The following is a 136,349-nucleotide window of genomic DNA, read 5'->3' on the forward strand; positions in this document are numbered from 1 at the left end:
AAAAGTGGGAGTGCGTGTGTGTGTGTGTGTGTAACAGGTGTCGCTTGGTCGCCCAGGCTGGAGTGCAGTGGCGCGATCTCGGCTCACTGCAGCCTCGGCCTCCTGAGCTCAAGCGATCCTAAGTTTGGGACATTAATGTCTGCTGCAGAGCATGTCGCCGAGGAATAAAGGAAGGTACCCTGCATAACGCCTAGCACACAGTAAGGACTCTGCAGTCGCTAGTTCCCGACGACACCACGCGAAAGCAGGCGTGAAATAAACAAAGGGCTGGGAAATCCAGGAGGGACCTGAAGGCGCCAAGGCGTCCGGTGGGTGGGGCCGCGCGCGTCCTCGTAGCGTAGATAATGAAATGCGCACGCGCAGACCGCTGCCAGGCCTTGGAGCTGCGCCCGAAGGGGCGGTGGGAAGCGCACTTGCGCGTGCGCAGAAGGCCTGGCGGGTGCGCGGCACGAGCCCCGAAGTCGCTGAGGAGCTGGCAAGCCAGTCCCTCGAAACGATTTCGTTCGAGGTTAGCGCCCGCCCTTTTCAGAGAGCACTTCTTAGTGGGTATTCCATCCAGGGCCACTTTTCAGAGGCCGAAGGACCTCTAGTCAGTGTGTGAGACATAGCCTGGCCGAGCCTGGGAACCACCTGGGGCTGAGGTAACGGCACACGACGGCCCGGGGCCCTCGGGAAGTTGTCTTTGCGTTTCTATTTATTTCTGAGGGAAGTTTCCGGGCCGGGCCCCACCCTCCGCCGCCGAAGTGCAGTCCCCCCTGCCCCCTGAGGTCCCTTTCTCAGCGCCGGGACACCCAGCAAGCTCGCCCAGGGTGCAGGCCGTGCCACTGCAGGGCTCCCACGGGGAGGCCGTGGGACTGGAGCGCGGGTCGCAGGCCGGGAGCGTGCGAGGGAGACCGGGGGGCGCCAGGCCTGTGTCCCCTCCCTCGGGCGAGTGACCGGCACAGAGTACGGGATCACTGCTGTCGTCCGCCGACTCCAGAGACTGCCCTTTCCCCACTTCACACCCAGCGCCTCTCCCTTCTCCTCCTTCCCCGCCCCCCCGCAACTCCCTCCCTCCTTTTTTTTTTTGAGACGGAGTCTCGCTCTGTCGCCCTGGCTGGAGTACATCGATATTGACTCACTGCAACCTCCGCCTCCTGGGTTCAAGCGATTGTCCTGCCTCAGCCTGCTGAGTAGCTGGGATTACAGGCATGCGCCGCCACGCCTGGCTAATACTTCTATTTTTGGTAGAGATGGGGTTTCACCATGTTGGCCAGGCTGGTATTGAACTCCTGACCTCAAGTGATCCACCCGCCTATGCCTCCCAAAGTGCTGGGATTACACGTGCCCGCCACCACACCCGGCTAATTTTGGTGTTTTTAGTAGAGACGGTTTCACCATGTTGGCCAGACTGGTCTCGAACTCCTGACCTCAGGTGATCCACCTGCCTCGGCATCCCAAAGTGCTGGGATTACAGGCGTGAGCCACTTTGCCCGGCCACACCCCACGTTACCACAGACTTTCCCCAGGAACTAAAGTGCTCCTCTGGTCTATACCCACCCTCCAACCCCGGCCTAGCAGTTGCCATGAAAACAAGATTTTTTTCCATTGAAACATTTCCTGTCACATCATGTCTTGATTTGAATGAGTTTCTGGCTTTCAAATGCCTGATTGCACCTTGCAAGTAAATATGAGTCATGGCACTGAGATCTTTGTGCCGCTCCCCAGAGCCTTGATTGAATCTTGGCATTTGGGCAAGTGGGCAAAAAGATGCCAGCAGGTATACTTTGCCGAACATCCTTTTCTTTTTCTTCTTTTTTTTTTTTTTTTTTTTTTTGAGACAGTGTCAGCTGGGCATGGTGGCTCATGCCTGTAATCCCAGCACTTTGGGAGGCTGAGGCAGGTGGATCACGAGGTCAGGAGATGGAGATTATCCTGGCCAACATGGTGAAACCTCGTCTCTACTAAAATACAAAGATCAGCCAGGTGTGGTGGCGGGCCCCTGTAGTCCCAGCTACTCAGGAGGCTGAGGCAGGAGAATCGCTTGAACCCAGGAGGTGGAGGTTGCAGTGAGCCAAGATTGCACCATTGCACTCCAGCTTGGGCAACAGAACAAGACTCCGTCTCAAAAAAACAAACAAAAAGACCGAGTCTTGCTCTTGTCGCCCAGGCTGGAATGCAATGGTGAGATTTGGGCTCACTGCAACCTCTGCCTCCTGGGTTCAAGCGATTCTCCTGCCTCAGCCTCTCAAGTAGCTGGGATTACAGGTGTCTGCCACCACACCCGGCTGATTTTTGTATTTTTAGTAGGGATGGGGTTTCACCATGTTGGCCAAGCTGGTCTCGAACTCCTGACCTCAGGCGATCCACCCACTTTGGCCTCCCAAAGTGCTGAGATTATAGGCGAGAGTCACTGTGCCTGGCCCATCCTTTACTTTTTTGAACTCTAGTTCCTTCATGTATGCATCTGCAGGTAGGAAGCCAGTTTCCAGCAGTCTTATCTAGAATCTCTCTTTGGCTGTCTCATTGGCATCTCAAACTTGAGCATCTCCAGATACAGACTCAACATCTTGCCCTCAAAAATTTACTTTCCAAGGCTCCTGTTTTCAGAAAATGGTGCTTTTACCTCTTCAGTTAGTTGCTCAAGCAACCAGAAGTCATCGCTCTCCCTCACCTTATCAAGTCACCAAGTCATTACTGAGGCAAGAGAATCTCTCGAACCCGGGAGGCGGAGGTTACAGTGATCCAAGATCGCACCGCTGCACTCCAGCCTGGACAACAGAGCAAGATTCCGTCTCAGAAAAAAAAAGATTGAGTCTTGCCTGCCTCAGCTCTCTGAGTAGCATCTTCCAAATCAGTCCACCTTTCCTCATCTTCACTTTTATCACTGTAGACCAGGCTACTATCAGCTTCTGCCTTGAGCCATAGGAGGCTCCTAGCTGGTCTCCTTTCATCTGTTCTTGTTCCAGGTTGTTTCCCACATTGCAGCCAGGAGGGATTTTTTTTTTTTTTAAGTCACAGCCATCTGGTCATGTCGTTTTTTTTATTATACCCTTCAGTGCCTTCTGATTGCTCTGACAATAGATTCCACAATCCGTAACCTGGCTTATAAGGAAGGCCCTCATCCCTTCTCTATAATTTCTCCCTGGATGATCTCATCATCTATTCCAGTAGTTTCACATACCATCTAAACACTGGTGACTCAAATGTATATTTCCGTCCTGATTTCTGTCCCTTACACACTAGGAGACTGCCTTCTCGGTATATCCACTTGGATGTCTCATAGGCCTCTTAGACTTAAAACACAACTACTAATTTTCCCTGCTCCCTCCCACCCCAAATCTCTTTCCCTAGAATTATTCCCCATCTCAGTAGAGTATGTACCATTGTCTACCTAATTGCAAAGACAAAAAATCTGAGAGCCATCCTTGATTCCCACATCTATTCCATTAGTCTAAAGTATATCTCAAATCTAACTATTTATTAATTTCTAAAATCCCAAGTCCAAATCAGCAGCATCTTTCTCCTGGACAACTACAGAAGCTTCTTAACTGGTCTCCCTTCTCCTCCTGTCCCCTTACAGTTCATCTTCCTTTCAGTCACCAGATATTTAGATATTTTGACCAAGCTTGGTGGCTCATGCTTGTTTTTTTTTTTTTTTGAGACAGAGTCTCTCGCTCTGTGGCCCAGGCTGGAGTGTAGCGGTGCAATCTTGGCTCACTGCGAGCTCCGCCTCCTGGGTTCGTGCCATTCTCCCACCTCAGCCTCCTGAGTAGCTGGGACTACAGGCGCCCGCCACCATGCCCAGCTAATTTTTTGTATTTTTAGTAGAGATGGGGTTTCACCATTCACAGGATGGTCTCGATCTCCTGACCTCTTGATCCGCCCGCCTCGGCCTCCCAAAGTGCTGGGATTACAGGCATGAGCCACCACGCCCGGCCTGGTGGCTCATGCCTATAATCCCAGCATTTAGGGAAGCCAAGGTGGGCAGATCACTTGAGCTCAGGAGTTCGAGACCAGCATGGGCAACATAGTGAAACCCCATCTCTTCAAAAATTAGCTGGGTATAGTGGTGGGCACCTGTAGTTCCAGCTACTTGGGAGGCTGAGGTGGGAGGATTGCTTGAGCCTGGGAGGTTGAGGCTGCACTGAGCTGTGACTGTGTCGCTGTACTCCAGCCTGGGCGCCAGAGAGAAATCCTGTCTCTGAAATAAAATTAAAATAGATATTTAGATATTTTTAAAGCATATATCAAATCATTTATCCCCCCTTTATAAAATCCTTAGCATAAAATCTGGACTTTTTACAGTGGCCTACAAGCCTTACACGATCTGGTCCCTGCCTAACACTCCATCTTCATCTCCCTCCTCTCTGTCTTCATTTTCAATGTTCTAGCCACACTGACCTTTCTGTCCATTAAACTCATCACAGACATCTGCACTTGCTGATTTTTCTGCTTGGAATGCTTTTCCCCACGATCGTTGCTCCTTTCCATGAAGGCCTCAAGTCAGTTGTGATTTATTCTGAAAGGCCATCACTGGCCATACTAGCTAAAGCAGCCTTCTAGTCATCCTAAATAAAACCACATATTATTTTCTTGATGCTGTTTAGAGTACCTCAATTTATATTTGTTTATTTATTTATATGTTGAATGTTGCTCTCCACACCTCCTGAAATGTAAGCCCTTAAAGACAAGGGATCATGTCTCTCTTGTTACTTACCATATTAGTGCCCAGAACAGTGCCTGGTGCACTGTAGGGTCTCAGATATATGCTGACTGACTCACTTATCTGTATAGTCTCACCTTGTAGCATTGTCTTTCTTGCCTACTGCGTTCGGGTTACTGTACTTCTCTCTTTTGAAAGTGCCATGCTTTTTCTCAACTGAGTACTCTTGTACCTGCTATTTCCTCTACCCACCCCAGACCCGCCATCCACTCTCCATTTGTGCCTCACTAGCTCATATTCTTCCTTTAGAAATTAGTCACTTACTTAGAGTGGGCTTCCCTGACATGTTATGGGGAAACCAGCACTTAGTTTCTTTTTCTTTTTCTTTTTCTTTGTTCTTTTTCTTTTTTTTTTTTTTTTTTAAGACAAAGTTTCGCTCTTGTTGCCCAGGCTGGAGTGCAATGGTATGATCTCGGCTCATTGCACCCTCTGCCTCCTGAGTTCAAGTGATTCTCCTGCCTCAGCCTCCAGAGTAGCTGGGATTACAGGTGCCACCACCACGCCCGGTTAGGTTAATTTTTATATTCTAGTAGAGGCGGGCTTTCACCATGTTGGCCAGGTTCATCTCGAACTCCTGACCTCAAGTGATCTGCCCGACTCAGCCTCCCATAGTGCTGGGATTACAGGTATGAGCCACAGCACCTGGCCTTTTTCTTTTTTTTATATGATACAGATGAGGGCTCACTGTGTTGCCCGGGCTGGTCTCGAACTCCTGGGCTCAAGTAGTCCTGCCTCAGCCTCTGAAAGTGGGATTACAGGCATGAGCCACAACACCTGGCCAAGTATATCTTTCTATAAACCTAGCAAGTACATTTCTTTTTTCTTTCTTTTTTTTTTTTTTTTTGAGACAGTCATTCTGTCGCTCAGGCTGGAGTGCAATGGTGTGTTCTCAGCTCACTACAACCTCCATCTCCCGGGTTCAAGTGATTCTCCTGCCACAGCCCCCTGAGTAGCTGGGATTACAGGCACCTGCCACCATGCCCAGCTAGTTTTTATATTTTTAGCAGGGACTGGGTTTCACCATGTTGGTCAGGCTGGTCTCAAACTCCTGACCTCAAGTGATCTGCCTGCCTTGGCCTCCCAGAGTGCTGGGATTACAAGGTGTGAGCCACTGCACACCTGGCCATGAGTACAATTCTTATCTCCTTAATATCTCACCAGAATCGGATTAAGGTAGTCAAATTTGCCCTCTTTATATAAAAAGTCATTTTCTTTTTTCTTTTCTTTTCTGTTTTTGAGATGGAGTCTCACTCTGTGTCACCCAGGCCAGATTGCAGTGGCAGAATCTTGGCTCACTGCAACCTCCGCCTCCTGGGTTCAAGCAATTCTCCTACCTCAGCCTCCCGAGTAGCTGGGACTACAGGCTTCCACCACAATGCCTGGCTAATTTTTGTATTTTTAGTAGAGACAGGGTTTCACCATGTTGGCCAGGCTGGTCTTGAACTCCTGATCTCAGGTGATCCTCCTGCCTTGGCCTCCCAGAGTGCTAAGATTACAGGGGTGAGCCACTGCACCTGGCTGTATCAATTGTTAAAGTTGCTTTCTTTCTTTCCAGCTAAGGATGTTCTCTCCATCATTTGCCCTTCCGAAACTACTGCTGCTGCTGCTTTTTTTTTTTTTTTTTTTTTTTTCATTTTTAATCTTCTTCCTTACACGTACTGCTTCTGGGCAGCTCACCCAATGGTGTAACCAAAAAAATAAAATGTCCTTCCTTGCTTGCAGTTTTACATCCAAGTGCTTTTTGGGTTCCTGGGATTGGTAGGCTATTTAGAGTGCTGCAGTGAGTTCAGCATGATGTGAATTCTTTTTTTTTTTTGAGACCGAATCTCGCTCTGTTGCCCAGTCTGGAGTACAGTGGCGTAGTCTCGGCTCACTGCAAGCTCTGCCTCCCGGGTTCACGCCATTGTCCTGCCTCAGCCTCCTGAGTAGCTGGGACTACAGGCGCCTGCCACCACGCCTGGCTAATTTTTTGTATTTTTAGTAGAGATGGGGTTTCACCATGTTAGCCAGGATAGTCTCTATCTCCTGACCTCTTGGTCTGCCGGCCTCGGCCTCCCAAAGTGTGGGGTTACAGGCGTGAGCCACTGTGCCTGGCCGCATGATGTGAATTCTAATGGACAGGTTAATCTTCATGTAACAAGCCACAACTACTGGACAGGGTGGTGAGGTGAGACACTATTACATTTCCAGAATAAGGAGCACATCCTGGACCTATTGGCCAAAGGTAATTTTGCATTAGCTCTTAGGATGGTTAAAGTGAAAGGGGAAGATGCATTTTTGTGCAAAGAGTAACTTAAGTGCAAAGAGTAACAAAGAGAAACTAAGTTAACTTAAGAGGTTAATTTAGACTCCTTTCTGGTTTATTGAGTTACCCACTGAGGCCTTTTGATTTCACTTCAGAACAGCTTCCTAATTCTCCCTTAGGTATAGTTATCCCCCCTACCCCCAAACAAGGTTTAGTTATTCCTCCTACTCCCACCAAACGAAACAAAATTAAGTCTGACACAGTTCTAAGGGCAAATCCATTCCTCCACAAATGGCATTTTAAAGGTTGTGTCTTACCAGAAAGGGCAGGAAGAAACCTATGAGAAAACAGAATGATGTCAATAAACATGGAAGTATTCTGGGTAGTCTTATGTCATTAGTCTCTTCCTGTTCCATGTTTTAACACTTATAAAAAAGACTTTATCCAGTAATCTGTGTACTAAGTACTAGAAAAAACAATTATACATGCATTATTTCACTAATCATCCTAATCACCATGCAAGGTGAGAAAACTGAGAATAGATAATAGAGCTTTATGACAAACAAATGTGGATGTAACCCTTTATGTCCAAAATTATAATTCTAAGAACCTTTAATCAAAAAGCTTACATTAGGCCGGGTGCAGTGGCTCACACCTGTAATGCCAGCACTTTGGGAGGCCAAAGTGGGTGGATCTCTTGAGCTCAGGAGTTTGAGACCAGCCTGGCAACATAGCAAAACCCCATATCTACAGAAAATACAAAAATTAGCCAGGTGTGGTGGTGGGCGCCTGTAGTACAAGCTACTCGAGACGCCGAGGCGTGAGAATTGCTTGAACCTTGGAGGCAGAGGTTACGGTGAGCCAACATCATACTGCAGCATGGGTGACACAGCGAGACTCTGTCTCAAAAAAAAAAAAAAAATTACATTTTGCTTTGATGTCTTTGTATCCAGAATGAATTGCCTTTGTCACGCAGAGTGGTGAGCGTGACCAGGGTTACAGTTTGGTAAAATGACTGACCGAGTGGTACGTTGTAATGAAAAACGTGTGTGCCAAAGAAGTCAACAATCTTGAGGGGCTAATCCTGGATTATGTAACTTTGTGGAAGTCATTTCCTTCTTTGGAGAAGTCACTTCCCTGTCATCCCCCGCCAAAATGGAAGGCATTTCCAGCTATAGGCGTTCATGAGTCTCTAGTTGGACATACAGGCTGAATCTATTTCAGCAAAGGTGGACAAACCTCTGAGACCAGTCAAGAACTTTTGAAAGTGGAAGCAGGCTGGGCGCGGTGGCTCACGCCTGGAATCCCAGCACTTTGGGAGGCTGAGGCAGGTAGATCACCTGAGGTCCGGAGTTCAAGACCAGGCTGGCCAGCATGGTGAAACCCTGTCTCTACTAAAAAAAAATACAAAACTTAGGTGTGGTGGCACATGCCTGTAATCCCAGCTATGTGGGAGGCTGAGACAGGAGAATCACTTGAACCCGGGAGGCAAAGGTTGCAGTGAGCTGAGATCATGCTACTGCACTCCAGCTTGGGCAACAGAGTGAGACTCCGTCTCAAAAAAAATGTGGAAAGAGCAGCTAGTCATCTGTCCTCAATCTCATTTCTAAAACACGGGTGTTGGATTCATAGCATCAGATTTTCATATTATATTTTGTTACCCACACTCATCAATGGTCTTGAGATGGGGTCTTGCTCTGTTGTCCAGGCTGGAGTGCAGTGGCGCAATCTTGGTTCATCGCAGCCTCCATCTCCCCGGGTTCAAGCGATTCTCTTGCCTCAGTCTCCCAAGTAGCTGGGATTACAGGTGCCCACCACCATGTCCGGCTAATTTTTGTATTTTTAGTAAAGATGGGGTTTTACCGTGTTGGCCAGCCTGGTCTCAAACTCCCGACCTCAGGTGATCCACCTGCTGCAGCCTCCCAAAGTGCCGAGATTACAGGTGTGAGCCACTGCGCCCAGCCCAGTCAATGTATTTTGAATAAGTGCTTATGGAAGCTCTTTTATTTCTCAACACTGTGAAAGACTTTATCAACTGTCACCAGACATATTTAGTAGCAGAGTGCTAAATCATAAGCTCCTTCTGCCTCAGTAGTCAATATTATTATCCTCATATAGCATTTGGCCCTGCTTCAGGTTCTATGCACTGACCAAGAAGTTTATGTGAAGCAAATTACCAAAACCTTGAAAAATAATTTTCCTTCAAACATCAGTCCCTATGTGTCATTTACATTTAATTCTTGGGTATTTTCAAGGAAAAGTTCTTGGTTGGAATTTGTCAGATTTTGCATTGAGATTAAAGCTAATCAGTTTTGCACGTGTGTGCTCTCTGTTTCAAGAATTGATTTCCTGGAAAGTACTGCTCTCTTGAATTTGCTTTTTTGTTTGTTTGTTTTTTTGAGATGGAGTCTCACTCTGTCCTCCATGCTGGAGTGCAGTGGCACGATCTTGGCTCACTGCAATCTCCGCAACCTGGGTTCAAGCAATTTTCATGCTTTAGCCTCCTGAGTAGCTGGGATTGCAGGTGCCCCCCACCACGCCCGGCTAATTTTTGTATTTTTAGTAGAGGCGGGGTTTCGCCACATTGGCCAGACTGGTCTCAAACTCCTGACTTCGGGTGATCTGCCCACCTCGGGTGATCTGCCCACCTCGGCCTCCTAAAGTGCTGAGATTACAGGCGTGAGCTACCATGCCCGGCCTTGAATTTGCTTTTCTAGTGAAGCATTAGGGAGAAACTCTTCAAATCTATCATAAGGGCTAATGTTTATATAATACTCTGGAATTTACAAAGTAGCTACTTACAGCATTATCTCATTTAATCCCCACATTCCAGGGGTCGTTGGAATCCCCATTTGTAGACATAGAAACTAGGAAATGAAGAAGTTTGGTCCTCCAATTCCAAATCTTATGTCTTTTGCACCATCCCATACTGCCTGTAAGTTTTCTTCCTTTGTTTTGAAGCCATGATTTGTGGTCACCTAAAAATTCGTGGAGAGTCTGACCCTTCATATGCAAGATCTCATCAACTTAATAATAGTTACTGGGACATAATATCACCATGGCCACAGTACTCAATGTTGGAAAATAACCCTGTGAAATATTTGAACCATTACTCCTATGTGGTTGTTTGGGATACACTGTCTAATCTTTATTTTCAAATGAGGTAATTAGTGTATGGTGTTTGTTTCTGAATCGGGCAGCCAGCAATTAACAGGAACAGGCCCTAGCTAGAAGAGGGCTGTTTTTTCTTCTTTCAGACAGCCAGCTGTGGTGCAGCACATGAAATTTCCTCTTTGGACTGTCATTTCCAGCAAATGTCCTTCATTTCCTTTGCTCTGATGCCCCATCCCTCTGTTGGGGGTGGGGCAGGAGGCAAGTTACTGCATCCTAGTAGAATCCCCTGGCCAGATGGCAGTGGCTTATGCCTGTAATCCAGCACTTTGGGAGGCTGAGGCAGGAGGATCACTTGAGGCCAGGAGTTCAAGACCAGCCTGGGCAACATAGTGAGACCCTGTCTCCAAAAATTTTAAAAATTAGCTGGGCATGGTGGTATGCATCTGTAGTCCTAGCTACTCTGGAGGCTAAGGTGGGAGGATCCCTTAAGCCTAGGAGTTTGACGCTGCAGTGAGCTATGAGTATACCACTGTACTCCAGCCTGGATGGCAGAGCAAGACCCTGTCTCTTAAAAAAAAAAAAAAGAAAAGAAAAGGAAAAGAGCCAGGCGCAGTGGCTCACACCTGTAATCCCAGCATTTTGGGAGGCCGAGGCGGGCGGATCACGAGGCCAGGAGATCGAGACCGTCCTGGCTAACATGGTGAAACCCCGTCTCTACTAAAAATACAAAAAAATTAGCCGGGCGTGGTGGCGGGCGCCTGTAGTCCCAGCTACTCTGGAGGCTGAGGCAGGAGAATGATGTGAACCTGGGAGGCGGAGCTTGCAGTGAGCAGAGATCACGCCACTGCACTCCAGCCTGGGAGACAGAGCAAGACTCCGTCTCAAAAAAAAAAAAAAAAAAAAAAAAAAAAAAAAAAAATTGCCAGGCGCAGTGGCTCATGCCTGTAATCCCAGCACTTTGGGAGGCCGAAGCAGACAGATCACCTGAGGTCAGGACTTCAAGACCAGTCTGGCCAACATGGTGAAGCCCGTCTCTACTAAAAATACAAAAATTAGCTGGGCGTGGTGGCGTATGCCTGTAGTCCCTGCTACTCGGGAGGCTGAGGCGGGAGGATCACTTGAACCTGGGAGGCAGAAGTTGCAGTGAGCCGAGATCATGCCACTGCACTCCAGCCTGGGTGACAGAGTGAGACCCTGTCTCAAAAAAAACCCCCACAAAAACAAAAAAAGAATCATTGGAAGAATTAAGAGTTAAATTTCTGTGGCAGCAATGTAAGTCTCACCAGGTGGGCTCACCGCCTACTGAGAAGAGTCATCTGGCACTAAAACATCAAAACTAGCCTAGGTTCCTGCCATGCCTTTGGTATGGGGCATCAGTAAGTTTTTTCTCAGGATATGATCAGTATTTCCCCTCTGGGGACTTTGCAGTTGGCACAACTATTTCTTTTCATTTTTGACTGCAATTCTAGTCTAAATAGTCTCATGGGCTCTGGCTCCAATCTCATGTCATTCTAATCCCAGGCAGCCAAGATCAGACACTGGGGTATCTCTTTACTGGCAGCTCCAGACTTGAACTTTGGAAATTGTGGGAAATTCCATTCTTTGGGCACGTAGAACTTGTGACTCTACCGTAGAAGAGTTTCTACCATAGAAGATTTTTCCCTGCTGAGTAGAAATGGCATCAGAATAATATGGAGAAAAGCATAATGAAAATAGTCCTTTATGTGTATATGATATTTTACTGCTTAAAAAGTGATTTTATGTTTATTATCTTGTTTTTTCCTCCTTATAACCCCGGGAAGCAGACTGGCAGAGTGGTTAAGAATATCAATTCTGGATCTGTATTGCCTTAGTTTAAATTCAAATTCCAGCATTCATAGCTATGGGCAGTTAAATTCATTCCTCAGTGCCTCAGTTTCCTCACCTATCGAATTTAGACATAGGTTTGTTGTGAGGATTAAGTGAGATTAAACTTAGAATAGGGCATGGCAAAAGTTGTTATTGTGTAAGTAAGAAAACCAAGGCTCAGAGAAATTAGGGACATTGGACTGAGATTTAAACTCAGATTCTCCTTATTTTGGGCCTGTTCTGTCGACTCCATCTCAGCTGCCTCTGAAACCAATACCATGTATATTTTTATACTTGATCTGATGTATATAACTAGTTTTGATCCTTAGGAACTCTGGATCTCCTCTAATTATTTATTTTTATTTTTTCCATCTCTCCCCTTAACTCCCCACAGAGACGACCTTAAGTGGACAGAGATTCTAGAACAGGAGAAATAAAACAGTAAGTGCTAGGGGTATAGTAGGCACTCTTGGAACACAGGGAAGACTCACAAGTGGGGGAAAGGAAGAGTAATTGATAGATCTGGAAAATAAGCCATTCCTTGATGCCACTTAAAAACATTAGTGTACATCTTTATTTGCTACATTGGTTGTGGCAGGAAGTTGTAGTAATACCTTAATTTCATCTAAAATTGATAGCAAACGTCCTCCTAATTGGCTTGTAATTGGTGTATCCTTTGGATTGTGTCATTATTTAACTTGAGCCCTCTCTGTGTCCACTGAGATTCCAGTGAAAGTGGGGATGGGAGAGAAGAACAGATTCAAGAGATGCTTGGGAGAAACATTTAATTCTAACAAAGACTCTGAGTCATCAGGGCAGATACTAGTATCATTAGTCTTCTTGAAGAGAAATGATTTGCACAAGGTCATAAATGATCAAACTTGAATTCTGAGCTTTTGACTGCAGGTATAAAGATTATCCCAACACACTGTATTTTCCCCATGCAGGTAGGAGAATGCTCCAAGTGACGATCCTGGTAGCATAGGCAGTAGTGCTTAGTGTTGGACATTTTACTCATGAAGAGATGTTACAGATTGGGCAGGTTCCCTTTCCTGTAAATAAGGAACAATCGTTAGCTTTTTGGTAATTCTCTTTCTATTTTATTTAGGCTATCGTTTGGGGGCAATGAGTTTAAAACCCTTTACCTACCCGTTTCCAGAGACGAGGTTTCTTCATGCAGGACCCAGTGTGTATAAATTCAAAATCAGATATGGGAAGAGTATCAGGTAATTTCAAAGGTAGTAGGGTAGCCTATGCAAACACCAGTTAGTGCTAGTGCATTCCCACAGGTCACCTCTTCTTTACCTTCACCCAGTTCAGGAGACTGGTAAAGTAGCATCTTGCAGGACTGTCTTTCCCAGGAATTTTATATTCAGTATATATATTATTCATATGAGTTTCTAAATTAGGGACAACTTTTTTTTTTTTTTTGAAGAGAAGCAGATCTCGCTATGTTGTTCAGGCTAGTCTCAAACCCGTGGCCTCAAGCAATCCTCTCACCTCTGCCTCCCCAAGTGTTGGGATTATAGGTGTGAGGCACCACACCCAGCCTAGGACAACATATCTTTGAAGCAGTGTTTCTCAAAATTTTACATCTCAGGGCTGGGCATAGTGGCTCACACCTATAATCCCAGCACTTTGGGAGGCCAAGGTGGATGGATCACTTGAGGTCAGGAGTTCAAGACCAGCCTGGCCAACATGGTGAAACCCCGTCTCTACTAAAAATACAAAAATTAGCCAGGCATGGTGGTGGGAGGCTGAGGCAGGAGAATTGCTTGAACCTGGGAGATGGAGGTTGCAGTGAGCTGAGATTGTGCCACTGTACTCCAGCCTGGGCCACAGAGTGAGACACTGTCTCAAAAAATATATATATTTTTTCATCTCAACTCCCTTGCAATTTTTCTTTCTTTTTTTTTTTTTTTCTCCCAAGACAGGGTTTCACATGTAGTGGTGTGATCACTGCAGCCTTGACCTGCTGGGCTCAAGGGATCCTCCCACCTCAGCCTCCAGAGAAGCTAGGACTACAGGCATAGTGCCACCACACCAGGCTAATTTTAAAATTATTTTTCTGTAGAAATGAAGTCTCACTATGTTCCTCAGGCTGGTCTCAAACTCCTGGGCCCAAGGGAACCTCCCTTTTTAGCTTTCCAAAGTGTTGGAATTCCAGGCATGAGCCACCTGCACCCAACTTGAACTCTTTAAAATTATTAAGGACCCCAAAGAGCTTTTGATTAATCTGTCAATATTTGTCATAAAAATTAAAGCAAAAATTTGGCCAGGCACAGCGGCTCACGCCTGTAATCCCAGCACTTTGGGAGGCCGAGGTAGGGGCGGGGTGAATCACGAGGTCAGGAGTTCGAGACCAGCCTGGCCAACATGGTGAAACCCCGTCTCTACTAAAAATACAAAAAAATAGCTGAGCATAGTGGCAGGCGCCTGTGATCCCCAGCTAACCAGGAGGCTGAGGCAGGAAAATTGCTTGAACTCAGGAGACGGCGGTTGCAGTGAGCCGGGATGGTCCCACTGCACTCCAGCCCAAGCAACAGTGTGAAACTCTGTCTTAAAACAAAAAAAAAATTACAGCAAAAATTTAAAAGTGTGTTTATTAATTTAAGAATAATATATGCAACAAATACAGTATTATTAAAGTTATATTTAGTGAGCCAGGCAAGATGGCTCACGCCTGTAATCCCAGCTATTCAGGAGGCTGAGGCAGGAGAATCGCTTGAACCCGGGAGGCGGAGGTTGCAGTGAGCCGAAATCTTGCCACTGCACTGCATTTGATCAAACCCAGAACCTCACCTTTTCATGATAAAAACAATTAAAAAAAAAAAAACAGCGGGGTACAGTGGCTCACATCTGTAATACCAGCACTTTGGGAGGCCGAGTCAGGCAGACCACCTGAAGTCTGGAGTTCAAGAGCAGCCTGGTCAACATGGTGAAACCCCGTCTCTACTAAAAATACAAAAATTAGCTGAGCATGGTGGTGCACACTTGTAGCCCCAGCTACTCGGGAGACTGAGACAGGAGAATCAGTTCAACCTGGGAGGCAGAGGCTGCAGTGAGCAGATCGCCCCGCTGCACTCCAGCCTGTGCAACAGAGTGAGACTGTCTCAAAAAAACAAAACAAAACAATAAACTAGAAATAGAAGGGAACTTTTGGCTAGGTGCAGTGGCTCACTCTTGTAATCCCAGCACTTTGGGAGGCTCAAGTGGGAGGATTGCTCGAGCATAGGAGTTTGAGATCAGCCTGGGCAACAAAGTGAGACCCCATCTCTACAAAAAATAAATTAGCTGGCCATGGTGGTTTGCACCTGTGATCCCAGCTGCTTGGAAGGCTAAGGCAGGAGGAATCGGTTGGCCCAGGGAGTTGAGGCTGCAGCTAGCCATGATTGCACCACTGCACTCCAGCCTGGGGAACAGAGTGAGACCTTGTCTCAACTTCAAAAAGAGAGAAAAAAAAATCAGGCCAGGTGCGGTGGCTCACGCCTGTAATCCCAGCACTTTGGGAGGCCAAGGCAGGCGGATCATCTGAGGTCAGGAGTTTGAGACCAGTCTGGCCAACATGGTGAAACCCCATCTCTACTAAAAATACAAAAATTAGCGAGGTGTGGTGGCGGGTGCATGTAATCCCAGCTACTTGGGAGGCTGAGGCAGGAGAATCGCTTGAACCCAGGAGGTGGAGGTTGCAGTGAGCTGAGATCGCGCTATTGCACTCCAGCCTGGGCAACAATAGCGAAACAACATCTCAAAAAAAAAAAAAAAACAGCTTATATGTATTTGTAGTTTGGAAAGGTAGGACTATATTAGTAGCCCTCTCAGATCATTGTGGATATTCTTTGACCCTACAACAAAACTGGACAAATCGTAGTTTGGGTTTTTTTTTTTTTTTTTAATGGTAGTTATTTTTAAGATTAGTTGCAATGTGGAATCTGAAATTATGTCATGAACTTTTTGAACTCTGTTACATTAAAATCCACTGGTCTTTGTTGTTCTTTGAATGAATGTTTGACCTAGGATGATTTTTGTTTTTGTTTTGTTTTGGGACCGCGTTTCACTCTTGTCACCCAGGCTGGAGTGCAATGGTGCGATTTTGGCTCACTGCAACCTCCACCTCCTGGGTTCAAGTGATTCTCCTACCGCAACCTCCCAAGTAGCTGGAATTACAGGCACCTGCCACCACGCCCAGCTAATTTTTTGTATTTTTATTTATTTTTATTTATTTATTTTTTTGAGATGGAGTTTCACTCTTGTTGCCCAGGCTGGAGTGCAATGGCGCAATCTCAGCTCACCAAAACCTCTGCCTCCTCGTTCAAGCAATTCTCCTGGCTCAGCCTCCCAAGTAGCTAGGATTACAGGCATGCACCACCATGCCTGGCTAATTTTTTATTTTTAGTAGAAATGGGGTTTCTCCATGTTGATCAGACTGGTTTCAAACTCCTGACCTCAGGTGATCCACCCGCCTCAGCCTCCCAAAGTGCTGGGATTACAGGCATAAGCCACCGCACTGGGCCTTTTTTTTATTTTTAGTAGAGACAGGGTTTTACCACGTTGGCCAGGCTGGTCTCGAACTCCTGACCTCAGGTGATCCACCTGCCTTGGCCTCCCAAAGCACTGGGATTAACAGGCGTGAGCCACTGTGCCCAGCCTGACCTAGGATGATTTTGTAACATGATGTGTTTCATTGGTCGTTTGGAATATTGTGTTTGGTTCACTGAATTATGCACATCCTCCAAATATTGATACATTTCATTATACAATATCGAAAAATATTTGTTAATATCACCACAATCTTAAAAGTGTTGACGTATTTGGAAACTGTCAAACTCAAAATGGTGGACGGAAATTTTCCAAAATTTAAATTTTCACTTGAAAGCCCAAAATTTATTGTTGACAACAAGTATTGTCAGTTCTTTTCCTTGAGTTGACATGCCTATTTTATTCATTTTTAAGAAAGTGTCTGTCAAACTTCCAAGTATGAATAACAACCATAGTTTGTCTGTTAGCTGATCATTCAAGTAAAATATTCCATGAAGAAAAGCAGACAGTTCAGTTTGCAGCTTAAACAGTCACACAAGTGAGTTTCCCTAAAATAACTATCATATTTTGGTATGCAGCAGAAGCGCTTTATGCATACTTCGTGTTTTATCACATAACATTTAAAGAGACATGTAGTTAAAGATTGAGATTTTATAAAATGATTGCTTTTTTTTTCTGCTTCCTCAAGGATAGTCAGTGAAACTGGATTTTTTTTTTCCTATGCAGCAGTAAAGATTTCTTTGACTGATAGCACAGCCTAGTGCAACTGGCTAGATATGTGCTAAGGCACTGGCAATTTTGCCCACCATTGCTTTTGCAATCATGGTTACAAATATTAACACAGTGAGAAAGGTAAATAATACCTTAGTATTATTATGAAAATAGTTTTACCCTTGAAGACCCATTGAAAGGGTCCCCAAAGCACACTTAAAGTACAACTGTTCTAACCAATGATTAACTTTCACAGTGGAAATTTCAGGTCTTGGCAGGTTGAGAAGTCATTTTATACCAATGTTCAGACCACGCCACCTAGGTGATCACTTCTTCCCCATGAGCACTGGGTCAGCATACACAGTTTTACTTACGTTATGTTTCTTTAGTTCAGTGGAAGTGTTATTTTTGCCCTAGTAGAGTCTACTCTCTCCAGAGCTTTCCTTCATGTCTTACTTGTCTCTTGTCTGTTTACCTTCTAGAGGAGAAGAGATAGAAAATGAGGAAGTCATCACCCAGGAGCTGGAGGTAGGGAAAGAAGCATACGAGTTCTGGAAAAGTTACTCTTTAAGCATCCACATTCAGGTTTTAATTATTTCCTACAAACTGAGTCACAACCTCCACTTGATAACTTGGCTTCCTCCTGCTACATCTCCTTTGCGAAGGAACTTTATGTTTTTCCATGGGAATTTTAAGCCTGTATTCTTTCTCAGTTTTCCTAGTTGAAGTGTCAGCACCTTTGAGGCTGAGAGCTTTTTGTTTTCACCAGAGTTTCCATCCTTGGGCAGCTCTCTTTTGTTGCAGCTGGCGTAGAGAAAGATTCCGGAGGACTGCCTCCTTCCAGGGTTCTGGGAAACCTCACCATCCCAACCACTGCCTGGTACTTGACGTTCAGGAAACTCGACTGTAAATACACAGACAAGGCTGCTGTGTCTTCATTTTAATTGGAAACATTTGCAATTGCCTTATTCCGACTTCATTTTCATTCCTTTCTACCCAGTTCCTCTAGCTTTAGGTTTTCCTACAGAAGAAGACTGAGCAGGTATCAACTTTACAAATTGGTGGAAGCAATGGACAAGGAGTTAGAGTTCTGGGGGTTGGCCCTGGATTCCAGTCCTGGCGTAGCCACCACTTAGCTGTGTGACCGTTGGCAAATCATATATCAACTTGGATCTTAATTGCCTCATTTGGAAAACGAGAGGTCTAAACTAGCTTTTCCTCTTCTGACTTCACAGTTCAGTGATTTATGACTATTGTGATTTCTTAAGACATATGCCTCCACATTTCAAAGCAATTAAATACACTTAAACACAAAACTCTGTGAAACCAAAACTGAGTAATACCCTTAAGAAGGTACCTCTTTGGCAAAGTGTTAAAAGATGCATTAGGATCTTGCAGGACCCTCAAGGATATCATTATGAATAAGTTATTTTAACATAGGACCAAGAAAATGTTCTACCTGTTGTTTTTTTTTTGAGACAGAGTTTCGCTCTGTCACCAGGCTGGAGTGCAGTGGCACGATTTTGGCTCACTGCAACCTCCATCTCCCGGGTTCCAGTGATTCTCCTGCCTCAGCCTCCCAAGTAGCTGGGACTACCAGTGTGCACCACCACGCCCAGCTAATTTTTGTATTTTTAGTAGAGAAAGGGTTTCATCATGTTGGCCAGGATGGTCTCGATCTCTTGACCTCGTGATCCACCAGCCTCGGCCTCCCAAAGTGTTGGGATTACAGGTGTGAGCCACTGCGCCCGGCCGTTCTACCTATTTAATTATGAGCAGAGCAGGCTTTATTTCACTTTGCTTCAGTTAACCTGAGCAGTGAAAAGCCCATGGAAGCATAACAGAGAGGAGGGAACACAGACTTTAGAGCCAGTCAAACCTGGATTTGAAGTCTCCATACTAGGATAGTGTCTAGCTTCTAATTATAATAACTAATATTTATTGAGTAATTACTATGGGAAGTGTTCTGCCATTCACAGTTTGACTTTGGGCAAAGTACCTACCCTCTCTGAGTCTGTTTCCTTACCTGTCAAATGAGGTTAATAAAGAAGGCCTGTTTCAAGACTGAGGATTAGAAATAGATGTCTGCAATGCCTGCCACACAGTAGCTCAATAATTAGTAGCTCGAGAGTATTTACATTCAACATATGTCATATTTCCAAGGTGCATTTGATATGCATATGCATCTTTCTCTTATGCTCACTAGTTTGGGGTCAGATGTTATCATTCTCTTTTCTTCATTTAGAAAACACTTACTGAGGCTGGGTGCTGTGGCTCACACCTTTAATCCCAGCACTTTGGGAGGCCGAGGCAGGTGGATCACCTGAGGTCAGGAGTTTAAGACCAGACTGGCGAACATGGCGAAACCCCGTCTCTACTAAAAATACAAAAATTAGCTGGGTGTGGTGGCACGTACCTGTAGTCCAAGCTACTCAGGAGGCTGAGGCAGAAGTGCTTGAACCTGGGAGGCGGAGGTTGCGGTGAGCTGAGATCGCACCACTGCACTCCAGCCTGGGCAACAGAGTGAGACTCCATCTCAAAAAAAAAAAAGAAAACATTTACTGAGAAGCAGGCTAGCCTAGGGGTTAAGACTAGGAGCTCTGGAACCCCGCTGCCTTGGTTCAGATCTTTGCCCTGCTATTTCTAGTTAGGTAACCTAGACTATATTTTTTCACCTCTCTTTGTCTGTTTCCCCATCTGTAAAATGGGAATAACAGAATTGCCTATCTCACAGGGTTTTTGTGAGAGTTAAATTAATTAATATGTATAAAAACACAGCCGGGCTCGGTGGCTCACGCCTGTAATCCCAGCATTTTGGGAGGTCAAGGCGGGCAGATCACCTGAGGTCAGGAGTTCGTGACCAGCCTGGCCAACATAGTGAAACCCCATCTCTACCAAAAATACAAAAGTTAGCCAGGTGTGGTGGCAGGCACCTGTAATCCCAGTTACTTGGGAGGCTGAGGCAGGAGAATTGCTTGAACCTGGGAGGCAGAGGTTGCAGTGAGCAGAGACCAAGCCATTGCACTCCAGACTCCAGACTGGGCAAGAAGAACAAAACTTCATCTCAAAAAAAAAAAAAAAAAAAAAAAAGGCCAGGCGTGGTCGCTAATGCCTGTAATACTAGCACTTTGGGAGGCCAAGGTGGGCGGATTGCCTGAGCTCAGGGATTTGAGACCAGCCTGGGCAACATGGCAAAACCCCATCTGTACTAAAAATACAAAAAATTAGCTGGGCATGGTGGTGCATGCCTATAATCCTAGCTACTTGGGAGGTTGAGGCACAGCACTGCTTGAACCCGGGAGGTGGAGGTTGCAGTGAGCCAAGATTGTGCCACTGCACTCCAACCTGGGTGACACAACGAGATTCTGTCTCAAAAAAACAAAAAACAGTAACACTTCCCATAGTAATTACTCAATAAATATTAGCCAGTATAATTATAAGCTAGACACTGTGCTACTATGGAGAATACAAAGATAAACAAGACACAATTTCTTTTTTTTTTTTTTTTGAGACAAGGTTTCGCTCTGTCACCTAGGCTACAGGGCAGTGACGCAATCATAGCTCACTGCAGCCTTGACCTCCCAGGTTCAGGTGACCCTCCCACCTCAGCCTCCCAAGTAGCTGGGACTACTGGCGTGTGCCACCACACCCAACTCATTTTTGTATTTTTTGTAGAGATGGAGTATTGCCATGTTGCCCAGGCCAGTCTTGAACTCCTGGGCTCAAGCAATCCATCTGCCTTGGCCTCGCAGAGTGCTGGGATGACAGGCATGAGCCACTGCGCTGGCCACAGTTTCTATCTTCTTTGAACACAAACATGAGAACACTGAAGCTTAGGGTGAAATGACAAGGCTGGGACTGAAATTGAGACTTTTTCCCCATAGAAATTTAGTAGTCTTTATGATGCCAAATTAATTAGTATAGACAAATAAGCATATAGCTTAATTAGGGACTAATCGATTAAAATTTAAAGTGAGTGAAAAAAAGATTTGACTTAAACAAAAGCAAAATACTATATATCAGTTAATACCAGTATTATTCATTCATTCAATGTACATTTAGTGAGGACTTGTTATGCATTATTCATGATGGTAGACACCATAGAAGGGATACTAAGATAAATCAGGTGTATATTCTACTTCAATAGATCTACCAGTAAGGAATATAAAACATTTGTGTATGGAATGTAGTAAAGACTCCAGGCTAACTACTGTGAAGTTTGATACTAACAGTTAATTATAACTTGGTAAATCAGGGAAAGATTTCTGGAAGAGATGGCTTTTGAACTATGCCTGAAAGGATAGGTCGGCTTTGGACAAGTGCTGATGGGTTCTGGAAAGGGCATTTCAGGAAGAGAAATTCCCTTTCTATGCAAAAGCATAGAAATGGAGAAGCGGACTGGGTGCAGTGGCTCATGCCTGTAATCCCAGCACTTTGGGAGACCGAGGAGGGCAGAGCACTTGAGCCCAGTAGTTCAAGACCATCCTGGGCAACATGGTGAAACCACATCTCTACAAAAAATTAAAAAATTAGATGGGTGTGGTGGTGCACGCCTGTAGTCCCAGTTACTGGGGAGGCTGAGGTGGGAAGATCACTTGAGCCCAGGAGGCAGAGATTACAGTGAGCAGAGATCATGCAACTGTACTTCAGCCTGGGCCACAAAGCAAGACTCTCTCAAAAAAAAGAAAGAAAGAAAGAAAAAGAAATGGAGAATCAGAACACGTGTTAAAGGAATAGCAAATAGTTCAGTTTTGATAGTGTATAGGGTATGTGAGTAGCAGTGACAAATATAAACAAAGATTGGCTGAGACTCAACAGTGTTAAAGTCATTTCAAATATGTTTTTCAGGATTCTGTCCGCGTGGTCTTGGGAAACTTGGACAATCTTCAGCCCTTTGCTACAGAACACTTCATTGTATTTCCCTGTATCCTTTTTTTTTTTTTTGAGATGGAGTCTTGCTCTGTCGCCCAGGCTGGAGTGCAATGGCGTGATCTTGGCTCGTTGCAACCTCAGCCTCCCAGGTTCAAGCGATTCTCTTGCCTCAGCCTCTCGAGTAGCTGGGATTACAGGCACATGCCACCACGCCTGGCTAATTTTGGTATTTTTAGTAGAGGCGCTATTTCACCACGTTGGCCAGGCTGGTCTTGAACTCCTGACCTCAGGTGATCCACCCGCCTCGGCCTCCCAAAGTGCTGGGATTACAGCCATGAGCCACCACGCCCAACCTATCCTTTCTTTTCTGGCTGGAAATGAGCTACAGTTCACAATATAGACTCAAATGGAAGTAGCAAAACCATAGGCAGTTTGGAGGGTAGGTCGGGGAAGGAGAGAGAGTCTCATCCCTAAAATAGTACTTAGGAATGCATACTGGCATCTTTCCTTACTCCTTAGCACCATTTTCCAGATAAAAGCAAATGGGAGAGAGTTTCCCACCTGAAATTCAAACATGGGGAAATTATCTTGATCCCCTACCCATTTGTTTTTACTCTATACGTGGAGATGAAATGGTTCCATGAAAACCTGTCACCTGGTAAGTGGAATGATGTGAATGTGGATGGCAGAGAAGAAAATGGTTTAGCCATGCTAGCTGGGTATGGCGAAATGAGCTACCAGATTGGGCTCCAGCCATACAGTGCACAGGTCAGGATCATGTGCTCCAGGCCAGACTGACCGGTTCAAATACTGGTGGTCCTGCCACTTAATAGCTGTGTGAAGTTAGATAAATTAATCTTTCTGTGCCTCCCTTGTGAAATGGTGAAGAATAATATTACTATCTATATCATTGAGTTGTTAAAAGGATTAAATAAATAGTAGATGAAAAGTACAAAGCCTGACTTAATCACTGAATGAAAGATAACTATTATATAAACCCTTCCATTAGAGAGAATTCCATGATTTTCACTTTAGAGCTGTCTTAACAGGGTCTCACTCTGTCACCCAGGCTGGAGTACAGTGGTGTGATCATAGTTCACTGTAACCTCTAACTCCTGGGCTCAAGTGATCCTCCTGCCTCAGCTTCCCAAGTAGCTAGGACTATAGGTGTGTGCGACCATCCCCGGCTAATTTTTTTTTTTTTTTAGTAGAGACAGGGGTCTGATTATATTGCACCGTCGGGTCTCAAACTCCTGGGCTCAAGCGATCCTCCCACCTCGGCCTCCCAAAACACTGGGATTACAGGCATGAGACACTGTGCCTAGCCCAAATTTTTATTCTCTGAAGGCTACGGGTGTTTTTGTTGATTGAGGGACAAGTAAACACCTACGCTTTTGATTTGAAAGGGGGTGCAGGCTGGGCATGGTGACTTATGCCTGTAATCCCAGTACTTTGGGAGGCTGAGGCAGGAGCATCACTTGAGGCCAGGAGTTCAAGACCAGCCTGACCAACATGGTGAAACCCCATCTCTACTAAAAATAAATTTAGCCAGGTGTGGTGGTGTGCACCTCTAATCCCAGCTACTCAGGAAGCTGAAGCAGAAGAATCGCTTGAACCCGGGAAGCAGAGATTGCAGTGAGCTGAGATCACGCCACAGCACTCCAGCCTAGGCGGCAGAGCAAGATGCCATCTGAAAAAAAAAAAAAAAAAAAAAAAAAAAAAATATATATATATATATATATATATATATATATATATGATGTAGCCCGGCATGGTGGTGGTGCATGCCTGTAGTCCCAGCTACTCTGGAGGCTGAGGGAGGAGAATTGCTTGAACCTGGGAGGCAGAGGTTCTGGTGAGCCAAGATCACACCACTGCACTCCTGCCTGGGCAACCTGCCTGGGCAACAGAGCTAGCTCTGTCTCAAAAAAGAAAAAAGATAAGAAAGGGGTGCAAAGACCTTGCCTCAAAATATCTCCCCTTTTCATTTGTCACAGGTAGCTGAAGTTCTACTTTTTTTCTTTTTTAGTAAGGATCGTCCCCTCCCTTTTCAAACCCTTTCTAGCTTGTAGATTACAATCATTCTGAAACAGGGGAGGAAGAGAGTTTGAAGACACTATTTTTAGGGAAAATAGTACCAGGTAGAAAGGAGAAGGGCACATGAGGAGTCTTTGTCTGGGGTCAGTTCCAATAAATAAATAGTAGCCAGAAATCCAGGTAAAACAGCATTGTGGCTAGGCCTGGTGGCTCACTTTGGGAGGCCAAGGCAGGTGGATCACCTGAGGTCAGGAGTTTGAGACCAACCTGGCCAACATGGTGAAACCCCTCTCTCTACTAAAAATACAAAAATTAGCCAGGTGTGGTGGCATGTGCCTGTGAGTCCCAGCTACTCGGGAGGCTGAGGGAGGAGAATCGCTTGAACTCAAGAGGCAGAAATTGCACCACTGCACTCCAGTCTGGGCGACAGAGAGAGAATTAATCTCCAAAAAAAAAAAAAAAAGTCTTAAATCTATTATGACACTCAAATTTCCTATTGTAGGGAAACCAATAAGTGACAGTCCTCTTGGGTTGGTAAGTTTGCCTTTTCTGTACAAAATGAAAATTGCCTTTATCACCTTCTCTTGTCCAAAAAGTCCTGCTCTTACCTCTTCCCCTTACTTTGCCCCTCAGTTGCTGCCCAGGTCCAGTCAGAATTGTAAACATAAGACCGTATTTTCCCCCTTGGCTAGATTTCTGAGACCATGTCTGTAACAGAATGTCTATTCTCACCTGCAAAGCTGGTGTTAAAAGTTGCCTTTGGCAGTTTAAGGATGGGGAGTTTTCTTCACTGTGCCTTCATGAACTGTGAGCAACTCTGGAAAGGAGGAGTCACAGGCATCTGCTTCCTCCTGAAGGTCCCAGTTGAGAAGAAAGCAGTAGGAGCTGTGATGAGGAAACGAAAACACATGGACGAGCCCAGCTCCCCCAGCAGGCCAGGGCTGGACAGGTCAGTGGTGTGGGGAGAGAGGCTCGCTCCTGCGTCCTAGTTAGGCTTTGCCAGCTATTACTGTTGGTTGATCCCGTCCTTGGGTGAGTCACTTTCTTTTGCAGGACTTCATCAGTATCTGCCTATTACAGTGGGTGGACTAAGGAAAGGGCGCAAGTTAATATTTACAATATAATTTGAACCCAGTCCCTTTTTCAGCAAAGTATGATTTCCAAAAAGTTAGCTTTTGGAACCTTAAGAGGCAGTCCAGACTAAAATATACATGTTTGCAAGAGGGTATGTATCAATCATTGGGTGGGGTGCTGTGATATTAGGGGGAATATTGAGTACATCCCTAACATATTTTTATTGTGGAGGCTACTTATGTTCTTCTTTCAATTCTCTATCAGGGACAAAATGAGTCAGTAAGACAATTCAGTCATTCTTATTAGCACCCTAGAAAGCTAATAAGAATGCTGCTGGAATAATCCAAGGTGTGGTTTGTTCCCTAGCCCAAGATGCTTTCACCCTAGGCCCACAGAGAACAGCTACCCTTTTCCTGGGACTCTGTGGACCCCTAGACATACAGGAGAAATAAGGTAGACCACTAGGAAGCTGACCCCATGCTCTCCAGATGCACATGTAGGTGAGGAGGTAGGGAGCTCCTTTCCAAGCCAGGTGGAATGTGAGGGTACTTGGAGGTATGAAGCTTTGCTTTGTTCCATTCGACTGAATTTTCCATGCAAATGAGGTCTCAGATCTTCCCTTTCTCTGGGTTTTGATGCACAATCAAGTATTTCAAAATCTGATACCTGCTGTCAATCACATTTTCACTTTCTCAAACCCCAGATCCCTAAGTGTCTCAAACTGGGATTCTGCTGTGAAGTAAAGCAGCACCCAAAGAAAATTTGGCCACCCAATTTATTCTGCCAGCCAGGAGTAGTATAAAAATAGCCAACCTGCTGAAATATTCATTTGGGCCACATTTGCTTGAATTTAGTGATATTGCTTCTGCCAGTAACATTTCCTGCATATTTTCCCCCCACCTCAGGGCCAAGATAGGGACTTCCAGCCAAGGCCCCAGCAAAAAGAAGCCCCCTGTGGAAACCAGGAGAGTAAGTACTAAAATGAAGCCTTTGAGGCTGTTAGCTATTCCTGTTCTGTTACAAGTCAGGATTCCGGTTACCAGCACGTCTTGGTTTTTCGTGCAGACTGAATTGACTGAACTCATTCTTGGGTTTCACTGTCTGCAGAATAACATTCAACTATTATGCCCTTGCCACAACGCATCCCAAAGTGGCTGCATAATACACGCACCGATGAATTTTTTTGTTAAAAAGTCCTCTCTTTGCCTGGTACGGTGCTCATGCCTGTAATCCCAGCATTTTGGGAGGCTGAGGCGGCGGATCACCTGAAGTCAGGAGTTCAAGACCAGGCTGGCCAACCTGGTGAGTCCCAGTCTCTACTAAAAATACAAAAAATTAGCCAAGTGTGGTGGTGGGTGCCTGTAATCCCAGCTACTCGGGAGGCTGAGGCAGGAGAATCACTTGAACCCAGGAGGCGGAGGTTGCAGTGAGCTGAGTTCGTGCCACTGCACTCCAGCCTGGGCAACAGAGTGAGACTCTATCGCAAAAAAAAAAAAAAATCCTCTCTTCTCAGCTTAAAAAGCTACCTGTACTCTGCAGTTGAAATAAGAAAATATGTCTATAGAATTGAGGTGGGATCCAGTATAGAATTTTCCCTTTAGGAAACTTTTTGCCTTCATCTACACTGGGGTCTGAGTCTAGGAACATCTAGTTTTTTTTTTTTTTTTTTTTTTTTTTTTTGAGACAGTCTTGCTCTGTCGCCCAGTCTGGAGTACAGTGGTGCGATCTCGGCTCACTGCAAGCTCTCCCTCCCAGGTTCACACCATTCTCCTGCCTCAGCCTCCTGAGTAGCTGGGACTACAGGCATGTGCCACCACGCCTGGCTAATTTTTTGTATTTTTTAGTAGAGACGGGGTTTCACCATGTTAGCCAGGATGATCTCGATCTCCTGACCTCGTGATCCACACGCCTCGGCCTCCCAAAGTGCTGGGATTACAGGCGTGAGCCACCGAGCCTGGCCGGAACATCTAGTTTTAACAAATGAGGTAGGCAGGTATCAGCACTGATAACTGGTAAGAGAAAACTTCTAGAGCAGTGAAGGGCTGGCCCCTGATGGAATTAGATTTCATTTATGGGGTATGTTTCCCATTTAGATATTCATATATCTGATACCCCTCCTCCATTTCAGGACTTGTTTTCTATATATTCTCTAAAATAGTGACCTTTTTCTTTTCCTCCCCTCTTTAAATAGCTGTTAGCTGGTATCCATGCCTTAAAGATCCTTCCTTTTTTTCTCTATGTCTCCAAAGTTGCTGTGACCCTAAGTATCCAAACACAAACAACTCACTTTCTTCACCTTCCCAGGACTCATAACATGAGCAGTTATCGAGTAAACATTTACAAGTGCATTCATTCAACAAATTTTTTTTTCATTTTTGAGACAGGGTCACACTCTGTTGCCCAGGCTGGAGTGCAGTGGTGCAATCTCAGCTCACTGCAACCACCACCTCAAGCTCAAGTGATCCTCTCATTTCAGCCTCTGGATAGCTAGGACTACTGGCGTGTGTCATCACACCTGGCTAATTTTTGTATTTTTTGTAGAGATGGGGTTTTGCCATGTTGCCTAGAATGCATTCAACAAATTTTCATTGAGTGTCTACTATGTGCCAAGTACCAGGGATACACCAACAGTGTACAGCTAGGCAGACAATTATTGATAGATGTGCCATGTGCAGGGGTAGAAGGAAGCACAGGATACAAAGGGAGCATAAAGTGGCCAGGAGGGAAGGATTCCCAGAGTAGCTTAAAGTCCAGTGCTGAGAAATGTTACTGGAGAAGTCCGAATGGACTGGATCATGAAAAGCCTTGAGACTACCTTCAAGATCACAGGAATTCTCTAAAACATTTTTAAGTAGAAAAATGAAGTTATTTTCATTTCTAAAGGATTGTTCTGTCTCCTGCTCACAAGGCATTGTGTTGGGTGCTGGGGCACACACAAACATATGTAAACCCTGATTTCTTTTTTCTAGGAGCTTGTAATTTAGTTGGGGAAGGAGTGTATCCTTGGGGATTTATACCTCTGCCTCTGTGTGCAGGGGCAGAGTCCAGGGCCCCTGTTGTGCTATGGCCAGCTGGCCCACTGAGTGATTTTGGGCAGATAGTCAACCCCTTCTATGCCTCCCATCCTTTAGCGGGTAAGAAAAAGAAATGAGAAAGTACATGAGGAGTACTTGAAGCTCTGGAGAACAAAGACACTTTATACAACCAAGATAATTACTGTTAAAGGAACATCTTCCTCGCTCTCTACCCTTTGTATCTTCCTATTCTTAGTTTGACACATCATCTCCCTCAAGAACAGTACCCACAGCTTCTTACTCAACATAATTACCTTTTCAACCTGATTCTGGCTTTAGAAAAAACTCTAGTAAAAGGAACATGTTTATTGATTTTGACTCAAGGCCCAAAGACATTCACCATCATAGACCCTGTTCCCAGGAAGATGATTTCTCCTAAATTAAGATGATCACAGTGACTCTCAGTGTAAGTCACTTGAGCTGGAAAAATTGAATTTGCTCCTATGGTCCATTGCTTAATATGTTCTGCCCCCTTTGCAGGGAGTTAGGGTGTAGGATCACAGTCACTGTGCATGTGCGTGTCTGAACACATTGGGAGCCTGTGTGGGGAAAGCTTAGAAGAATACAACACGTACCTCTGTTTCATAAGAAGTGTTTAGGGAGAATGGGAAGGAAGAGAAAACCCCCTTGCCTTTGTTACTTCAGGTCCCAGATCTAGAGATCCAGACTTTGGAAGGATAAAAAATGGGAGGGAGCAGATGAATGGCCCAGAAATGAAACAGAGTAACTGCACATCGCATTTTGTTGTTGTTGTTGTTTTGCTATATCTGTTTGAACTGCACTTGTAAACAGATCTGGTCCTGAACATACAGAGGACAGTCTTGCATCAGGTTTTCAGAGTATTATGTTCTGATGGAGGTCCCAGATGATACCTTCAGTCTGAATTCCAGCTATAATGTTTTTCCTCTCTTATGACTTTTTCTTGAGAAGACATCTCTGAAGATTTTGGGAGATCACAAAAAGGCTACACTGTCTTGTGAGGAGACTCTTCCCTGGTTCAGAGGCAGGCTGTACCTCTGTCCCAGGGCCTTTGCCCTCCTGTTCCTCCTCCCACCCTTAATAGATGCTTTCATTAGGGCTACTGTATGCAGCAGAATTAAAGCCCCAAACCATAGTTTCATTAAATTTGTAAGAATCATTCCCTCAAGCCAGAAACCAGAGCTTGGCCCTCTAAATTCCATCTCCACTCTCTATAGAAAAGGGAAGAATGGTCTCCTTCCTCCCCAGAGTTCCCTGTTGCTTTTACAGGAATATGACTTCGGTGGCTGCCCATGTGGTCTGGGATTTGAGCGGTTTGTGAATAGGCTCAGTTCAGAGATATCTGCCATTCTAACCTGAAGTTTATTCTTAGGATGGGGCTAGTCCTAGCTTTTCTAGTTTACTCTTAGGATGGGGCTAGTCCCAGCTTTTCTAGTTTATTCTTAGGATGGGGCTAGTCCCAGCTTTCCTAGTTTATTCTTAGGATGGGGCTAGTCCTAGCTTTTCTAGTTTATTCTTAGGATGGGGCTAGTCCTAGCTTTTCTAGTTTATTCTTAGGATGGGGCTAGTCCTAGCTTTTCTAGTTTATTCTTAGGATGGGGCTAGTCCCAGCTTTTCTAGTTTATTCTTAGGATGGGGCTAGTCCCAGCTTTTCTAGTTTATTCTTAGGATGGGGCTAGTCCCAGCTTTTCTAGTTTATTCTTAGGATGGGGCTAGTCCCAGCTTTTCTAGTTTATTCTTAGGATGGGGCTAGTCCCAGCTTTCCTAGTTTATTCTTAGGATGGGGCTAGTCCTAGCTTTTCTAGTTTATTCTTAGGATGGGGCTAGTCCTAGCTTTTCTAGTTTATTCTTAGGATGGGGCTAGTCCTAGCTTTTCCAGACTTGCCATGCCTCTGCCTCCCAGAACCTGCCTTTACAGTCTGCAGCCCCTTGCTCTAGAACTCTTCGCCATGGGAGCTAAGCTATGAGGATGCAAAGGCTTAAAAATGATACAATGGACTTTGGGGACTTGGGGGAAAGGGTGGGAAGGGGGTGAGGGATAAAAGACTATACATTGGGTATAGTGTACACTACTTGGGTGATGGGTGCACCAAAATCTCAGAAATCACCACTAAAAAAACTTATTCATGTAACCAGACACCACTCACTCCCCAAAAGCCTATTGAAATAAAAAATAAATTTTAAAAAATGGGAAAAAAATTCACAGAACTGCACACCCAAAAGAAAAAAAAAGAACTTTTCACCAGCAAAACAGCTTGAGGAGCTCCATCACTGCTGGGTAAAGCCCCTAGGTTCTGACTGGGTGAAGAGAGTAGTAGCCAGTGGCAGAGATTCCCAAAGAAAATATAATAACCATATTTCTGATTATCAGGGTGTTTACTGGAAAATGTTGTGGGCCTGGAATCAGGTTGTAAAATGTCCTCTTCAGAGTACAAAGAAATTTCTATAAAGCAGCAGCACATGGAGAAATGATAAGACTGTGTTATATTACGCTGGTTGCTAATGCCACAGTCAGGTTTCTACCATGCCTGGCTCTAGCCATGCTGATCCGATTTATTCTTTAATGGCACTGTGCCGTCATACATCATGTCCCTGTCTGGAATGCCCTGCTGTGACTGACCATCTCCTCACCCCCGTTATGACAACATCCCACTCATCCATCAAGGCTCCATTCAAATATCACTTCCCCTGTGAAGCCTTCCTTGACTAACACCACCTGCTCCATTAACGTCCTTTCAGCAACCACAGCACTCTATGTGGATTCGTTGGGTGGTCTTATCACACTTTTTTTTTTTTTTCTTTTTCTTTTTTTCGAGACGGAGTCTCGCTCTGTCGCCCCAGGCTGGAATGCAATGGCGCAACCTTGGCTCACTCTGCCTCCTGGATTCAAGCGATTCTCCTGCCTCAGCCTCCTGAGTAGCTGAGATTACAGGTGCCCGCCACCACACCCGGCTAATTTTTTGTATTTTTAGTAGAGACAGGGTTTGACCATGTTGGCCAGGCTGGTCTCGAACTGCTGACCTCGGATGATCCATCTGCCTTGGCCTCCCAAATTGCTGGGATTACAGGCATGAGTCACCGTGCCTGGCCATCACACTGTCTTGACTTAGTTTATGTCCATTTTGCTCCATAGATACATTTCTCCAAGGTAAATTTAAGGTCCTCCTGATTTCTGAAACCTCAATGTTCTGTCCTTGGTAATAGTAGGTACTCAGTAACATGGGATGATAAATTAAACCCAGCTTGATTTATTCTTGGCTCTTAAATCTTATGGTTTTAGAGGGACAGTAGTTTGGATGTTGAAATGAAAAAAGGACAGTCCTGGCCGGGCACGGTGGCTCACGCCTATAATTACAGCATTTTGGGAGGCCGAGGCGGGCAGATCATGAGGTCAGGAGATCAAGACCATCCTGGCTAACACGGTGAAACCCTGTCTCTACTAAAAATACAAAAAATTAGCCGGGCGTGGTGGCAGGCGCCTATAGTCCCAGCTACTCAGGAGGCTGAGGCGGGAGAATGGCCTGAACCAGAGAGGCAGAGCTTGCAGTGAGCTGAGATGGCGCCACTGCACTCCAGCCTGGGTGACAGAGCGAGACTCAGTCTCAAAGAAAAAAAAAAAAGAAAAAAAAGAAAAGAAAAAAGGATAGTCCTATGGAAAGAAATGGAAAGAAATATAGAACCTGTCTAGGCAGTCAGAAGCCAGGCCCCAGTGCTGATGTGAAATCAGTTCACCAGCAAATAGCATTCAGATTGCCATGCAGTGTAGGAGGAAAGTTTAAGACTTTTCTTGGTCTTCTTTTTAACAGAATAGGGAAAGAAAAACCCCACAAGGATTGCAGGAGACTCTGGCCTCTGATATCACTGATGTCCAGAAACAAGGTAGGTCCTGGGAAATTTCCATTTATTCTCCTTTAATAATCACCCTTTCCCTTGTAGTTCTCTGATATGGAGAGCAGCACAGAGCTGAGTCTGGGTGCCCTCAGTGGGTAATGTGCCTTGCTCCCGTGGAGGTGCTTGTTAGCCATCCTCTGGTCTGGGGGCCTGTCCTAGAGTAATAGAAGCCGCTCAGCTCCCAGAAGGAGTGAAGGGAGGTAGTGCATGCCCTTCCTCTGCTTCTGATAGTGAAGTTATGCTCTCACTATTTCAAAACATTTCCGAGTGAGGTGATAAACTTTATAGAAATGTGGAGAGGGATGTGTTTCCCTTTTCTGTACTGTTGGAGAATGCTCTCTTCCCTTTGAGGCATTAGAGTTAATATTGAAGTTGCAAATGGATGCTTTGCAAGGGCTGGGAATGCATGTCGAGCTATTGCCCTCCCTACTTGCTGATCTTTTACCCAGCATGGGGATTCAATGTGGACTGCAGTTATCACAGAAACAGGGATGTAGGCCAGTGAGTCCTTCAACAACTTGTCATTTTATGTGAAGACATACCAGCCGGAGTGCATGGCTGGAACTTGAGCTGTGTAAATATCCCAGGAGCTTGACTGAAAATACTCTGAGGTCAGAATAGCATCTTACTGAGCTGAGATGAAATTGGGAAGGTCAGAACAAACAATTCACCTGGATTTAAAGAACTCTTGGCGTGAGACTGCCTCTGGTTCATACTGAGTGTTTGGCCTTCTACTCACATGAAAACGGCCTAGGGACAAACATCTTGCTCCTGCCTGATTGTTTTCCTTACAGATTCTGAGTGGGGGCACAGCCTGCCAGGGCGAATTGTCCCACCCCTGCAGCACAACTCACCTCCACCTAAGGAGCGAGCAGCCAGCGGCTTCGTTGGGTTTCTAAGGTAAGACAGCTTCTGTCCGGCATCAGACTCGAGATCCAGCTCAGTGCGGCTCATTGAGTCTTTCAGGGAAATTAGAATAGGAAAGAAAGCAGATTACTCACAGAGGCTTCTCACTTATGTCTAGGATAGATGATGGAAATGAGATTAAGAACAAAAGCCCTAATTGTGCATTTAATAAAGACTGTGTTTTACTTATTTTTACACAACCCACCTCCACCCTGATGTGTCCAGGATAAAGCCAAGCTCCATAAACATTAACTTGGGCCAGGCCAGGTGGCTCATGCCTATAATCCCAGCACTTTGGGAGGCCAAGGCGGGTGGATCACTTGAGGTCAGGAGTTCAAGACCAGCCTGGCCAACATGGTGAAGCCCCATCTCTACTAAAAATACAAAATTAGCTGGGCATGGTGGCACATGCCTGTAATACCAGCTCCTTGGGAGGGAGGCTAAGGCAGGAGAATCGCTTGAACCTGGGAGGTGGAGGTGAGGCTGAGGCAGGAGAATCTCTTGAACCTGAGAGGTAGAGGTTGCAGTGAGCCGAGATTAAAAAAAATAAAATAAAATAAAATTAGCCGGATGTGGTGGCACGTTCCTGTAATCCCAGCTACTAGGGGGTGCTGAGGCAGGAGAATTGCTTTAACCTGGGAGGCAGAGGTTGCAGTGAGCTGAGATCGTGCCATTGCACTCCAGCCTGGGCAACAGAGCAAGATTCTGTCTCAAAAAAACCAACCAAACAAAAACATTAACTTGAACAAAGTCTATTCTTAGTTTACTTGAGCCATTCAGATGATTTGGTTACCAAACATTTCCATTCTCCCCTCTGAATCTAGGTTGTGTTTGCAGAGGACAGTTAGCAAATGTCTCTCTCTCTCTGCCATCCCATTGCAATTCTTTTTATTTCCCCCTCCTGAGTATAATCTAATTTGGGTACCTTTTCAAATGCTATTCCAGTCTTGAATTTCCATTCAATGGTTCCCCAGAGCAAAAATGCCCTAGCTAGTGAAGCACTAATGGGAAATGGGGAGAAGGGAAGGAGACCTCATAGAGTCTCAGCCTACTGTGTTCTCATTCTTGCAGCTCTCTCTTCCCGTTTCGATATTTCTTCAGGAAGAGCAGCCACTCTTGAGCCTTCCAAATGCAGCGCTGGAAAGAGGATCATCTCTTGCAGTGACTCCTCCTGAGCCATTCTTCCTCCAACTCTATCCTTTTCTTATGACACTTCAGTCGTGGGGAATGAGGTCCCCATGCTGAGTCCTCTGTGGTTTTATCCTGTCCTTTGCCCCTTTATAATAGATTTTTTTTCCCCAATTTAAAACAGTAAGAATGGAACTTTCTGAAATGTTCATGTCCTGAGGGCCAGTTTAGGCCTTTTGTCTTCGGCACTTAGGATCCTAATGACAATAAATTATTTATGAAGAGTTATTGATTGAATTTAGTGGAATAGAGTAAAAGAGAACAAATTCTTCCCTCAAGATACAGAGAAAATGCATGAAACTTCCCTAGGTCTACCTGGTTACTATTCACAGGATCACTTTGGGTAGGTGAGTCTGTGCCAGAGGTTAGGGAATGGGGTCTTTCAAGACTGACTGTCCTGAGCCCTGCTCACCCAAGAGACCTCTTCCCCAGTTCCAGTTTGGCCCCAAATGGTTGCCTCTCCATAGACAAAATGTTTCCCACCTCTCTATCCCTCTAACTGTTTGACAGTAATGCAGATTCGTTTATCAGATTAACTGGAAGTCAATCCAGGTTGGCACCCCTGGAGAAGGCCTGGGCACCTGAGCTGCCTTCAACTAAAGGACTAATCTATAACAGACACTTTAGCCTTGTGTGGCCGCGGAGAACCAAAATGATCTATGGAAATGTAGGGAAACTCATTTTAGCTCACAACAAAGGAGTCACTTTTTACCTGTTAGAAATGTCCAATATTAGAATGGGCTACCTCATAAGGTAATGAGCCTTGTCACCCAAATGCTTTAAACAGAAGTCATCATCTGTCACATGCCAGAGGGTGCCCCTCATGAGTGGGAGAGTAGGGGCTGAACTGCTGAGTTCCTGCTGCGTCCTGTTGCTATGCTGCCTGCACCCTTGGTGGGGAGAAGAGAAGAGGTGGACTGCTGTGGAGGACCTGGCAAATGAGGACCCGGCAAATGAGGACCCAGGTCTTGAGGGGATGGGGGCTGATGGGGAAACCGTAGGGTGTGGGAATTTAAGGATTAGTGACATTAGTAACATCAATTCCTCTCAAATTGTGTTTACAGCTTTTACTCGACTGTCCCAAACATGGCCTGTTTTACAAAGCTGCTAAGAAGCACAGCTCCAAATCTGGAGCTATGAGTGCCTGCCCTGACTCTGACTAGCTTACAGTGAAGCTTTGGGAAGTTGTTTTCCGCTGAGCTCTTATTTTCTCATCCAGAAAATGAGGGGGTAGGATTTGGTGAGTTATAAAGTGCCTTCTAGCTCTAGCAGTCTGTGACTGGCCCTGCTCTTTCTGAGCAGATCAGTGAGACAATGACCCCGAAGGGGGCTGCCCAGAATCGCCACAGGCTTCCTTTGGCTCTCCACCTTGCCCCAACCCCTCTGGCCACTGCTGCCTGGGGGTCTTTCTCCAATTTGCCTCATTCTTGCACAAATGTAGTTTAGCACCATGGATGGACAGCAGATTTGAATTTGAAATCAGCTCTAACATTAACTAGCTGGGTGACTTTTAGTAACTTTCGTTCTTTGAGCCTTAGTTGCCTCATCTATAAAACCAGAGCTGGACAAATAGATCAGCTTTGCTGGGGTTGATGACTTCAGGCCCTTTCAGGAGTCAGGTCCCTGTTATTCCAGGGCTAGGGGAGCACTCCAGCTCAGAACGTTACTCTGTAGCACAGGATGCGAATCATCCACTGACACCGTGGCCATGCAGCTCTGAAACAGACAGCAACCCCCAAACCCCCGGCCCTGCCACCAAGCACATCTCAGGAGACTTCCACTGCTATAACTTCCCTTGTCCCTAAGAATCTCCTTCCCCAATCCCTTTCCTTTGCAGTTAGAAAAAGGCAAGCAGGGCTGAGTTTAGTGGTTTTAAAATTAGGGGTGTGGCCAGGCACAGTATCTCATGCCTGTAATTCTAGCACTTTGGGAGGCCTAGGCAGGCGGATCACTTGAGCTTAGCAGTTCAAGACCACCATGGGCAACACGGCGAAATCCCATCTCTACAAAAAAATACAAAAGTTCGCTGGTCATAGTGGTGCGCCTGTGGTCCCAGCTACTCGGGAGGCTAAGGGGGACGATGGCTTGAGCCTGGGAGGCGGGGAGGTGGAGGTTGCAGTGAGCCGAGATAACACCACCACACTCCAGCCTAGGTGACAGAGCCAGACCCTCTCAAAATAATAGTAATAAATAATAATAAAGTTAGGAGTGATCAGGCCCTGAACAGGGAAATGTTCTGTCCAAGGTCACAGAGCAAAGAGAATCCAGGTGCCCACAACTCAGCCAAGAGTCTTGACCCCTGTGTCGTCAACTGCACACACGCCGCACACTCCACCAGCTCCAAGGCTTCTCTCCACATCTGACTTCTCCAGGCCTGGACTGTTGGGTAGCTTTTTGGACAGAAAGAAGCAGAAAGCAGCAGGAGCTGCTCTCTGAGGACTGCACCTCAAAGAGCAAGATCACCCGGGTGGGATCGCTCTGAGGCTTCAGGCAGGGGAGGCTGGTTTGAAAGCTGATCTCCAAGAGGGCGTGGCTCCAAAATGCTGGCAAATAAAAGCCTGGAGAGCCAGCACCAAGCTGGAGACCAGCAGGAGGCACAGGAAAACAGCAAGCCGCTCTGTTCCTGGGCCTCGGAAGTGGTGAGCTCGCTGAGGCAGGAGGAGCTCTGGGGGAGGGTCTGGGAATGTGGATGAGGGCCCTGCAGGCCAAGATGGGGCAGATGGAGGGAGGAAGATGTTTGCGCTCCAGATGGCGAAGGAAATTCCAGGGAAGGGAGAATCACTGCACAGAGGGCTGACACACAGGTCCTTTCCAGAGACAGCTGCTCACACTCACACACATACACACACACACAAAGGTAGATACAGGGAAAAGGCAGCACCATTCAGGCACATCTCACCTGTCAGACCAGCCAGCCCTGGCTCACTCACCTGGAATGCAGTATTTAAAGAACTCGCCATCCCACCTGCACACCCACGTAGAGACATCTCCCCACTGTGTTTCAGATGCCTATGGCGTGCCCTCAAACCCTGGTCCTGTGTCTGCTGGTCCTGGCAGTCACTGAAGCCTGGGGCCAGGAGGCAGTCATCCCAGGCTGCCACTTGCACCGTGAGTACCTCTGGGACCAGAGGGCTAGGAGGAGTGGAGGTTCTGGGTGGGAGCAAAGAGCTGATAGAGTGGACGGTGGGGCAGGCAGCACCCTAGAGGGCCCCACACTGAGGCACAGGCAACAGGAGCTGGGGCGAGGCAAACCTTGGCAGAGGCGCCGTCTACTGCTTGCCTATCTCCTTCTAGCCTTCAATGTGACAGTGCGAAGTGACCGCCAAGGCACCTGCCAGGGCTCCCACGTGGCACAGGCCTGTGTGGGCCACTGTGAGTCCAGCGCCTTCCCTTCTCGGTACTCTGTGCTGGTGGCCAGTGGTTACCGACACAATATCACCTCCGTCTCTCAGTGCTGCACCATCAGTGGCCTGAAGAAGGTGAGGAGGGCCTGAGCCCGGTGGATGGACGTTGGGGTCGGGGGAAGACCAGGGAGATGGAGATCTTAGACAGTCCTGAGAAAGGGGACTGCAGCACGGACTCCCCACTCCCGCAGGTCAAAGTACAGCTGCAGTGTGTGGGGAGCCGGAGGGAGGAGATCGAGATCTTCACGGCCAGGGCCTGCCAGTGTGACATGTGTCGCCTCTCTCGCTACTAGCCCATCCTCTCCCCTCCTTCCTCCCCTGGGTCACAGGGCTTGACATTCTGGTGGGGGAAACCTGTGTTCAAGATTCAAACACTGGAAGGAGCTCCAGCCCTGCTGGTTACTTGCTATGGAATTTTTTTAAATAAGGGGAGGGTTGTTCCAGCTTTGACCGTTTGTAAGATTTTGTGACTGTCACCTGAGAAGAGGGGAGTTTCTGCTTCTTCCCTGCCTCTGCCTTGCCCTTCTAAACCAATCTTTCATCATTTTACTTCCCTCTTTGCCTTTACCCCTAAATAAAGCAAGCAGTTCTTGAATTTCTCTCTTTATTAGGTCTACCCCCAGCCAGGGAAAGAGGGGTAGACCATGATTACTGTGAACCCCCCTTACCCCAGGACACTGTGAATCTCTTCTTGCCTGTGCCCTCCCCCTCCCCCTGCCCAATAAATAAAAAGGGGACAAGGAAGTACACAGCGAGGGAAGGGAGGAGTGTGCACCCAGGACAGTGTCTGTGTAGAGGGTGAGCTGGGCGAGAATAAATAGACCATGGACCCCATGGTGGGGATAAGGAAGGACCTCGCATTGGCCAAGGCAGGGGCAGGCGAGGCGCTGAGTGCCCTTGCCCAAGGCCAGGAGCAGAGGGTGGGAGCCCGCCTGCAGCCGGAGCCCAGCTTTGCGGGGCAGGGGAAGATCCCTGATGGCAGCTTCCTGGTCAAGCTGGCCCTTGTCAAGTCCTGCCACGAGGGGCTGAGCATTCTGTTGCCAAGACCACCATTGCCTCTCCTCGTCTCCCCCCAGTGAAAGCTGGGCTGGGCAGGGAGTCCTCAGAAGCCACTCTGGCAAGGCCAGGGGTAGGTGTGTTTCTCTCTGGGCCCCTGGACAGGAGAAGGGATAGAGGGACTGACAGCTCTGGGTTTAGCTTCTCCCCTTCTGAGGTGCTGTCTAGCTCTGACCACCATTGGCGGCCACCTGGGGTGTAAGCCGCTGGAGGGGGGCCTCCTTGGCCCCCTGGGTTCCCTGTAGCCGGCGTAGCCGCAGCTCTTCCAGACCTTGCCATAACTCCTGACGCTCCTGGGCCTTCTGCTGCTCCCTGGGGAGAGAAGGTGAGGCAGCTCCCTTTCCTGGGGCCCCCCACAGTCCAGACTCCCTCACAGTCCAGACTCCCTCACTACCACCCCACCGGCAAAGGGAAGGCATGGAACCATTTTTGTTCTGTGACTCCATAAAAACCCTCTGCTGAGGGAAGAGAGCAGAGGACAGACAGATCCCAGCCTGCAGTCACGGAGAAGATGACGGGTGGGGCCTGAGTGGTTCTGGCTTCTGTAGGAAGCTACAGGGAGTCAGAACAAGTCTGAGCTACTCGAAGAATGATGGGAGGATACAGGGGCAGACAGTCAGGCATAGGATGGCAGGAGCATGGACAGTCTTGCAGCATCTGATCAGACAGAGTTTGGGGTGGTCCTCGGGTTCCCTCCAGCCATGGGGGTCTGATCCCTCCCTGCTCTTTTCCCTTCCCCCACACCCAGCCCCCAACACTCACTGCTGCTTTTCCAGCTTGTAGGAGGCTGTGAGCTCATCAAACAGTTTCCCATTCATCTCCATGAAGGTCTTGAGCACATTGTAGATCAGTGATACGATGGTTCTTGGCAGGGTCAAGGAGGGACGAGAAGATGAAACAGCTTCGGTTTGCCCACCTCTCCCTTTCCCTGCCCTTCACATACAGCATTCCACCTGAATACAAGCACTGCCCACTTTCCTGTCCTTTTCACCACCCCTGGGCCATCTTTTGATGCTTTCTCTGATACTCTCCAGCTAGGAGTAACCCTAGGGTCGGGTCTGGACTGGCTGGCCCTGGTCCCAGTTTCTGTGAGTTAGGTCATGGCCTGGCACTCACTGGTTCCAGTGCTCCTTGGAGACTTGGTAGAGGGTCCCAAACACAGCAGGCAGCACAGTGTGGCAGTTGTCCTCAATGAGGCTTAGGATATACTCATTGTTCCAGAAATACAGAGCCCGCTCTGCAACCTGGGGCAGACAAGATGGCAGAATGATTAACTGGCAGTGACTTCTCTGTGTGCAAGGTCTGGTGTCCATCACTACCTCAACACCCAGGCCCCCTGACCTTCACACACCCCACCTTCAGGGCTTATCTGAGCCCTGGAGGAAGCAACGGTGTTGAAGGGAAAAGAGTTCTAGATATGGAATCCAATGCTGCGGGGTGAATCCTAACCACTACAGACTCTACTACGCCATGCGACCTTGGGAGAGGCATTTAACCTCCCAGCCTCAGTTTTCTCATCTGTAAAATGGGCTAATAATACCTATCTCAACAAGATGTTATAAGAATCAAATGAAATACTAGACTTTTAGGTGTTTAATGAACCGAAGTGCCAGAATCACTGTGAGGAAGACTTGATTTCCACTGGGTTATGGCCCATAAGAACAGGAGGAAGTCCACACATGTTTGCAGCAGAACATGAATTAGAGTTAGCTGGGATGGTGCGGGGAAGCCGGGCTGTGTCCCAAAGTGAGTCTAATGAAATCTAAGGCCACTAGCAAAAGGGGAAAAGCGATAACAGTCCTCCATAGCATTCTGGAGCACACTTCAGTTTACCAAACATGTTTACACTCACAATCTCTTCCATCCTCATCCCCACCCTGTGAAGAGGTTGTTGGCCCATTTTACAGCTGCGGAAGCTTAATCAGAATCAGAGTGGCGCAGTGATTTGCTCAAGGCCCCTCAGCCAGTGGAAGGCAGGTCCGAGGCTTCACCCTAGGTCTCCTGACCCTAAGTCCAGCATCTCCCCATTACCAGACCCGGGATTGGAGGAGAAACTGAGGGCAAAGGGAGCTTTATTAGGTCAGCTACCCAACCTTTCCAGGCCAGCCCTGCTCCCATCCCCGCTTGTCCTGCCTCATACCTGGAAATGGGGGCTGGAAACACAGCGAGCCACCTGCTTAAAAAGGGGCTCCTGGATCTTCACAAACTGGGAGGGCTCGATGACATCAAGAATCTCTTCCATCTCCCCCAGAAACATCACCTGGGTGGGTTGGGGAGGGGAGTAGGGACAGAGGGGCAGCAGCTCACATCTCCCCCTACACATACACACACCTGACTGCCTTCTAGAGGCCGAGCCCTCCCAGCCTCCCTCTGGTGGGCATCAAAGCCCTTCTTCATACCTCCTTCTGGGTGCAGGTTTTTGGCCAGTATTTGAGCAGCCCCCGGATCACCTGTGGGAGATAAGACAGAAAGGAGTCACGCCTGCAGAGGTGAGAGGCTGCCTTAGCCCCCAGAGGTACTCACGTGCTCTGTCAGAGTGGCATCCTTCTCCAGGAACTGCACCACACAGTATGCCAGCTGCAGGGGGTGACAGGTGGAGGGAAGGAAGATGGGTCAGGAAGGCACCAGGTGCCAAAGACTTGCTGCCCAGGACAGAATGCCAAACACTGCTCACCCATGGCCTGTTACTTTCTTATTCACCAAGCATTTATCACCTGCCTAGGATGTACCAGGCATCACACTCAGTGTGCTGGGAATACAACTATGATCTCGCAGGGAGTAGGGACAATCAATAAACTCATCTTTATAAATTTTGCAAAAGGTTCCATAATATGGCTAGTGTGGTTTCTCAAGCCTGTAATCCAAGCACTTTGGGAGGCCAAGGCAGCAGAATCACTTGAGCCCGGGAGTTTGAGACCAGCCTAGGTAACATAGCAAGACACTGTCTCTACAAAAAAAAATTTTTTTTTTAATTAGCCAGGCATGTGGCATACATCTGTGGTCCCAGCTACTCAGGAGGCTGAGAAGGGAGGACTGCTTGAGCCCAGCAGGTAGAGGCTTCAGTGAGCCATGTTCGTACCACTGCTCTCCAGCCAAGGCAACAGAGTAGGGTTTTGTCTCAAAAAAAAAATTTGTGTATCAAAATCTCCCATAATAGATTTGTGTATCCAAATATTTGGGAATATAGAAGGAGAAGAATGTAATTCTGCCAAGGGAGGGTAGAGAAGAAAAGCCTGGCTTCACAGAGCTGATATCTGAGGTTAGCCTTAAAGTGCCAGTGGGAATGTTCTAAGGTAGATGGAACAGAATTATAAAGACAAAGAAGGTGAGCTAGGATCCCTGGAGGATCTGACCTCCAGGACCCACTGGCTGCCCTGACTGTCTGGAGCTCCTGCTGCAGCAGGGCCAGGCCTGGGCCTCACCTGGGCATGGAAGACAGACAGCGACTTGACAGAGTGCAGGGGGATCAGGACGCGAACCAGGAACTGCTTGTGCTCCGTCTTCAGGGGCAGCGCAAAGCCATTGATGATGCTGAGGAGGAGGCAGAAGAGAGGAAGAGGGCTCAGGTGACCCGGCCCCAGTCCCTCCTTCCAGAATCCTGAGCTCCAGCTGAGGCCCAGGGAGAATCACCTTCCTAGGATCTCCAGCAGCTCAGCCACACCATTGAAGTGCTCGAATTCATAGATGAACCTGCAAGAGAAGAACGCAGGTGGGCTCAAAGCAAGCAGGATAGGCTCAGTGCCCCCTTAGGCATCCTGCCTGCCTACCGTCACCTGCACAGCACACTCATCCAACTCTCCCCCAACCCAGAGGCCACGCTCCCTTCCCAACATCCCAAACCAGGCCCCATTGAGATCCCCGCCTCTGACACTGAAATGCCCTTCTCAGCCCAAGCCACCTCTGCCACTGAGTCCCAAGCTCAAGGCTCTCTTGCCAGTCAACTAAGAGAATGACAAACACTTAGCGCATCTACTCTGTACCATGTAAGTCTCAAAATTATCCAGGGAGATGAGGCTTATGAAATCCATCACATGGATGAAGAAATCAAGACTCAGCGGTTAAATAAAACAACCCCAATGTTAATAGGCAGGGAATCTAATGGACTCCAAGGTGCTGGAGGACAGGGATCATGGCTCACCCATTTTGTAGCTAATAACAATAACAACTAATGTTTCAGAGTCCCGGCCTCAGTCCAGGAGCTATGCTGAGTGCTTTGGAGGCAAGGCCCCATGTCATCTTGATGATGGTCCCTGAGTTAGTACAAGCAGCATCCCCATTTTTATCTTATCTTTGAGATGGAATCTCACTCTGTCGCCCAGGCAGGAGTGCAGTCGCGCAATCTTGGCTCACTGCAACCTCCACCTCCCAGGCTCAAGCGATTCTCCTGCCTCAGCCTCCCGAGTAGCTGGGATTACAGGTGTTTACCATCACACTCAGCTAATTTTTGTATTTTTAGTAGAGATGGAGTTTCACCACGTTGGCCAGGCTGGTCTTGAACTCCTGATCTCAAGTGATCTGCCTACCTCCGACTCCCAAAGTGCTGGGATTACAGGCATGAGCCACTGCACCCAGCCAGCATTCCCATTTTAAAGACAAGCAAACTAGGAGAGAGCTTAAGTAATTTGCCAAAGTTCACCCAAACGTTGGAACCAAACTCAAATGTAGGCCATATAGCTTCAGAGCCATGGTCTCAACTACAAGGCCACGTGAGCCTTGATGCCCAGTGGGTGCTGGTGCTCAGTGCATGTTTGCAGAAAGAATCTCTCTCTGGGTCCTTATGGCCTGGCATGATAAGGGTCAAATGATTTAGCTCCTAGGCCCCTGGACTGACCCAGTCCCTGCAAACCATTTCATCTCTTTTGGCCTCTACTTTCTCATCTGTAAGATGGAAATAAATACCCATTGTCTGTCAACTTCACAGGCTTTGTATAATCAATATGTAATACGTTACTGAGAAAGGGCTTGGAAAACAGAAGTTCTACAAGGGCCCCTGCAGCCCAGGAGCCTTTGCTGCAGTCTTCTTTTTTTTCTTTTCTTTTCTTTTTTTTTTTTTGAGACACAGTCTCCCTCTGTTGCCCAGGCTGGAGTGCAGTGGCATGATCTCGGCTCACTGCAAACTCCACCTCCTGGGTTCAAGTAATTCTTGTCTCAGCCTCCCAAGTAGCTGGGATTACAGGTGCCCACCACCATGCCCGGCTAATGTTTGTATTTTTATTAGAGACGGGGTTTCACCATGTTGGCCAGGTTGGTCTCAAACTCCTCACCTTAGGTGATGCACCCACCTCAGCTTCCCAAAGCGCTGGGATTACAGGTGTGAGCCACCACACACGGCCTTTGCTGCAGTCTTCTAACAGCCCTCTCACCCTCCCCAGGTCTCTGCTGGGCAGGCAGCAGCCACTCACCGGAGGAAGATGTGGTTGCACTGTTTGCGGATGTAGGCCCGGAGACCCAGGAACTTGCCATAGACCCGGTGCAGGATGGTCTTGAGGTACTCACGCTCCCGGGGGTCCTCGCTATCAAACAGCTCCAGGAGCTGTGGGAACCAGAGTCAGGGTCAGGGGAAAGGTCCACCCCAGGTTGCTTCCATCCTATCCCTGGCCCCTCAGAGAGCCTGCCCCTGCCTTGTGGTACCACCCAGCCTGGGCTCCCCACTTCACCATCAGGACAAACTTTTGATCCACATATCTCTTGGCCACGGAGGGCTGGAAGTCTGGGCTCTCCAAGAAACGCAGGAAAAACTCATATACCAGCTGGGGGAGGGGGACAGACAAAAAGGTGAGTTCAGTAACAGCCTCACCCACTCATTCCACCCTATGGCCCTCATCCAACTGTCTAGGGGCTAAAGAGGCCCTCTCCCCATGCCTTGGATCTCTTCTGAAACTTGGCTCTCTGTCTTCCCCAACCCTTCGGACCTGCAGGTGTGGCCACGAAGGCTCAAGGTTGGGCTCATCCTCTTCAGGGTCAAATTCAGGGTTCTCACTGGGCGGCAGAGTCCGGAAGATATTCACTGAGATCTGAGTGGCAGAGTTGGGGTTTGTTAAGGAAAAGCCCTTGAAGCCAGAAGCCAAGGAGTCCCTCATTCAAAGTTTTTTTTTTTTCTTTCCCAAGACAGGGTCTCGCTCTGTTGCCCAAGCTGGAGCGCAGTGGTGCAATCTCACCTCACTGCAACCTCAACCTCCCAGGTAGGCTCAAGCAATCCTCCCACCTCAGCCTTCTGAGTAGCTGGACTCAGTAGCACACCACCATGCCCGGCAAATTTTTAAATTTTTGTAGTGATGCGGTCTCACTGTCAGGCTGGTCTCGAACCCCTTGCCTCAAGTGATCCTCTCGCCTCGGCCCAAAGTGCTGGGATTACAGATGTGAGCTGCTGCTCCCGGCCCTCATTCAAAGTCCTAATGGGTTGATTTCAGCATCTGCCCCAGCAAGCAGTTCATTCCTTGGGCAATCATCACTTGAACACCTAGTTCGTGCAAGCCCTGGGCCAGGGGCTGGGAACCCAAGGGTGAATGGGACACATCCCTGCCTTCTAGGCAGGTGCAATCCAGTGGGGAGAACAAGGCTAGAAGCTGTGAGGTCTACGGGCAGGAAAAGGGAGATTTCCAGCTTGGGTATTGAGAGCGACTTCTTGGCAGAGGCGGCACCTGAGCCAGGCCATGGATGGTATGGGGTGTGGGGCAGGGCACTCCAGGTCTCAGGCAAGCATAAGCAAAGGTGTGGAGGTGGGGCAGGCCCGGAGGCATTCAGTGGGTGTCGGGCAGCAGCGGGTCGGGGGGAAGGAAGACGTGGACTGAGGCCAAGCCGATGAGTACAGGGTTATTCTCCACGCAGGGGTCCTGTGGACAGGAAACGGGGCTCACACGCCCTCTCGGCCGGCCCTCGGAGCCTGGCTAGCAGGTGCTCACCATGCGGATGATGTCTGGGTAGACGGGCTCGATGAGGACACCCCGGGTGCTCCCCACACACTCCACCAGCTCGTTGAGGGCTGCCCGCTTCACCTCCTTCCCCTTGAGGTCGGCCACACAGTCCAAGAAGTCAAACATCACCCCACACTGGGCCAGCTTCCGGCTCAGCAGCTCGTGCAGCTCGGAAGCCGGCACATCTGGGGAGGAGAGGGCATCCTGGGCCTGGGCCCCAGCTCCCCCAGCTGCCCCAGCTCTGGGTGGGGCAGACCCTCCTAATCTCCAGGGCTGCCTCTGCTGCCCCCAGGCCCCATGCTCTTGTGCCATCTCCCACTCCTTGCAGACAGCAAACAACTACTGTCCCTCCATTCCTGGGGGTTGAGGGTTGCTTTTCTTCCTCCTAATCCAGGCTCAGAGAGTATGATGGCCTGAGTTTTAAAGCAAGATCACAAATCCTGGATGCAGCAGCTTTCCACAGGTGCCCCAAACAGCTGCTGCCTCCCTCTCGGGTGGCACCCAGTTCTAAGGGCCAGAAATGGGAAGGGGTTCAGGGCCAAGGATCTCTACGGTGTCCTCAGGCTTGGCCAGTCTGGCCCTATGGCCCAAGGCTGGGAAAGGGAGCTATGTGGTTCCCCCAGGGAACCCTGCCAAGCGCCTGCTCCAGGGATCCGTCAGCTGGCTGGGCTGATAGTGGCCCCCTGGAACCCAGGCTATGGGCCCCACCCTTGGCCCTGGTCTGCCCCTAGGGTGGCACCACCTTCCGATGTCCCACCTCCAAGGATGACAGGCCAGTCAGGCCATGCGTCAGCAGAGAGGGCTGGAGGGCTGGGGTCAGTTCTGATGGCAGAGAACCTAGCCTGGAGGGGTATCCAAACTCCCTCTCTTGCCAGCTGCCTGCTGCCTCCCACCCCACCCCACGGCCCTGCTGGTCCCCTCGGGGGTTCGGTTCCCCCACTGGCCAGCAGCCAGCTCACCTTTGAGCAGGGGCAGCGGTGTGAGCTCCTGCTGGTTGCTCTGATAGCGGAACTGAGAGGAGCTGTGGGAGCGGCGGGGCCGGGCTCTGCGGAGGGAACGGCGGGAGAAGCCGTCCACCTTGTCTGGTGGGGGCACAGGCGACAGCCCAGGGGAGGAGGGGCTAGTGGGGGTGCTTGCAGGGGGCAGCTTGGTCTCCATGGCGGGCAGGCGGCAGGTCAAGCTTTCAGAGCCCCGGGGGTTCTCTCTGGGCCTGGGAGGTGCTGGGTGAGACTGGACAGACTAACTTGGTCCCATCCTGTCCGGGCGTGGGGGGGGGGGGCACAACCACAGTCCTGGGCCCCCCCCCAGGGCCTCCTGCAACTGCCCAGTCCTGGGGGGCAGGCAGGGTAGAAAGGAGGATGGCTCAGGCCTCAGATCCTTCCTGGGGGTCCCGAAGAGTCCAGTTAGGGTTCCCACTCTGGCTCTTTTGAAAACGAAGTCAGGCAGAAAGGTCAGCAAGAAAGAGACAGAGAAAGCCAATCAGTTCCTCAGGAGAGCCGGGAGGCTGCGTGGAGTGCCCAGGTCTTTTCCCTCCTATTCTTGCCCAGACCCTAAAATAGGGGTGCAGCCCCCTCCCATCCTGGACATGTTCCTCCCTTCTCTCAGACAGAAAGGCTCCAAAACAACCCCTCCCAGAATAGGGCCTATCCCCCAAGCCAGCCCCGACTCAGAATGGAGCCCCGATCGTCATCCCTGCCCCTTTCAGAATGGAACGCATCGCTGCTCCACTAAACCCGGCCACTTGGGACAACCCCAAGACTGGAGGTGCTGTCCCGATGCCACCCCGCTCCTAGAACCCGGCACCCTCCCCCACCTCAGCTCCTCCTTCCTGGCCCCCCAAACCTCATGGGGTGGGGGACACTCACTTCTCGAAAACCCAGACTTCGGTCGCCAACCCCCGGGGGCTGCCCGTAGGGAGGGCGACGGCCGTTCAGGGCCCTTTCGCAGCGGTTCCGCTCGGGGCGCTGGGGCTGGGCGGCGGCGCTCCTGGGTTCTCTCCCGGGCTCCGGGGGGAGGGGGGCTAGAGCATGCCCCCAACTCAGCCCCGGGCCGGGACTGGGCGTTCGGCGGGCTCTGCACCGGCCGTCGCAGCGCGCGGATCTCCGCTGAAGTCCTGGGACTCCGACCCAACGCGGTGCAGCGCAGCGGGAGCCCCAGCTCGGCTCCGTGCGCACCGGCACCCGCCGCCCAGCTGCTCAGGATGACATCAAGTCACCTCCCCCCGCCCGGCCCGCACCTCCCCGCGGGCTGAAAGAGGGGGCTGCGTCAGGAAGGCCCGGGGCCGCTGGGAGATGTAGTCCCCGCGCCGTTTAAAGTGAGCTGCCAGACCAAAGGGGACACCCTTGAGGGCAGACTCGGGGGTGAAGGCCGAAGCTTTTGAAGCCAGAGAGCAGAGTGGGATGGGCTCTAGTCGGGGGCGGGAAGCCTGGATTCTAGAAGGGAGGCTGCATAGGGAAAGAGGAGGGCTTAGGAGTTTGCACCAGGAAAGTGGGGTGATGCCAGGACACTGACAGGAAGGAGTCGCAGCAAGCTATGCCAGGCCCACAGATTTGGCCTGGGCCTTCTATGCCCTAGGCCATCCCCCCAGGAACCTCACCCTCACCCCAGAACCACCAGACACTTCAGAAACCCCTTGGAAACCAGCACTGGACTAGTTAAAAGTCTGCGATGAGTCAGTGCTTGCTGGGAGGGGTGTGGTGCTCCCAAGCCTGCTGGGAGATGCAGTCCATCCTCAGGCCTGCAGTCCCCCTCCCGTCCCTTGCTGTCTATGGTGACATCATGGTCTCCGGTTTAAAGGGCCAGTCTTGGAGTGGCAAAGCCCGAGAGGAGGAGGTTTTCTCCTGGAGCTGCCACCTCATCCCAGGCAGCCTGGCCTTCCCGGATGGACCTTTCAGCCCCCCTGGACCCTAAGATGTGCTGGGTGGGACAGTGTCTCTTGCTCAAAATCCTGCTGCTGGTATGCAAGGCACAGGTGGCAGTCCAGGAGTTCGGCATGCTAACCAAAAGTTCCCAGCCTGCGGTCCTGGGCCCCCCTCCTAGGATCCTGGACCCCAACACTCTTTATAGCCCTGAACTCCATCACGATACACTGCTGTGAAATCTCCACCCTGAAATGTTGCCTGGATGAGCAGCTGGTCCATGGTGAGCAGCAGGAAAGGGTGATGAGACCAGATAATGAGGTCGGGGAGGGGACAGGGGCCTTTTCAGAGTCTGCCCCATCCTGCTTTGGGTCTTGGTGACCACTCAGTGCTCCAGCGGAACCACCCAGCCATCCTCCCGGTTGCAGAGGAAGCCTGGGTGCGCAAGAGGTGCCCGCCTACCAAAGCAACAGAAGGCAGAGGCCTGCACCGAGGTCCGCAGTTCATCAGGCTGGGGTCCAGGACTCCGGCACTGGAGACCCGGCAAGTGCTCTGCTTGCTCAGGAACCTCCGGCAGGCCTTGCCCATCCGGCCCTTGGTGTCCCTGTCTGTCCAATGGGAATCCATGATGTCCCTCCTTGCCCACCTCCCAGGCTCTTCTGCATCCCTGAACAAGCTGAGGGAGGGCAGGCCCACAGAGCCTCTGCAGCCAGGCAAGGACCCCGAGGCCAAGAGAGGAGAAGCCCCTTGCCCAGTGTCACACAGCGTGTCTTCAAAAGTTGGGGCCAGGGGCCAGGCTTCCACCTCCCAGCTGGCTGCAGCCCACCTCCACAAGCCCCCTGGGCACCAGTGCCCTGGTCTCAAGGCTAGACTGCCCACACAGGGCTGGTGTTTTATATAAAGGAAGTGCTAAGGCCAGGTGTGATGGCTCACACCTGTAATCTCGATACTTTGGGAGGCTGAGGTGGGAAGATCACATAAGCCCAGGAGTTAGAGGCTGCAGTAAGCTGTGATTGTGCTGTCGCATTCCAGCCTGGGTGACAGAGACCCTGTCTCAAAAACAAAACAAAAAACAGAGATGTTCCATTTGAGAAATGGGGCACTGAAGAGTAGAGGAGAGGGATAAGACTCCTGGAAGAAAAAAAAAAACTTTTTTTTTTTTTTTTTTTTTGAGATGGAGTCTCGCTCTGTCACCCAGGCTGGAGTGCAGTGGCACAAACTCAGCTCACTGCAAGCTCCGCCTCCTGGGTTCACACCATTCTCCTGCCTCAGCCTCCCGAATAGCTGGGACTTCAGGTGCCCACCACCAAGCCCAGCTAGTTTTTTTGTATTTTTAGTAGAGACGAGGTTTCTCTTCTCTCCCTCATCCGTGTTAGCCAAGATGGTCTCGATCTCCTGACCTCGTGATCCGCCCACCTCGGCCTCCCAAAGTGCTGGGATTACAGGCGTGAGCCACCGTGCCTGGCTGAATAAAAAGACTTCTGAAGTGGTGGCATTTGAACTGGGTCTCAAAATAGGCACAGTGTCACTTGGGGGATGCAAGGTTGAACATTCTTTTTTTCTGTTTTTGAGACAGAGTCTCACTCTGTCACCCAGGCTTGAGTGCAGTGGCACCATCTCAGCTCACTGCTGCAACCTCCACCTCCCAGGCCCAAGCAATCCTCCTGCCTCAGCCTCCCAAGTAGCTGGAACCACAGATGCGCGCCATCATGCCAGGCTAATTTTTGTTTTTTTGGTAGAGACAGGGTTTCACCATGTAGCGCAGGCTGGTCTCAAACTCCTGAGCTCAAGCGATCCATTTGCCTCAGCCTCCTAAATGTTGGGATTACAGGCGTAAGCCATTGCACCCAGCTTTTTTTTTTTTTTTTTTTTTTTGCAGTGGCGCGATCCTGGCTCACCGCAACCTCCGCCTCCCGGGCTCAAGCAATCCTCCCACCTCAGCCTCAGTCCCGAGTAACTGGGACCACAGGTGCATGCCACCACTCCTGGCTAATTTTTTGTATTCTTTGTAGAGACAGGGTTTTGCCATGTTGCCCAGACTGGTCTCTAACTCCTGGGCTCAAGTGATCCTCCCGCCTTGGCCTCCCAAAGTGCTGGGACTACAGGTGTGAGCCACCATGTGTGGCTTTTACCACAATTTAAACGAAATGCATTACATCGTATTATATGCAACGACAGATGTATGTTCAAAACAAAAGTCACCCATTTTAGTGGTACAATTCAACAGTATTGTATTTATAGATCAAGTTCCATGTATTTATAGATGAAGTTTGCTTTTTCAGGTGTGTCCAGATCCCTCTGTTCTCCTGGCTGTCCCTGAGTTACCTGGAGGAGCTCCTCTGGCCTGGACACCCAGTTCCCTGCTATCTGGGATCTGGGATCTCCTCCCTCCAGCTCCACCCATCCTTGAGGGATGGCCTCTCTTCCTCCATGAAAGCCCTTCCCTCTGATAAAACCCAAGCTCTCCACCCAGGACAGAGTCAAAAGCCGTAGCCCCCAGGCCACCTCCGTGATCCCTTTCTCACCCCAGAGGGTGGGCCATCCCCCCGGCCTAGGCACAGCCTAGCCCTCCCCATTTTCTCTTTGTGGGGAGGAATCCTGACCCCAAACTTCCCCTGACCTCTTGAGTTGACTGGAATCCAGTTGTCCGGTAGAAGAAGCCCCTAAATGCAATGCCCAGGGCCAGTGTATTTGTTAGAACTGCTGGACCTAGGGCAGGTGCAGGGGCTCATGCCTGTAATCCCAGCACTTTGGGAGGCAGAGGCAGGCAGATTGCTTGAGCCCAAGAGTTCAAGACCAGCCTGGGCCACATGGTGAAACTCCATCTCTACAAAAAATAGAGAAATTAGCTGGGCATGGTGGCATGAGCCTATAGTCCCAGCTACTTGGGGAGGCTAAGGTGGGAGGATTGCTTGAGCCCGGGAGGCAGAGGTTGCAGTGAACTGTGATCATGCCCCTGCACTCCAGCCTGAGCAAGAGTGAGGTACTGTCTCAAAAAAAATTACATATATATATATATATATATATATATATATACACACACACATAGAACTGCTGGACCTACGGCTGGGCGCAGTGCCTCACACCTGTAATCCCAGCACTTTGGGAGGCTGAGGCGGGCAGATCACAAGGTCAAAACTTCGAGACCAACCTGACCAACATGGTGAAACCCTGTCTCTACTAAAAACAGAAAAATTAGCCAGGCATGGTGGTGCGCACCTGTAATTCCAGCTACTCAGGAAGCTGAGGCAGGAGAATCACTTGAACCCAGGAGGTAGAAGTTGCAGTGAGCTGAGATCGCGCCACTGCACTCCAGGCTGGGAGAGAGAGCGAGACTCCGCCTTAAAAAAAAAAAAAAAATAACTGCTGGACCTAAAGTGGGGGCTTGGGACTTCGTTGCAGAATGCCCCATGGGGTTCCCAACACCACATTTCCTCCCAAGAGAATATCGTCCCCTTTACTGTGCCAGGATTTTTAGCTCACTCCTTTAGCTCCTACTCTGAGGCTAGATTGAGGAATGACTATCTCTGGAGTTGGTTTTCTATGGAGCTCGTCTGGGGAAGTATCTTTGCATCCTCTCAGTCCTGTCTAATCTTCTGCTGTGGCACACACACGGCACTGGGAACTGGGGCTCAGGAATGGACCTGCAGGCACCAACTCCTAAGAGATGGATGTGCCCACCAGTTAAGTTACAAGACACAGATGTGAGTGCAGCCTGACCCTGGAGTCTCCCTCACTAGAGGAGAGCAAACTCCCAGAGTGGCGCCAGGGGCCTAGAAAGGACAACTTTTCTTGGACCAAGAGAATATCCCCTTCTATCCCCACCGCCTTTGGAAGGAGGAGAAGTGGTGTTTTTTCTTTTTTCTTTCCTTTTTTTGTTTTTGAGATGGAGTCTTGCTCCGTTGCCCAGGCTGGAGTGCAGTGGTGCAATCTCAGCTCACTGCAACCTCTGCCTCCCGGGATCAAGTGACTCTGGCCACCTCAGCCTCCCAAAAATGCTGGGATTACACGTGTAAGCCACTGTTCCTAGCCTCTTTTTTCTTTTTATGATTTCTGAATCTTAATCCTTTTTCATTCATTCGCTCCACAGCATTTAGGCACGTAGCCTTGGTCTCCTCTCCCTTAAGAATGGGGATATTAATAGAACCTCCCTCATGAGCATATGGTGAACAGCAGAGCAGATGAGATCGTGCACGTAAAGTAACAAGCCCAAGGCCTAGGACATCACACAGGCTTAATTCATGGTGGCAATTATATTTACTATTAATTTTTTTTTTAGACAAGATCTCCGTCTGTCACCCAGGCCGGAGTGCAGTGGTGCATTCATAGCTTCACTGCAACTTCAAACTCCTGGGCTCAAATGACCACAGGCACACACCACCACGCCCGGCTAATTTTTTGAAACTTTTTTTTTTTTTGTAGACACAGGGATTCAGCTATGTTGCCCAGTCTGGTCTCAAACTCCTGGGCTCAAGCGATCCTCCTGCCTCAGCCTCCCAAAGTGCTGGGATTACAGGAGTGAGCAACCCAACCCGGTCTATTATTATTAATGTAATAATCAGTTGGTGAGCACGGTACTGCCCCCGGCCTGCCATGGAAGAAGGCAGAGCCCTCCATTCCTTCCATGAGCAGTTTCTTTTTTTTTTTTTTTTGAGACGGAGTCTCGCTCTGTCACCCAGGCTGGAGTGCAGTGGCACAAACTCGGCTCACTGCCAGCTCTGCCTCCTGGGTTCACGCCATTCTCCTGCCTCAGCCTCCCGAGTAGCTAGGACTACAGGCGCCCGCCACCACGCCTGGTTAATTTTTTGTTTGTTTTTTTTAGTAGAGATGGGGTTTCACTGTGTTAGCCAGGGTGGTCTCGATCTCCTGACCTCATGATCCACCCGCCTCGGCCTCCCAAAGTGCTGGGATTACAGGCGTGAGCCACCGTGCCTGGCCCATAAGCACTTTCTGAATGGCTGTCCTATCAGACTGCCTCCCTGAGTGGAGCCTGTTCCTTCCAGGTAATGAACTATCTCCACTTACTAACCCAACCCCAGTTACACAGGATAAAACTGAGGGTCACAAGAGGAGAAGAAACCACCCATGGGTGTGACTGGAATACAGGTCCCTGCCCTGTGGGCCAGGGCGGTTGCCCTTGCTTCAGGCTGAGTTTTGGCATTAGAATGTAAGAGTCCAGCTCCCAAGTAAGATTAAAATAGAAACACAGGCTAGGTGGGGTAGCTCACACCCATAATCCAAGCTACTCGGGAATTCCTTGAACCCTGGAGGCAGAGGTTGCGTGAGCCAAGACTGCACCACTGCACTCCAGCCTGGGCAACAGAGCAAGACTCCGTCTCAAAAAAATAAATAAATAAAGTAGAAACATAGGCCGGGCACGGTGGCTCATGCCTGTAATCCCAACACTTTGGGAGGCCAAGGCAGGCTGATCACCTAAGGTCAGGAGTTCGAGACCAGCCTGGCCAACACGGTAATTAGCCAGGTGCGGTGGTGCACGCCTGTAATCCCAGCTACTCCGGGAGGCAAAGGCAGGAGAATCATTTGAACCCAGGAGGCAGAGGTTGCAGTGAGCCAAGATTGTGCCACTGCACTCCAGCCTGGGTGACAGAGAGAGTCTGTCTCAAAAAGAAAAGAAAAGAAACATAATTACTTGTGGCTGCTCCTGAAGTCGCCCATGATGTAAGAGGTTTTGTGTGGCCGCCCCCTACAGAGCAGCGGTTGGCAAACTTTTTCTGTGAAGGGCCAGAAAATAAATATTTTAGGCTTTGCAGACCTCTGTCTCAAGTACTGAATTCTGCTCTTGTAGCAAGAAAGCAGCCCTGGACAGAACTTAAGCAAATGAGCAAGACTGTGTGACACTAAAACGTTATGTGTAAACACTGGAATGTGAATTTCATATGATTTTCACATGCCATGAAAAGTTCATTCTTCTTTTGATTTTTCCCCTAACCATTAAAAAAACATAAAAACCATACTTAGCTCAAAGGCTGTACAAAAACAATGCCCCCCTGCTTAAAGGAGGCAGAATCCATTCTTTGATTTTAGGACTAGAGATATGAAAAGCTATTATTATTCCAGAGAGGGGCCTAAGGCCTGACCGACGGCAGAGAGAAGGGAGGGTCAGTTAATCTCCCTCTGAGCATTCCGGGGTGAGGAGGGAAAAAAAGACCTTCCTTGGTGATGGATTCAGAGCCTTTATTTATTTTTGTTTGTTTTTGAGGCAGGGTCTTTCTCGTATCTAAATCTGTTTTCTTACCTGTAAAGCGGTGGCAATAATCCCTACCTTGAACGATTGTTAAGAGGGCTCAATGAGATAAAGGAAAAGGATTTTGCAAAATGCAAATGTTTACTCACTTAATTGTTTCCACAGATGCGCGCTTAAGATCGCGCACTGAGTTTACTCCTCTGGGGAAGGCTTCTACGAAGTTTGATGGGACACTGTCCCTTTAAATCCTCCCCAACCACCCAACCACTTAAAGTGGTTGGACGAATCAGCACATGCGCATTCCTTTGAGGGGCCGGCACCTGGAGCAACAGCCTTCCCAGAGCCTGTAGAGGGGAGGTTAAAGGTCCTCCCACACAGTACTTCACGCAAGCGTAAATCATGATTGAGGGCACTATATCATGCAGAGAGCCCAGTCCCTTTTTCGCGCCCGAAGGCTCCGCCCCGCGCAGCCAATCAGTAGGCCTCGCCCTTTGCAATAGCCAATGACAGTGAGCGTAGGGGGCGTGGCTGGGCGACCGGGGGCGCGGCCTGGCGCCGAGAGAAGCGGCGGGGCGAGCCGGGGGCTCTAGTGAACAGCGGAGCCGGACGGGGATCGCCGGCGGGCGGCAAGCGGAGGCGGCCCAGGCCCGGCGGTCTCCGAGATGTCACGATGGCTGTGGCCATGGTCAAACTGTGTGAAAGAGCGGGTCTGCCGCTACTTGCTGCACCACTACTTAGGTCACTTCTTCCAAGAGCACCTCAGCCTGGACCAGCTCAGCCTCGATCTGTACAAGGGCAGCGTTGCCCTGCGAGACATCCACCTGGAAATCTGGGTGAGGAGCCAGGCCCGAGTCCAGGAAGGTGCGGAGGGTGGGAGCGCAGCGACCTGAGGCTCCCTGAGGCAAGATCGGGCTGGGGGAATCAGGCACCGGGCGTAGAGAGGCCAGGGGAATCTTGCCCTCTCCAGGCGTCAGAGGCACCCCGGCTGGCCTCTTCAGTTCCTTACCACAGCCAGAAACTGAGCGGGAAGGGGTTTCTGTCTCCACGGGAGGAGAAACTGAGGCTGGAGAGGGCAAGATCACCTGTCTGGAGAATGCAAGACAAACTCATCGAGTTTGGGGGCTGAGTTAAGGAGGGTGGCTCTCGGGCTGAGGAGGGGCTGGGGAGGGAGCGTAGGAACAGAGCTGGGCCAAGGCAGTGACAGACTTGGGCCTGCGCAGCTGGTGGGGGAAGCTGGTAAGCTGGTAGGGGTCCGGAGCCCTGGCGAGGACACCTGTGGATCATGTGCCCTGACCTCTTGACCCCACGGTCCTGGGCCCGTAGGTGGGATCAACAAACCACCGGATGTGTATGTCAACAACCGCGTCGGTACCAGTGTTGATCAACACCTCGTGTGCCTGGGTCGCTGCCTACTTCCTGCTTTTGGGACAGTGGGATGGGCCAAGTGGGTGTCTAGGGAGGGACTGGAGGGCCCCCACCCACATCTCCCACCGACCGGCCGGCTCAGTGTCCCCGCCTGGAGGGAGGCCCTGGAGGAAAGGTGGGGAGATCTGGCTTCAAGCCAGGAGGAGGCCAAGGGAGATGCCAGGGAGGCCAAGAGGTGTAAGGTCAGAGGCTTGAGGCTGGGAATGGTGAGGAGCCCTGACTCACAGCTCAGCTGACCTGGGGAGCTTTGAAGGAGCCACCGATTAGAGGTGCGTCCTGGTCGATCCACCAGGTCCAGGGCAGCAGGGTGGGCATGGAGGCAGGGACTTCTCAGTTTTGTGGCTGGACTCCGGGGTCTGCTAATCTGGGCAGAAGAGCTAGGCTTTGGGGGTAGGCCAAGCCCTGGTGAGCAAATGTGGGGTAGGATAACCCTGGGCCCTGAACTGGGGGCACCCCGCAGTGGCCGGCTGTCTGTGAATTCTGGTGTAGGAAGCCCTCTCTGACCTCTAACCTTAGACTCTAAGACCGTCTCTAGGCTGCCTTTTTTTTATTTTTATAGAGACAGGATTTCCCTATGTTGCGCAGGCTAGTCTTGAACTCCTGAAGGGATCCTCCCACCTCAGCCTCCCAAAGTGCTGAGATTATAGGCATGAACCACCATATCCAGCCCTAGGCTTCCCCTTTTTACTTTCAGCTCCAGAAAACACCCTACTCCTGTTCCCTGCCCTCTTGTTGGGGATTGAATTGGCTTCTCTAGGGCCCTGGTGGAATGCAGGCGCTTTCTTGATAACCAGCCCCTCCTCCCAGCTCAGCCTGCAGGCCCCGCCTTGAAGGCCCCCAAAGAAACTGAGTATCTGGGGCCTCTGAAGTGGCATGAAGAGAGAGAGGCCCGGATCCCTGTCTCAGTCCCTGTTGTATACTGGGTGACTAGATTAGTCCTGTCTCTAGGCCTCAGTTTCCCGAGCTGTGGGTCTCTGGGTGAGGAATTTGGACTCCCATGTGCTCTGCCATGTGCTTTTTTATTCTTGGATCCAACCAGTTTACTGAGGCCCTTTCTGGGTGGCACCTGGGGTCACGGGGGAGGCAGGTGGGGTACAGCCCTCCAGGAGCTTCCAGGTTGGCAGGGGTACAACTCCACCATGGACATTTTAGCCAGGGGCTCAGCCTTGTGCCTCACAGAGAGGTATAGCTACACTAGGTGTTTGGGGTTGGGGGGGGTCCCATCTGGCGTCAGGTCAGCCCCTCTCTCTTGGACACTGTCCCTTTGAACTCTGCTCACCCAGGGTGAACATGAGTATTCCGGACTCTGCCACACATGTGCCCATGTTGTCCTGTGCCTGCAACACACCATCTTCTACCAGTGCCTATCCCCCCTCCCTTTATTCTTCAGCTTGCCCCTCTGACGGCCCAGGCTGGGTTAGGCGTCTTCCCCACGGCCCCCCCACCGGCCCCCTCACCACCCCCCAGCGCCTGCTCACCTCTGAGTTTCATCCTAGTTGCTCTGAGTCCCTGGCTGGAGCCTAGCTTGGCTGGGGAATGAAGACATTTTATTTACCCATCTAGTCTCAGTGTCAGCATGTAGAAAGTGCTCGGTAAATATTATCTTGAATTAAGTGGTGAGGGAAACATTTGCTCTGGCTTGAAGGATTAGGCACCTTTGGGTGATGGGGTAGGGGGGCTGGCCTGTAGTAGGGGACAGCATGAGCATAGGTGGGACCTTGTAGATAACACGTGGAGGGATGGGGCAAGCCAAGGGTGCTCTCCAAGGCACCATGGCCAGATAAGGCTGTGCCAGCCTGTGGGATTTGGGGTTTCCCTGAGCTGGTTTTGTCTCTTGCTTGCTCCCAGTCTGTGAACGAGGTGCTGGAGTCGATGGAGTCACCGCTGGAGCTGGTGGAAGGCTTCGTGGGCTCCATCGAGGTGGCCGTGCCCTGGGCTGCTCTGCTCACCGATCACTGCACAGTGCGCGTGTCCGGCCTCCAGCTCACCTTGCAGCCCCGCCGAGGTCCAGGTGAGGGCAGGGCGAGGCTGGGGGCAGGCAAGTGGGGAGAGTGAGCCAGGGTGTCCAGGACCTGACTGGGCCTGCCTGCCTTGAGACCCTGTTTCCCCCTACAGCGCCAGGGGCTGCCGACTCACAGAGCTGGGCCTCATGCATGACCACAAGCCTGCAGCTGGCCCAGGAGTGTCTGCGGGATGGGCTACCAGAGCCCTCTGAGCCACCACAGCCCCTGGAGGGGCTGGAGATGTTTGCCCAGACCATTGAGACTGGTGAGCAGGCCCCTCCTGGCCGCCCTGTCTCCTGCCCTTCAGTGGCACACAGAACAGGGGATCCAGACAACGGCATGGCCACCCTGGTGCCCAGATGGGAAATTCTGCCTCCCGTTTGCTGCTCCACCTGACCTGAGACCCCTCCCCGACTCCTCAGTGCTTCGGAGGATCAAAGTGACCTTCCTGGACACTGTCGTGAGGGTGGAGCACTCTCCGGGTGATGGGGAACGTGGTGTGGCCGTCGAGGTCCGTGTGCAGAGGTAAGGGCAGGCCGATCTGGGGTGGACTGGTGTGAAGATGGGGAGTGGGGGCTGCTGGATGGTCCCCACCCGCAGCCTGGGTTCCTGGGAAGAGGCAGGGTGGATCTGGGTGGTAGGGTTGGGGAGGTGGGCTGCATCGTGAACCCGGACTGGTGTCCAGAGCCCAGGTGATACAGGCCCAGAGTGGCCGAGGCCCCAAGAACCAAGTTAGATGCTGAGGGTCTGAGGAGCAAGAGCTGGCCTGAGCCTCCGGGCTGGACATGGCGGTTTAGGACGGCCTAGGTGTGATGGAGCAGCTCTGCAGGCCAGGCTCCCTGACCCCGTGCCCCTAGAACAGAGCACTGTGTGGAGAGAGGGGCTCCAGGCCTGGGGTGGCCAGGGCACGGGCTGACCCTACACTCTCCAGACTGGAGTACTGTGACGAGGCAGTGCGGGACCCAAGCCAGGCGCCGCCGGTGGACGTGCATCAGCCGCCTGCCTTCCTGCACAAGCTGCTGCAGCTGGCAGGGGTCCGCCTGCACTATGAGGAGCTCCCGGCACAGGTGAGCCGGGCTCTGATTCCCACAGCCCCTATCTCCTATCCCTTGAGCCCTCTGACCCCCTTCCATCCTTTCTGACCATCTCTGACTCCATTTTCTCAACCTTCCCCTCTTGTATCCTCCCGCCTCCCAGGAAGAGCCTCCAGAGCCCCCCTTGCAGATCGGCAGCTGCTCAGGGTACATGGAGCTGATGGTGAAGTTGAAGCAAAATGAGGCCTTCCCTGGCCCCAAGGTGGGTCCCCAGGCTCCTGGGGAGGGGGTGAGTACCGCATCTCAAGACTCCTCCTCCTCAGCAAGGCTGATTATCTGCAGACCAGAGTGGGGATGTCAAGTGGGGGATTTACTTCCTTCTTGGCAGCTAAAGAAACAGGCTGTAGGCCAGGCGCAGGGTTCACGCCTGTAATCCCAGCACTTTGGAAGGCCAAGGTGGGTGGATCATCTGAGGTTAGGAGTTCGAGACCAGCCTGGCCAACATGGTGAAACCCTGTCTCTGCTAAAAATACAAAATTAGCCAGGCGTGGTGGCACACGCCTGTAATCCCAGCTTCTTGGGAGGCTGAGGCAGGAGAATCTCTTGAACCCAGGAGGCAGAGGTTGCAGTGAGCCAAGATTGCACCACTGCACTGCAGCCTGGGCAACAAGAGTGAAACTCCATCTCAAAGAAAAGAAAAAAAGAAACTGAGGCTGAGAGGTCAAGTTGTGGCCCGGTTCATACAGCTAGTTGGTAACAGAGTTTAGTTTGGCAGCCAGCATCCTGCTTTCCCAGGGCGAGGGCCGGTGGGTGGTAGCTCTTAGAGGAGCTGGGTGGTGGGCCTAGGCTCCATGGCTGCCCCCTTGGCCCTCAGTTGGAGGTGGCGGGACAGCTGGGCTCTCTGCACCTGCTCCTGACCCCGAGGCAGCTCCAGCAACTTCAGGAACTGCTCAGCGCCGTGAGCCTTACAGGTGAGGCCTCTGGGTGGCATGGTGGTGGGGTGGCTGGGAGGGCCAGCCAGCCCAGACTGAAGTCTCCTGCCCTGCAGACCCTGAGGGCCTGGCTGACAAGCTGAACAAGAGCCGCCCGCTAGGTGCCGAAGACCTGTGGCTGATTGAGCAGGACCTGAACCAGCAGCTGCAGGCAGGGGCGGTGGCTGAGCCCCTCAGCCCAGACCCCCTTACCAACCCCCTTCTCAACCTGGATAGCACTGGTGGGTGTGGGGTCGGACCGTGGTTGGAGGGGCAGCTAGTGTGGGTGCAGGAGCCTAGGGGCTGGGGCCGGCTGTCCCTGACACTCCTCACTTCACCCACAGACCTCTTCTTCTCCATGGCTGGCCTCACAAGCAGTGTGGCCTCAGCCCTCTCTGAGCTCTCCCTCTCCGATATAGACCTGGCCTCCTCTGTGCACAGCGATATGGCCTCCCGCCGGCTCTCTGCCCAGGCCCACCCAGCTGGTGAGTTGGAGCCCCCTGGGGGTACTCCAGGGACAGGAAGGACTAGAAGAGGCCTTAGTGCCGTAGGATGTCAGAGGCACACAGGAAATCCCCAGCGATGCCTGGATATCTACCATCTGTGACTTGGTTCCCTGGGGACCAAACGAGGTGGGAGCTGGAGATACAGTGGACAGAGCCTAGGTTTTTCAGTCATTGATCTTAGTCAAGCACTTAAACTCTCTGAGACTCAGCTTCCTCTTCCATAGGAAGAGAATGGTGAGATCGGCCTTTGCCAGGCTGTATATTTGGGTTCATGTTTATTGACAGCTTATTGTGGGTGGGTACTAGGCTGGGTGCTTTATCACATCCTATCCTTCCAGCACCCTGTGGAGGGTTCAGTTGAGCCTGGGCAGAGGGCCTGGCCTACTGGAGCCACCGGTGTCACCCCTGCCTGACCAAGCCTTCTGCCAGAGCCACGTGGTGGGGCAGACTTGGCCTCCCAACCCCCAGCCTGGTGGCGAACTATTGCTCCACCTGGGGTACCCGGAATCTCTTGGGAGCCCCTGCTGAAGCCTCTGTCCCCTCAGGCAAGATGGCCCCCAACCCCCTCCCGGACACCATGCGCCCTGACTCGCTGCTGAAGATGACCTTGGGGGGTGTGACCGTGACCTTGCTTCAGACGTCTGCCCCATCTTCTGGACCACCTGACCTCGCCACGCACTTTTTCACCGAGTTTGATGCCACCAAGGATGGGCCCTTCGGTTCCCGAGACTTCCATCACCTTCGACCACGCTTCCAGAGGGCCTGTCCCTGTAGCCATGTTCGGTATAAGCCCGAGGCCAGGGCCTGAGGAGAGACCATCAGAGCCCCGTAAGTGCACCTTCTGACGCCTGTCCTCTTCCCTGCAGGCTAACGGGCACAGCCGTGCAGCTGTCCTGGGAGCTGCGGACGGGCAGTCGGGGCCGGCGGACAAGCAGCATGGAAGTGCACTTTGGGCAGCTGGAGGTGCTGGAGTGTCTGTGGCCCCGGGGCACCTCCGAGCCTGAGTACACGGAGGTGAGGGCAGAGGCAGAATGTGTGCAAGGTGGGGTCTGGAGGTTTGGGTGGCTGTGGGGCCAGGCCTGACCCTATGTGCCTCCCGGGTCCCATCCCAGATCCTGACCTTTCCTGGTACCCTGGGCTCCCAGGCCTCAGCTCGGCCCTGCGCCCATCTGCGCCACACACAGACCCTGCGCCATGTGCCTAAGGTAACCCACCCGCTCCAGGCCACCAGGCTGTCCCCATGGCGTGTTGACCCCACCCTGGCCTCTGCCAGGGCCTCCTCTGCCTCCCAGCCCTGTCCCTCTTCCCTGTGCTCCACATCTCACCATGCTGGGGCCCTCAAATACCTGCCTGGCCCTTCCTATGCCAGTCTCTGAGCCTGGTCATGCCCTTGCCCTGTCTCAGAGGGCCCCCCGGCTGGCCTCTGTGGCTAAGAGTGGCGCATGTCGGGTGGCTTTTATAAGTAAACAAGCGCGTTGTGCGCGTCGGGCAAAGGTGGGCAGGCCTCCTTAGTGCCCTCGTGGCCCCTGCCCCAGCTCTTCTCCCACTACCAGAGAGGGCCTTCCTGTCCCACCCTCTGAGTACCACTCAGCCCTCACTGACCTGAACGCCCTTGCCCTCAGAGCCGACCCCGGCGCTCAATTGCCCGCCATTGCCACTCAGAACTGGCCCTGGACCTGGCCAACTTCCAGGCGGATGTGGAGCTGGGGGCCCTGGACCGGCTGGCCGCCCTACTGCGCCTGGCCACTGTACCTGCCGAGCCTCCAGCCGGCCTGTTGGTGAGAGGCCCCACCAGGGCCAGGCCGGGGGTGGGTGCAGGGCCTGGGTCCTTCGGCTCTTGGTCACAGTGGGAGGGGCTCCGACTGCGGCTCTGACCCCCAATCCTCCTGCAGACAGAGCCCCTGCCGGCGATGGAGCAGCAGACGGTATTTCGGCTCTCTGCACCCCGGGCCACGCTGCGGCTGCGCTTCCCCATTGCCGACCTGCGGCCTGAGCGGGACCCCTGGGCGGGCCAGGCCGTGCGGGCTGAGCAGCTTCGGCTGGAGCTGAGTGAGCCCCAGTTCCGGTCAGAGCTTAGCAGTGGGCCTGGTCCCCCAGTCCCCACCCACCTGGAACTCACCTGCTCCGACCTACATGGTAAGAGCCCCCGAGTGACAGAACTTGGGGCAAGAGGCCTGGCTTCTGGGAGAGGTGGGCTTGGGGCTATGGAAGGGGCCCAGTCACAACCCGAGCAGCCCCTGGCCCAGGCCTTTACCAGCTCTTGGAGTCCCAGCACTGCCTGTCCCCGGCCTCCTCGCCGACAAGTAGGGTGGACCCTTTGTCTCTGGCTTTCTCTGCCCACCAAGGTGTGTGTGGAGTCGGGGGCACAGCTCTGAGCCGACCTGGGCATTGGGGAAGAAATAGGAAACGGCAGCAGTGATGACCCCCCTAATTCCCCATCCCCCTCCAGGTATCTATGAAGATGGAGGGAAGCCACCTGTCCCCTGCCTGCGTGTCTCCAAAGCCCTGGACCCCAAGAGCACTGGGCGCAAGTACTTCCTGCCCCAGTAAGTAGGGGCTCTGGACGGGGCCCGGGAGAGGAGGGTTCTGCTGGGGGTGGCAGGGGGCCAGTTTGGAACTGGGTGCCGGGGGCCCTGCAGGCCAGTGACAGGCCTGTGCCCCGGCAGGGTAGTGGTGACTGTGAACCCCCAGTCCAGCAGCACACAGTGGGAGGTGGCCCCGGAGAAGGGAGAGGAGCTGGAGCTGTCAGTGGAGAGTCCCTGTGAGCTGCGGGAACCTGAGCCCTCGCCCTTCTCCTCTAAGAGGACCATGTATGAGACAGAGGAGGTGAGACTTGGCCCCACCTCTTCCCAGGACCCCCTCCCGCCCACCGCCCGGGTTCCTGCCATAGGAGCCACCTGTGTGGCTGTAGGCCAGGGCAGCACGACCACCTGGGGTGGGCATGAGCTGACCCAACACCAGTGAGGATTTTGGCTCTTCTATTCTTTCCAGCCAATCAGAGAGTCTTTCTGAAACGGCACTGGTGAGGGCAGGCCCCTGGGGAACATGGGTCCTCGATTGGAAAGATCAGGTCCCGCCCCACCTGACCGGTCGATCAGCACTGTACACTTGGAGAGGCAGTTAAGGGCCAGGCTCTGCCACTTGGTGACTGTGTCATCACCTTGGGGAGTTACCTGACCTTGAAGAGTTACCTATAGATGAGTTTCTTCCCCTGGAAAATGGGCACCATGACCTGTCTCTCTCTCTTTTTTTTCTTTTTTTTTTTTTGAGATAGAGTTTCGCTCTGTCGCCGAGGCTGGAGTGCAGTGACATGATCTCGGGTCACCGCAACCTCCGCCCCCCAGGCTCAAGCGATTCTCCTGCCTCAGCCTCCTGAGTAGCTGGGATTACAGGCATGCGCCACCACGCCCGGCTAATTTTTATATTTTTAGTAGGGACGGGGTTTCATCATGTTGGCCAGACTGGCCTCGAACTCCTGACCTCAAATGATCACCCGCCTCAGCTTCCCAAAATGCTGGGATTATAGGCGTGAGCCACCGCGCCCAGCCTAATTTTGTATTTTTAGTAGAGTCACGGTTTCACCGTGTTGGCCAGGCTGGTCTTGAACTCCTGACCTCAAGTGATCTGCCCTCCTCACCCTCCCAAAGTGCTAGGATTACAGGCATGAGCCACCGCGCCCAGCCTAACCATGACCTGTGTCATAGGCCTGTTGTGAGGATGAAAGGAGTTAACATACCTGAAGCCCTTAGAACAGCACAGGTGTGCCATCAGCACTGTATCCATATGGCCATCATGCATCCCCAGCTGAGAAGGGCTCCTATGAATGAATGAATGATGAACGATAGGAGGGCAGGACTGAGACCAGAGACAGGCCCCAGCCAGCATCTCTAAGATGGCCCTCCTGCTCTTTCCACCTCACCCTGTCCAGATGGTGATCCCTGGAGACCCTGAGGAGATGAGGACGTTCCAGAGCCGGACCCTGGCACTGTCCCGCTGCAGCCTGGAAGTGATCCTGCCCAGTGTCCACATCTTTCTGCCCAGCAAGGAGGTCTACGAGAGCATCTACAACAGGTGGAGACGCGGGGCCAGCAGGGCGGGACTGGACACGGGGTGGGCCTGGCCTCCCTTACCTGCTGTCCACCCGCCTATCTCAGGATCAACAACGACCTGCTCATGTGGGAGCCCGCAGATCTGTTTCCCACCCCCGACCCCGCCGCCCAGGCCTCGGGCTTCCCCGGCCCTTCAGGCTTCTGGCACGACAGCTTTAAGATGTGCAAGTCAGCCTTCAAGCTGGGTATGAGAGGTGCTAACGCTGGGCTAGAGGGAGGACCCCCAGGTCTGGGAAGGGCCAGGCTAGCCCTTCGCGGTCTCCTTCCCAGCCAACTGCTTTGATCTCACCCCAGACTCGGACTCGGATGACGAGGATGCCCACTTCTTCTCAGTGGGGGCATCAGGTGGCCCACAGGCCCCTGCCCCTGAGGCCCCAAGTCTTCACTTGCAGAGCACCTTCTCTACACTGGTGACAGTGCTGAAGGGGCGGATCACAGCCCTCTGTGAGACCAAGGTGAGTGCAGCCCCGGACAGGTGGGCCCCAAACTTCAGAGCTCCCATTGGCGGCAGAGCAAGACCAGCACAAGCAGCTCCAGGTCAAGAATGTGGAGAGCAGGAGGCCTGAGTGGGCAGCGCCAGCCAACCCACGCCAGCCTGCCCACCAGATCACAGCCCATCAGCTCCTTCTGACCCCCTGCTGTATGTAAAGCACCATGCTAGGGGTCGGGATGGGCATGGAGCACCCACCGTTCCCACTCCGAGGGGGCAGACCCGGCAGAGATTATTTTTCTCCTGGCAGAAGAGGCAAGTGCCATCCAGGGCCTCCAGCAGTGTCCATGGTGGAAACTGGAGCTGACCCCCTTAGGCCAGGGCTCCAGGAGCCACCAACCCCCCAAGGGCTTGAGGGTTGCTGAGTGCAGCTGGGGAAGCCAGGCCGTGTGCTCCTTCTGCAGGATGAGGGTGGGAAGCGGCTGGAGGCTGTGCACGGGGAGCTGGTGCTGGACATGGAGCATGGTACCCTCTTCAGTGTCTCCCAGTACTGTGGCCAGCCAGGACTTGGCTACTTCTGTCTGGAAGCTGAAAAGGCAACACTCTACCACCGAGGTGTGAGGCCTGGGGGCAGGTCACCACTGGGGGCCAGGGTTGGGGGTGGTGGGCCTTCAGGATGGATGTGGGCCCTGGGTGGAGTGGGTAGCCAGTTGGCTTGGCAGGGGGCTCATGAGACCCCTCCCCAGCGGCCGTGGATGACTACCCGCTGCCCAGTCACCTGGACCTTCCCAGTTTCGCTCCCCCGGCTCAGCTGGCCCCGACCATCTACCCATCGGAGGAAGGGGTGACCGAGCGGGGAGCCTCGGGCCGCAAGGGCCAGGGCCGGGGCCCCCACATGTTGTCCACTGCCGTGCGCATCCACCTGGACCCCCACAAGAATGTGAAGGTACGGGCTTGCCTGCCAGCTACCCCTTCTGCTAGCCTGGGCTGCGGCCCCGGTGTGCGGTGGGACCCCAGTGTGCGGTGAGGCCCCAGTGCGTGGTGGGGCTGGCCTCCCCACTGCCCTGACTGCACCCCCACCCTCAGGAGTTCCTGGTGACACTGCGGTTGCACGAAGCCACCCTGCGCCACTACATGGCGCTGCCCGAGCAGAGCTGGCATTCCCAGGTGAGCGTGGGTGGTGTGAAGCCACATGGCCCAGTGACTCTGGACTTCTGTTTTGGGCAAGCAGGTCTCTAGGTGGGAGGAGGCCGGTGGGAGGAACATGGACTGGGTCACAGCTGACCTTGGCCGGAGCTCCTGGGCAAGGGGTGTGGCAGACAGCTAGTGGGCAGAAGGTGAGGTGCCAGGCAGGGGCCAGGACAGGGAGGGGTTAGAGGAGGGAAGATGCCACCTGATCCTCACTGTTTCCTCCTGCCCTGGCCTCTGAAGCTGTTGGAGTTCCTAGATGTGCTGGATGACCCTGTGCTGGGCTACCTGCCCCCGACGGTCATCACCATCCTGCACACACACCTGTTCTCCTGCTCTGTGGACTATAGGTACCGGGCTGGGTGGGCCAGGGGCTGGGGACGGGGATGGGCTCTCAGGTGTAAGGAGCCGGCCCCAGCCCGAGTATCACCCCCAGGCCACTCTACCTCCCCGTGCGTGTCCTCATCACTGCGGAGACCTTCACTCTCTCCAGCAACATCATCATGGACACCTCCACCTTCCTGCTCAGGTATGCAGGCTGCCCCGCACTGGGCCATCCCACCCTCGCCGGGCCGAAGCTGCCCGCCAGCTGTGTGTCCTCTGGTGCTCTCAGTCTTGATGTGCACCCGGGTGATAGTCCCATTCTCAGGAATGTGGATTGTTTCCGCCTTTCTAGAGGGCAGTTGGACCCTCCTGATTAGAGCCTTATAAGCATTTGTGCTCTCTGACCTGGTAATCTCATATCTGGGAGTTGTCCTAGGATATGAGAATAAGAGAGGTGGAATTTAATGCTTATGTAGTATAAGTTAAAACAGTCAAAACGTATCAGTTAAATCACAACCCTCACAACCTGAGCAAATAAGCATGGCCCACCTAGTAGGTAGAAAACCACGCAGGGATTAAGGTGAAGCTGAAGAATCACGTCAAAATATAACAAGATGGAGGGTGCGGTGGCTCACACCTGTAATCCCAGCACTTTGGGAGGCTGAGGCAGGCGGATCACAAGGTCAGGAGTTCGAGACCAGCCTGGCCAATATGGTGAAACCCTGTCTGTACTAAAAATACAAAAATGAGCCAGGGGTGGTGGCAGGTGCCTGTAGTCCCAGCTACTTGGGAGGCTGAGGCAGGAGAATCACTTGAATCTGGGAGGCGGAGGTTACAGTGAGCCAAGATGGCACCACTGCACTCCAGCCTGGGTGACAGAGCAAGACTCTGTCTCAAATAAGTAAATAAATAAATAAATAAAATATAAAAAGATGCCACAGTATAGTGTTTACTCAAATAACATTGGATACAGGACTACGTAGGTTTTAAAATCAATTTATGAAGGGGTGTTTATATATGTCTCAGCATGCAGCTGCAGAGAAAGTTTGGAAGGAGATGTGTATGGTGGTTTTCTCAGAATTAGGGATTAGGAATGATGGATGATTTTTATTTTCTTTATTCTAAAATATCTTAAAGGAGTTTTCATTATGTTACCCTTAAAATAAAGACTTTTTTTTTTTTTTTGAGACAGAGTCTCGCTCTGTTGGCAGGCTGGAGTGCAGTGGCACAATCTCAGCTCACTGCAACCTCTGCCTCCTGGGTTCAAGTGATTCTCCTGTCTCAGCCTCCCAAGTAGCTGGGACTACAGGCACCCACCACCACACCCAGCTAAGTTTTGTATTTTTAGTAGAGACAGGGTTTCACCTTGTTGGTCAGGCTGGTCTCGAACTCCTGACCTCATGATCTGCCCGCCTTGGCCTCCAAAAGTGCTGGGATTATAGGCGTGAGCCACCATGCCCAGCCCTTATTATTATTTCTTTTTGAGATGGAGTCTCACTCTGTCGCCCAGGCTAGAGTGCAGTGGTGTGATCTAGGCTCACTGCAACCTCTGCCTCCCTAGTTCAAGAGATTCTCCTGCCTCAGCCTTCCAAGTAGCTGGGATTACAGGCACCTGCCACCATGCCCGGCTAATATTTGTATTTTTAGTAGATACGGGGTTTCACCACGTTGGCCAGGCTGGTCTCAAACTCCTGACATCAGGTGATCTGCCTGCCTCAGCCTCTCCAAGTGCTGGGATTACAGGTGTGAGACACTGCGCCTAGCCAAAAATAAGGACTTATTTTAGAAGAACCACAAATGCAGTAGGGAGAAAAATGGACACCCCTTCCCAGGACTGTCATGAGGCCCCATCGAGGTGTGGGAACTGCAGGCACTTTGAGAGCTGCAAGTGCTGCCCGCCTCCCGCTGCCTGCTGTCTGGGCCTTCTCCCCATTGTGCAGGCAGGAACGCTGAGGCTGGAGGGGCCTGTCCATACCACTTCCTGTGGGCTTGGGACCCCTCTGCTCGGCTCCCGTGGAGCTGCCGCCTGCAGCGGTGCCCGGGCCCTTCTCAGCCCTGTTCCCCCCCAGGTTCATCCTTGATGACTCCGCCTTGTACCTGTCCGACAAGTGTGAGGTGGAGACCCTGGACCTGCGGCGAGGTGGGCAGGGCCGGGACTGGGCTCCCTCCCCTCTGAGGGACCACCGCCCCGGCCACACCCAGAGCAGCCAGGTGTCTCCCCGCAGCTGCTGGCCGGGTCCTTAGCTCCCACACGTAGCCCGCACAGCAGGGGCTACACCTGGATCAACCGGATCCTTCCCCCAGGTGCTGGGGCCGGGGCCGGGTGGAAGGGGGCCACAGGACCTTTCTCTCGCCTCTGCTGCAGATTATGTCTGTGTCTTGGATGTTGACCTCTTGGAACTTGTGATTAAAACCTGGAAAGGGAGCACCGAGGACAAACTGGTGAGTGAGGCTGTCACTCCGGCTCCTGGAGCCAGAGCAGGTGCGGGGGCCAAGGGAGTCTTCAGGGGCCGCTGCTCCCTCACGTGCCCGGGCTCCGGACACAGTTCACACCTGCCCTTCCTGGGCTGCAGTTAGTGCCCCTCCTGCAAAGGGCCACAGTACAGCCCTGGGGGGGTCCCCTGATGCTGGTTGCATGAATGAATGGGTTTCAGCCCTGCCACCAGAGGACGCTGCAGCCAGGGCACCAGCGAGGCCTTGGGAGTCAGCCACCTTTGTGGGTCCCCGGATTCATCTCCTGTAAGATGGAGATAACCTGCCCTGCCTCACTGGGCATGCAGAGCCCTTCACGGGAAGTGGGGTAGGGTGGGTGGGCACGCTCCTGCTTCCTTGGATGGCCCTGGGCCAAGCCCCTTTCACCCTCTGGGCTCAGTTTGCTCATCTGTTCAGTGGAGTTACTGGGCAGGTCATCCACTCCAGGAGAGACCATCCGTGTTCTGCCTGTGGCAGGGTCAGAACTGCGGTGCCCTCCCAGCGAGCGGGTGGGGCCAGCAGGCAGTGGCCCCTGTGTTCACATAGCTGCTTCCCCGGCCCCGCCCGCAGAGCCAGCCGCTATTCGAGCTGCGCTGCTCCAACAACGTGGTACACGTGCACAGCTGTGCCGACTCCTGTGCCCTGCTGGTCAACCTGCTCCAGTACGTAATGAGCACAGGCGATCTGCACCCCCCACCCCGGCCCCCAAGCCCCACGGAGATCGCCGGCCAGAAGATACAGGTGAGGCCTGGCCACACAGGCTACCAGAGCTCAGCCAGGCCCCTCCCCTGCCATGGCCCTCGGGCCTGGGGTTGGGGGAGCCCTGGGGGCCACCCTCGTCCTGTCTCACTCATCGCTCCTCCCCTGCCTGGCCCAGCTCTCGGAAAGTCCTGCCTCTTTGCCCTCGTGCCCCCCAGTGGAGACGGCCCTCATCAACCAGCGCGACCTGGCCGACGCCCTCCTGGACACCGAGCGCAGCCTTCGGGAGCTGGCCCAGCCTTCAGGTGGAGTGGGGGTGCTGTGGGGACAGCAGACACAGTCAGGCACCCACTGTGGGCGCCTCTCCAAACTGGCCTCTCTCCTATAGGTGGCCACCTCCCTCAGGCGTCGCCCATCTCCGTCTACCTATTCCCAGGTGAACGGAGTGGGGCCCCACCCCCTTCACCACCTGTCGGGGGCCCTGCTGGCAGCTTAGGGTCGTGCTCAGAGGAGAAGGAAGATGAAAGGGAAGAGGAGGGTGATGGAGACACCCTGGACAGTGATGAGTTCTGCATCCTTGATGCTCCCGGCCTGGGCATCCCGGTGCGTGGTGGGAGGGGTGGACCAGTTTGCCGTCCAGGCAGGTGTGTTTGGGATGGGGACAGAACACTCAGGGGTGGTTGCCTGGCCATCTGGAGCTCCCGTGGTGAGAGAAGCAGGCAGGAGGTGGTCGCCATCACCTGGGGGGTGGTGCTAGGTCTGTGCCACCCTAGGGAGGCAGCCCTGATGCTGGGCTTTGATGGAGTGGGTAGATTTCCAGAGGAGGAGGAGGCCTGGTATTCTGGGCAGAGGGACTGGGACATTCAAGGGATGGAGGAAGAGGAGAGGGCAGTTAGCAAGAGGGATGGAGAACCATGTGGCTGCAAGGGCCGGTGGGAATGTCTGAACTCACCCAGGTCCTTGGAGGTAGGACTGGCAGGAGCCCAGGATTCTCAGGCTCCTCTTGAACAGACCACTCAGGCATTGACTCGGGGATAGCAACCCAGGGGTGTCATCTTTCATCAAAAACAGGGAGGAGGCCAGGCATGGTGGGTCACGCCTGTAATCCCAGCAATTTGGGAGGTCAAAGTGGGAGAACTGCTTGAGTCCAGCAATGAGAGATTAGCCTGAGCAAGATAGTGAGACCCCGTCTCTACAAAAAAAAAATAAAATTAGCCGGATGTGGTGGCACATGTCTGCAGTCCCCGCTACTCAGGAGGCTGAGGTGGGAGGATCGCTTGAGCCTAGGAGGCAGAGGTTGCAGTGAACCGTGATTGTGCCACTGCACTCCAGCCTGGGTGACCGAGCATGACCCGACCCTGTCTTAAAAAAAAAAAAAAGGAAAAAGAAGTGAGGCCAGGGGAGAAACGGGAGCTGGGGCTGGGGGCAGCTGGGCTGGATCGAACATCTGTGTCACACGTCTCTACCTGGCCTCCCTGCAGCCCCGAGACGGGGAGCCTGTGGTGACACAGCTGCATCCCGGCCCCATCGTTGTGCGGGACGGTTACTTCTCACGGCCAATCGGCAGCACGGACTTGCTACGGGCACCTGCCCATTTCCCAGTGCCCAGCACTCGGGTGGTGCTACGTGAGGTCTCCCTCGTCTGGCACCTCTATGGGGGCCAAGACTTTGGCCCCCACCCCGGCCACAGGTGAGGAGGAGCGGGTGCAGGTGGCAGCTGGTGAAGGTTGGGGCTCAGGCTGGTCCATCTCTGACTTTCAGCAGCTGGAGACCTTGAGCCCCATCCACCCCAGGTGGGCCTCAGTTTCCTCATCCTTCCTTATCCCGCCTGCCTCCCAGGACTGGGGCTAGTGGGAGTCTCTTGTCCCAGGCTAAAAGGCCCGCTGAGGACGGGGAGGGAATGGGGTTCCTCTGAGTCAGCTTGGCCCCTGTCCCTCTTCCCAGGGCAAGAGCTGGCCTTTTGGGTCCCAGGAGCTCCCCTTCCCGCTGCTCTGGCCCCAACCGGCCCCAGAACTCATGGCGCACGCAGGGGGGCAGCGGGCGGCAGCACCATGTCCTCATGGAGATCCAGCTGAGCAAGGTGAGTGGGGTGGCGAGTGCCTACTACACGTGTGTGTCATAGAATGACGGGCCTTGTTCTCGATGTCACGTGTAGCAATGACTAACGCAGAGGAAAACCTCTGCCTTTGTAGTGGAGGAAGCCAGGCAGGGACCAAGATGTATCGAGTGTGTCCGATGGTGAAGAGCGCTCAGGAGAGAGTCTGCAGGGGTGGAGACAGGTGTACTGGGGGGGGGTCTGGAAAGTCCTCTTCCGAAGGCACCATTTGAACAAAGACCTGAACAAGTGGGGATGTGAGCCAGGAAGAGTTTTCAGGCAGAGAGGACAGCGTGAAAGCCACAAATTGGGGCCAGGCATGGTGGCTTATGCCCGTAATCCCAGCACTTTGGAAGGCCAAAGCGAGCAGATCACCTGAGCTCAGGAGTTTGAGACCAGCCTGGGCAACATGGCGAAACCCCATTTCTACAAAAAAAAAATTAACCATTTGCAGTGGTGTGCGCCTAGCCTATAGTCCCAGCTACTCAGGAGGCTGAGGCAGGAGAGTCGTTTGAGCCCAAGAGGCAGAGGTTGCAGTGAGCTGAGATCGCCCTACTGCATTCCAGCCTGGGCAACAGAGTAAGACTCTGTTTCAAAAAAAAAAAAAAAAAGCTGGAAGCATCCTGGCATTTCCAGGAGCAGCAGAGCCTGTGCATAACCAGCGACCCAGAATGTTTCCTTTGGGTCTTACAAGAGACGAACCCCTCAGGGCTTTTGAGGAGAGGCCTCTGTGGGGCGGGGCTCTGCGGCAATCAGGGAGGGCTAGTGAGCAGCCTAGGTCGGGGCTGGCCACAGGTTCAGCTGCGGATGGGGTGTGTGTGAGATACAGAGAGTGGTGCAGAGGGTTCAAGGTTTGGGCCTGGGAAATTGCCCGGGGCAGGGGGGTCCCACTTGCTCAGAGTAAGCCAGACCAGTGCTGGGCTTCCCAAGGAGCCACTAGAGGCAAAGGGCAGAGGGGCCTCAGGCTGCTTGGGTTGGTGGGCTGTGCTGCAAGAACTTGAGGGAGATGAGTGTCAGAGCAGGGGGCCAGGGGCCTCTCTGAGACCTGATGGCCAGCCAGCGGGTGTGCAGGAAACGGGGGAAGGAAGGCTCTCCACGGAGAGGGGCTACGAGAGCAAAGTCCTGAAGGCAAAACAGGCCTGGACTCCTTGAGGGGCAGAGACCAGTGCAGCTGGCATGGGAAGCAAGAGCAGGGGCAGGTCTGGAGGAAGAGGCAGGTCCCTGCCGGGCATAGAATAGAGAAGGGGTTGGGGCCAGGCGTGGTGGCTCACGCCTGTAGTCCCAGCACTTTGGGAGGGCGAGGCAGGCAGATCACTTGAGGCCAGGAGTTCGAGACCAGCCTGGCCAACATTGTGAAACCCTGTCTCTACTAAAATTAGCTGGGTGTGGTGGCACATGCCTGTAATCCCAGCTACTGGGGAAGCTGAGGAAGGAGAATCGCTTGAACCCGAGAGGCAGAGGTTGCAGTGAGCCGAGATCGCGCCACTGCACTCCAACCTGGGCGACAGAGTGACTCTGTCTCAAAAAAAGAATAGAGAAGGGGTCTGGGGCCAGCCCTTCCCTCCCTCTTGGGGCCCTGTTTACCTGGCCAGGCCTCTGTCCACCCCACAGGTAAGCTTCCAGCACGAGGTGTACCCAGCGGAGCCAGCCACAGGCCCTGCGGCCCCCAGCCAGGAGTTGGAGGAGCGACCGCTGTCTCGTCAGGTGTTCATCGTGCAGGAGCTGGAGGTCCGAGACCGGCTTGCCTCCTCCCAGATCAACAAGTTCCTGTACCTACACACGAGTGAGCGGATGCCGCGACGTGCCCACTCTAACATGGTATGAGCGACCTGCACCGTCCACCCTGGGGCAGGGCACGGGACCGTCGGGGACACAGCTTCACACATGCATGGATTCACACACATACACACATTCCCACACAAACACCCAGGTTGTTTGTGAGCCTGGGAGGAGGGCAGAGCTAGGGGCTGTGTTAGCGAAGGGAACAGCGTGTTCAGAGGCAGGGTGGCTGGATGAGCTGTCAGGGAACAGCTGGGTGAGCTGCTGCCCCAGAGGCCCAGCAGGCGCCCAGAACTCACCCTCTGCTCCCAGCTCACCATCAAAGCGCTGCATGTGGCCCCCACCACCAACCTGGGTGGGCCTGAGTGCTGTCTCCGCGTCTCGCTGATGCCCCTGCGGCTCAATGTGGACCAGGTGAGTGGTCTACGTGAGAGCAGAGCCTAGGGTGACCCCACTGTCTCCAGGCCTCTGAGTCTGATCCACATCTGGACCTCTCCCTTGCAGGATGCCCTCTTCTTCCTCAAGGACTTCTTCACTAGTCTGGTGGCCGGCATCAACCCCGTGGTCCCAGGGGAGACCTGCGCTGAGGGTGAGAGGCTGGGCCAGAGAGGGGAGCGGCTGGGCCTTCTGCCTCCCAGGACAGCCCAGGTTCCCAGTCATCCCCGGCCCCATCCCCAGTCTGTGACCTCCCCTCCCCTAGCTCGCCCCGAGACTCGAGCCCAGCCCAGCAGCCCCCTGGAAGGGCAGGCAGAGGGCGTAGAGACCACTGGTTCGCAGGAGGCCCCAGGTGGTGGACACAGCCCTACCCCTCCTGACCAGCAGCCCATCTACTTCAGGTAGGCTGCTGGACTGTGGGCGGGGGGCCCTGGGCCAGATGGCTGGGGGCCAGGCCAGTGAGCAAAGAACCCCCCCTTCCTGCTCCCCTACCCAGAGAGTTCCGCTTCACGTCTGAGGTCCCCATCTGGCTGGATTACCATGGCAAGCACGTCACGATGGACCAGGTGGTAAGTGGGGCGGTCGGATGGGGTGGCCATGTGGGGTCAGCTGTGGCTGAGTCCCTCTGGGAGCCAGGTCTTGCATCCAGGCACCGTTAGCGGCCAGGGCACTCTCCAGTGGCTCCCATGGGCTGGCTAGCTCCCTGAGTCCCATCGGGTAAACCTGGACCCCCTCCCTCTCCCAGGGCACTTTCGCTGGCCTCCTCATCGGCCTGGCCCAACTCAACTGCTCCGAGCTGAAGCTAAAGCGGCTCTGTTGCAGGCACGGGTGAGTCCCCAGCACCCCAGCCTCTCTCCAGGGTCCCTGATCTTCCCTCTGTTTTGGTCCTGACTGGCTGTGTGGCCTTGGCCAAGTCATCACCCTTCTCAGGGCCTCAGTTTCTCCTCTGTAAAGGACACAATTGGCTGGGCATGATGGCTCACACATTCAGGCATTCAAGTCCAGCCTGACCAACATGGTGAAACCCCGTCTCTACTAAAAACACAAAAATTAGCTGGGCGTGGTGGCGGGCACCTGTAATCCCAGCTACTCAGGAGGCTGAGGCAGGAGAATTGCTTGAACCCGGGAGGCGGTTGCAGTGAGCCAAGATCACACCACTGCACTCCAGCCTGGGCAACCGAGCAAGACTCCATCTCAAAAAAAAAAAAAAAAAAACAAGGACACAGTCCCTCTGCACATGACTGGGTGGGACCACAGGGAGGGCAGGAGTGCCCACAGTACTTGCCACAGGGGTACTGAGTCCTCCTGGCCCCACAGTCCCTCCGTGTGTGGCTCTGCCTCACCTTCTGCCTCCTCACCTCCCTGCCCTGCCAGGCTGCTGGGTGTGGACAAGGTGCTAGGCTATGCCCTCAACGAGTGGCTGCAGGACATCCGCAAGAACCAGCTGCCTGGCCTGCTGGGAGGCGTGGGACCCATGCACTCGGTTGTCCAGCTCTGTGAGTGTCTAGGTTTGGAAGCCCTCGAAACTGCTTTTACCCTTGGGCAACCTAGAGGCTGCCATTGGGAATAAGAGGAGGAGGTGGGGGCAGGGCAGCCTCGGTTGTCTCTGAGCTCTCCTTCCCCCTAGTCCAAGGGTTCCGGGACCTGCTGTGGCTGCCCATTGAGCAGTACAGGAAGGATGGCCGCCTCATGCGGGGGCTGCAGCGAGGGGCTGCCTCCTTTGGCTCATCCACAGCCTCTGCCGCCCTGGAACTCAGCAACCGGTTGGTACAGGCTATCCAGGTGAGTGGGTGCCCTGCATCTGGGCTGTACAGGACAGAGCAGCTGGAGCCCTCTGCACCACAGCTCCCTGGTTCTGTCCTCAAAGCTCTTCTGAGTGTGGGCAGTCTGGGTATGACAGCCCTACTTTATAGAGAAACAGCCACGGAGAGGCTAAGTGACTTGCTTGGGGCCTCCAAGCCAGGTCCCCCGAGCCCACAGGGGCTCCCGTGCAGGAGTGGGAGCACCCCCCAGGCCTTCAGAGCCCACTGTCTCCTGCTCATGGCATGTCTTGTAGAAGGGGGTGGAGGACGGCTGTGTTTGAGGCCCAGAGGCTGCCCTGGTTCATTCAGGCCATGCACTTCGCTAGGCCAGAAGGACCCCAGGGAAGCTGGGGAGCCAGTCTCGTGGGCAGTTGTCAGATGAATTCTGTAGGCGATCGATGGTCCTAGTCGGCTAAGGGGTGAGTGCAGGTGCATGGTGCATTCTGGAACCTGCAAGCTCAGACCCCAACAGGATAGAGGGCAGGGCTCCAGGGGAGGTGGGAGGGATGCGTGGGCACCAGGGAGCCCCCGGGAGTGTTCAGTCAGGTGGGAAAGAGTGATGCCAGGTGAGATGCTGGGCAGAGGATCTGGCAGACAGAAGGAAGGATGGGCCCCTGACCGTCTGGCAGGGGCGTCTGGGGGGGCCAGACAAGGAGCAGTCAGTCTCAGGAGTGCAGCTGCGGCAGCCATGCGGAACCTGCTGAATATGGTGGTCCGCAGGAAGAGAGGTTTGGGTTGAGAAGACTTTAGGAAAGTCCCCTGAGGAGTCCCATGTTCCTAGATTCCCTGAGCAGAGTGGCGGGTGCCTAGGAAGGGGAGGAGGAGTGGGAGGAAGTGGGGAGTGAGGCTGAGCAGGACCCCCTAGACCAGCACAGTGACAGGCGGGGAGGCTGAGGGCTGGTGGGGTCTCAGACTGTCCTGGGGGCCTGGGGCTGACATGTGCCGCAGCCAGCTGTCCTCATCCAGTGCTCCCATGTCCCCCAGGCCACAGCCGAGACCGTGTATGACATCCTATCCCCGGCAGCCCCCGTCTCCCGCTCCCTGCAGGACAAGCGCTCTGCGCGGAGGCTGCGCAGGGGCCAGCAGCCTGCCGACCTGCGGGAGGGTGTGGCCAAGGCCTACGACACAGTGCGAGAGGTGACCAGGTCCCCGCCCTGCCCCAGTCCCCCATGCCCATCTCCTCACACAGACCCCGCCCTGACCTCTGGCTTCCACAGGGCATCTTGGATACAGCTCAGACCATCTGTGACGTGGCATCACGGGGCCACGAGCAGAAGGGGCTGACGGGCGCCGTGGGCGGCGTGATCCGCCAGCTGCCCCCGACCGTGGTGAAGCCGCTCATCCTGGCCACGGAGGCCACATCCAGCCTGCTCGGGGGCATGCGCAACCAGATCGTCCCCGACGCCCACAAGGACCACGCCCTCAAGTGGCGCTCGGACAGTGCCCAAGACTGAGCCTGGGGTGCCTGGCACCCAGAGGGTGCTGCCCACCGTGCTCCTGAGCCTCCCAAGAGCTGCAGCCCACGGGCCCAGCCCGGCCTGGCCCTTCAGGGGATGGCCACTGTGAAGGACGCCTTCCTGGCCTTCCCATTGCCAATCTGCTGTGAGAGGGGGGCCTCCCTGCCTTGGGGCCTTAGCCCTGGCTCTGCACTTTTCCTCCGGGGAGAAAGGACACTGCCCCTCCCCCCACCTGGGCCCACACCGCTGCCTTCTCCCAGGACGGAGGCTTTTGGACCCTCGGACCCCATCCCACTCAGCCAAGTGTCTATCTGTGTCTGGGGGGAGGAGGGGATGACATCCGTGTGGTTCGATGTATTATTTTTAAGCTCCGTGAGCGTGTGGGTCAGTGTCTGCATGAAGTGGAATAAACTGCCCACCGCCAGCCCCCCTCTCAGATCCTCTGTCCCTGTGAACCCTGGCCTCAGCCTTGACCTTGGCTCCGCCCCATATCCCACCTCTGCACCCAGCACCTCCCATGTCACCACCAGGGGTCGCCACGCCTCCCGGCCTTGCCCAGCAGATCAGGGCACAGGGGGACCCAGAGGCACCCAGCCCTGCACGCCTTCCCCTGGCTCGGCTCTGCCTTGCCCCTCCCAGGGAGCTGCCACTCCAGCCCCACTCCTGATATGGCAGGAGCTACGTGCGGCTGCCAGGGGAGGGAGGGATGGTCCTTGGAGCCCACCTGCCCAGCTGACGCTGCCTGGTTGTTGCTTGAGGCCACTCGGGGAAGCCTGAACCCGAGGCGTTCTAGATGTTGCTCTCACCATCCCTAATGAGGGCTTTTGGGGTGGCCCAGGCCTCGGCCCCTTGGCTTCCACTCTGCTCTGGGGTCCCAGCTTCAGCACTTGGAGAGGGGAGGTGTGCTGGAGCAGCGCTGCAGCTGGAATCCCAACCCTCACTGCACAAAGCTTTACATGGGACCAGGGAGTGCCCATTGCCCCCCACACATCTTGTTTCTTGTGAGCAAAAAAGGAGCTGCTCTCACCGTGCTCCTCCCTGCCCTGCTTCCCAGTGGCACCGCACAGAGGTGGGCGGGTCCATGGGGAAACCGAGGCTCGGGTTGGGAATCAGGGGACCCTCACCTTGCTAGGTTCCACAGGCCTCTGGGGTTAGCAAAGGTCCCCCAGCCCTGCTCTGTGGCCCCTTCTGAGTGGGGGAGATCTGGGTACTGGGAACAGAGCAGAAGCTTTCTCCCGAGGGACCCTGGGGTCCTGGCTGCCCACGGACACCTGGGGCAGCAGGCTGGTAAGAGATCAGGAGGGCGAGGCCCTGGAGGAGATGGCTGTGGACGACTGGGTGCTGATGCCACCCGGAGAGGCAGATGGGGCCCAGCCTGATGCTTCCTGGACCCGCCCCACCCTGCCCGGGCACAGTCCAGGGCTTCCTGCCCTTCGAACCACACTTGTGATCAGTATTGACGGTGGTGGGATAATCATTAACCACCACCAGGGGCTGGGTCAACGGCTCAAAAGGCCCTGGGCCCAGGGTGTCCCCACTTCCTCCTTGTGCCCCGAAGGCCAGCCCAGCACTCAGGTAAGAGGCTTCCTGAGTGGTAGGACCCCTGCTGCACTCCCTGTCCTAGGAGGCTTCTGAACCCAGGCACCTCTGAAGGGTGGCCAATCCTGAGGAAGAAAGGGACCTGGACAGCCATGGGGTGGCCGGGATGAGCCCCTTCCTCTCTGTGCCTTGGTTTCCACTGTGAGATGAGGGGGCCTTAGCATCAGCGCTCAGAGCTGTGGAGCCAGGATTCCTGATCGGGCGCTGCCTCTGCCAGGCCAGGGCACTTGGACACCACGCTGCAGGAGGCTGGTCTCGCCCAGGCCTCTGTGGGAAGGGCCGCCAGGCTGAGTGGAGGGCCAGCTACCAGCTACAGTGTCTTCCTTCGCAGGTCTGTCCCCCCAGGCAGAAGGATTCCAGCCTAGGGATCCCCCATCCCACCCTGACTGCATCCCGAGAGGGGGGACGCCACTTCGGGAAGGTTGTTTGGGCAGCACATGCCCTGGGGCCCTGCTCTGTGACCTTGGGCGGCCCCCTCTGTCTCTCTAGGCCTGTATCCACCACTCGCGAAGGGGGCAGGGCCCAAGTCTACTCTAAAAGCTCCCCTTTCTCTCCAGAAGCTTTGGAGTCTCCCAAAATGCCTGCTGGGTCTCTGCAGGACTGGTACCTGTCACCGGAACCTGTCTGGGAGGGACGAGAACATGCTTTGCAAGAGGAAGCTCTGCCTCCCAGAGCCCTGGGCTCACTCGGGGACCCTGGCCAGCAGCTGCTTCCTCTCCCCACAGCGGAGAGAGACCCAAGGGTCCCAGGGCAGATGCTTCCCACCCGTCAAGGCCAGCGTGCAGGGTGGCCTCATAAGTCCTGATTGACATATGAACAGTGGTTCAGAGAGGTTACGCTACTTGCTCAAGGTCACCCAGCTCCCAGGCCCCTGCTGTCTTCCAGGCCACTGAGGTCCTAAGCGTCCTTCCAGGCGAGCCACTGCTCACAGCCTGTTCCTCACGTTCTGCGGCAGGTTTGTGTATCTACATCTTTTCCAGTTCCCTGTCGTCCCCCTTCCTACACCTTGTCATCCACTGTCTGTTTTCTCTGTTCCTTTCCAGTTCTCTACCTGCTCCTCTTATTTTTATTTGAGACAGGGTCTTTCTTTGTCACTGAGGCTGGAGTGCAGTGGCACAATCTCAGCTCACTGGAGCCTCGACCTCCCAGGCTCAAGTAGCTGGGAGCTACTTGATGCGCCTCAGCCTCTTGAGTAGCTGGGACCACAGGCATGCATCACCACACTGGGCTAATTTTTTATTTTTTGTGGAGATGGGGTCTCACTGTGTTGCCCAGGCTGGTCTTGCACTCCTGGGCTCAAGAGATCCTCCTGCCTTGGTCTCCCAAAGTGCTGGGATTCCAGGTGTGCACCGCCATCCGCGGCCTTACTCTTCTCTTCCTCTCTCAGCCCCTCTGCCTCACTATCCCTCTTTCTGTGCCCTCCTCCCCACAGACCCCCACACTTCTTCTCAGTCTCATCTTCAGCTTCCCATACGGGGCCATCCTCATGAAATCGGGCACTGGGAGGTCCCTGGGGACTGACAAGTGCCAGCTGTCCCTTGCTGTCCCTCTGCCCCATGGCTGCAGCAGGGAGGGTGGGCAAAGGGCAGAGGTGACAGTGGCCAAACCTGAAACTGAGGCCCAGCTCTGGTTGGGAAAGAAACAAGGAAACAAAATAACTTGGGGACAGAGGGCGTGGGGTCATCAGAGCGGGCAAAGGCTGCCCAGGAGTTGTAAATCAGAGCCGCTCCCGGCTTTATGAGGCCGATTTGGGGTTGAGCCTGGACTTCGCCCAGGAAGGAGTGCTGGCAGCACACGGGGCGCCAGGTGTGGGCCCCGGATGATAAGAAGCCTCGGTGAAAAGACCATGGACCTGGGGCCACGAAGACTGGGGCGCCCAGGTGAGCGGGCGTGGCACACTCTCCAGAGCCCTGCCCAAGGCGGATGCCAGGCATGGCCCCGGGCTCCAATTGGCTCCCGCCCCCTGTAACAGCAACTCCATGTGGAAGTGCCCACTGGTTCCAGTGGGGCTGCTGTTATCTGGGGCGAGGGCCGGTACCCACGAAGAAGGAGAGGCAGGTGCTGCCCAGCAGACCAGCCAGGACTACCGTGGCGACGCTCCCAGGCCAGATGGTGGCGGGTGGTGGAGGGCTATCGGCGGGCTGCCGAGACCGAGTGCACAGGGCTCTGACCTATGAATTGACAGCCAGTGCTCTCGTCTCCCCTCTGGCTGCCAATTCCATAGGTCACAGGTATGTTCGCCTCAATGCCAGCCACCAGGACCTGCAGGGATAGGGGTGGGCCGGGGGTGTCCAGCAGTCAGCAGAGACCCTGCAACCCCAGTGCAGCACTCATGGTCCCACCTCCCTCTGTCTCATTCCCCGAGATGAGCCTGAACAGCTTCAGTCCCGCCCCTGCCCTGCCTGCCCTGTGGCACCTCTATGCTTTGCCTGTGCGGTTCCCTTGGGCTGCAACACTCTTCCTAGCTTATTTGCCAGGCTTACTCTTACTAACCCTTTCAAGCTCTGTCCAAGCATTTGCTGCCTCCAGAAGGCCTTCTTGAAGCTTCCAAGTCCCCACCTGGGCACCCCCACACTGTGCTATCCCAGGGCACTGCCCTCTCGGAGCCCCGGTGCTGGTTTCTGCTTGTGTCTCGCTCCTCTCCCCATCTATGAGCTCAGTTCCCAGCCCAGGCGTGTGCTCAATAAATGTTTGCTGAACCAATCCTGAGCCTCTGTCTTGCACCCTGAGGAAGCACCCACCGACATGCAGTGTGGCCAAGGGGGGCTGAGTGCTCTGGGCCCAGTGTTTGTGCTGGAGCCCCCCCACCCAGGACGGGGCCCTGAGCCAGCTTCCCCATCTGCTTCCTGCTCTCCCCTCCTTTGCCAGTCTCATCTCCCTGGAGCGCAGCCCTGTGGTTGGTGGAGCAGCTTCTCCAGCCGCTAGGATTCCTAAGAGGGCCCAGGACCCCGGCTGCTGGTAGAGGAAGAGCAGCCAACCCAGGACAGGACAGCTGACCCCACCCCTGTCCCGCCTCCCACAACAGCCTCATTTCCACCTATTTCTTTGTGGTGTTTGTTTGTTTGTTTTGAGACAGAGTCTTGCTCTGTTGCCCAGGCTGGAATGCAACAGGCTTCCTCCTGGGAGGAAGCCTCCCCTCCTGGTGTGATCTTGGCTCACTGCAACCTCTGCCTCCTGGGTTCAAGCGATTCTCCTGCCTCAGCCTCCCAAATAGCTGAGATTACAGGCGTGCACCACCATGCCCGGCTAATTTTTGTGTTTTTAGCAGAGACTGGGTTTCACCATGTTGGCCAGGCTGGTCTCGAACTCCTGACCTCAGATAATCTGCCCACCTCAGCCTCCCAGAGTGCTGGGATTATAGGCCTGAGCCACCGCGCCCAGCCCCACCTGTTTCTTATACAACGGGGTTCTGAGGAAATTTTCCTTTTTTTTTTTTTTTTGAGACAGGGTCTTGCTCGCTCTGTCACCCAGCCTGGAGTGCAGTGGTACAATCACAGCTCACTGCAGCCTCCACCTCCCAGGGCTCACACAGTCCTCCCATCTCGGCCTCCCAAATAGCTGTGACTACAGGCACGTGCCACCATGCCTGGTTAATTTTTGTATTTTTCGTAGAGATGGGGTTTCACCATGTTGCCCAGGCTGGTCTCAAATTCCTGGCCTCAAGCAGTCCTGCCTCAGCCCCCCAAACTGCTGGGATTACAGGCATGAGCCACTGTGCCCTGTCAGAATTTTTCATTTGAATAAAAAGGTTTCTGGTACTACAAAATAAAATTTGTAAAATGGGAAATAGAGACCTAGGAATAAATGTCAAATTGCTTAATAACAGGCATTGGCTATTGAGCCCTTTCTGTTTGCTGGGCACGCACATCCAGGACCTAGTCCTCCTGGCATCCATCATGAACCTGTTTGGGACGCGAGGACACAGGCTCAGAGAGGGTGCACATTTGCTGAAGTCACAGAGCAAGTTGGACCTTCTCCTTCTTGGCTGTCTGATGACTATAGGCAGCCAACAAACATCTGGCCCCAAGACACTGTCCCTCTCCCCTTCCCACAGGCAGGTCTGCTCACGCTGTCCTGGCTGCTCTGAATCCCTGGGCCCAGATCGGCCCCTGCCATGGCCCAGCTCAGCAACCCCTCCCTGCAGACCTTCCCATGACTCTGCAGGCACTGCTCCCCTCTCTGCCCACACCCCAGCTTCGTGGGCCTCTCCCGCCACCCTTATCTCATTCCTGATTTTTCTGCCAGAGTTAAGGAGCCCTGTGTGCTTATCTAATTCTGTGCTGGTCTCAGACTCCTTGAGGGCAAGGTCCACGACTTACTTATCCTCCCTGGCTGCTTCCCCCACCCGCCAGCATAGTAGGTGTTCGGGATACATGGGCTAGATGGTGGGGCCCTGGACTCTAACCCCCTTGGGGCTGTCAGGCCTCAGACCCAGAGCACTGGCTTAGGGTGAAAGGGGTGCAGACAGCAGCCACCCTGCCCTGGGGGTCCTCCTGCATCTGCCTCTGCAGAGCACTGTGATCCCACAAAAGCCTGCGAGGGCTATTGGAGACCTGTTCCAACGCATGAGCAAGGCAGATCCAGCACCCTCCCCCGGCTCCTTGATCCCCCTGACCTGTGTTCTTTACCCAGCAGGCCCTGAGCCCATGCACATTTCCCTGGCCTGGGTCTCACCTCCAACCCCTCTCAGAACTCCTCAAGACCTGCCCAAGGGTCACTCCCTCCCAGACACCTGCCTGGCCCCCCGCCCCACCCTCCATTACCCCACTCACTGGCTCCCTGGATGCTCTATGGCTGGGATGTTAGCGCCCCCATCATGCCCCATCACCCACACCGGGCTATTTCCCCCACCAGCCTAAGAGCCCCCAGGAGTGGCGGCCACTGACTTTTTTCCTGTAGCCTCAGAGACTCAAAGGAGGCACTTAATAAATGCACACAGAAGGACTGGCCTTGTGCATGAGCAAAGTTGCTTAGGGAGGGAGCCTAGACACAGTGGGGCGGTCAGCACAGAGCTGGCGGTGGGAGGCCTCCGTAGTATTGTCTTTGTCCCATCTTCCACACCACACGTGTGTGAAACGCTACGCTGACAGAGGCCCTGAGAGGTTGTGCAGATTGACTACGCCAGCCTCAGAGAGAGAAGGCCCAGGCGGGGAGGAGTAAAGCCTCCCTGGGAGAGGTGAGTGTGAGGTCGGCGTTTGCTGAGGTGAACCCCAGAAACAGGTCGTGAGCACTGGAGGAGGAAGGAATGCCGGGGCAAAGATGCCGAAAGGGGACGGAGGCGCGGGGCGGGCGGGGACAGCTTCCTCTTCTGCAAGGCTTACTCCCGGTGGCCACCACTAGGGGGCGCCCCGGGCACCCCAAGCGGGGCGGGGCCAACCCTCCCCACCGCGCGGCTCCCAAGGCCTGGGGGAGTAGCCCCTGGGTCCTCCTTCCCCGGGCCGCCTAGAACTGCGCCTGGCTTGGCCAGGACACTGTCCTGGGCCAAGGGCACAGCCCAGGTGCCAGCGTCCTACACACAGTTGCGGGTCCCAGGCGCGCACTGCCTTCCCCAAGGTGGCCCTGGTGGGGCTCTTCCCGCTGTGGTGTGTATAAAAACATCACTGTATAATGTCTATTCATAGAATTCACAATGAGTCCCCATGTAACAACCTGCAGAGCCCCCAGAAATGCCCTTCCAGGTCCCCCCAGCCCATGGTCAGCACAGTTCTGAGTGTTACGGTAATCACTTCCTCTCCTTTCTCTGGGATTTACTACCCCGTACACTGTCCCAAAGAGTCTGCGAGCATTTTGTCTGGATTTGTTGTTATTAATGTAAATGGAATCACGGTGCCGTGTCTGGCTGAGTCTCATGCAGTTGATGGAGCCGAAGCTTCTTCACTCTTGCTCACTGCTGTATAGTGAAGAGAACACTTGGGGTTATTATGAGCGCTGTTATTATGAGCACTGTTGGGGTTATAATGAGTATTGTAATGCACAGATGCTACTGCAGAGTGCTTCTCCAGCAGGGACTGTCAGGTCATGGGGTGATGGACCTAACACTGGACCAGGCCACATGGTGCCTATTAAAGGACAGCTGGGTACAGGCCTTTTTTGATTTTGTTTTTCTTTCTTTTTTTTTTTTTTTTTTTTTGAGACGGAGTCTCATTCTGTTGCCCAGGAATGCAGTGGCTCGATCTCAGCTCACTGCAAGCTCTGCCTCCCGGGTTCAAACGATTCTCCCGCCTCAGCCTCCCGAGTAGCTGGGATTACAGGCACCCACCACCATGCCCAGCTAATTTTTGTATTTTAGTAGAGACAGGGTTTCACCATGTTGGCCAGGCTGGTCTTGAGCTCCTAATCCCAGGGGATCTGCCCACCTCGGCCTCCCAAAGTTCTGAGATTACAGGCATGAGCCACCGTGCCCGGCCGCCTGTTTTTCTTTTTGACAATGATGACAGCTTCAGAAAAGTTGCAAGAAAAGTACGAACAACATCCATATACCGTTTATTTTGATTCATCGACAGTTAACACTTTGCAATTATATATAAAATACATTTTTTTATATATATATTTTTTGAGACGGAGTTTCTCTCTTACTGCCCAGGCTGGAGTGCAATAGCGCTCACTGCAATTTCCGCCTGCCAGGTTCAAGCGATTCTCCTGCCTCAGCCTACCGAGTAGCTGGGATTACAGGCATGCGCCACCACGCCTGGCTAATTTTTGTATTTTTAGTAGAGACAGGGTTTCTCCATGTTGGTCAGGCTGTTCTCGAACTCCTGACCTCAGGTGATCTGCCCGCCTCGGCCTCCCAACGTGCTGGGATTACAGGCGTGAGCCACCATGCCCAGCCTGCAATAATATTTGCTCCCTTTTCTCTCTCTCTCTGTCTCACACCCACACACACACACACACACACACACACATATTTTCTGAACCACTGGAGAGTAAGTTACATAAGTCCTAGCCCTTTACCCTTAAATATTTCAATATGTATCTCCTAAGAAAAATGACATTTCTTACGCAACCACAAGACAGTTACCAAATTCAGGCCTGATGACAGTGATGCAATGCTATTATCTAACATACAGTCCACTTTCAAATGTCTCTGATTGTCCCAGTCTGCCGGGACCAGGCTTCACATCTGGTGTCAGCTCTCCTCGGTCTTCTTTAATCCAGAACCATCCTCAGCCTTTCTTTGTTTTTCAAGACCTTGATATTTTTGAAGAGTCTAGATCAGTTGTTTTGTAGAATGTTCCTCATCTTTTTCTCTCCGTTTCCCCCCAATTAAACAAGTCACGTACATCCATTATATACATTTGGACAACATAGAAAAGGAAATAAAAATTGCCCCAGTTCCTACGATGCAGGGATAACCCCGTAGACACTTCCTGTAATCATGAGTAAGCTGACTCACTTGTTCTACGCACTCTGTGCACATGAACTCATGTCATCCTAGGAGGCAGGTGCTTTTGTTATCTCTTGAGTGCCTTGCTAAAGATCATACAGTCTGTAGGATTTGATCCTGAACAGTCTGCTCCAAAGCCCATGCACTTGGCCTTTATGCTACACTGCTTCTCAATAATGGCCAGCCACGCGCGTGCGTAGATGTGCACGCGCACCTGTGTGTGTGTGCGCGCTCATCGGGATGCCTCAGCTTCTGCCCTATTGGCATTTCGGGCAGGGTAATTCTCTGCTGTGGGAGTGCCCTGTGTGTTGTAGGATGGTCAGCAGCAGCCTTGTCCTCTGCCTAGTAGATGCCAGCAACAATCCCCAAAATAATCATACCAAGAATGTCCCTTGGGGAGCAAAATCACACCCAGCTGAGAATCTGTGTGTGTGTGTGTGTGTGTGTGTGTGTGTGTGTGTGTGTGTGTGTGTAGCCAGGTGATGCTGTATTCCCTTCTGAAATCTATCCCAGTGATTGGTACTCCATGGTCACTTTTGGGTCCTTCCATTTTCTTCTCTGGTCCCATGTCTAGTGGCTGCCAGGTGTTGCCTGTGAAGGGACTCGTGGACCGACAAAAAGACAAATCTATTGCGGTAGCTACCTTCTATTGCTATACAACAAAGTGCCACAAACTTCGTGGTTTAGAACCACCCCCATTTATGAGCTCCTGGTTCTGTAGGTCAGAAGTCTGGGCCCAGCATGACTGAGTTCTGTTCTCAGAGTGTCAGATGCTGAAGGAAGGTGGCAGCCAGGCTGCACTATCACCGGGAGGCAGGGGAAGGAATCTGTCTCCAAGCTCATTCTTGTTGGCAGAATCCGGCTCCTTGCATCTGTAGGACTGAGGTCCCCGTTTCTTTGCTGGTGGTCTGCTGGGGCCCCTCTCAGCTCCTAGAGGTCACCCACATTCCTTTCCACGTGGTGTGCTCCAGGCTGGAGTGCAGTAGCATGATCATGGCTCAAAGCAGCCTCAACCTCCCTGGCTCAGGTGATCCTCCCACCTCAGCCTCCTGAGTAGCCAGGACTACAGGTGCATGCCACCACACCCAGCTAATATTTTGTATTTTGGGTAGAGATGGGATTTTGCCATGTTACCCAGGCTAGTCTTGAACTCCTGGGCTCAAGTGACCTACCCCCTCAGTCTCCTAAAGTGCTGAGATCACAGGCGTAAGCCACTGCCCAGCCAGCTCTGCTTTCAGAGGGCTCAGTGAACGGGGGGGCCCACTGGGATTATTTCCCTTTGTATGGTGGACTGCACCATCTAACACCGCGTGTCATGGAGTAAGTCACCAGATCCGCATTCCCAGCATTACACTGGGTACGTACACCAGGGGTGGGGGATCTTGCAGACATCCTGAAATTCTGCTTAATGATGACCAAAGGGCAAGAGAGGTGTTTCTGGGACAGGACATGGAGCCAAGGGGCAGGGGACCAGGTTAGGTGAGCAGGAGACAGAGGCCTGACCCCACCTCTGAGAGGGTCCCACTACATTCCTGCCCTCGGGGACACCCCAACATGTACCTCTAGGAGCAAGCATGGCGCCTGGGCAGACGTGGGCCTCAGGGGAGGGTTCTGGTCTCCAGTCTCCCTGCAGATGGAGCGTCACCATGTTCTGTACTTAAGGGCACAGTAAAGAAGCTGCAGGTCAGAGGAATGTGGCGGCTGGGCCACAGGACGGAGAGGGAGACTGAGTGTCGGCAGACAGGTGGGCTGGGGGACCACCATGTACCACCCCAAGTGACCTACAAAGAGACTTTAATTTGGGGGGATGGAGGAGGGAGGTGTTAGCCCAGCAGTGGGGACAGGAGGGTGGCCTTAGGCACGATGTCTGACTCCTGAGGTATGGGAGTGAGGGGCTGGGCCAGAGGCCAGAGGAGCTGGGCTTGTTGAAGATGGGCTGGGCTCTGTGCCCTGGTGGCTGAGTGTGACACACAGCTGGGGACAGAATTACCCTCCAGCCCCCAGCCTGTGAGCCCATGGTGAGGCTCAGGGCCACAGGGGGCCTGCAGGGCGAGGCCAAGGCAAGGGAGAGGCAGCTGGAGCAGAACTTGGGCAGGCTCGTTCTTGCACACACGAGACACACTTCAGAGCCCCCTGGAAATGCAGAGGGGCCGTGTGCACGGCAGCAGCCTGCACTCATACAAGAGAGGCTAAGCCCATGCACCTCACTTGTACTCTCAGGCTGCTGAGGCTGGGGGACAGTGGGGTTACACTCGCCATTTCATTAGTGTAGGGCAAGGGGGACCCCAGCACCCTACAAGGGACCCCTAATGTTGTCACCACAGAAGGTGATTGCTCATGTGCCAAATAATAAGCCATTTCCTGTGGAGTCAGGCAAAGGCCTGGGCCCTCCAATAAGTTTAGGGTAAACCCTGCACCCTGCACTCAGCGGCAGCCCCGGCCTCAGCAGCCCCAGCAAGGCAGCGCCAGAAGCTGCAGGGACTGAGACACACACACAGAAGACTGGCAGGTGAACTAGAGCTTTTACTGAAAGTGCTCAGAGACCTATAAGTCTCAGCTCCGCAAAGCACCGTGCGGTTATATGTGTACATCATCCTGACAAATGTGTAAGCCTGTCCCCCAGGCTGCAGAGCAGCAAAGGGGCTAGGAAGTGCTGGTGAGCTTCAGGGCAGAGATTCACTTCAGCCTGCATCTGGGGAAGAGGCTCTCGAAACCCTCTTTCTCTGCTTTTCCACCTGCCCGTCCTTGCAACTTCAAGTGGCTAGAGTGTGGAAAGGGCAGTGTTAAGATTCAGAAGGCCCTCCTAATCTCAAGTACCCAGGGACACAAACACTGCAGAAGGCCGCAGGGACCTCTGCCTAGGAAAACCAGAGACCTTTGTTCATGTGTTTATCTCCTGACCTTCTCTCCACTATTATCCTATGACCCTGCCATATCCCCCTCTCCCAGAAACACCCAAGAATCATCAATAAATTCTTCATAAATTAAAAAAAATAAATAAATAAATAAATAAAAGGAAAAGAAGTACAATAAAAAAAAAAAAAAAAAAAAAAAAAAGAAGGCCCTGGCCGGGCGTGGTGGCTCACACCTGTAATCCCAGCACTCTGGGAGGCCGAGGCGGGCAGATCACAAGGTCAGGAGATCAAGACCATCCTGGCTAACACGGTGAAACCCCGTCTCTTCTAAAAATAGAAAAAATTAGCTGGGCATGGTGGTACGCACCTGTAGTCCCAGCTACTCGGGAGGCTGAGGCAGGAGAATCACTTGAACCCAGGAGGCGGAGGTTGCAGTGAGCGAAGATCACGCCACTGCACTCCAGCCCGGGCAACAGAGGGAGACTCCGTCTCAAAAAAAAAAAAAAAAAGATTCCGGGGGTCCAGATTCTCATTCAGTCTGGGCTACTTCGAGCAGTCACTGGACATCCCGGGCCTCAGGCTCTTTCTCACTGGAATTTGAAAGCAGTTAAGATTCTGACATAGTCACCTCCAAGTTGGGCCATGTTCCGGCTGCCAGATGCCCTCAGAGCCCTCTGGGGCCCAGCAATCTCCCAGAGCCATCACCCAAAGGCCACAGCTGCTACAAGAGAAAGGCCTCATGGTGCGGAGAGGACACTCTTCTTGCCAGTGTGGGAGACCCGGCATTCAAAAGAACAGTCCTCCTCAGTTCCTTACCTTGTGTTGGCAAAACTGATTTGTTGCCCAAATCTCATGACTGCGAGAACAAAAATCTGTGCTGATATGCAAACTCTCTCAGTGGAAAGAATGAACCACTCCTCATCCCAGGGAGAAACCTATGTGTTTTGGTTTTTCTCAGCCTGATTTTTCTGCCATATTTGGAGAAAAACTCCTTAAAAAAAAATATATCGGCCGGGCGTGGTGGCTCATGCCCGTAATCCCGCATTTTGGGAGGCTGAGGTGGGTGTATCACTTGAGGTCAGGGGTTCGAGACCAGCCTGACCAACATGTACTTTTAGTAGTCTCTACTAAAAATACAAAAAATTAGCCAGGCATGGTGGCAGGCGCCTGTAATCCCAGCTACTTGGGAGACTGAGGCAGGAGAATTGCTTGAACCCAGGAGGTGGAGGTTGCAGTGAGCTGAGATCGCACCATTGCACTCCATCCAGCTTGGGTGACATAGAGTGAGACTCTGTCTCAAAAAAAAAAAAAAACAAACTCTCAAACATAGTTTATTATATAGGTGAATCCTGGTCCCCGTGATGGACTTATCGGTAGGATTTCTGGTAGTAAGCATAGGTACCAGGGCCTCCAACGTTTTTGGATTTGCAGCAATGGGGGTCAGCTACTGACAGGGTCCAGTCATGCTGGATGAGGATGCCTCTGGTCCTTTTGGAAGCCTCATCCATTTATTTCCGGTAATAGGCCACTAAGGCTTTGGAGATGGACTGAAGGATAGCATAAATCTGGGTCACATGACCACCACCCTTCACACAAACATGGGTGTGCATGTCAGCAATTGCTCCTTGCCCAGAGGCAGAACTAGTTCCAACAGCTTGAATTGTGGCACTCGGCTCCATCATCTCCAGGGGCCACCCATTCACCTTGATGAGGCCACTGCCATGTTTGCAGTGAACTGCACGGACTGCAGCTGGCCCTTGGATGGCATGGCCAAGAGCACAGATAAGAGCTCCTCACTGCACAGCACCGCAAGTGGAAAAGCCACCTCTCTTTTTTTTTTTTTTGAGATGGAGTCTCCTTCTGTTGTCCAGGTTAGAATGCAGTGGTGCAATCTTGGCTCACTGCAACCTCCACCTCGCGGGTTCAAGCAATTCTCCTGCCTCAGCCTCCTGAGTAGCTGGGATTACAGGTGCATGCCACCACACCTGGCTAATTTTTGTAATTTTTAGTAGAGACGGGGTTTTGCGATATTGGCCAGGGTGGTCTTGATCTCAGGTGATCTTCCTGCATCGGCCTCCCAAAGTGCTGGGATTACAGGCATGAGCTACTGTACCTGGCCTTTTTTTTTTTTTTTTTAAGTTGTCTCTAGGGACCTCGTAGATATTTTCCTAGATCAGGCCATGACAGGACCAAGCAGACCACTTAGAGGGGAGGTAAGGCCCCTTTCTGCTGGATGAGGGCATTTCTGAGGAGAGCTAGTGGGTAGGTACCTCAAGGCCCTGGGTTTGCAGGGAATGGATTTATTAACTGAAGAATAAAACACTGGGAGTGGGGGATGGCCCGGTTTCTGAGATAAAAGGAAAATACTTGAACCCTCCATCGATCTGCCATGGGCTCAGGCAGACAGGCAGAAAGTGAAACAGCGGAGAAACCAAAAGTGAAATGGTTCATTCACATTTTATAAAACTTTCCCACCAAACAAACTGCGCTACTCAGAAAACACAAAAGAAAAAAAAAATTAGGACATTTTCGGTGTGGGGCATGACAAGATAAGGAAGCTGCCTGGAAGCTGGGTGCCAACTCCATGAAATTGGGGGAATTAATTCCTGGCCACGTGAGCCTCACCGGGGTGACAGAGATCCCTTCTTTCAGTCCTTTAAGCTCTTTGGAGAAAGTCAAGTGGCCATACATAACGACAGGGTCTGGGTTTCGTTTATAAATAACCCAGAACATCTTGTTGTTTTCAGTTTTCTAGGGCTGGGTTTTCCCAGCACACAGGGCTCTGGGGAGATTTGAAAACCATGGCGCGTCAATAAGAATGCTGCCGGGGGCCAGTTTGGAGCAGCCTCATTCAAACGACTGAACAACTACTTCATTCAGGATCCTCAGCCCTGGGCCCTTCCCTAGATCAACCCAGAAACTGCATCTCCGGGGTGGATCCCTAACAGTGCTGAGTAGGAGGCAAACCCTTTGGCTTCTAAGGCTGACCTGGGAAGTCTGGACTTGGCCCGCCGGAGGCTCCTGGTCACCAATTGGCATGCAGCCTCTGGTGACAGCTCTGCCTAGGAGCCTCAGTATCTTCTTTTGAGAATAACACCAAAAAAAAAAAAAAAAAAAGTGGCAGTAGCTTGTGTGCTTTACTATGATGAAAAGAATCAAATCAAATCAAAGCACTAAGGGGCGTAAGACTGCAGGCAGGGCTGGAGTTGCTTATCTGCTCTCCAATGGTTAGGGAGCAAGAGGGGAGTACAAGGGAACTATCTATTCCTTCGGAAGGGATCTTACAAGCAGTAGGCGAACAAACCTCCCATCGTGTCCTCTCTAGATTCCACCAGACTCAGTTCCCCCAAGATATCCCCCGTTCTCAGATTTGAGTTCCTGCCTCTTCCTCTTAGCCTACCAGCCCAAGTTATTCCCTGATACAGGCCCCTAGCCCTCCAGGCTTCCACATCTCCCAGAAGCGAGAAAGTTGGACCTGAGGATTTCAAAGTCGCAGATTCAATTCGGATCTCTTTAAGAGCCCCCAGGGTCCTGCTACCACATGTTGGTGTCTTGATACTGGTTACATAACAATCAGTCCCCAAAGCTCTGACATCACCCACTGAAGATTCTCACCAGCCTGGACAGCCAAAGGGGTCTGTGTGTGGCCGGGGAGGATGGCGGGGGAGTGAGCCCCATGGAACAGCCAGGAACTGGTAAGGGGAGGTAGGGCACAGATCCCAGTAAATGATGGTAAATGGTGGTGATCCCGAGAGGAAAGCGGAAGTATTTGGGTTTTTAAACTTCCCCCTAAATTCCCACAAGATTTCATTGTTGCCCCCACACTTCCCCTCTTCCCCACACAGGGAATTTCCGATTTCACTTCCCAAAACGCAAGTGGCCAGAGGGCCTCAACTTCCTCCTTATGCCCTCCCTGCCCTGCCCCAGCTGTAGCCTCTGTGGGGAAGCCTTCTCTTCTCCCGCGAGCGTCCGGTGTCACCCACGTCCTCCCTCGCTTGCGTCCCTCTCCCATTCCACCCCGTCGGCCTGAGGGGAGGTCAGGCCTCTCGCTGCCCATTTTTCTTTCCCCAGTCACCACCCCGCCCCGGATTCTCTACTCCCTCAGCTTGCTCTGCTACCACTTTCCCGTCTCTCCCTCTCCCAGAGCAGATAAAAGATGAGGGGGCAAAGACAGTGTGTGTCTGGGAAGCTGGGCTGAGAGGAGGAGGTGCCGCGGCCCGGGGGTACTCCGATGCTTCCGGGGATTCCGAGCCAGCGGGAGGACCGCACGTGGGGAACGGCGGGCGCGGCGCGTAGTCAGGAAACCAGGGTGCCTGACTGGGTGTCTCGTGGAGCCGTCCCGCGGGGGTGTGGGGGGGCCACGGTGCCGGAAGGCGCGCAGGCCCAGAGACTGTCTCCGCCGAACGCCTGCTCCTCGCCTTCCTAACCGCAGCACTTTCGCGAGCCTCCCCACGAGGGGCGGGGCGAAACAGGTGCGGTTGCCACGGCACCCGGACCACAGCCTCGCGAGATTTGGAATCAGCCAATGGGGGGCGGGGGAGGGGAAGACGTGGCGCGAGTCGGAGGGGCGGGGCCGGGAGGGGCTCCTCCCAACCCCTCCCAATTCCGCCCTGCCCCCGCCGCGGCGGCGCTAGCCGCCACTGAGGGACCGACCCTATAAAGGTCGCTCCGCCAGGGGCGCGCCGCACTCGGTAGAGGGCGCTTCGGCAGGGTGGGCTGTGCGCCTGCGCAGTGTGGGTCGCTCCCCATTCCCTGCCCTGGCCGGCCCCGCCTCGGCTCCGCGCCCTCGCCCCGCTCTCAGCCGCCGCTCTGCCCCGCAGCAGCCAGCCCCGTGTCCGGCAGTATGTTCAGCTGGGTCAGCAAGGATGCCCGCCGCAAGAAGGAGCCGGAGCTCTTCCAGACGGTGGCTGAGGGGCTGCGGCAGCTGTACGCGCAGAAGCTGCTGCCCCTGGAGGAGCACTACCGCTTCCACGAGTTCCACTCGCCCGCCCTGGAGGACGCTGACTTCGACAACAAGCCCATGGTGCTCCTCGTGGGGCAGTACAGCACGGGCAAGACCACCTTCATCCGACACCTGATCGAGCAGGACTTCCCGGGGATGCGCATCGGGCCCGAGCCCACCACCGACTCCTTCATCGCCGTCATGCACGGCCCCACTGAGGGCGTGGTGCCGGGTAACGCGCTCGTGGTGGACCCGCGGCGCCCCTTCCGCAAGCTCAACGCCTTTGGCAACGCTTTCCTCAACAGGTACCCACCCATCACTCCAGGGGGCGGGGGGGGCGCGGCCGGAGCACACCCCTTACTCGGAGCCTGACCCGTGGCTGTCGCCCCGCCGTCCTTTGTCTCCGAGGCCCCAGTGAGACCCTCAGTGACCACTCCCTGGTCCAAGGGCCCTGCCCCTTCCCAGAGAAAACCCACCGGGGGTCTAAGAGTGGGCGTTGTCGGCTCCCCCAGCTTCTGTCGTCCCCAGAATCTTCCAGGTTAAACCACCAAGCCCTTCTGCAGATCCCAGCCCCACTCCCCTCAGAACCAGGGCCGCAGTAGGAAGCTGAGCCATTCCTGCGCTCCTTTTCTGGGTCTTCACCTCCTTCCCGCAGGCTGGATGCACCTAATTCACGGAAATCAACCCTCCCCTCCCTGTCTCCTTAAGTGTCAATAGCAAAACACAATGAAACTTTTAGCCATTCCCTTCTCTGGTGCGGTGTGGGTCTGCTCTGCCTCCCCTGGGACGGTGGTTTTGTGTAGGAGGAAGGAGGAGGATCTACTGTGGCTTGCTGACTTTAGGGCAACCTCTTGGAGGCAGGGGACAGTTGAGGTTCGAACACTTCTCCCAATGGCAGCTCTCAAGAGGTCAGTGCTGCCTTGAGGGGTTTCAGGAAGCAGGATGAGGTGGTGGCAGTGGGAGCCCTGCAATGAGATTCTGGCCCTAAGCCCTTCTGTGCACTGAGGGACAGAATCTGAGGTTCCCTCACCCACTTGGACCTCACTTTTCCAGTTAAGTGGCCTCTGCACACGAGGAGAGTGATCTGCAGGACTCTGCCTGTCTCAGTGCTGTGAATGAAACACAGTGCTCCCGTCCCTCAAGGAGTGCAATGCCCGGGCTCACTTTTCTCCAAAGGAACTCGAGACATCCCCGTCCCAACCCCCAGGAGACATACCAAAGTACTTCACAGACCCTGCCCTCCCTGCCACCCCACGTTCACGGACTCCACATGCCTTTCATAATTCTGCACCAGCGAAGAGCCTCTGAAGGAATCTTAGAATCCTGCCTTCCAGGTCCCCGCCCTGCACGGTCGCATTCCTTTCCAGACGTCATCTAGCCGTGCAGGGCAGCTTGCCCTAGAGCCAAGCTGGTGGCCAGGCCTACTCCAGGCACAGAGCTGACCTTCAGCAGGGTCTGTTGCCACTTCCAGGCATTTCAGCCCGCCCTCCTATTTTACGGCTGTTGATGTTTGTCTGTCAAGGCCAGGTTGAGTGCAGCCCTTTGGGCTAAGGGTCCTGAAGAGGTGGAGTCCTCTTGCGCCAACCTTACCTCATTTCAAGATTTGTGCGCCGGTAGAGAAGTGATTAGCTGAAACCATTAGCTGGTGGAAGCCATTCGACCCTGTGGAAAGTTTGGCAGCTGTGCCAGGAAGTCCAAGCGTTAGGTCTCTGCTTCCATGCAAAACTTTGGGAAACCATGGGAAGGATCACTGCCCCTGCTGCCTCTGCTGTCCTGAGCTCTTCACTTTCCTAGTGAGGGCACACCTTTTTTGAAAGGAGAGACATGGCACAGGACCAGTTTTCCGAATTTGGAAGCCTAGAGTTTCAGAGCTGGAAGGATCTTAGACATCATCTCGGAAGCCCCCACCTCACTGGTTCAGGAAACCGAGACTCAGAGGGTCCCGCTGATGTGTGGAAGTCACCCATTAGGTCAGCCAGCACTGACTGCCTGGCTTTTGCACAGCCAGTTACTGCCTTCTGCTGCTTCTACCCGAAAAAGAGCAATTCGAGATTGCTTTGTCCAAGACCGGTGCTTTGATGACATTGGTGCCACAGGATCTGAGAGGTAGCACATGTTTATTTCCTTCTTGCTGCCACCTCATCTCCAGAGGATCCCTGATCACTGATGGCCCTGCCGAAAGGGCCCTATCAGCCCACACTGAGGCCCCGAGCTGTGTCAGGATGTGTAGTGTGGGGAGTGTGCAACAAAGGGGGCTTTTCTCTGCCTGATACAGCCTCTCCCGGCTGAGTCTTGAAGAGACTCATTGAGTCGTGAACTTGACTTGCCGGGCTTTTCCCCCTATGTGGCTGCTCTAAGAATAAAATCAGCTGGAGCAGACCAAGGCAAGGTGCAGTCAGGGTGTCCTAAGAGTGTCTTGCAAAAACTCATTGCATAACTGGGACTGCCACTTGTGCGAGATGAAACCTGTGCGTCCTTGGTGAGATGGAATCAGAGGCATCTTTGCTGCTTCCCCTTTCTTGTTTTCTGCCATATACCCTGGGTTCTGCAGAGCAACTGGTTTCTGGGTCCTATAGATATTAACTCGCTTTCTGGGCTCATTTATGAGGCATTTGTATGTATGTGATTTCCCAGAGCCAATTCTGTTTCCCATCCTTCTATTCTGTAATCATCTCTCCAGCGCCTCCTGTCCCCAGCAGGAAGGCCAGGACTGGCCTGCATGCATTGCTGCTGGCACTGGCGAGAGTGAGGCCCATGTTTTGCTCGCCCTGCAGGTCAGCTGGTCTTGCTCCACTGCCTTGCAGAGCACCCCTTGCCCTGGCCAGCTGCCCTCTGCCTGTGGGCCCCTGGTCACTGGGGGATGGGGCCAAAGGGAGAAGCTGATCGGCTCAGAGTCCTCCCGTCTGTTGGAAAGGCAGCTTCAAGTCTGTGTCCTACAGATAATGGGTCAGTCTTTTCTTTGCTCTCACTACCTTTTTCAGAGAAGTTTTTTGTTTGTTTTTTTGAGACAGAGTCTCGCTCTGTTGCCCAGGCTGGAGTGCAGTGGCGCACAATTTCGGCTCACTGCAACCGCTACCTCCTGGGTTCGAGCAGGTCTCCTGCCTCAGCCTGCCGCGTAGCTGGGACTACAGGCGCGTGCCACCATGCCCAGCTAATTTTTCTATTTTGGGTAGAGATGGAGTTTCACCAAGTTGGCCAGGCTGGTCTTGAACTCCTGACCTCAAGTGATCCTCCCGCCTTGGCCTCCCAAAGTACTAGGATTACAGGCGTGAGCCACCACGCCTGGCCTTTCAGAGAAGTTTTTAAAGGAGTGTTTTCTGCTTCCAGTGAAGAATCCCTGCTCTCAACTGAGACTGCCCCTTGCCTTTCTGGGCTAAGCTTAGTGTGAAACTCAGATGTGCATAGCTGAGCCCTGGCCTGCGAGTCGCCAGCCTCTCCACGGCTTTGTTCTTCCTCAGCCTGCTCTGACTTTCAGAGAATGGCGCGTCTGTGCTTCTCCATCCCACCGTCTACCAGCCTGTGTGGTCCCCAGCTTTTGCCGGCCGTCCATTTCAATTCCCTCCCCCAAGCGGCTGGTTGAAGGGGCAGGGCTGGCCCTAGCAGCAGTAGGAAGCGGCCAGCTCTCTTCAGTGTGGAGATTTAGCCAAGTGGTGGAAGATTCTAAGATGGGATTTCAGCGTCCCAGTGTGACCTTCTGCTTCCCCTCTGAATTGAATGGTGACCTAGGCTTGCGCAGTTTTCACTAACAAGTCAGCAGCTTGAAAGTTGACCTCTCAAACTCTAGGGGAACAGTGTGTGAGGAAGTGCTGATTTGGGTCAGTTTGAGCCTGCTGGTTGCATTCCCAGTTGAGAAAGTCCATACGATTTGCTGGCCACCGTGGGAAACTAAGACGATAGAAAACCACCTGTCAGTTCCCCGCTTCTGGAGAGGAAGCCAGAGATGGAGCGAAGGAGTACAGAGAGCCCTTTGTTGTGTCCGGAGCAGCGATGACTGTGTCTTGACACCTCTCTTCTGGCTCTTGCTTTCATGTAGGTTCATGTGTGCCCAGCTGCCCAACCCCGTCCTGGACAGCATCAGCATCATCGACACCCCCGGGATCCTGTCTGGAGAGAAGCAGCGGATCAGCAGAGGTAAACAGCTCTGACCACAGCTCGGGCCGCTGGTGTTGTCACACATCCTTCTCTCTAAGATCTGCAACCTGGTTCAGATGCTGCCCTTGAGATTTCTCCTTTTTTTTTTTTTTTTGACGGAGTCTTACTCTGTCACCCAGGCTGGAGTGCAGTGGTGCAATCTCAGCTCACTGCAACCTCTGCCTCCTGGGTTCAAGCGATTCTCCTGCCTCAGCCTCCTGAGTAGCTGGGACTACAGGCATGTGCCACCATGCCCAGCTAATTTTTGTATTTTTCATAGAGATGGGGTTTCACTATATTGGCCAGGCTGGTCACGAACTCCTGACCTCGTGATCTGCCCGCTTTGGCCTCCCAAAGTGCTGGGATTACAGGCATGATCCGCCACACCCGGCTGCCCTCGAGATTTCTTCCAGTCTCAGCCTTTCTAAAAAAAAAATGTGGCTGGGCACGGTGGCTCACGCCTGTAATCCCAGCACTTTGGGAGGCCGAGGCGGGCGGATCACGAGGTCAGGAGATTGAGACCATCCTGGCTAACACAGTGAAACCCCATCTCTACTAAAAAATAGAAAAAATTAGCCGGGCGTGTTGGTGGGCACCTGTAGTCCCAGCTACTCGGGAGGCTGAGGCAGGAGAATAGCGTGAACCCGGGAGGTGGAGCTTGCAGTGAGCCGAGATCGCGCCACTGCACTCCAGTCTGGGCGACAGAGCGAGACTCCGTCTCAAAAAAAGAAAAAAGTGTCTGAGTAAGAACCCATTTTACATCAGCCTCCCATCTCCACAGTGCTCTGTGCACTGAGAGGGCAGGAGCTGCTTCCTTCCTTGGTCCCTGGGCCCAGGCAACGGGAGCAGCCATGGTGAGACCACAGCCAATCTTATGTGGCTGTCATGCTTTTGAACCCCTGGGGCATGCTGGAAACAACAGGATCAGAAGCGGGCCATGCTGTGAGGGTGCAGGAAGCATTGCTGACTCTGAAGAAGCCCCTGGTCCCCAGAGCTTATTAGCTTTAGTCTGTGTTTAAAAGCCTTTGCCCCCCAAAGCCATATACATTCCTTACGAGTCCAGCAGGACTGAGAGAGAGCCAAGCAAAAGGAGAAGCTGGTAGAAATTCATGAAACAGTTAGGGGCTGGTGGAAATTTGCTTACATTTGCTTAGAGGTTGATAGTCAGCAGCCTCACTGGCTAAGGCCTTCATGCTGTGCAGTAGTGCGCCATGCCCATTCCAATTTTGTAAACTCCTGCCTAGATTCTGCCAAGCTCTTTTGAAGATCTGGTTCAGGATGAGCCTGAACTGGGTCCTCCATCTGTCACTGCCTCTTTTTCACAGAAGGGTGGGGCACTTTGGGGCCTGATGCTTTCTGGGAGGAGCTTGAGGGTAGGCTGGTGCCTGGCAGGTGAGGAGTGGAGTCTACGGCTCCAAATGTGAAAATGAAATAAGATCAAACTCAAAGAGGGGTTGAGGACAAGTGAGCAAGTTTGTTGATGATTAACTTGCAGATCCTTCCCGTGTCCCTTACCCTCTGGACTGGCCTTTGCTGGGTGAGCCTTGCAGTCAAAGCCGGCAGCTAGGATTTGGGGTGCACGTGTCTCTCTGCTAGGGCTCTGAGGGCATGGGGACTGTCTTCTTGGAGCTGAGAAACCTTGCTTCTCTTTCCTTCCAGCCTTGCGGGCCTTGCCCGTGTGGGACTGCATCAGAGCATACTGAAATCACTGGCCCTCATCTGCTTTCAGAGCTGCCAGTTAAGCTGTTAGATTCTCCCACCCCTGGTGACAGTGACACACCTAGGAGTTAAGGGAGTAGATTTGGAGACCCCTTCTAAAAAAAAAAAAAAAAAAAAAAAGCGAGGGCTACTATTTTTATTTCTTACTGCTATTGTTGTTCCAACCTAGTTTTAGTAAATGCCGGATAAGCAAAAGCCCTGTCATTTGCCAAAGCAAGGTTAGAAAACCTGAATAAGTTACTTTTTTTTTTTTTTTGAGACAGAGTCTCGCTCTATCGCCCAAGCTGGAGTGCAATGGCATGATCTCGGTTCACTGCAACCTCCTCCTCCCTGGTTCAAGCGATCCGCCTGCCTCAGCCTCCTGAGTAGCTGGGATTACAGGTGCATGCCACCACGCCTGGCTAATTTTTATATTTTTAGTAGATATAGGGTTTCACCATGTTGGCCAGGCTGGTCTTGAACTCCTGACCTCACGTGATCTGCCCGCTTCAGCCTCTCAAAGCATCATCACAGCCTTGAACTCCTGGGCTCAAGTGATCCTTCCCACCTTAGTCTCCCGAGTAGCTGGGCCCACAGGCGCGGGCCATCATGCTCGGCTAGGGTTGTATATCTTGTGTTGCTTGCCTTGGCCCCTAGCCTCTGAGATGCTCCCTCCCCACCTCCCACTCCCTCTGCTTCCTTTCCCTAGTAGGAAAGAGGCAGGCAGAGGTGTCTACACTGTCTGTCTCTGGGACAGGCACCAAAGTGTATGCTCCCTATCAGTGGATCTGCAGACACAGCATGGCGTTTTGATTGGGAGCAAGGGGTGGACGTAGGCGTTGCCTTGTGGTCCCCGCCCTGGAGTTGCCTGTGCAGACAACAGGTTGGAGGGGCAAGCCAGCAGGACACGAGGCTGCTGTCAGTGTGCTGCCCTGCTCTGCCTGTGTGGCCTCCCTCTCCCCTCCAGGTGCAAAGTGTGGCCCCTCTGCATCCCTGAGAGGCCAGGCTCCCCTATATCCACAGAAGGTCATCTACCCATTATGGGCAGGAAGGAGCCGGTGGCTGAAAGAGAAGTACATCACTCTGATTGGAGGAGGGGTTTCCTGCTGTGAAGTAGCAGAAGATCAAACCGATTTTACTAGACCATTTCTTTTCCTCCATAGCCTCAGAGGCCTTGGTTTAGATGTGTTTTACTAAAAGTTACCTGGTTAGGGTTTGAATGATGTTGGTGTTTTATTGTCAGGAGAAAGACCATCGCTCAGTACCTCTTGGAGGTGCTGGGTGTAAACTCCAGGATGAGCCCCTCTAGGTGGACACAGGAGGAGTGGATTTCTGTTTCCTGGAGGCCCCGCCCATCAGTCATGGAAAGGCCCGTGTGGCCTGTCCAGCGGAGGAGGTCGGAGTGGAGCAGTGCATTCCCAGCAGGGCTGGCCGCCTGCTACTGCCTTTGCTGGTGGCGTGGAAAGCAGGTGTTTCCCTCTCAGAAAGATAGGGCCGGCAGAGCACGCACCAGGGCCCCAGCGCGACACGCCTCCCCTGGCCTGCCAGCCCGTTCCCTGGAAACGTGTCCTTGTGGAGGCCGTGGATGGACATTGGGGTTGCTAATTGCATTTACTTCCATTTCCCACCCCGCCTGGCCCCGCCTGGCCCCTCCTGACTTTTTTCCCCTTTCCCCAATGGTTCTAATGTGTGCAGGAAACACAGTCTGGAAAGATAAGGTGGGCTGGTGCAGGCCCAGAGCAGTCAGGATGCAGCCAGGCTCTGTCAGGGACCCCTGAGGACTGCCTCAGGGACGAGAAGGGGGCCGGGTTGGGGTCTCTCGGGCTGCCTTTGCCTGTGTGCTAATCTGAGTGACTTTAAAGATACCATTCTCCTGTGTCAGCAGAGAAAGGTCGCCTCTGGGGGCTGCGTTCATTCTTGAGTGCTGCCTGTGTGACTGATAAGGGCATTCCAAAGGGCAGCTGGGCCCGGCAGGGGTGGTGCCCTTGGCTCCAGGGGCTGCTGACCAGTTGCGTGGTCCCAGCAGTGCCTCATGCCGAGTCATCCCCTGGTGGGGCCTCTGTGGGCAGCCCGGCCAGTTCGTTCCCCACCGTGGTCACTAGGCAACTGTGAACTAAGCGGGAGTTTTTGTGCCTCAATCTCCCCATGAAAGCTGTATCAGCAGGGTAGTGTTGTTTCTACTTGCAGTAGCAGATCAGAGACCTGGCCAGCTTTGTATCTGACTTTCTGCTGGCCACTGCCACGTCAGTGAGTTCCACTGAGTTATCACAGCAGCTGCATCTAGGAGGAAGCTCCTGCCTTTCAGAGGAGGAAGCAGAGGCTTAGGAAAGTTAAGTAACTGGCCTAAGATGACAGGCAGGCCAGCAAGTGTCGGTGCTAGGATTTGAATCCAGGCAGGGGCTGTGCTCCTACTGCGGCGGAGCTGAGAAGGGTGCCTTGGCATGAAGGCTGTGGGCGAAGGAGTGCCAGGAGCTTGGGTCAGACAGATCTTTGCCCCTGTTGGGTCATTACTGTGGAGGCCTTCTCAGCCCTCCTGAGACACACACAGGCCACCCTCTGTTTCTCTCCTGCCCAAGGTTAGACCCCAGTCCTGAAATGGACGTGAGGTCTGGGGCTTTGAACAGCAGTGCTGGTATTGTCTTCCCTGTTCACAGCCGTAAATGACCCCTTGGGGTCTCCAACCATAGATGTCTCCAGCCATAGATGACTCCTTGGGCTATCCAGGGAGCCTGGTGGCCTGGGCTCTTGTTTGCCCTCTGGTGGTCTGCAGGCTCCCTCTAAGCCTGGGAGCTGTCCTGATCCTTAGTGGTTGGATGGGGCCTCCCTGCCCACACTCCCACCTGTGTGTCCTGAGCCCTCTGGCCCAGAGGCGGGCCTGCGCTGTGGGCCGCCCCCACTTCCTGCCGACACCTCCTGAGATGGAGATGCCGCTGCCAGCAGCCCCCCCGAGGCCAGGGTTTCACCAGGGTGCTCCGAAGACCATCAAATGCTCCCAGGGGCAGCCCAAAGGCCATGAGCCAGGCCAGGTGCTGTGTCCCTCTTGGATTCAGCATCCACAGCACAGGTAGATCAGAAGGTTCAAGTCTGACGTCAGTACTTGGGGAGCTGGGTGTCTCTAGGGAGTTGCTGTAGTCCCTGGGAGCTGCATCAGTCCATCAGGAAACACCATAGCCTCTCCGGTTATTGTAGATTACCGGAATTTACATGTTAAGCTCTTGCCCTAGTGCCTGGTGCACAGTTAAGTGTTCAAGTGTCAACTGGTTCATAGTCAAGAGATTGAAAAGCCCAGGGCTTTCCAGCCTGTGATCTGAGTAACATCCTGGGGAGTATCCTCGGGGAAGTGCTGACTCAGCCGGGGTTTCCCATTGGGTTCCAGGCCCTCCTTTGCTCCCAGCTCCAGGCCTCCCGAAACCCTCTGCTTGCCCCACCTGGCTGTGACCCGGCAGGCCAGGATGCCAAGACAGCTTTTGGCCTCAGCCTCTGCTGGGGCGTGCAGGCTCTGCTGCAGAGGAGGCGTACCAGGCGCTGCCCGCGCTCAGCACCTGTTCCCCAGGCTGCGCGCTGGCGGTGGGCTGGGGAGCAGCTGGCCGAGAGCCTGCAAACATTCCGTTTATATTTGGGGGATGAGGCATTCTTCATGCGTTTGAAGTCCTTGCCTACACACCCATCAGAATCTGAGCTTCTTAAGCCCAAAATACAAATCCTGCAAGTAAATAAGAGCAAACATTTACTCCTGCTCGCAGTGTGCCAGGCTCACTCCATCCTCCCACAGCCCTCCGAGCTGGAAACCCACTGTCTTCATGTTACGGACTGAGAAGCTGGGAACCAAGGCTCTGAGAGGCCAGAGACCTGCTGGCTCACACAGCTGGTTGTTGAGTAGAAGGTTCAGGATGGAAATGTGGGCCTGATTCCAGAGTTCCTCTGCCCACTCCCGCCCCTCTTTTGCTGCTTCTGTCTGATTTGCTGGGGTCTACGTTGTGTGTAGTGAAGTCCACCCTCCTCAGGCGCCCTGCTGTACAAAGCATTCCTGGGCTGCCACCACCATGACAGAGAGTCTTCCCATCGCCCGAAAGTTCCCGTGCCCCTCGTAGTCACTCCTGGTCCCAGGCAGCCCACTGACCTTTGTCTCTAACTTTTGCCTTTTCCGGAATGTCACCTAAATGGAATCATACAGGATGAAGCCTTTTGCTTCCACCTTCACTTAGCAGGATGCTTCTGAGCTGCATCTGTGTGTTTGAGAGCCCCCGTGGCCCGCTCCTCTTTGTTGGGGGTCCTTGTCCCATCATAGGGATGCACCATCCGTTGTCATCCATTCACCTGTTGGGGCGCTTGGGTTGTTCCATCCGGGGCAGTTTTGAGTCAAGTTCGTGCTTTGTGTGGGCGTGTGCTGCTGCTGCTCTCAGGTAAATGCTGAGGAACAGAGGCGCCTCTGTGCTCCACTGGAAAATCCTTCCGGAGGAGCTTCAGCCTGAGCAAGCCCAGGAACGAGGCCCAGCACGCGTTGGAAACCTGTGTGATGGAGAGCTAGGGCGAGAAATACTGAAGCCCACGCAGCTTGAATGATAGGAAACAAAAGTCGATTGGAGACAAACCCTCTATTGTTTCGTGTTTTAGAAATCTTTGGAATGTATAAAGCAGCTTTTCCCCCTGCGGCTGGAACTACCTGTGTTTTGGAGGCTGCTGGGGTAGGGCGGGGAGGCCTGAGAACCTCCCTCTTCCCCTTCTGTGCTGGCGGGAAACATGGTCCAGCTGTTCTCACGAAGGCAGATCCTGTAAGGCCAGCAGCTGGAGAGGGGCGCCCCAGAGCCGCAGTGACCTGGGGGAGGCTGGGTGGGACGCGGGTCGCCATGAGAGGCACCTGCATGCACACTACCCTGAGGTGCCACGCCGGGCTCAGCCTGGTTGCCCGGAGCCACTCTGTTCTTTCATCCCACGGCCCCAGGACTTTTCGTTTTCACTTTTTAAAAATTGTGATAAAATACACCTAACATATAATATTTACCATTTTAATCTTTTTTTTGGCGGGGGGCGGAGGTGGAGTTTTACTGTTATTGCCCAGGCTGGAGTACAGTGACACGATCCATCTCAGCTCACTGCAACCTCCGCCTCTGGGTTCAAGCAATTCTCCTGCCTCAGCCTCCCGAGTAGCTGGGATTACAGGCGCCTGCCACCACGCCCAGCTAATTTTTGTATTTTTAGTAGAGACAGGGTTTCACCATGTTGACCAGGCTGGTCTCGAACTCCTGACCTCAGGTGATTCGCCCACCTCGGCCTCCCAACGTGCTGGGATTGCTGGCATGAGCCGCCACGCTCAGCCTTTTTTTTTTTTTCTTTTGAGACAGAGTCTTGCTCTGTTGCCGAGGCCGAAGTGCAGTGGCGTGATCTTGGCTCACTGCAGCCTCTGCCTCCCAAGTTCCAGTGGTTCTCCTGCCTCGGCCTCTTGGGTAGCTGGGATTACAGGCGCACGGCACCATACCTGGCTAATTTTTGTATTTTTAGTGGAGACGGGGTTTCACCATGTTGGTCAGGCTGGTCTCGAACTCCTGACCTCAGGTGATCAGCCCGCCTTGGCCTCCCAAAGCACTGGGATTACAGTGTGAGCCACTGCTCCCGGCCTCATTTTAACCACGTTTTTTGGTCATGGGCTCCAGAAAAGTAGATTTTAACTATTTGTAGGTGTGCACTTCACTGGCATTTAGCACATTCTTCATTGTTCAGCCATCACCACCTTCCAGCTCCAGAGCTCTTCAGTTCCCAAATGGACACTCTTCCTGTTCAACACCAGCTCCCCTCCCAGCTCCCTGCACCCCGCAGCCCCTGCACTCCCCATTCTATATTCCTTTTCTGTGCACTTGATTACTCCTGGTATTTCCTGTAAGTGGAATCCTACTGCCGTATCTGTCCTTTTGTGACAGGATGTTTTAAAAAAACTTAGGTTCAGGGGTACATGTACAGGTTTGTTATACAGGTAAATGGAGTGTGGTGGGGTTTAGTGTTCAGATTATTTCATCACCCAGGTAATAAGCATAGTATCTCACAGGTAGTTTTTCTTTTCTTTTTTTTTGGGGGGGGGTGGACAGGGTCTCACTCTGTCACCCAAGCTGGGAGTGCAGTGGCACAATCACAGCTCAATGTAGCCTCAACCTCCCGGGCCCAAACAATCCTCTTACCTCAGTGTCCCAAGTAGCTGGGAATACAGATGCATGCCACCACACCCAAATTTTTTAAATTTTTGTGGGGGGGGGGTCTCGCTATGTTGCCCAGGCTGGACTCAAGCAGTCCTCCTGCCTCAGCCTCCCGAAGTGCTGCGATTACAAGCGTGAGCCACCATGCCCAGCCTGCTAGGCACTTTTTCTGTCCTCACCCATTCCACCCTCAAGTAGGCCCTGGTGTCTGTTGTTCTCTTCTTTGTTGCCATGTGTACTCAATGTTTCGTACCCACGGGTGAGTGAGAACATGCGGTATTTGGTGTGGAACATGCGGTATTTGGTTTTCTGTTCCAGTGTTAGTTTGCTGAGGATAATGGTCTCCAGCTCCGTCTGTGTTGCTGCAAAGGTCATGATCTTGCTCCTTTTTATGGCTGCATAGTATTCTATGTGGTATATGTACCATGTTTTCTTTATCCAGTCTACTGTTGATGGGTATTTAGGTGGATTCCATCTTTGCTATCATGAATAGTGCTGCAATGGACATACGTGTGCATGTGTCCTTATGGCAGAATGATTTCTCTTCCTTAGGGTTTATGCCCAGTAATGTGATTGCTGAGTCGAATGGTAGTTCTGTTTTAAGTTCTTTCAGAAATTGCCAAGCTGCTTTTCACAGTGGCTGAACTGGTTTACATTCCCACCAGCAGCGTATAAATGTTCCCTTTTCTCTACAACCTCACCAGCATCTGTTATTTTTAGACTTTTTAATAATAGCCATTCTGACTGTTATGAGATGGTGTCTCATTGTGGTTTGATTTGCATTTCTGTAATGATTAGTGATGCTGAGTGTTTTTTCATATGCTTGTTGGCTGCGTGTGTGTCGTCTTTGGAAAAGGTGACAGGCTTATTTCATCACTTAGCATCATGTCTTCCAGGTCCCAGGATTTTCTGAGCCAGAGCTTCCTGGTGGCTTATGATACCTTATCAGAGGGGGCTCTGGCTTTTACTCACTAAAACCACTCCCTCTGCAGGTGGGCCTTTCTCTCCAGCCCACCCGCTTGGGCCATGTTTTCTGTGTCCTTTTGCTAGGTGTCAGCTCTGTCACTCCCACCGGGGCCTGAGCTAGTCAAGCTAACAGCAAGGTCCCTACCTTGGTGGGTTCCAAAGCCTGAAGGCTTTTTGCCTTGGGCAGTGCCGGGGGTGCTGGCAAGCCCTGTTCTGTACTTGTCACCGGCCGTCCAGCTCTGATCCAGAGAGTGGCTCGGTGCTACCGCTGTGCGGTGTAGCCTTTGGCACCTCTCGAAACCCGGTGTCTTTAAGGCTGAGTGAGGTGCCTTTGAGGGCAGTGAGGGCCTGGTGGGCTAAGGAGCACCGGTGGGCCTGGTGGGGCTTGCAGTTACGTGGTCACTGCCTGCGTGGCACAGGCCCGAGTGCTGTGGCCCTTTTTGTCACCTGTGGGTGTGGCTGGCCAGTCACTGTGTTTCCCTCATAGCAAAAGCACATTTTCTGTAATAAACAGGAAATTTTAGTCACCTGCAAAGAAATGGGCTTACCTCTGTTGACTCCAGCTTGAGATGATGGCCAGTAACTGGGTTTCAGGGCAGGTGGGGCCGGGCTTCTGGACCTGGGGCAGGGAGTTTTGGAGTGCTCACTCTTCCTTCTTCCTTCCCCTCCTTTTTCTCTCTTTCCCCAGGGCCCCCGAGCCATCCGGGGGAGGGGGGAGTGGGGCCTTGCTGGGTGGAGTTTGGGAGGGTGACCTCAGCTCCCCAGGCGCCGTCCTGACTCCCAAGCCAAAGCTAACATGGGCTGAGCACAACCCATCAGGGCGCCCTTGTTCCCAAGAACTCGGTTTTGGCATCACAGCCTCCCCAGCTGTGTGAATTCTAGTTTCAGCTTGTGGCGGGCTGAAGACAAATGATTTGACAAGGGGAGAAGTTGGGCCCCCTTTTTGCTGAGCGAGGAGCCTCAGTCCTTGAGTCATCGCCTTTTCAGTACTGACCTGCGTTCCCAGAGCTGGCCATAAAAGGCTGTGGGCTGCAGGCCCCAGGCAGGCCCTGTAGGCTCAGCTAGTGTGGCCTCATCCCCCCGGGGCTGAGGCGGCCTCTCCCTCCCCCTGCTTCCCTCATGTTGCCCTTGGCCTCTCTGGTTTTCTGCCGAGACTTCACTCTTCAGGCATCCTTTCCTGTGGAGCTCAGAGCCAGCTGCAGGGAGTCCGGGTGCCCGGGGCCTTGTACTTTGGAAGCAGGAGCCTGTGGTGGCATGAGGTGCCCTGGCATGATGCCCTTCCACACCTTCTGGGCACAGGGAACCTGGCAGCTCTGCTGTCTCCGACCATCCGCCTGAGCCTCTGGAAGCCTGATTGGGCCTCCCCGCCCAGGCTGGAGGCCAGGACCCCGGCTCCCCTGCACTTGTACCCTGTTAAGAAGCTTGGCCCTCGGGGCTGCTTCTGGTCAGAGTGCCCTATTTCCTGTTGGGCTGGGGCGGGGAACGGCCGCACATCACCTGTGGAGAGGCTGCCGAGGCTGTGTGGCTGAAGCTGTGGATTTGGGATTTTCCTTACATTTTGGTGACTTTGCTCAAGGATGAAAGTCCTTGACCGGTGATGGGTCCAGGCCGCTGGCCCCTTGTTCCCACAGAGCCCTGGCTTCCCCTGCCCTGGCCTGCTGAGGAGGCTGTCCCTGCCGGGTCCTGGGGACAGTGCTCCCTGTGTGGACAGTGTGGACAGTGCTCCCACACACCCTCCTCCCTGCAGCGCTGGCCGAGGAATTGGTATTTAAATTTCACAGATGGAGAAAGTAACTGAGAAGTTAGGAAAAGAACTTCAGGTCACAGAGTCAGTGGCAGGGGGCGGGAGTGGAGTGCAGAGCCATCTTAGTTAGTAGCCCGAGTTCCTTCTGGGAGCGCCAGGTGTGGGGAGGGGCTCCGCGCCCCTGTGGCTTTGGGCTCACAGATGGCGCCAAGCACGCTTGGGCCTGGGGCCGGGGCGGGCGGCAGGAGTGTTTATCCCATGAGCGAGCTTGACTCCGCACACCCCGTGGTGCCATTTATCTTGGCGCACTTGTGCGTAGAGGCAGCCTCTCGGGAGCCTGGGCTGTGGACCTGCCTTTGTCCTGGAGGGCTTTGCAGGGTGGGAGCAGCAGATGCCATCAAGGGGGAGCCCGTGTAGCGGAGGAGTCAGCAGCAGCTCCCACTGAGGGATGGCAGGGCTGCCCTCCCATCACCGCGGGCGACCCTGTCCAGCTGCTGCTTTTCCTTAACGCTTTGTCCTTGGAGCTCCCACCTCGCTGCTGTTTTTCTGCCCCTTCAGTCTGAAGAGCGCCCGTCTCCATCCCCAGCTTGGCAAGAGGGTGGTGAGTGTTTTTCACGGAGATGCCAGGAGCGGGCGGTGGGCTGAGGACGGGTTTGGGCCCAAGCTGTGCGACTCGCAGACTGTTGTGTGCAGGAGTGGCTTCTCCCGCTTATTTCCGGAGCCTGACTGCTCTCTGGGAAGTACTTGGTGCTTCTGAAGAGGGCCGGCCTACATTTGGGTGGCCTGGGACCTGTGGGAAGACTGAACCAGCGACATGGAGGCTTGCCCAGAATCAGGCAGAGAGGATGTGGCCCCTCGGGGGTGGGGCCCAAGCTCCCCAAGGACTCTAGGCCTTTGTTTCCACATGGCCCGCCTGTGGTCTTCCCAGACCGGGAGGGACAGAAGTTTTACTCTAGGGGCAGAGGAAGAGGTGAGGATTTCTTTTGTTTTGTTTTTGAGACACGCAGGCTGGAATGCAGTGGCATGATCACGGCTCACTGCAGCCTCAACCTCCTGGGCTCAGGTTATCCTCCTGCCTTAGTCTCCCAAGTAGCTGGGACTATAGGCCTGCACCACCTTTGTAGAGTCGGGATTTTGCTATGTTGCCCAGGCTGAAGTGGAAATATTTTGAAGAGGCCTAGTTGTCATATAGGATTCAAATTAAACCGCTGTTACAGAGACCCAAAAATCATTGGCTTAAGTCAGATAGCTGATAGTTGATGTGAAAAACAACAGTCTAAGGCCATTCTGAACATGCAGCTTTCATCTCTGAACCCAAGGTGCTTCCTCCAGCTCCTCCCATCACATCAGCGTCCCAGTCCTCAGGAGGGAGAAAACAACAGAGGGCTCGTGCACCTTTTCTTGTTCATTCTGCTGAAGGAGGCTGGGAAATGCAGTCTCAAGCTGGGAGGCCATGAATCCAGCTGAAACTAGATAGTTATATCTGGTTCCTTCCTTTAGGAGGAATTTCAATTAGCAGTCTCTGCCACAAGTGACAGAATTCACTTTAATTGGTGGGCCTTAATTGGGCCATAATGGGTTGGTGGGAAGCAATATAGAATAGAGTTTAAAATCCAGGCGCGGTGGCTCAGGCCTGTCATCCCAGCACTTTGGGAGGCCAAGGCGGGAGAATCTCTGAGCCCAGGAGTTCAGCATAGACAACATAGTGAGACCCCCATCTCTACAAAATAAAAATTTAAAAATTAGCCAGACGTGGTGGCACACGCCTGTAGTCCCAGCTACTGAGGAGTCTAAGGTGGGGGGATGGTTTGAGCCCAGGAGTTCAAGGTTGCAGTGAGCCAAGATTGTGCCACTGCACTCCAGCCTGGGTGACAGAGCAAAACCCTGTCTCTAAAAAAATGAATATAAAATTTTTTTTAAAAGAATATGGAGCTTAAAGCTGGAGTCTGTCCAGTCCAACCACTTTGTTTTGGAGAAGTGTTTAAGACCTAGGAAGGGGAAGTGGTTTGTAGCACTTCCTGGGCTTCTTGTAGAGCAGAGGTCAGCAAACTTTTTCTGTAAGGGCCGGATAGTTAATACTTCCAGCTTTGCAGACCTTATAGTTTCTGTCACAACGACTGAACTCTGCTGTGTTACACAAAAGAAGCCATGGATAATACAAATGAGCATGGCTGTGTTTCAATAAAACTTTATTTATACAAACAGGTGGTGGGCCAGGTTTGATCCCTGAGCTGTAGTTTGCCAGCCCTTGTTGCAGAAAATAAGTGAGATTCCTGCAAAATGGGGAGCCTGGCACATCAGCACTGAACAAGTAGCACCTGCAGTTACTGTTGCAGGCGCCTCTTGTCACTACCGTCCCAGGGCACACAGCTGGCAGGTGGCAACACTGGAGTCTATGTTCTACCCTCTGTGCTATGCTGAGCACAGTGCTGGGTCTCCTTCTCACTCTCGCCCTCGTCCGACCCACCTTAGAGCTTGCACTGTGGGATGACTTTTGCATTAGCACCTGTTTATGCCAAGTGCTGCATGGGTTGGGGAGTGTTATGGTAGGGGCAGGAAAAGGGGAGATAATCCTGCCCTCAGGGTGCTGTGCTGTCTAGATGAACACCTAGGAATTTTTTTTTTTTTTGAGACGGAGTCTCGCTCTGTCATGCAGGCTGGACTGCAGTGGCACGATTTCGGCTCACTGCAACCTCTGCCTCCTGGGTTCAAGCAATTCTCCTGCCTCAGCCTCCTGAGTAGCTAGGACTGCAGGCATGCGCCACCACACCTAGCTTTTTTTTTTTTTTTTTTTGAGATGGAGTCTCGCACTGTTGCCCAGGCTGGAGTGCAGTGGCGCAGTCTCAGCTCGCTACAACCTCTGCTGCCCAGGTTCAAGCAATTCTCCTGCCTCAGCCTCTCGAGTAACTGGGATTACAGGTGCCTACCACCATGCTGGGCTAATTTTTTTATTTTTAGTAGAGACAGGGTTTCACTATGTTGGCCAGGCTCGTCTTGAACTCCTGACCTTGTGATCCACCTGCCTCAGCCTCCCAAAGCGTTGGGATTACAGGTGTGAGCCACTGTGCCTGGCCTTTTCTTTTTTTCTTTTTTTTTTTTTTCACGACAGTTTCGCTCTTCTTGCTCAGGCTAGAGTGCAGTGGCATGGTCTTGGCTCACCACAACCTCCGCCTCCTGGGTTCCAGCGATTCTCCTACCACAGCCTCCTGAGTAGGCTGGGACTACAGGCTCGCCACCATGCCCGGCTAATTTGTGTATCTTTAGTGGAGACGGGGTTTCACTATGTTGGCCAGGCTGGTCTCAAACTCATGACCTCGTGATCCTCCCACCTTGGCCTCCCAAAGTGTTGGGATTACAGGCGTGAGCCACCACGCCCGGCCTATAGGAATTTTAAAAACTATCTCAGGCTGAGAAATACCAGGCCAGGTTGGAGATGAGAGCCATCAGAGCAGCAGGTCCCTTGGCGCTCCTGAGCTCTCCCTTCTCTTCCCCCCAGGCTATGACTTTGCAGCCGTCCTGGAGTGGTTCGCCGAGCGTGTGGACCGCATCATCCTGCTCTTCGATGCCCACAAGCTGGACATCTCCGATGAGTTCTCGGAAGTGATCAAGGCTCTGAAGAACCATGAGGACAAGATACGCGTGGTGCTGAACAAGGCAGACCAGATCGAGACGCAGCAGCTGATGCGGGTGTATGGGGCCCTCATGTGGTCCCTGGGCAAGATCATCAACACCCCCGAGGTGGTCAGGGTCTACATCGGCTCCTTCTGGTCCCACCCGCTCCTCATCCCCGACAACCGCAAGCTCTTCGAGGCCGAGGAGCAGGACCTCTTCAAGGACATCCAGTCTCTGCCCCGAAATGCCGCCCTCAGGAAGCTCAATGACCTGATCAAGCGGGCGCGGCTGGCCAAGGTAGACCCCGGGGTGAGGGGAGCAGCCTATTGCCAGGCAGGGCCGTGGGGCTCTGAGACTGGCACTCAGAGCTCCAGGATTGCCGGAGACCCTTCCCAGCTCACTTCACAGGCAGACCTGCACTGCGCTGTTTCCCTCTATAGAAACCAGTCTTTGGTCAGCACCTGCGTGCAGCCTGCTCTTAACTAAGATTCTCTACCCGGCCTCCCTCTAAACCTGTTCTGTTTGTGGTTTATACCCCATCTACTTTCAAGAAGGGTTTGACTATGCTTACAACACAGAAACAGCACACAGGAAGTTACCCCTGAAGCAAAGGAGGCAGCCTCAGAAATGGGGTGTTGGGGGATAGAGCTCTGAGGCTTGTTGGCTTCCCTCTAGGGTTTTTTGTTTTTGTTTTTGAGGTGGAGTCTCGCTCTGTTGCCCAGGCTGGAGTGCGGTGGCATGATCTCAGCTCATAGCAACCTCCACCTCCCAGGTTCAAATGATTCTCCTACCTCAGCCTCCCGAGTAGCTGGGATCACAGGCACACACCACTATGCCCAGCTAATTTTTGTATTTTTAGTAGAGACAGGGTTTCACCATGTTGGCCAGGCTGGTCTCAAACTCCTGACCTCAGGTGATCTGCCCACCTCAGCCTCCCAGAGTGCTGGGATTACCCCTCTGGGGTTTACTGAGCCTGAAGTGCACTCAGCACAGTGCTGGATGCCGGGGACTGGCGGGGAGTGACACACAGTCCCTGTCCACTCCTCAGCCTTCATGGGGAAAGCAGAGCATGCAAACAAAAAATAAACATCAGTTAATTGTGTCGTCTCGGAGTGAGCACAGGCTGCTGCGGGAGCTGGCGCTAGGGGCTGTCCCAGTGGAGTAGAAGGGCTGGGGGAGGCCTGGCAGGAGCAGAAGCTTAAGCTGCGATAGGAAGCAGCTCATGAGGAGACGGGGTGCCAGCCTGCAGCCTGGGGAGCACTGGGCACGGAAGCCAAGGTCACGCTGAGGCGGTGTCAGTCCAGCAGGCCTTGCAGACCATCCTTACGTCTCCTGGCAGCCCAGGCCCGGTGGCACCTATCAGCAGCCTCTGAATGGCCAAAGGGTTTGGAATCTCAGTGGCTGATCAAGTACTTGAGTGAGAGCTGGCATGGCTGGGGCCAGGAAACGAAGGTTAATGCCACTGGCGGGGCCTTCCAACACAGAATGACAGAACACATGCCCTTGGGGTATCTGACTTTGGATAGCACCCTATCGTGAGCCATCCTAGAGGAGTCACCATGAGTGACAGTCCCGGCTGTGGTTGGGGTTGACCCCGTGGACAGGAGTGTTTGACACAGATTGTCTGAACAGCTGAGAAGTGACCAAGCCCACATTTGTATCTCAGCAGGGCACCTAGCTATTCTTTCAGGCTCTTAGCACAGGGCTCAGTTGTTTAAGAAATAGGCTCCAGCCAGCCATGGTGGCTCGTGCCTGTAATTCCAGCACTTTGGGAGGCCAAGGTGGGTGGGCGCATCACCTGAGGTCAGGAGTTCAAGACCAGCCTGGCCAACATGGTGAAACCCCATCTCTACTAAACAAAAATACAAAAATTAGCTGGGCGTGGTGGTGCGTGCCTGTAATCCCAGCTACTTGGGAGGCTGAGACAGGAGAATCACTTGAATCACTTCAACCCAGGAGGCAGAGGTTGTAGTGAGCTGAGATCACGCCACTGCACTCCAGCCTGGGCAGCAGAGCAAGACTCTGTCTCAAAAAAAATAAATAAATAAATAAAATAGGCTCTAACCAGGCATGGTGGCTCACGCCTGTAATCCCGGCACTTTGGGAGGCCAAAGCAGGAGGATCCCTTAAGGTCAGGAGTTAGAGACTGGATGCTTTTCTAGATATCTCCTTTCTGGAGCCTCCCTGTGAGTGGAGCCAGTTTGAGAGAGGAACCCATACAAAAACCCAGGTGACTGACCCCTGGCCTCAAAGGACAAAGGACATCCTGAGCTGAGGGGTGTGGGTGTGGCCCTAGCTGAGGCTCTCTCCTCGCAGGGCAGAGAGAGCTCCCCTGCTCAGCCACCTTTGAGGACAGACAGGACAAGGGGCAGGCATGAGCCCCTGCCTGGTCGTCTGTGAGACCGTGTGTGACTGCCAGGCCCCAGGCACGCTGAGTCACCGCGCCTGGAAAACTCTGTGGCCTCCAGTGTTGCCTCATACCTGCCACTTCCTTTTCCTGGAGTGAGTGGTGCTCTCTGTAGTGACTCCCACCGGCCTGGGATCTGCCTGCCACAGTGTCCCTGGGGAGACCCTAGATCCAGACCCGCGTGGCACAGGGCTGCCTCCCTCAGGCAGTTCTCAGCCAGGCCCCGCCCAGGGCACACAGGCTCAGGCTGAGTGGGGTGGTGGATGGGCTGGCGCCGGGGAGAAGGGCAGCGAGGCTGGCTGGCTGCAGCCCTCCGTGGCTGGACACGACTTGGCAAGGCCGAGGGATCTGAGGGCTGGGCTGCTCTCGAGGGGTGCCAGGTTCCCAGCTTGCTGCGGGGAAATGAAGGGGGTGCCGCCCTGAACTGGCACATGTCTAAGCAAGGTATTGACGCTTGGATAAAGCTGGCAACCGCCAGGAGAAGCCTTTGTGGGGTTTTTCGAATCCTTTGTCATCCGAGCTGTGATGATGGAGTGGAGCGTGGCACGGGCCCATTGGAGTTCCGTGGGCTCCGTCGGCACTCGGCAGGGATTTGGACATGCAGGCTGGTGGGCCCTGCAGGAAGCCTAATCCCTGCTCTGCTGCGTGGGAGGGGGCAGCTCAGGGGAAGGGGGCTTACAGAGAAACAGAAAGAACATGGGTTGTGGGGCACCTTCAGCAGCCCTGGGTTCCAATCCCAGCTCCTCCATGTGGGAGCCAAGCACCCCAGGCAGCCTTTCCCAGCCTTGCTTAGGGCCGGGTTGGGAGAATCCCACCCCGCAGGGCTGTGGTGAGGGTTGAAGGAGGGTGTGTGATGCGTGGTGAGGGTTGAGCGGAGGGTGTGTGATGCGCGTTGAGGGTTGAGCGGAGGGTGTGTGATGTGCGGTGAGGGTTGAATAGAGGGTGTGTGATGTGCGGTGAGGGTTGAATAGAGGGTGTGTGATGTGCGGTGAGGGTTGAATGGAGGGTCTGTGATGTGCCCAGCGGTGCACAACAAATGGCCTTCTTTGGGTTGACAGACTTGGTTTTACTCTTCCTGAATCATCACAATGATCCGTGCAAGGCCAAGGCTGTTGTCTTCTGTTTCAAGTGCGTTTTCCTGTCCTGTTCTCTGTCCTGCCGCAGTGAACAGCTGTGGCTCTTGCCAGATTGTGTCTGCTCCTAGGCCTGTGGGAGCCGGTGTTGGTAGCAGCCTTGAGCTTGACCCATCCCTCCTGCTTCCCTGTTCCTGAGCGAGCCCCTTTGGAGTATCCTTGGAGTGTCCTTGGAGGCTCTGCTCTCGGGGGCAGCCTGGGCCAAGAAAGCGCCTGATGCCTGCCCCCTGTCCTCACAGGTTCACGCCTACATCATCAGCTCCCTCAAGAAGGAGATGCCCAATGTCTTTGGTAAAGAGAGCAAAAAGAAAGAGCTGGTGAACAACCTGGGAGAGATCTACCAGAAGATTGAGCGCGAGCACCAGATCTCCCCTGGGGACTTCCCGAGCCTCCGCAAGATGCAGGTACGGCTGTCCCGAGGCCCCATGCAGGCTGGTGGCCATCGGGGCAGGAGGAAGGCCCAGGGCACTGGATTTGGAGGGAATCCCATCTCCACGGGGAAGGGCCTCCCTGAACGGAAGCAGCTGGGTTAATCACCAGCACCCCACCCAACTCAGAGTTGACCCAGGCGGTGACACTGCAGAGGGGAATGTGGTGACTCACCCTGCGTGGTGGGGGGAGGGCAGGGCCATGCCAGGCGCTCTGGTGCCCTGTCCATGAATCCTTGCCACAGCCCTGCAAGGAAAGAGCTGGAGTTGCCTCCTGTGTACAGGTTAGAGAGCCAAGGGCCAGACGGGTTTGCCGAGTCACCCCTGCTAGTGTGGGGGAGCAGCACTTTCTGCTTGTGAAGCCCTCACTGGAACCACTTGGCCTGGAGTCTGGGAGGGGCCACCCTTCCCAGCCCTTGTCCTTCCTCCCCCGCCCACAGGAACTCCTGCAGACCCAGGACTTCAGCAAGTTCCAGGCCCTGAAGCCCAAGCTGCTGGACACGGTGGATGACATGCTGGCCAATGACATCGCGCGGCTGATGGTGATGGTGCGGCAGGAGGAGTCCCTGATGCCTTCCCAGGTGGTCAAGGGCGGCGCCTTTGACGGCACCATGAACGGGCCGTTCGGGCACGGCTACGGCGAGGGGGCCGGCGAGGGCATCGATGATGTGGAGTGGGTGGTGGGCAAGGACAAGCCCACCTACGACGAGATCTTCTACACGCTGTCCCCCGTCAATGGCAAGATCACGGGTGCCAACGCCAAGAAGGAGATGGTGAAGTCCAAGCTCCCCAACACCGTGCTAGGGAAGATCTGGAAGCTGGCCGACGTGGACAAGGACGGGCTGCTGGACGACGAGGAGTTCGCGCTGGCCAACCACCTCATCAAGGTCAAGCTGGAGGGCCATGAGCTGCCCGCCGACCTGCCCCCGCACCTGGTGCCGCCCTCCAAGCGCAGGCATGAGTGATGGCGCCCAGCCCCGCACCTGCCATCTGCGCGCCCTGCCGGGAGGCAGAGACAGGGGGAGGGGAAGGCTCACCATTTCTCAAGGTCCATAAAGACTGAGCGGATGTTTCCTCGCCTCTCGAAAAGGAAAACCACCATCTTTCTTTTAAGGCTGTTCCTGGGCCTGGTGGGGGAGGCAGGGGTGAGATGATGGAATTTTGTGCACAAGAACTATGGCTATTTTAATATATAACGTTAGAGGCAGCGTTCTTTGTCGCCGCCTCCCCTGTGTGACAGCCCTGTGTGCACGGCCTCTGCCCCCCGGCCTTTGTTCTGGCTGCAGCTGGACAGTGCAGCGACTGCGACTGTGGGGGAGCCGCGTCGCCCTTTTGGCAGCTGCTAGGCTGGGGCTGCATGGACAGGAACACCAGGCACCCTCCGTTTGCTTCTGAGCTGAGATTGCTTCACGGGGCCGTGGCTTCCTTCCTCACCCAGCTCTGCCTCCCCCGTGCTCTCGGGCGAAGTGGGTTCTTGTGCCTTCCCCTCCCGTGCCCAGGCTCCCCGTGCGCGGGCCCTGCCCTTTCCTCCTGCGCCCCGCCGGCTCCGACGCGCCAGCCCGCTCAGCAGTCACAGAAGCAGGGCCCAGCTGCCTTGGTCTTTTTTTGGGAGTTCAGGGGAGTAGGAGAACGTCTTCCAGAAAAATACATAAGCTAGTTTCTGTTCTGTAAAGTGACATCTTTCATACTTGACCAAATTTCCCAGTAACTTCCCAACCACTGTTCAAAAGCTGTGATTTTTGTCTCCCCTTCCCACCCTCTAGCCAAGGGGCAGCCCTGCCCAGGGGGCATTAGATGTGGGTACCCGGGGAGCACCCCGTTCCTGGACCCCAGCATTGCGTTTCCTGGCTGAGGAAGGGTGGTCAACCCAGCTCCTGCCCCACCCTCTCACTTAACTGGAGCTTTGGGACGCGCCCTCCACAGTGGGAGGTGGGTGGTGGGTGGGGGTGGCAGAGCCTCACGACAGCTTGGTGCTGGTAGGAGGAAGCCCGTGGTTCTGGCTAGGCTCTCATGTCCAGACAGCGGGGACCAGGGGAAAACCCAGCCCCTTCTCCTGTAATCCCCCTTCATTTCCTACCTTCCTTCCTCCTCTGTTTAGCAAAGGAGGGCAGCTCACTTGGATGTCCTTACAATGCTCCTGGCCCCAGGCTGAGCAATAAGAAACCAGAGCCTTGCGGCCCAGTGGCCTGGGCCAGTTCAGGCCGCCTCCCCCTCCTCTGCCTGGGGCCACTGAGCCCAGCCTTCAGGGCCCGGGTGCACTTGCAGGCCAGCGGCCACTGTCCGGGCTGTGATGGCACCGAGGCAGGTGGAGCACCGGGTGCCACACAGCTGGGCTTCCCACCAGGCTTTCCCGCGGGGGTCTCAGGGAGCTTCTCCCCAGCGCTGCTCGGAGTCTGCAGGAACTGGCCTTGTTCTCCCTAGCCCGTCACTCCATACAGTATTAGGTGAGGATGGGTGCGGGCGCTGTCCTTGCCGGGACGTCACTGTTGAAGTTGCAGTGGCTTGTTCACACCTGTGGGAAGAGAAGTGAAGACTTTCTCCTTGCATTAAAAAGTCTGAACTGTGCCAAAGCTTCGGGTGCTTCCTTGTCTTTTCCAGGGGCAGCAGTCCTGGGCTGTCCTGCCCTCGTGTCTGTGGGGGTGATGCCAGCAGGGACAGAGTGGCAAGGCTGCCGGGGCAAGGTGACCAACCCTGCCCAGTCCTGCTCTGCTGGGCAGTAGCTGCCCCCTCCTACTAAGAGGGCCAGGCCTGTAGGGAAAAGGGCTTCCGGGGGTGATGCCCCCTTCCCTGTGCAAGGTGGGAGCTGAGCAGGAGTTCACTTGGAGTGGGGAGGGGGAAAACAGTTGGGAGGATGTTGATAGCTGAGGCCTAGGCTGGCACCCCTCAGCCACAGACGGATGAGTGGGCACCTGCAGGGCCCTTAGCACTGGGTGGCGTCAAGTAGACAAGGGTTTCTGGGCTCTGGAGCCAGACTGGCTCCTTGCTAGCCCTAAGGGCGGTTTAAATACAGGGAAGCCGGGCCTCTGAAGACAAAGCAGATAGCCCATGACAAACATGCAACTAAGGGTGGGGCCAGTCAGGCCCAGGTGATGTCACAGATGGGGGACTGTTTATACCAGCAGAGGGAAGGGTGACCCATTAGTGACCCTTCATAAAAGGGTGCAGACTTGAGGTGCCATGGGTAGAGGCCGCTGCAGCCCCTCTGGTAGAAGGCAGGACAGAAACAAGTTCCTGAGGGTCTCAGGGGCCCAGCTGTGTGCTCCGAGCCTAGCCGGTGTGGTGGCGTCTAGTCCTATGACCAGTACTTGAGGTGCCAGTGGATGCTTCAATTACTGCAGGGCTGGCCGGCCCTTCCTGCGCCACTCAGCCGCCACCTGTGGGCGTTCACCCTGTGCCAGGTGGAGCTGCGCTGTCACGATCTGAGGAAGTTCACGTTCCCCCATTTCACAGAGGGAGAGTCCGAGACTGAGGACTGCCGAAATAACAAAGGTGGTAGAAGCAGATGCAAACCAGGCCGCCCAACTCCAGCGTGCTTTCCATCAGGTTACTAATCCAAAGCACACACTAAAAGGAAAAAACGGTAGATCCCCCCAACCCCACCCTTAGACTGCAGCTGTACTCAGGGCTGAGAGACCCACATTAAAGGTTAAATGCTGTCACTCCAGCCTGGGGTCCTGAGAGCTTGGGGCAGGGGTCACCCAAGAGAAGTGGAACATTTTTGTTCAAGCTGTGAGCACATTAGAGAAGACACAGAACTTAGCAGTGCCCCTGAAGTAGGAACGGAAGTGCTGCCTGGCCACCCGCTCTCCTTCCCTGAGCACTCCACCTGCAGGGCTCTGTGTGGCGACAGAGGGGCTGTGAACCCCCAGGGGCTGCCCCAGGAAGCGCCTGCTGATCTGAGGCTTGAAAGGGGCTGAGGGCGGGTGTCTGCCCCAGAGTTCATAGCCCTGGTTTCGGTTCTGCAGGTTGGGGGTCATCTTTGGCCTGTGACAGGGGTTCAGGGAGGGCCAGAGGTTGTGGTCAGAGATGTGGCCGTCCACCTAGAGGGCTAGTACCGGCCCTGGCCTCCTCCCCAGCTCCATAGCTGGCCAGGACCCTGGGGGAGAAACCCCCTTTTCGGAGGCTGGCCTGGGGCAAAGGAGGGGCATTGCCACCCAGCTCCCAGAGGCCCTGGACTGAGGCCTTCAGGGCAATCTGTCCTGGGTCCCACCCACACAGCACCTCACAGCCCAGGACCCAAGAGGCAAAGGGCCCGCCCACTGCCTCTGGCCATGCACAGCTGTTTTCTATGTTGCAGTTCCTTGTACGATCTCATTCAGAATAAACATTTCTGGTTGGATTTGGCTCACACCTGTAATCCCAGCACTTTAGGAGACCAAGGTTGGGGGTGGGGTGGGGTCCTGTGAGGCTGGGAGTTCAAGACCAGCCTGGGCAACATAGTGAGACCCTCACCTCTACCAAAACAAAAATTAGCCGAGAGTGGTGATGGGTGCCTGTGGGTAGTCCCAGCTGCTCGAGAGGGTGAGGTGGAAGGATCACTTGAGCCTGGGAGTTTGAGGCTGCAGTGAGCTATGATGGCATCACCATACTCCAGCCTGGGCAACACAGTGAGACACTGTCTCAATTTAAAAAAAATTTTTTTAAATAAACATTTCTTCTCCTTAGAAAACAACCACAAATCCAATCAGTGCCCTGTTCTTATCTCAAATGGGTGTTCTAGAAGAATAGCCTGGTAAAAAATAAATAATGGCCGGGCACAGTGGCTCATATCTGTAATCTCAGCAATTCGAGAGGCCGAGGAGAGTGGATCACATAAGGTCAGGAGTTCGAGACCAGCCTGGCCAATATGGTGAAACCCTGTCTCTACTAAAAATACAAAAATTAGCCAGATGTGGTGGCTCTCGCCTATAATCCCAGCTACTTGGGAGGCCAAGGCACAAGAATCGCTTGAACCCAGGAGGCAGAGGGTGCAGTGAGCCAAGATCGCACCATTGCACTGCAGCCTGGGTGACAGAGCAAGACTCCGTCTCAAAAATAAATACATAAAATAAATCAAATGGGCTAGTCATAGGACTTGCCCGGCCATGGCCAGCAAGGTGGTGAGTTGGGAGGTGAGAACACCCAGCCACCACTCTTGTGTTAAAAGCACACCAGGTCTGGCAGCACGTGGAGGACAGCCTTGGGGAGACCGCCCTGAGTTCAAATCCCAGCTCTGCCACTCTAGCCAGATCTCTTCCCCCACTGAGGCCGTTTCCTCAAGCCTTAATTCAGGAACAGACGTGGCCCACAGAGGCAGAGCCCGAGGACACCCACCTTGAGCGGCCTTTGCCAAGCACCCCAAGGAGGTTAGTCGGGTGGGGTGCAGGGAGCAGGGCACCTCACCCAACACCCAGAACAAAACAGGCGGGCCCCACCCTTCCCCGAAGCAGCTCCCAGACTCAGTGGCGCCTGTAGGCCAGAGAGGTGGTGGCCAAGGGGGCTCGGGCCTGGCTTCCTGTGCACCCAGAGGGACTGATAATTGTAAAACCACATGGGGCTGCAGCCGCTGTAGAGCGTGGGAGCCCCTGTGGCTTGTTGGAACAGTGCAGGGAAGGTTTTTGGAAGAAAAACCAGAATGATGAAACCACCATATGTCCACCCATTTGGAGCTTTGGACTTTTCATAGGACACGCCCCTGGTGCCGGGCAGATGGGGTTGGGGAGGGGGCTGCCAGGACTAGCTGGGGGACTGGGGGCTCCGCACCCCCAGCATTTGCATCAGCTCCTTCCCAAAGCCATCCCAACAGACGCACCTTCAAATAAGAGCCAGGCATCTGAGGCTCAATGGCGGGCTTAGGGAGCTCCCCGGCTCCAATCACATTGCCACCCGCGCTCCTTCAGAGAAAGGTTGGGATGGCCATTGGTGGCCATACTGGGAAGCTCATTTGTCCCTCACACCTGAACAGGTGCAGTTCTACATTATACACAAAAAGACAGCGTTCAGAGAGAGAGGAAGAGATTTACCCAAGGCCCCATGCCTGGTCAGCAGTGGGCAGAGCTGCATGACCCAAGGCCAGCCTCTCATGTCCTGACCTCCTGGGTAGGAGCGGGCCACTATGCCACGTGCACGTTTCCAGAGTGGCTAAGGGCAGGGGGTGGCCGCCATTCCTGCCAGCCCTGAAGAACCATCTGGTGGGAGCTGCTTTCCGAGGCCAGGGCTGGAGACTCTCATCCTAGGCCTTCCCCTGGAGGCTGATTCTCAGGACCTTGAGGAAGGGGGCGCCCCAACCCTGGGCTCAGCAGCCCTCCAATGTGGCCAGGATGCCGCAGACCAGGGCAACCTGCCTTGTGTCTGGGTTCCCAGCCACAGAGGGCTATGCCCTTGGGGGCAGACACAGGGTTCCCTGCCACTTCCTCGTCCTGGGTTCTCAGGTCCTCTCCCTGCCCCCTCATACCTGCCCTCTGCAGGGCAAGTCTGGACTCAAGGAAGGAGCTCAAGGCTGGCACCACCTCCCTCCCCAGCTTCCATGCATTAGTCTGTAAAGGAGGGTAATAACTCTCTCCTAGAGTGGCCCTTGTGAAGATAATAGATCTAAAGTCACTTTAAGTTACCAAGAGGCCCCTTACACTTGCAAGCTGTTATCAGGAGTGACTGCTCCCCGCAGAGCTGGGTGAGAGAGCTAGTGATGTCCCTCAGTACCAAGGGGCTTGCGGGATGAGTGAGAGGCTGCGGGGGGGTAGCTGGGCCCTCCTGCACCTGGGGAGTAGTCGAGTAGTCGTGGAGGAGGCATTTGAATGAAGGTACCCTGGAGAGAAGGAAAGGAAAGAGAGTGGCCCGACTGCCTGGACAGGGTGCGACTGAGGCTCTCGGGGGTGTCTCCTGTCAAGACTCACCCATCCCCAGAGCACCCTGTGAGCTGGGCCTTGGGCTGTGCCATGCTCAGGACTCTGTGGGGAGCGGGTCAAGGCTGCTGCGGCGCTAGTGGTCTGGCCCCACAGGATCAGAAAACAGATCTGCTGAGACAACATTGTGCTATGCCCTGGAGCTGCTTCGGGCAGTCAGGGCTGGAGGCCTGGCTGCTTGCTAAGGCTGGAATAAGCTCAGAAAGAGACTGAGCCTTTACGGACTTCCTTCCATTGGAGCTGCAAAGGAATGAGCAGGGGGCCCAACCCTCCCCCTTTATTTTTATTTGTTTTTTTATTTTGGAGACATGGTCTCACTCTGTCACCTAGGCTGGAGTGCAGTGGCACAATCTCAGCTCACTGCAACTTCCGCCTCCCAGGTTCAAGTGATTCTCCTTTCTCAGCCTCCCGAGTAGCTGGGACTGCAGGTGTGTGTCACCATTCCAGGCTAATTTTTGTATTTTTAGTAGAGACAGGGTTTTGCCATGTTGACCAGGCTGGTCTTGAATTCCTGGGCTCAAGTGATCCGCCCACCTGGGCCTCCCGAGTAGCTGGAACTACAGGCTCGCACCACCACACTCAGCTAATTTTTAAGTTTGTTTGTAGAGATGAGGTCTCACTATGTCGCCCAGGCTGATCTTGAACTCCTGGGCTCAAGTGATCCTCCCACCTCAGCCTCCCAAAATGCTGAGATTACAGGCATGAGCCACCATGCCCGGACCCAACCCCCTTTTACAGACAAGGAAATTGAGGCTTGCAAGACAGATGTGACAAAAACTAATAAAGGACCAGAAAGAATCACGTGTGAGAGGCGGGAGGTGCCGAATGCCAGTCCCAGCCCTGCCCCGTGCAGCCCTGGCCTCAGCCCTGAAACTCAGTGTCCACTCAGCTACACTGTGTAGGGATGGACAGATGGCTGGGGATGGACCTTTCTGAGAACTTACCAGAGAGGTTAAGGGACTTGCCTGAAGTCACACAGGGAGTGAGGCAGGGCCCAGAGGCCTCACCAAGGGTGTCCACGAGGGGCAGTGGAGGAGAGGACCATCTTCCCACCCGGGAGCCCTTCCCTATCTCTGGTTCCCTAATGCTGGCTGGAGCGCCTGTCCCTCCTCTGGTCTCTGGCGCCCCCGTGTGGCCTCAGTGAGCAGGCCTCTTCCTACCTCCTGTGGGCTCCACCCCTGCCCCGCCCCCATAAGGGGGGGGGGCTCAGAATCTCTCAGGTGAGACGGATCTGAACTCCTGCCCCTTCTCCCAGGAGACCAGAGGCAATGAAGGGGATCCCCAGAGTTTGGTTTGAATCCTGGCTCCCCATCCCAGCCTGGCTGATTTAGGTAACACACCCAGACTCTGTTTCCCCAAACATTTCTCAGCCCATGGGCCCTGCGTAGCTACCGGGCGGGCCTCTGGGGAGATCACATGGGCGGCAGGGCGAGTCTGAGACCAGCCCCGGGCAACGTAGAGAGACCCCAGCTCTAAAAAAAAAATAAAAATTAACCAGGCGTGGTGGTGCAGGCTTGCAGTCCCAGCTCCTTGGGAGGCTGAGGTGGGAGGATCACTTGAGCCCAGTATGTTGAGGCTGCAGTGAGCTGAGATTACACCACTGCACTCCAGCCTGGGTGACAGAGCAAGACCCTGTCTCAAAAAAAGGCTGGGCATGGTGGCTCATGCCTGTAATCTCAGCACTATGGGAGGCTGAGGTGACCAGCTTGGCCAATATAGCAACATAGTGCAACCCTGTCTCTTTAAAATAAATAAATAAACAAACAAACAAACAATCACATGAGAAACCCTTTGTGGGGAGAAACACCCTGTTTGCTGCAAACATTCATGGAACACCTCCTCCCTCAACCTGATCCTGCCCCCATCTCAGCGAGGTCCCAGTACCAGAGGAGAGGCAAACCCCTAAACAGGTCTTTTAATGAAATAATGTGTTGGCCAGTGGCTACAGCCTGTAATCCCACCACTGTGGGAGGCTGAGGCAGGCAGATCGCTTGAGTCCAGGAGTTTGAGATCAGCCTAGGCAACATGGCGAAACCCCATCTCTACAAAAAATACAACCGTGGCTGGGCGCAGTGACTCACGCGTGTAATCCCAGCACTTTGGGAGGCCAAGGCAGAAGGATCACCTGAAGTTAGGAGTTGGAGATCAGCCTGGCCAACATGGCAAAACCCTATCTCTACTAAAAATACAAAAATTAGCTGGGTGTGGTGGCACATGCCTGTAATCCCAGCTACTTGGGAGGCTGAGGCAGGAGACTCTCTTGAACCTGGGAGGCGGAGGTTGCAGTGAGCCGAGATTGTGCCACTGCACTCTGGCCTGGGTGACAGCATGAGACTCCATCTCAAAAAACAAAACATCAGCCTGGCCTGGTGGTGTGAGTCTGTAGTCTCAGCTATTCGAGAGGCTGAGGTGGGAGGATCACTTGAACCCAGGAGGTTGAGGCTGTGGTGAGCCACAATTGCACCACTGCACTCCAGCCTAGGGGACAGAGTGAGACCCTGTCTCAAAAGAGAAAGAAAGTGTTGTCTAGGCCGGGTGTAGTTGCCCATGTCTGTAATCCCAGAACTCCGGGAGGCCAATGTGGGAGGATTGCCTGAGCCCAGGAGTTCGAGACCAGCCTGGTCAACATAACAATAACCCGTATCTCCAAAAAGTAAAATAAGAATTAGCTGGGTGTAGTGGCATATGCCTGTAATCCCAGCTACTCAAGAGGCTGAGGCAGGAGCCTAAGAGGTCAAGGCTGCAGTGAGTTATGATTGCGCCACTGCACTCCAGCATGGGTGACAGAGAGACCCTGTCTCAAAAAAAAAAAAAAAAAAAAAAAGTGTTGTCTGAAGCCACTGATATGTCCCACCCTTTGATCTCTCCTCATGGCGCCTGGTCCATCCCAGCTGGACACAGCTGGACAGAAACCAGAAATACCACTGGACAGAGCCAGCCCCTCCCCTTCCCAACCTGCTCCAGCCTATCTCAGACCTCTCCTTGCCCTTCACGTTCCAGGTCAGACCTCAGGCCCTGCTCCTACTGAAGCTTAAAACGCCTGTGGTGTTGGTACCAGCCCAGCTCCACCTCCACCCCAGGGTCTAACTTAGGAGCCACCTTGTCCTCAGCCCCTCAATTCCCCTTCCTCCTTCCCAAGCCTCAGTGTGTCCATCTGCCAAATGGGCGTGACCATCCCTACCCTAACTTCCTGTCTCCCACGTCAACTCTAATGATACAATCAAAGTAAGATTCAGAAACTTTTTTTTGGGCGGGGGGGGCGATGGGTGCCAAGCGCGGGCAAACCATAGAGAGAGCGAACTACAATTCCCATCCGGCTCCGGGGCCGCAGGCGTCCCTAGCCCCTCTCCCTTAGCCAAGGGCAAGGCGACTGCGACCCAGGGGGCGAGAGAAGTTGCAGTGCTCCGCGCCTCCTGGGTCAGGGCCCAGCGAGGGCCCAGGTAAGGCTGGGTCTGGGGCCGCGTGGGGACCTGGGGAGTCTTTCCGACCCCGCGGAACCTCACCGCGCCCCTCGCAGAAATCAGTTGCTCTCCCCGGCCCGCCCCCCCCACTTCCTGGCCGGGAGTTGGGCCCGCCCCCGCGCGCCTCCGCCCCCACCTTCATCTCCAGCCGCGGCTCCCATTGGCCGGCGCACACCTGCCCGTCCGTCGGGGGGCGGGGCGCAGCGCCCAGGTGAGGGCGCGCTGGCGCCGGCGGAGGAAGGTGACAGCGGGGAGGGTGGGAGAGTGGGGGGGAGGACGCGCGGACACAGCCTCAGACGGTTGGGCGGACTGACGGCCCGACAGGCGGGCATGCGGGCGGCCAGACTCTAGCCGAGCAGCGAGGCTCCCGCCGCAGCCATGGAGCGGCGGCTGCGCGCGTTGGAGCAGCTGGCGCGGGGCGAGGCCGGCGGCGGCCCGGGGCTCGACGGCCTCCTCGATCTGCTGCTGGCGCTGCACCACGAGCTCAGCAGCGGCCCCCTACGGCGGGAGCGCAGCGTGGCGCAGTTCCTGAGCTGGGGTGAGTGGCGGGGCGGCACGGAGCGGGGGCGGACCTAGGGATATCGCGCCGAGACCCCGCACCCGCAGACTTTCCCGCAGGGACCCGCACCCCCACGGGCTTCCCTCGCAGACTCCCTGCAGTGGCCCTGACGCGTACCACCGGACCCCCGCGGCCCGCACACTCACGTGCACACCTCACCCTCACTCCAATTCTCACACACGCTCCTTCCCTCTCACAGACCCCGACACATGCACACACACACACGAACTTGTGCCCAGGTATTGACCGCAGACGCATGTACCTAGTGCACCGCCTAGAGTCCCGTACAGATGTCCTTGCTCACAGGCCACACCTGACGCAGGACGCACACAGACCCTCATGCATGTCACCCACTGACACACGGGCTCTGTTTCTCCTTCCTCTCGGATGCATTGAGACACACAGCTCACGAAGAGACCCAGGGAGCGCTGCAGACCACCCCGACCGCACTGGCACTGCAAAACACACAGATCTGTAGGTATCGCACACTTGCAGACCTTCCCCCGCACCAACACACACACCCCCAGCTCCCTGCGTACAAGACCATTGCAGCCTGGACTCAGGAACCGATCTCCAACCCTTGGCCTGTGCAGGCTGCTGGCCAAGCTCCTTGGGGGCTGTGGCCCCGGGGCCGGGGAGGGGGGCCTAGCTGGAGATGGGTCTGTACCTTTCCTGGGAGACTCATCTGAGTCATTGGGAGTGGCTGGCCCGGGGTGACCCTGAACCCACTGTGGGCACTGGCGCCAGCTGGAGGGTTCCCTGGTCACACCCTGCCGGGCCATGGGGAAAAGGCACGGGGGCCTGGCCAGGGCGGGGTGAGGCAGGTGTTTGCCCAGTGGGCAACTAGCGTTCCTGGCGCTCCTGAGCTCTGGGAAGGCACAAGGCCTGGGGTAGAGGGGGAGGCTGCCACCCAGATGTGCCAGGGAGTTGTCCCCAGCCCCAACCCTTCCATCCAGGGCGAGGCAGTCAGAGGCCCCTGCCTCTGTGCCTGTCTCCCGGGTATGCCTTCGTGCTATGCGTGTCTGCCTGTTTTGTTGTCACCCCCCCCATGACACCCACACACGTGTGTGTGTTTGCACACACATGTGTGCTCCTCCCTGACTGCCTCCAGCACCTCTGCCTGGGACCCCGGCATGGGGGCCCTCTGTTGACAATCTCCCGAGGTAACTCAAAGGGCTGTGACTCATTCCTCTCCTGCTTGTCTCTACTTGTCCCTGCTCCTGCCCGGAGCCCCCATGCCCTGTGGGAGGACAGAGGATTAGGCGGCCTGTCCAGAGGCCTGGATCCTCCTGCCTGTGGGCCTGGGCTTCGGCCCTCTTCTGGCGGGTGGGTCCCTATGGTGCTGGCTTCACCTCCCACGGGGAGGCCCGGGGCTGCTCCTCCCCAGCTCCACACACAGACCTGGGAAAGAGACAATGAATTTCTGTAATGAGGTTTCCACCCCGCCCCCGCTGCGGGCTTCTGCCTGATAAACCTGTGGAACAGCTCTCTGTCCCACCCACAGACCCGCCCAGCTGGCAGGGAGTTTACCTCCTGGCAGGGGGAAACTGAGGCAGGGCGCCAGACCACAGCTGCCCCTCATCCTGACTGATCACTCCTGCCTCCCTAAGACCCAATTCCTTCCCAAAACCTGTGGCTAATCCAGGCCTGGAAAGTGCCTGGGAGTGGCTGGAGTTGCCTCTCCTGGAGGTATCTTGGATGTGAGGAAAGAGGACGTTCTTGACCAGACAAAAGCCTCGTCCAGACAGGGAGGCAGGGCTGGGAGTGAGAGAGCCGGTCAGGCCTGGAGGCATCCTGAGCACTCACACCTTCAGGGGCTAGTGCTGGCACCAGGGAAAGGCATCTTGGTCCTGTTTGTGAGTCTCGTGGGCACCTCGGCAGACTGGCATCCATGCCTCCAGCCTGAGAGGCCCCACGTGGGAAGCATAGAGCCTGTCCTCCCTGCCCTAGGGGCTGCAGGCCTCACCCCCAACCAGGTACCTCTGTGCCTACAGGGTCCCTGGACCCAGGCCCACAGCTCCTGAATGGGAGAGAAGCCTCTCTGGGGATAAGGAATGTCACCCGTCCAGTTTCCTAAGACAGGCCCTGGCCTGAACCTGTGAGGGGGCCAAGAACTGTGAGGTGGGGGTAGGAATGGTGTCCCCATGGTCCCCAGGGTGACCTGGCCAAGCAGAGTCAGGCCGCAGACTGGGCAGGACTACAAGTCCCATCAGCCCCTGGGATGGAGGCTGCCTAGAGTCTGGGGCCAGGGGTCCAGGGAGGTCCAGGGACCAGGCGGTCAGCTGAGCCCGGCCTCTGACCTCCCGCACTTCCTGATCATGGCCAAAGGAGCACCAGCTCCTGCCAACCCCTTGGCCCGAGGCTGTCCCTGGGGAGGTCATCCCTGCCTGGGCTCACAGGAGTGGCAGCTCCTGGCTTGCCCAAGGTGAGAAGGGGAATGGAGCCCTCCCTACATGCACTCTGAGTCCCGCCCTGTGTCCCCTCAGCCAGCCCCTTCGTATCAAAGGTGAAAGAACTGCGTCTGCAGAGAGATGACTTTGAGATCTTGAAGGTGATCGGCCGAGGAGCCTTTGGGGAGGTGAGCAAAGGGCCTGGGGTAGGTGGGGAGGAGGTGTTCACACCGGGCTGGGCTCACCCCGGTCCTCCCTGTGGCCTTAGGTCGCCGTGGTGAGGCAGAGGGACACTGGGCAGATTTTTGCCATGAAAATGCTGCACAAGTGGGAGATGCTGAAGAGGGCTGAGGTCAGTGTGGAGTCTGGTGGGCCCTCGGGCACCCTACAAATGGGTGTGGGGGAGGTGTATGCTGCCAGGCCTATGGGGCATGGGGGGGGTGGGCAAGGCTGCAGACCAGGCAAAGGGTGCCACCCTCAGCAGCCACTGATTTGTTATCTTTCTCACAATAAACCCTTTATTTAATTTTTTAAATTTGTTTTGTTTTGTTTTGTTCTTTGTTTTATGTTTTTTTGAGACGGAATCTCGCTCTGTCAACTAGGCGGGAGTACAGTGGTGCTGTCTTGGCTCACTGCAACCTCCACCTCCCAGTTCAAGCAATTCTCCTGCCTCAGCCTCCCGAGTAGCTGGGATTACAGGCACCTGCCACCACACCCAGCTGATTTTTGTATTTTTAGTAGAGATGAGGTTTTGCTATGTTGGACAGGCTGGTCTCGAACTCCTGACCTCAGATGATCCTTCTGCCTCGGCCTCCCAAAGTGCTGGGATTACAGGTGTGAACCACTGTGCCCAGCCTACAATAAACTCCTTTTTTTAAGACAGAGTCTCACTCTGTCACCCAGGCTGGAGTGCGGTGGCGTGATCTTGGCTCACTGCAACCTCCACCTCCTGGGTTCAAGGGATTCTCATGCCTCAGCCTCCCAAGTAGCTGGGATTACAGGCGTGTACCACGACGCCCAACTAAGTTTCTTGTATTTTTAGTAGAGTTGGGGTTTCACCACATTGGCCAGGCTGGTCTCCAACTCTTGGTCTCAAGTGATCTGCCCGTCTTGGCCTCCCGAAGTGCTGGGATTACAGGCCTAATAAACCGTTTTGAAAACAACCAGAGTCATTCCCATTTTCCATATGGTCATGCTGAGGCCCAGAGCCACGGAGCGTGGGCTTGGGCTCAGTCGCAGCCAGACAGGGGACAGTAGAACTATGACCTCCATCCGAGCTCCCAGACTCACAGAATCTTTCTCCATCCCATGAGCTGGCAAGGGGGCATCCTGGGCTCTGATCCCACCCCACCCCTTACTTCCCCAAACGTGCTGCAGACAGCCTGTTTCCGGGAGGAGCGGGATGTGCTCGTGAAAGGGGACAGCCGTTGGGTGACCACTCTGCACTATGCCTTCCAAGATGAGGAGTACCTGGTGAGGATACGGGGCGGGGCTGGACGGGAGCATCCTAGGGACACAGGAGAGGGCCCTTGGGGCCAGGGGCACTGGGCCCAAAGAGAGACCCCTCTTGGGACCAAGAGACCCCCACTTCCCACCAGTTCCTGGGCTTGGTGCCTCCTGCCTGAGCCCTGGCTGGGAACTGGCCAGCCCAGAGCTGCTGGGAGATGCAGCCCTGCCTTCCCAGAGCCCTGCGGGACCGCGGTGAAGTGGCCAGGTGCACCCTTCCCCTGGGTCTGATTCTTGTCCCCCACCTCCAGTACCTTGTGATGGACTACTATGCCGGTGGGGACCTCCTGACGCTGCTGAGCCGCTTCGAGGACCGTCTCCCGCCCGAGCTGGCCCAGTTCTACCTGGCTGAGATGGTGCTGGCCATCCACTCGCTGCACCAGCTGGGTTATGTCCACAGGTGGGGCCCCAGCCCCGCTGCCCTGCCCAACCCCTGCCAGCTGTGCTGGGGACAGCTGATGTCGGCTGAGCACTCACCATGTGCCAGGCACTTCTCTGGGAGCTCATCCGTGTGCTTCCTTGGAATCATACCAAAGAGCCCTCTGTGGCAGGGGCTGCTGCTGTGTCCGGCCTACAGCTGAGGGGTCAGAGTTTAGCACAGGGAAACACCTGTCTCGAGGTGACTCGGCTCTCAGGTGGCCAAGCCGTGGTCTGCACTGGGGAAGTCTGACTCCTGCGTCCCCCACAGCACACTCTGCCACCTACAAGGGTTGTCCCCACACATCCTTTCTACAATCTAGCCATCTTCCTCCTTCTGGCCTGTGGGACCATCTACATGCACACACGTTGCTAATCACATGAGCACCTACACACAGGAATGTGTGTGAGCTGGTGCTGGCACACACCGTGCACGTGCACCTGGGCGTGTGCCTAAATGGCCACTTACACACAGGTCAAGCCCCTCACTCTCCCTGCCTGCCATCCCCCAGGGATGTCAAGCCAGACAATGTCCTGCTGGACGTGAACGGGCACATTCGCCTGGCTGACTTCGGCTCCTGCCTGCATCTCAACACCAACGGCATGGTAAGGACCCTGCCCCAGAGTGGGAGCAGGGGATACCAGGCGGGCCAGGCTCTCAGGAAAATGGGAGGCCCCAGGCCTAGTGCAGAGGCATCAGGCTCCCTGGGGAAGGTGGGTGAGACCCAGGCCCCAGGTGGGCAGCAGCAGGCCAGCCTGGCAAAGTAGGGGTGACCCGGCCATCGTGAGGGGCCAGCAGCCCCAGCCAAGCCCGAAGCTGTCCTCATGGCTTCACCACCACCACCACCCACAGGTGGATTCATCAGTGGCAGTAGGGACGCCGGACTATATCTCCCCTGAGATCCTGCAGGCCATGGAGGCAGGCAACGGCCACTACGGCCCACAGTGTGACTGGTGGTCGCTTGGAGTCTGCGCCTATGAGCTGCTCTTTGGGGAGACGCCCTTCTATGCTGAGTCCTTGGTGGAAACCTACGGCAAGATCATGAACCACGAGGTCTGGACACCAGGCTCTGGGCTTCCAGAGGGGGCAGTGGGACCCCCGAGTCTGTGTGGTTGGAAATACCTGCAGGTGAGGCTGGGTTCCTGGACACTTGACCCAGCCTGCCCCCTCCCCCCACCCACAGGACCACCTGCAGTTCCCCCCAGACGTGCCTGACGTGCCAGCCAGCGCCCAAGACCTGATCCGCCAGCTGCTGTGTCGCCAGGAAGAGCGGCTAGGCCGTGGTGGACTGGATGACTTCCGGAACCATCCTTTCTTCGAAGGCGTGGACTGGGAGCGGCTGGCGAGCAGCACAGCCCCCTATATTCCTGAGCTGCGGGGACCCATGGACACCTCCAACTTTGACGTGGATGACGACACCCTCAACCATCCAGTGAGTGGCAAAGGCCACTGCAGAAGGGGAGCTGTCCTACCCCCTTGTTGGCTGGGGGAACCCTCCCTCTGAAGTCCCCTGGGGTAGGCTGAGGGTGAGGCCTTCAGACACCAGGGCTTATGATTTATGGACTCCCAGACTGACCCGTTCTAGCCGCCATCCCCTGGCCCAGCCTCTTCCAGCCAAACTGGGGTGGGGGAGCATCTCCCACAGGCTCCCCATGCTCGCCTGCACTGAGGTGGGCTGTGGCGAGGGAAGGCCCTCTGACCACAGGTATCATCCTATTAACTAGAATCCATATAAGGAAGAAAACTCCCAGCAGCTCCTAGGAGACTTGTGGGAGCTGGGGGTCTGTTTGGGTTGGGCCGTGTTACCCCCCCAAGTTCCCACCTGAGCAGGAGGCGGTCGCACCTGGTCCCAGGAGGCTGCTGGGCCTCGGTCCTCGGTCCTCAGCCTGTGGACTCTGACTCTCCTTCCCTCTCCCTCTGCAGGGGACCCTGCCACCGCCCTCCCACGGGGCCTTCTCCGGCCACCACCTGCCATTTGTGGGCTTCACCTACACCTCGGGCAGGTGAGGCTAGTCCTCACACACCTGGTGGGAGGCTCGGGGTTGCCTGACCTGGAGCACACTGGGTGCATAGCCCAATGGGGCCCTGGGAAGGACGGCAGAAGGGCTCCCCAGGGCCTGCATGTGGCAGGTGCTCTAGCCCTCACCCTCGGGCTCCTGGTGAAGCCACACCCAGGTCCCACTGGGCCACATGCCAGCACATGGCTCTCATGGCGCCTTCCACGAAGGGCGAGGATGCACTGCACCTAGAGCCAGAGGTGTAGGGTTCGAAGGCCCCTACTGCTCCCGGGCCTCACTCTGTGGCTCTGTAAAATGGGTGGGATGGACCAGGCGTGGTGGCTCATGGTTGTAATCCCAGCACTTAGGGAGGCCAAGGCGGGTGGATCACCTGAGGTCAGGAGTTCAAGACCAGCCTGGCCAACATAGTGAAACCCCATCTCTACTAAAAATACAAAAATTAGCCGGGCACGGTGGCAGGCGCCTGTAATCCCAGCTACTTGGGAGGCTGAGGCAGCGAGAATCGCTTGAACCCGGGAGACGGAGGTTGCAGTGAGCTGAGATCGCGCCATTGCACTCCAGCCTGGGTGACAGAGCAACTCTGTCTCAAAATGGGTGGGATGATCTCCACCTACTCCCATTCGAGGGGCTGGCCTGAGACCGCAGTGAGGTCCTGGTGCGGGTGTGCTCTGAGGTGGAAGGAAATGGGTCAGATCCCCACTTCTCAGGGCCAGCCGGGCCACTGTCACCACATCCTGTCCTCGACAGCCCTTGGGAGAGGCCTTGTCACCACCATCTTCCCCTGAGGAAACTGAGGCTAAAATACATTGTGTTCGAGGTGATACAGCTTGTAAGGGTCAGGACGAGGGCTTAAACTTGGGCCTGGGGACCCGGAGCCTGTGCCCTGAAGCTGCTGCCCTGGGCTGCCACCCATGGCACCAGTCTGGGGTCTCCCGAGGGCAGGGTCTGTTTTGGCTGTTTCACAATTAATGAGTGATTCGATCCAGGAGGATGGAGGAGACTCTGTGGGGTGAGGTTTCTACCAACACACATGGCCCCTGTCCCCCCACAGTCACAGTCCTGAGAGCAGCTCTGAGGCCTGGGCTGCCCTGGAGCGGAAGCTGCGGTGTCTGGAGCAGGAGAAGGTGGAGCTGAGCAGGAAGCACCAAGGTACTGGGAGCGGCTGGGCCGGGCCTGCGTGTGCTGGCTCTAGGGGCTGCTGCTGCGGGAGTGGACTCACCTGTGGGTACCACCTTCCCTCCAGAGGCCCTGCACGCCCCCACAGACCATCGGGAGCTGGAACAGCTACGGAAGGAAGTGCAGACTCTGCGGGAGAAGCTGTCAGGTATCCCTTCCGCCCACCCCCGCTGGGGCTGAGTCCCACCTGGGCTCGGGCTCGCTGTATGGTCCTGGGGGAGCATTTTACGCTCTCTGAGCCTGCGTGTGGGAAACAGGCCAAGGAGACTTGCTCCTGGGCTGAGAGGCTGGGGCCGCCAGCACTTGAGGTCTCAGTGACTCTTCCCGGCAGAGATGCTGAGGGACAAGGCCTCATTGTCCCAGACGGATGGGCCCCCCACTGGTAGCCCAGGTCAGGACAGTGACCTACGGCAGGAGCTTGACCGGCTTCACCAGGTGAGGGCTGGGTGAGGTGGGTGAGGGCCGGGTGAGGTGGGTGAGGGCCGGGTGAGGTGGGTGAGTTGCCCTGGGCTCCATGGACAGTTCATGCCTGACTCTGGGCCTTGTCCTTCCCCGCTCCCTCACCTGCCTCCTCAGGAGCTGGCCGAGGGTCGGGCAGGGCTGCAGGCTCAGGAGCAGGAGCTCTGCAGGGCCCAGGGGCAGCAGGAGGAGCTGCTTCAGAGGCTGCAGGAGGCCCAGGAGAGAGAGGCGGTCACAGCTAGCCAGACCCAGGCCCTGAGCTCCCAGCTGGAGGAAGCCCGGGCTGCCCAGAGGGAGGTGGGTGACCAGGGTGGGTAGGGACAGCACCTGGGCCCTGCCTCCTGTGTGGCTGGAGGGAGCATGGGGAGCTTGGTGGGAGATGCTGCCCCCCGGTTGTAGCTGGCAGAGGCTAGGCTAGGGGATGGTGGCTGGGACGGGGCAGTCTGGGAGTCCGTGCCTCCTCACGTCCACTGTGGCTGGCAGAGTCGAGTCCATGGCAAGGTGGGCAGAGGGGCTGCCGAGGGCAGAGTTGGCAGTGGCCTGCCTCTGCACCCCTCACAGCTGGAAGCCCAGGTGTCCTCCCTGAGCCGGCAGGTGACACAACTACAGGGACAGTGGGAGCAACGCCTTGAGGAGTCTTCCCAGGCCAAGGTAGTCAAGTCCTACCCCCTTGGCAAAAGGCACTTCCCTACCAGCCTGACCCCACTCAGAGCCTCAGGGCCAGGCCTGTGTCCCGGGTGGGTGGGCCATGGCATCTTGGGTCTCTGCCCTGACCTCCTCCATGTCCCCAAGACCATCCACACAGCCTCTGAGACCAACGGGATGGGACCCCCTGAGGGTGGGCCTCAGGAGGTCCAACTGAGGAAGGAGGTGGCCGCCCTGCGAGAGCAGCTGGAGCAGGCCCACAGCCGCAGGTGAGCCAGGCAGCTGGTGGCAGGGAAGGGCCGGGCCTGGCCTGGGCAGTGAGTCACGGCGTTGGCCTTGGCCTTCTCCTCCCCAGGCCGAGTGGTAAGGAGGAGGCTCTGTGCCAGCTGCAGGAGGAAAATCG

General features: G+C 54.0%; 6 protein-coding genes and 1 long non-coding RNA gene across 14 annotated transcripts in view; 6 read left to right on the forward strand and 1 right to left on the reverse strand.

The window, feature by feature from the left end:
• Nucleotides 1-366: 366 nt before the first annotated feature.
• MAJIN (membrane anchored junction protein) lies at nt 367-34,411 on the forward strand. 6 transcript variants are annotated; one of them, XM_054437546.2, is made up of 12 exons: nt 367-508; nt 12,307-12,353; nt 13,021-13,138; nt 17,645-17,690; nt 22,011-22,086; nt 22,567-22,692; nt 24,574-24,605; nt 24,929-25,020; nt 26,051-26,114; nt 32,005-32,077; nt 32,884-32,989; nt 34,067-34,411. In XM_054437546.2, exons 3-12 carry the CDS (start codon nt 13,038-13,040, stop codon nt 34,113-34,115), a joined length of 765 nt encoding a protein of 254 aa, XP_054293521.1. In that variant the 5' UTR covers nt 367-508; nt 12,307-12,353; nt 13,021-13,037; the 3' UTR covers nt 34,116-34,411. The 6 variants fall into 6 exon arrangements, with proteins under 6 accessions (XP_054293521.1, XP_063527804.1, XP_054293522.1 ...); XM_054437547.2 differs by having other exon boundaries at nt 372-641; XM_054437549.2 differs by lacking the exons at nt 12,307-12,353; nt 13,021-13,138 and having other exon boundaries at nt 415-508.
• Nucleotides 34,412-34,970: 559 nt separating this feature from the next.
• On the forward strand, nt 34,971-38,182 carry GPHA2 (glycoprotein hormone subunit alpha 2). The gene is made up of 6 exons (XM_054437550.2): nt 34,971-35,148; nt 35,248-35,423; nt 36,429-36,822; nt 37,189-37,291; nt 37,478-37,662; nt 37,779-38,182. Exons 3-6 carry the CDS (start codon nt 36,724-36,726, stop codon nt 37,878-37,880), a joined length of 489 nt encoding a protein of 162 aa, XP_054293525.2. The 5' UTR covers nt 34,971-35,148; nt 35,248-35,423; nt 36,429-36,723; the 3' UTR covers nt 37,881-38,182.
• PPP2R5B (protein phosphatase 2 regulatory subunit B'beta) lies at nt 38,178-48,285 on the reverse strand. The gene is made up of 14 exons (XM_054437542.2): nt 47,423-48,285; nt 46,517-46,980; nt 45,546-45,742; nt 44,556-44,657; nt 44,301-44,393; nt 44,046-44,176; nt 42,274-42,333; nt 42,066-42,174; nt 41,167-41,220; nt 41,043-41,093; nt 40,784-40,903; nt 39,760-39,887; nt 39,406-39,507; nt 38,178-38,955 (listed from the first exon to the last, which is right to left on the reverse strand). The coding sequence occupies exons 2-14, from the start codon at nt 46,713-46,715 to the stop codon at nt 38,808-38,810; spliced, it is 1,494 nt and encodes a 497-aa protein (XP_054293517.1). The 5' UTR covers nt 46,716-46,980; nt 47,423-48,285; the 3' UTR covers nt 38,178-38,807.
• A 6,870-nt stretch (nt 48,286-55,155) lies between these two features.
• Nucleotides 55,156-77,773, forward strand: ATG2A (autophagy related 2A). 2 transcript variants are annotated; one of them, XM_054437552.2, is made up of 41 exons: nt 55,156-55,453; nt 57,894-58,056; nt 58,161-58,313; nt 58,471-58,573; nt 58,980-59,115; nt 59,246-59,344; nt 59,957-60,053; nt 60,131-60,295; nt 60,398-60,538; nt 61,105-61,342; nt 61,426-61,573; nt 61,672-61,764; nt 62,182-62,337; nt 62,452-62,695; nt 63,009-63,105; nt 63,226-63,385; nt 64,488-64,630; nt 64,714-64,853; nt 64,963-65,123; nt 65,563-65,713; nt 65,845-66,044; nt 66,185-66,265; nt 66,530-66,636; nt 66,723-66,815; nt 68,680-68,750; nt 68,976-69,052; nt 69,653-69,823; nt 69,960-70,086; nt 70,170-70,384; nt 71,263-71,471; nt 71,726-71,861; nt 73,488-73,694; nt 73,968-74,069; nt 74,160-74,244; nt 74,356-74,491; nt 74,587-74,659; nt 74,836-74,918; nt 75,465-75,586; nt 75,718-75,872; nt 76,877-77,029; nt 77,110-77,773. In XM_054437552.2, exons 1-41 carry the CDS (start codon nt 55,283-55,285, stop codon nt 77,344-77,346), a joined length of 5,799 nt encoding a protein of 1,932 aa, XP_054293527.1. In that variant the 5' UTR covers nt 55,156-55,282; the 3' UTR covers nt 77,347-77,773. The 2 variants fall into 2 exon arrangements, with proteins under 2 accessions (XP_054293527.1, XP_063526904.1); XM_063670834.1 differs by having other exon boundaries at nt 55,172-55,453; nt 64,939-65,123.
• A 1,112-nt stretch (nt 77,774-78,885) lies between these two features.
• On the forward strand, nt 78,886-83,895 carry LOC129007145 (uncharacterized). Its single transcript, XR_008492242.2, has 3 exons — nt 78,886-78,924; nt 79,506-79,903; nt 83,003-83,895. It is a non-coding gene; the product is annotated as an uncharacterized LOC129007145 (long non-coding RNA).
• Nucleotides 83,896-92,767: 8,872 nt separating this feature from the next.
• EHD1 (EH domain containing 1) lies at nt 92,768-119,003 on the forward strand. The gene is made up of 6 exons (XM_054437554.2): nt 92,768-92,882; nt 94,008-94,434; nt 98,163-98,260; nt 112,350-112,762; nt 116,245-116,409; nt 116,874-119,003. Exons 1-6 carry the CDS (start codon nt 92,864-92,866, stop codon nt 117,396-117,398), a joined length of 1,647 nt encoding a protein of 548 aa, XP_054293529.2. The 5' UTR covers nt 92,768-92,863; the 3' UTR covers nt 117,399-119,003.
• An 8,000-nt stretch (nt 119,004-127,003) lies between these two features.
• The window catches only part of CDC42BPG (CDC42 binding protein kinase gamma), a 21,661-nt gene continuing 12,315 nt past the window's right edge, over nt 127,004-136,349 (forward strand). The window contains exons 1-16 of one of the 2 annotated variants that reach the window (XM_054437557.2): nt 127,004-127,313; nt 129,821-129,912; nt 129,993-130,076; nt 131,102-131,197; nt 131,482-131,630; nt 132,160-132,253; nt 132,501-132,701; nt 132,832-133,080; nt 133,572-133,651; nt 134,718-134,815; nt 134,910-134,990; nt 135,174-135,277; nt 135,419-135,598; nt 135,863-135,952; nt 136,094-136,215; nt 136,302-136,349. The exon at nt 136,302-136,349 is cut by the window's right edge and continues 25 nt beyond it. In XM_054437557.2, the coding sequence (XP_054293532.2) occupies nt 127,154-127,313; nt 129,821-129,912; nt 129,993-130,076; nt 131,102-131,197; nt 131,482-131,630; nt 132,160-132,253; nt 132,501-132,701; nt 132,832-133,080; nt 133,572-133,651; nt 134,718-134,815; nt 134,910-134,990; nt 135,174-135,277; nt 135,419-135,598; nt 135,863-135,952; nt 136,094-136,215; nt 136,302-136,349 (1,928 nt within the window). In that variant the 5' untranslated portion in view covers nt 127,004-127,153. The remainder of the gene's footprint in view (nt 127,314-129,820; nt 129,913-129,992; nt 130,077-131,101; nt 131,198-131,481; nt 131,631-132,159; nt 132,254-132,500; nt 132,702-132,831; nt 133,081-133,571; nt 133,652-134,717; nt 134,816-134,909; nt 134,991-135,173; nt 135,278-135,418; nt 135,599-135,862; nt 135,953-136,093; nt 136,216-136,301) is intronic. The other variant, XM_054437556.2, reaches the window with a different exon arrangement.

Source organism: Pongo pygmaeus, chromosome 9, assembly GCF_028885625.2.
Source record: "Pongo pygmaeus isolate AG05252 chromosome 9, NHGRI_mPonPyg2-v2.0_pri, whole genome shotgun sequence".
Lineage (NCBI taxonomy): Eukaryota > Metazoa > Chordata > Mammalia > Primates > Hominidae > Pongo > Pongo pygmaeus.

What these genes read in the sequence shown, in the direction of transcription:
- MAJIN (XM_054437546.2), top strand. Translation starts at nt 13,038, where the DNA reads ATGAGTTTAAAACCCTTTACCTACCCGTTTCCAGAGACGAGGTTTCTT. An exon ending in ACACTTCATTGTATTTCCCT is followed by an intron (nt 22,087 to 22,566) that starts GTATCCTTTTTT and finishes ACCATTTTCCAG; the next exon opens with ATAAAAGCAAATGGGAGAGA. An exon ending in CCCCTGTGGAAACCAGGAGA is followed by an intron (nt 26,115 to 32,004) that starts GTAAGTACTAAA and finishes TCTTTTTAACAG; the next exon opens with AATAGGGAAAGAAAAACCCC.
- GPHA2 (XM_054437550.2), top strand. Translation starts at nt 36,724, where the DNA reads ATGCTGGCAAATAAAAGCCTGGAGAGCCAGCACCAAGCTGGAGACCAG. An exon ending in CCCAGGCTGCCACTTGCACC is followed by an intron (nt 37,292 to 37,477) that starts GTGAGTACCTCT and finishes ATCTCCTTCTAG; the next exon opens with CCTTCAATGTGACAGTGCGA. An exon ending in CCATCAGTGGCCTGAAGAAG is followed by an intron (nt 37,663 to 37,778) that starts GTGAGGAGGGCC and finishes CCACTCCCGCAG; the next exon opens with GTCAAAGTACAGCTGCAGTG.
- PPP2R5B (XM_054437542.2), bottom strand. Translation starts at nt 46,715, where the DNA reads ATGGAGACCAAGCTGCCCCCTGCAAGCACCCCCACTAGCCCCTCCTCC. An exon ending in ATCAAAAGTTTGTCCTGATG is followed by an intron (nt 44,177 to 44,300) that starts GTGAAGTGGGGA and finishes TGGTTCCCACAG; the next exon opens with CTCCTGGAGCTGTTTGATAG. An exon ending in AAACCTGCACCCAGAAGGAG is followed by an intron (nt 40,904 to 41,042) that starts GTATGAAGAAGG and finishes CAACCCACCCAG; the next exon opens with GTGATGTTTCTGGGGGAGAT.
- ATG2A (XM_063670834.1), top strand. Translation starts at nt 55,283, where the DNA reads ATGTCACGATGGCTGTGGCCATGGTCAAACTGTGTGAAAGAGCGGGTC. An exon ending in TGCCCAGGCCCACCCAGCTG is followed by an intron (nt 60,539 to 61,104) that starts GTGAGTTGGAGC and finishes CTGTCCCCTCAG; the next exon opens with GCAAGATGGCCCCCAACCCC. An exon ending in TACGAGAGCATCTACAACAG is followed by an intron (nt 64,631 to 64,713) that starts GTGGAGACGCGG and finishes CGCCTATCTCAG; the next exon opens with GATCAACAACGACCTGCTCA.
- EHD1 (XM_054437554.2), top strand. An exon ending in GGCAACGCTTTCCTCAACAG is followed by an intron (nt 94,435 to 98,162) that starts GTACCCACCCAT and finishes GCTTTCATGTAG; the next exon opens with GTTCATGTGTGCCCAGCTGC. An exon ending in GAAGCAGCGGATCAGCAGAG is followed by an intron (nt 98,261 to 112,349) that starts GTAAACAGCTCT and finishes TCTTCCCCCCAG; the next exon opens with GCTATGACTTTGCAGCCGTC.